Source organism: Nyctereutes procyonoides, unplaced genomic scaffold (assembly GCF_905146905.1).
Source record: "Nyctereutes procyonoides isolate TBG_1078 unplaced genomic scaffold, NYPRO_anot_genome, whole genome shotgun sequence".
Classification (NCBI taxonomy): domain Eukaryota; kingdom Metazoa; phylum Chordata; class Mammalia; order Carnivora; family Canidae; genus Nyctereutes; species Nyctereutes procyonoides.
Window position 1 is genome coordinate 10,530,563 of NW_026575160.1, and position 141,478 is coordinate 10,672,040.

The 141,478-nt window shown below is 38.8% G+C and overlaps 2 protein-coding genes across 6 annotated transcripts; both read left to right on the forward strand.

The window, feature by feature from the left end:
* The first annotated feature begins 36,378 nt into the window (after positions 1-36,378).
* On the forward strand, positions 36,379-102,454 carry KLHL7 (kelch like family member 7). Of its 4 annotated transcripts, XM_055314830.1 has the most exons (13): positions 36,646-36,771; positions 53,796-53,926; positions 55,679-55,961; positions 58,096-58,198; positions 59,096-59,189; positions 59,468-59,592; positions 66,114-66,289; positions 68,961-69,135; positions 75,719-75,861; positions 90,816-91,056; positions 95,166-95,367; positions 100,058-100,155; positions 101,024-102,454. In XM_055314830.1, exons 4-13 carry the CDS (start codon positions 58,120-58,122, stop codon positions 101,305-101,307), a joined length of 1,617 nt encoding a protein of 538 aa, XP_055170805.1. In that variant the 5' UTR covers positions 36,646-36,771; positions 53,796-53,926; positions 55,679-55,961; positions 58,096-58,119; the 3' UTR covers positions 101,308-102,454. The 4 variants fall into 4 exon arrangements, with proteins under 4 accessions (XP_055170807.1, XP_055170804.1, XP_055170805.1 ...); XM_055314831.1 differs by lacking the exon at positions 55,679-55,961; XM_055314832.1 differs by lacking the exons at positions 36,646-36,771; positions 53,796-53,926; positions 55,679-55,961 and adding an exon at positions 36,379-36,469.
* Positions 102,455-106,186: 3,732 nt separating this feature from the next.
* On the forward strand, positions 106,187-137,507 carry NUP42 (nucleoporin 42). 2 transcript variants are annotated; one of them, XM_055314689.1, is made up of 7 exons: positions 106,348-108,996; positions 111,231-111,459; positions 113,654-113,748; positions 118,912-118,988; positions 119,742-119,828; positions 122,367-122,451; positions 129,957-137,507. In XM_055314689.1, the coding sequence occupies exons 1-7, from the start codon at positions 108,885-108,887 to the stop codon at positions 130,532-130,534; spliced, it is 1,263 nt and encodes a 420-aa protein (XP_055170664.1). In that variant the 5' UTR covers positions 106,348-108,884; the 3' UTR covers positions 130,535-137,507. The 2 variants fall into 2 exon arrangements, with proteins under 2 accessions (XP_055170665.1, XP_055170664.1); XM_055314690.1 differs by lacking the exon at positions 113,654-113,748 and having other exon boundaries at positions 106,187-109,598.
* Positions 137,508-141,478: the final 3,971 nt, after the last annotated feature.

A 141,478-nucleotide genomic window follows, 5' to 3' on the forward strand; every position in this document is an offset into this window, starting at 1 on the left:
AAATATGCAGGTGCTCTTGACCTGCTGAAGCACTTTCTACCCTGTCAGACCCAGGTGCAGCCTCTCAACTTCAGATTATTCAACTGTAAGTCCAGCGTCAGTCTGTGTGTCCCTCTGACCCCAACATGCCAAGTGCTACACATGGCTCCACTGAAACTATTTCACTTAGCTCCAGGTGAAGCTTCAGTCTCTCCCCTCTGTATTTTCCTTTCTTGGAGGCAAGAAGAAGAAATGCATAACATCCTGCACCCCTCTCCAAGCCCCCTTTAACTTTAATGCTTCTCATGCTCTGAAATAGTCTGGGAGTGGGTCATGAGCTGATGGCAGCAGAATAAGGCCATCCTGAAGTAGCCTAGCCTTTGCTTTAGGGCATGAGAGCACTTGGTATCATATTCTTTTTGGCCTTTGAAGCTTCTGCTGAAACTCTAAGATAACAGGAAAAGTTCACTTAATATCCAGTTCCCAAAGCATATTATAGTATTATTTAATAGTATTATATATATTAGTACATAATATATACTAGTATTATAGTATTAAATAATAGCTTAGTTAAGCTTGAAAAATTAATATCTTCTCTCAGAGACTCTTAAATACCCCTTCTGGGGGTGGTACTCACTCCCATTTAGTTGAGGAAGATCACTATTTTATACATGAAAAGCAATATTAAATTTCCTTGAGGTTCTCCTTGTGGCTTCAAGCATCTTTGAATCTACCTAAATTCAGTGCCTGGAATTAAAGATCAGGAGAGACCTCTTCCCAGATATAACAAAATTTCTAACATTGGTGAGTTGTACATGGTGGTTGAATTTGACAAGGTTTACAGCAAAAACTGACTCTTAGGCCCTCTACTGTTAGGGTCCCTTAGGTTCACAGGACTGTAAAGAATTTGTAAAGGATTAGTTAAGACCTGAGCTTTGAGACATGGTTCCAATCACGTTTGCTTTCCTTATGACTAGGAACATCTTGGCGTTGGGATGCTCATTTAAGGCCGTGAAATAAGGCCAAGGTAACTGTATCATAGAGATACAGAGAGATCTGAACCTACAACTTTAGCCTCACTGGCCTTCTGTTCATGCCAACTGGGTTCCTATTGCAAAGACTAGTGAGAAATGCAGCGGGGTCCCTGGAATGCTGTTTCTCCCTTTGTCCCAGAATGGTTCTAAAATAGTCGCAGCTCTTCTCTTGACTGGATAATCAATCCAAGAGTCCAGATTCTCCCATAAAGTGTACATCAATAAGATTCTGAGTTTTTAAAGGGTTTTAAAGGCCCAGGGAGATACATGAGAGAGATAAAATCTTCTACTAAGGAGCTTGTAACTCTTACAGTATCGCTCCACAGGGCATGATGCTATCAAAGTGTCTTGTTATCAAGGTGTCTCTGTTAGCCTAGGTGCCAGTTCAGTAATAGAATAGAAGCAGTAGATGCAGTGTTTCCTTCTCATTGGAAAAATCAGTTCATCTCCCAGATCTTAGCAAGTCCTGGTGGAGTTGGGGATTGTATTGAAATCTCCTCTAAGAAATTCTATAGAACTCTACTCTGGATAGGATTTGAGAAGCTAAATGGTATGTATGACATGTTTTCCATTTCCTAAAAGCCCTAAAGAGCAAGAGCAACATTAATTCTGCAATTTATGGCTCCTGTTGGAATAGTGCTCCCAATCTTCCAGGGGCTGTCAACAAAGGGAAAAGGTGTTACCTCCTTCTGAAGTGCTTAATGAGCAGCTGGTCATTGTTCCAAAGTTGCTTATCCCGGGGCCTGGCCACAGAGCGAGGGCACAGGGAATCATGACAACACAAATGAGACTTCTTTAGATCAGAGATTAAGCGTGAGTGACAGACATGACAAGGATACCTATTGTCTAACCTACACGGACAGGTAATTTTAAGATGACTATTTTTCTTTCCTATTAGATAATTCTCATCATTCCTGGCTGCCCCCTTCCTAGTCCCCAAAATACACATGTACAAAAAGTTCATGGCTCTTTACAAGTGAATATCAACTTTCATATCCTGTATACTCTAGATTCCTCTCTACTATGTTTGCCCAAGAAGATCATAGATCTAAAAGTGGAAACAAATCTGACTTTCTGAAATATTATTTTCAACCTGAGTCCTGACAAATACCAAGTGTCAGTGTAACAGCAGGACTTTGAAACATCCACATGCTTTTCTCTTTTGCTCTGACTAGACATGAGTTTCTCTTTAACAAGCTAAAGCATCCCTCTGGGTACCTGTTGTGGAAGGATGGTAATTATGATTGAAAGGAATAACAGTCAGCTTCTGACATGTAAACTAGTATTTTGCAATAAGAAACTGTCAAGATGAAAGAGATTTTCTACATTTCTTTGGCTCCACTTAACGTGTTAAAAACTAGACTGGGCAAACCAAATCATAGAGCTTTTCCTCCGTTGCCTATAAAGCCATACCAAGAAACTGGTAGAAAAAGAATGGTGGTAGAAAAAGAATGTGATTGAGAAGTAGAGTAAACCTTTTTCTGGTGGTCTAGGGGATCATGAGAAAGAAAAGAGGGTCAGAGGAAGGGAAAGGTGGACAGTGGGAAGCTCAGGCTCCAAGGTGGTCACCTTACCAATGTGGGATTCTGGGAGAGCTACATTGAGTGACTTCATCTCAACATGAGGTCCCCCAGCATGTTGAGGAAATTCAGTAGCTGGGGTCCATGGGAGAAATGGAGAGGTCAGAGAGGAGAACCTAATTCATACTCCAAAGCCGACCTTGGTAACATGGACACATTGTTGAGAGCCAGCAGCCTACCTTGCGACCTGTTGTGGCAATGGGAGAGATGATCCCACAGTAGAAGTATTAAGGATTCAGCCTGGCCAGGAACTAGATGGAAGGAGACTTCAAAAGGTCTACAGCCAAAGAGAGCTGAAATGGGCCCAAGCCAACAAGAAGGGTAATTAGGCCTTTCTGCACCGGAAAAGACAGACAACTTTAGCAGCTACTGAAGTTTTTAGCCAGAACTTGGATGAACTGACCAGTGCACAATCAAGAACCAAGACAAGGTCATAGGGATCCCTCTCCCTACCCATACTATAAGAATACAATAAGCTATACTCCTTCCCCATGTACTCTCAGATAAAAGGCCCTAGGAACTCTTAGATAAAAGAGCAGTAAGGAGTAAAACTGTGGGAAATCTGAGAATTACCTAATGAGGTGGCTTAAATTACTGGATCAGAATTCACTTTAAACCAGATTAAATCACATTTGTTTGGTTTTGTTTTATCTTTCCCACCACCTGCCAGGCCACAAGACCAAATCATTATAGACAAAATAAAGAAACTAAATCTCCTTTAAGTTTCTGTGTCATTCGTAATTTTGCAAACCTGTTTCAAAAACACTAAGATCAAATAATGTTAAGTTCACATCATATTGCATTTGACCGCATAATAATAATCATTCACTACTCAGAACTTTGTTATAGATAAAGTCTTCTATTTATGAGAGGCTTTTGTGCAACATCTAATATTTTGATCTAATATGTGTATTAAGTGTGATTACATTATTTGCTCAGAATTTCCCTGCCCTCCCTCTTTTGCCACAGTTTACTGTAGGCGGAGCATTCCTCCCTACCTCTTTGACACTGGCCTTGGCCCTGTGACTTGCTTTAGACAATGGAATGTGGACAGAAAAGAGTGCCTGTCAGTTTTGAGCCAAGGAATTACAGTGATCATCTGTTTCCACTTTCCTCTCTTGCACTTCTGCCATCTGCCTTAAGAAAAGCCCTGAGTAGCCCACTGGTCCCACAATAGAAACACATGGAACATGTCTGAATTCAACTCAACTCTGAAAGAGAGCCACCCAGACTGCCTGAAGGCCATAAATATGAAATAAGTGACCTCGGGGTTACATTTTATACATCAGTATTGCAGGAGAAAACTAATTGATGCGTTAAGAAATTAGCATTTATTTATTTATTTATTTTTAAAGATTTTGTTTATTTGAGAGAGAGAGAGAGAAAACACAAGCAGGGGGGAGGGGCAGAGGGAGAGGGAAAAGCAAACTCCCCACTAAACAGGGAATCTCGACAGAGGGATTTCCTTGGGATCATGACCTCAGCCAAAGACAGACACTTAACCAACTGAATCACCCAGGCGCCCCTTAGCATCCTTTTAAATACTAAGTGATGAACGTTATCCTAAACATTTACACACTATTCATACAACTGATAAACCAAATGACAGATGTAACAAGTTAAAATTTTCCAGATATTCAAACATTGATTATAAGCTTATTTAATTATATTCTCTAAATAATTACTTAAAATCACAAATTTAATGTATCAAATTCTTATAAATGTTTCAAACAACTTAGAAATAAAACAGATGCACAGTATAATATTGACTACCAGTACTGCAGGATTTGCTTCTCAATTGGATTTGGAATCTGATCACACAGTCTAATGATTCTACCCCAAACCACTGGTTATCAAATTAAACCTCTACTATATAAATCTTCTTCAACTTATGATGTGGTTACATCTCAAAAATAGCGTAAGTCAAAAATGCATTTAATACACCTAACTTAGTAAATATCATAGCTTAGCCTTGCCTACTTTAAACATACTCAGGGGCAGCCCCGGTGGCCCAGCGGTTTAGTGCCACCTTCATCCCAGGGTGTGATCCTGAAGACCCGGGATCGAGTCCCACGTCAGGCTGCCTGCAAGGAGTCTGCTTCTCCCTCTGCCTGCCTGTCTCTCTCTCTGTCATGAATAAATAAATAAAATCTTTAAAAAAAAAATAAAATAAACATTCTCAGAATCTGACTCTTGGTTTCAGCTTAGGTCGTGATTTTAAGGTCGTGATCTTGGGGACATGAGATTGAGCCCTGTATCAGGTTCCACACTCAGGGTGGAGTCTGCTTCAGATTCTCTCTCTTCTGCTCCTCCCACTGGTGGTCTCTCCATCTTTCTCTCAAATAAATAAATAAACCTTTAAAAAAAAAAAGCGTACTCATGTTAGGAGTTAGACAGGTAGTCAGGGCCAGGGTCCCTAACAAAATATAGAGTCAGAACAGCTCATATAAAACACCAACATCCTGTTTTGCAGCTTAGACAGGACCACACTAGCATTCTGTTTTGCAGCATTTGCAGAAATGACTTCTGTAAAACATCCTAAAATAAGATAGCTAACCACAAGGCATTTGTCCTTATCCTAGACAAGGGGCAATTAAGACATAAGACACCAGGTGTCAGCCAAAAAGACCATCAGCATGTAGACATTAATCTAATAGGCAGACAGATACGTGATCAAAGCCCTGATTGGCATGACTCAGCACACCCTGGTTGCTTAAGATAGTTCCACAAAGGAGCTCATAAAAACCCCTAAACTGAGAAACTCCACCGGCAACCCTCTCGGTCCCCTCCCTCTCAGGGAGCTTTGTACTATTGCTCAATAAATTTTAACCGTGGGATCCCCGGGTAGCGCAGTGGTTTGACGCCTGCCTTTGGCCCAGGGCGCGATCCTGGAGACCCGGGATGGAATCCCACGTCGGGCTCCCAGTGCATGGAGCCTGCTTCTCCCTCTGCCTTTGTCTCTGCCTCTCTCTCTCTCTCTGTGACTATCATAAATAAATAAAAATAAATAAATAAACTTTAACCTTTGCTTTGCTGCCCACCACTCTTACTGTCTGCTCTATGTCTTCATTCTTCCAAACAGTGTGACCAAGAACCGCAGGCACTAAAGCCAGAGAAATCCTGTAATACTCAGAACAATTACATTAGCCTACAGTTGGGCAGAATCATCCAACACAAAGCCTATTTTATAATAAAGTATTGAATATCTCACGTACCATATTGACTACTGTGCTGAAAGTCAAAAACAGAATAGCTCTATGTGTACGGAATGGTTCTAAGTGTATCAGTTGTTTGCCTTTATGACTGGGTGGCTACTGGGAGTTCCTGCTGCCCAGCATCACCAGAGAGTATCATAGGGCATTGCTGGCTAAGGAAAAGATCAAAATTCAAAATTTGAAATACGGTTTTTACTAAAAGCATATCACTGTTACACCATCATAAAGGCAAAAAAATCATAAGTCTAACCATCATAAGTCAAGGAGATCTACAGTTAAAACTCACTTTTACTTTCAGTTAAATGCTCTATCTATAGATTTTAAGTTTTTTTTTAATTTTTTTTTTATTTATGATGGTCACAGAGAGAGAGAGAGGCAGAGACACAGGCAGAGGGAGAAGCAGGCTCCATGCACCAGGAGCCCGACGTGGGACTCGATCCCGGGTCTCCAGGATCGCGCCCTGGGCCAAAGGCAGGCGCCAAACCGCTGTGCCACCCAGGGATCCCCAGATTTTAAGTTTTTGATTCATAGTTTCTCTCTACAAAATGATACATTCTTTCATGTTTTCTATGCTGGCAGTATCTGTAACCAATAGTCTTATCACTATGGTATAATAGTGTGGCCTAAAGGTGTAATTGGAGACTTCTGTTTCATGAGTATCTCCTTGTAATTAGCAGAATATCTAGATCGGGGTTTTGCAAACATTATGGTATATCACCTAGGAAATGTTGTTAAAATAGAGACTTTGGTATAGTAGGTCTGGAATAGGACCTGAGATTCTGCATTTCTAATTGGCTTGCAAGTGATGCTGATGCTCTTGGTCCTAGAACCATACTTTGCATTGCAAGGATGTAGAGTTATCTTCTCCTGGGTGGTCAAGGATTAAGCCTACATAGTTAATTCTCTTCTTTGGGATAATTTGGCTTCTTTATTTTCTTGGAATATGTTATCTTCCTGCATGTCTATTATATGTGCTGAATAAATGTCAAATCTCTATTCTTCTGGTCACTCTATGTAGCTGCTGGTTTGGGCCAGTTTTTCTCTTTCTAGGAATATCTACCTCCTCTGATGTTCCCTCCATACATTCTTTCTCTGTATGTGAAAATTAATCATGGGAAACCCCACTAAAATAGAAGCAAGAGCAAAAAATAATAAAGTAAAATAAAAATAGAATCAGGAGCTTAAGCAGCAGGGTTTTCATGCTCTACCACCAGTAGTTAATTGCAACTCCAGCAGGAAGAGATGTACCTTACAAGCCAATGCTACTTTATATCCCAGCAGGAGGAAAAAAGGCTTTCCCCTTTAGCCCAAGAGCCCAGCCAATGAGAGAGTCACAACTCAGCCAATGAAAAGCCACTATACTTCAAACTCCCAGTTTACTCTGATGGACTTGTGGTTTATAACAGCCCTTCAACTTCCCTGTGTCTTCTGTAAAAGTATACTGCTTTGTTTGGCAGACTTACCTATAGTTCTTGCCATAGCTTGTTTGTCCCAGACTGCAATTCTCTGCTTTTCCCAAATAAACCTATTTTTCTTGTAACTGGCAGTTTTATTTTTTAGGTTAACAGCAACATTAAAAAAAAGGAAACATATTTTATAAAGAGATTATCAAGAAGTCTGCTTGTGAAAAATTGTGAAAGACTTTGACATAGGCAAAAAATAAAAATTATTGTCTGTCCTGTCTACCACATTTCTCCAAGTTTCATTGTCTTTGAAATTGATGGTGTTCAGGACACACTTCCCCAAAATATGGCATCTTGACATGTGGGATATTTTAAGCTGAAGGAATTTGAGAAATGGCATGTGTAGGAAGGGCTTTCTGACCTTCTGAAGCAAGTCATAAAATCTTCATGTAAGAGGTTGCCCCTTCCCCCATACGCTGAGGAAAAGAACATCCTTGATCTCAGAGACTCCAAGAGGAATCTGAACAAACAGGTCTTCCTGTTTACCACTGCTGACTATACTAAACTCATGCTCTTTTTTTGTCCTCACATTTTTCTACCACTCTCCACTCTTCATCAAACCTAGCATTAAAACCCTAAGGTATAACCATTTCCTCAGGCCTTCATTTCCTTATGAAGGTTCTCTTGTCACATAGAATTTAGAGTAAACAAACTCTTGTGAATGTCTTTTGTTACAGAGGTCCCAGCCAAAAACTTAGAATGATAGAAAAATAATATATTTATTCCTCAACTACAAACTATTTTGCAACTCTGGCAATTGCAGTGAACTAGTAATAGTACAAATAATTTTGTCCATGCAAATACAAGTTAATAGTTGAAGGCAATTTACTAATGCCTCTAGATAGGCCCATTTTGCATCTATCTGTAAATTCATTTCAGCTTTTTTTATTGCTTGTAATATGTAGTTCTTTGTGTTGTCCCTTGACCAAGTGGTAACATAGGGCTGGTTCTCGCGTTAATTAATGAGTTAAATAAACTCTTTCGCATAGGCATATGTATATCTATATGGGAAAATCATATAGATAGAATGCCCTCTTTTAAAAAGTATCTTCTAGTGGGCAGCCCCGGTGGCCCAGTGGTTTAGCTCCACCTTCGGCCCAGGGCATGATCCTGGAGATCTGGGATCAAGTCCCACGTCAGGCTCCCTGCATGGAACCTGCTTCTCCCTCTGCCTGTGTCTCTGCCTCTTTCTCTCTCTGTCTCTCATGAATAAATAAATAAAATCTATAAAAAATGGGATCCCTGGGTGGCGCAGCGGTTTGGCGCCTGCCTTTGGCCCAGGGCGCGGTCCTGGAGACCCGGGATCGAATCCCACATCGGGCTCCCGGTGCATGGAGCCTGCTTCTCACTTTGCCTGTGTCTCTGCCTCTCTCTCTCTCTCTGTGACTATCATAAATAAATAAAAAAAATTTTTAAAAAAATCTATAAAAAATAAAATGTATCTTTTAGTAAGACATAGAAATTGAAAAGAAAAAACTACCTCCTGTCTTTACCAATTAGTTTCAATAAAAAGTAAAAGTTGAACAAGTCTATTCAGCTTCACCATCTTTTATTCACCTTTTTTGACACTTACTTTAAACCTTTTGAGTATTATGATTAACTTGATAAAAATAATCATTTCATTTTTAGTTTTTCAACATTTAGTCAGTGGGCCATCTTTAATTTTGCTCTGCTGCCCTTTCAGCACTGGTGCTAATGTGTTTTTAAAGAATCCTTGTTTTCTGGCAATAGAAGGATATCTTCTGACGCATTTTCTTTTTCCTGTCACTAATCTTGGAAACTGCTGCAGTCCAAGGAATCCAGGCTCCTTCTAGTGAAAGTATCAAAGACCCAAATCTGAGCATTTGTTGACAGAGGAAGAGTTGGTGAGTGACCAAACACTACTGTAGCTGGGGCATTTGACAAAATGCAGAGCTGGAAAATACACAGCTTTTTAAAGTCTTGAGTTCATACTGATTTGCCCAAGTCTATTAAGTTACTACATCCTACTTTTCTTATCTGCTCTGAGTCTTTCTACCATGTTTCTGCTAAGGAAATGATGCTAAGGGCAGCCCGGGTGGCTCAGCAGTTTAGTGCCACCTTCAGCCCAGGGCCTGATCCTGAAGACCCGGGATCGAATCCCACGTCGGGTTCCCTGCATGGGGCCTGCTTCTCCCTCTGCATGTGTCTCTGCCTCTCTCTCTCTCTCTCTCTCTCTCTCTGTGTGTGTGTCTCTCATGAATAAATAAATAAAGTAAAATCTTTAAATAACAACAAAAAAGGAAAGGATGCTAAACCCATAGAAAAATACAGAAACCAAGGTTTCCAGATGCAAAGAGGCAGGCTTTGGGGGATGGCTGCAAAACAAAGGTTTGTATTTTAATTGTCGTTCATTTTCTTGCTCTAATCTTGTATGGAGAGTTACTTACATATACCAGAGAAGGGAAAAGGGTTTGGGAAAATTGCTTTAGAGACAGAATAAGGACAACATAGGAGCCATGAGCAAGAACTCAAATATTCTGTCTCAAACAATCTTCATTCCTCTGGGTTCAAACTGGGTCCACAAACTAAATGAAGTATGACATACATTTTAGCCTCCTCCTTGGCAATGAGAGAGAAGTCCGCTTTCTTCAAGGACATTGTAACTGTGGCTTACAGACTCCTAGAGATTTCTCTAAAGTAGGAAATACAATTTTTTTACACCAATGTGGGTGGGAGAGGAGAAAGAGAGCTTCAGTTTGCCCATGAAAATCAGGTATTATTGATTCTAAAGAGTTTTCCTCTCACCAGCTAATTCCCCACTGAGTTTCCTCCCAGTAAGTGCAGGTTTCATCAGAACAAATTGCATTCTACCCCACCCAGAGGGCAAGGAACCATGACTAATGTGAGTCTGTGGGATCTAAGCAGCAAATACAGCCACATCTGAGTTAGAGGGCTCAGCATCTTCTCAGTTCTCTTGGAAGGCAGCCAGAGGGTGGAGAGAGGCTCCGGCTCCCGTATCACGGATTGGTTTTGCCTTAGCACAGAGCTCACATAACCTGAGCTGACCTTTCTCTAAAAATCTAGATTGTTCCTTGAACAAAAACAGCCAAATCAAACAGTTAAGTGCTCACTCTCTCTCTTACACAGAGATGCTCACACATAAAAACACACGAATGCACATGCAAAATAGGTAAATGTTGTTGCATTACAATAAGATTCTTCCTTAGACTATATCACAGATTACCAGGTAAAGAATAAACTCAAATGAGTTTTACAAACTTTGCAGGAATACGATAGGGTCTAAAACTGATATTATATTTCACTCTTGAAAATGGCTTCTTCCTTGCTTGTCTGAACCATATAGCAGTTAATGCCAAGCGAGTATGAAGCAACAAAGTGCTAGGTTCATACTTGATCACTGACAAGTTAATATTGCCCCCAAGGAAGAGGAGTTATCCTCCAATAATCACAAATGAACCAAATTTGGGAACATATTTAAATTACTGTCTCTTTATAAGGACAAAATTTTGAGGCAGTTAGCCTTACAAATGCAGGAGGATGAATAAATGTATACAAGATTTTTCATAATGAGGGTGAGGTTAACAGGATACTTCACTGCCCTACTTTTTGAAAAGATACTGAAATTTGGACAGGTAAATTCACAAACTCAATTTCTCCAATTTCACCACATTCCAGTATTGGACAAAGTTCATGGGCATAATCTAGTTACATTTGTATGTCTACTATGTAGCAGACCCTATGTTAGGAGTAGAGATACAAAGGCAAGGAGGGGGGGGGTGGTCCCTGAGTGGTTCAGTGGGTTGGGTGGCTTGGATCTCAGGATTGTGGGATCCAGCTCGAAATCAGGCTCCTTCCTCAGCATGGAGCCTGCTTGGGATATCCCTTTCCCTCTGCTCCCCTGCTCATGCTCTCTCTCTCTCTCTCTCTTTCTTTCTCTCTCTCTCTCTCTCTCAAGTAAAATGAAATTTTTAAAAAGAGAAGGAGGGAAAAAAAAATCCCTGCCACCAAGATCTCTCTTGGTCCTGGTTTTACGAACTGTTCTCTGGCTCTTGCATTGAGGAGAAGCAGCATTAGTAGTGAAGGCAGCTAGAAAAGGAACAGTCCTTTTGCCTAAATAGACCTCAGTGAGGAATTAGCTGGTAAGCAAAAGAGGTTTCTGAGCAGCCAAAATTGATTTCATGCATTCCAAATACTGAAAGTCATGGGTTGAATCCCTAGATATGGCTCCTCCTATCTATTCTTCCTTTACACACAAGTCTAGCAATGATAGTGATGAGAGAGCAGAAGGCAAGCTGAGGACAAAGCACAAGATGACACCCCACAACCCCTCTGCCCCCACTCCCAGATGGGATATGTGTGACATTCCTCAGGCATTCCTGGCTGCCCTAAAACTAAGGGAAGGGAAAAACAAATGGTTAACTAATAGAGATCACAGTCCCACAAAACCTAAGTCTCCATCAGTTTACCAACGTCTTGGTGACTTACAAGAAAAAAGCATTCTTATCAATAGCCTAACTTTCAGAGACTCTTACCTCAATTTCCTGGCGCTCTAACATCATCTTCCCTTCACAAGTGATTGTGGGAAACAGAAGCATAAGAAAATGTAAACAAAGTTAGGTTTCTTTGCAACCTACAGCCCATTGACAAGGACTTGTAACAGAAAGAGTAGAACATTCCTTCAGAAAGCTCCTAATTGTCTTAATGTTATTGCCTTACAGAAAAACAACCTTAAATGGGCCAGGCCTCCAGTATCCTGTAAATCTTCTTTAGCACATGAAAGTCCTTTTGAACACCTCCCTTCCCCCCCCCCCCCCTCACCTCGCCCAAACCTCAAGTATATAATCAGCCACTCCTCACAACCCTGGTGCAGCAGCTCTTTCTGCCCACAGGTTCTGTCTCCAGGTTGTAATAAAATCACCTTTTTGCACCAAAGACATCTCAGGAATTCTTTCTTGGCTGTCTGCTCCGGACCTCACCAACATTCCAAACTACATCATTGGTATAGGAAAATACTGACTCCTTTACAGAATAAATTGAGAACTTTCACAGATACTACTAGGCGACTCTGTAGAGGGAAGGTAGAGTGAAACTGAGCAGTCCTGGTTTACCCTCAACTGATTCTAGCGGCCATTATAACTTTGCTTTCAAAGTGTATTTGACGGGGCAGTCCCGGTGGCGCAGCGGTTTGGCGCTGCCTGCAGCCTGGGGTGTGATCCTGGAGACCCAGGATCGAGTCCCATGTCGGGCTCCCTGCATGGAGCCTGCTTCTCCCTCTGCCTGTGTCTCAGTCTCTCTCTCTCTCTCTCTGAATAAAATAAATAAATCTTAAAAATAAACCTCGCCTTTAAAAAAAAAAAGTGTATTTGACCAACAACTCACAACTGATAAAAGGTCAAATAGTGCTACAGCCTTTTAAATTTGAAGGTTACCTGGACGTCTGGGTGGCTCAGCCGTTGGGCGTCTGCCTTCCGCTCAGGGCATGACCCCCAGGTCCCAGGATGGAGTCCTGCATCCAGCTCCCTGCAAGGAGCCTGCTTCTCCCTCCGGTTGTGTCTCACCTCTCTCTGTGTTTCTCATAGCTAAATGAATAAAATCTTAAAAAAAAAAAAAAAGTTGAAGTTTACCCTTCAACTTGAAGGAATTGATGTTATGATTTTATAGCCTTTAGAGAAATTAACCCTAAAAATGTTATGGTTTTATTGCCCTATAGAATGTGAACCAGTTTTGTGTCTCCATTAGTAATGCCTTCTTTTTGCTAATCGTGCCGACATTTGTGTATGTATGTATGTGTGAAAGCATTAATGGAAATCAGCTCTTTTATCTATTTGTCTAATTCTGATTCCTTCACTACAAAATTTAATTAAAATTAGACACATTCTGATAAACAGCTGTTTAAGAACTTTGCTTTTAAAGCTCTGTATTGTACCACACATTATCTGACATATTTACCTACTTTTCCAGGACTGATAGAGGGATGTCTGGGTAGTTCAGGCAGTTAAGCATCTGACTCTTGCTTTTGGCTGAGGTCATGATCTCAGGGTCCTGGGATTGAGCCAGAATTGGGCTTTGCACTCATCTGGGAGTCTGCTTGAGATACTCTCTCTCCATCTCATTTGCCTCTCCCTCCCTGCGCCTGCACTCTCTCTCTCTCTCTCAAATAAATAAATCTTAAAAAAAAAAAAATTGACAGAGGTTCATAGGTACTTAACCTGAAGAAACCTCCCCCCTTGTAAATAGGGCCAGCCCTAATCCAGAGGCAGCCCATCCAGGCGCCTTCCTGAAATTTTAGCAACTAAAAGCATTCTGTTCACAATAAGAAAACCATTTCCCCCCACACCCTGATTGGAATGTCCCTGAATAGGTTCATGTTGACCCTCTGTGAAATCAACCTGGATGCTATGCGACTCCCGCGGTTCTTTTGTCTTTAGGCGGTTTCTTTCCTTTTGCCTTTAAAAGATCCCTGTAGGGATCCCTGGGTGGCGCAGCGGTTTGGCGCCTGCCTTTGGCCCAGGGCGCGATCCTGGAGACCCCGGATCGAATCCCACGTCGGGCTCCCGGTGCATGGAGCCTGCTTCTCCCTCTGCCTGTGTCTCTGCCTCTCTCTCTCTCTCTCTCTCTCTCTCTCTCTCTCTCTCTCTCTCTCGCCCTCTGTGTGACTATCATAAATAAATAAAATTTAAAAAAGAAAAAAAAATAAAATAAAAGATCCCTGTAATTGCTAATCAGGGCTCTTTTCCTCCTCGGAGGTGGAGAGCCCGTTTGCGCAAACGTTCAGTAAACCCTCTTGCTAATTGCATCTGCCTGTCTGGGGTCTAAGTCTCTGGGGCGTCCACCGGGACACGTTGGCACCCGTGAGCCAGGGTCCAACAAACCTATGTCATTTTCTTCTTAGCTCCCACCCTGACTATGAAGAAGGGAACCATCTTAACATTCACTTCAGAGTATTGCTTTCTTGATAGTGTTGATGCCTTTGTGGTTGTGCTATTTCTGTTTCTTATTCATTTTCCTAGAATTAGTGGCAAAACTTAAAATAAGAGGAGCTTATGTTGAGGAGTTATGAGAATATTTTTCCTTTTTTTATTTCTGTTCTAAGATCTCTCATCCCTTTTATTTAAGCATTGTTAGCAATTTGGTTTATAATTTGGTTTCCAGACAGATTTCCTATGTATTTTCAATATATCCGCTATCTTGCCATGTCAAGAGGTTCTTTTTGAACCACTTCTTCACAATAATGAAAGATTTCCTTTTTCATGATTTTAATTATTTATTTCATGAGAGATATACAGAGAGTGGCAGAGACATAGGCAGAGGAAGAAGCAGGCTCCTTGCAGGGAGCCCGATGTGGGACTTGATTCCACAATTCCAGGATCATGCCCTGAGCCAAAGGCAGACACTCAACCACTGAGCCACTCAGGCATCCCAATAATGAAAGATTTTCCCAACAAATTTTGAATGTTGGTACAGCATTGTAATACTTGACGACTGAATTCATCCTTTGCGGGGATTTAGAAAATCATTGTATTTTTTCCAGTTGTTGTGCCTATTGCTGGAAATGCTTGTGGAGTATGGGGAAAGATAGATGGAAGTGGAGGGGAAGAGAATAGAAAATAAGTTTAGAGAAGCTGGAAAGTGCTACCTAGAAGTCTGGTCTGCAAGATCCAGTGAGAAGGGAGTTGGGGGACAGAATTCCCACTGACTTTATAGGGCCACTCTCCTGTGTGTTTGTGGGGTAGAGAGGAGGGCAATGAGGAAGAATGAAGATAAATCTAAGTGCAGGAGAACAACCATTCTTGGGGGGGGGGGGATGTGCACGGGGAGAAAGAGACAGCAGATGCATATTCAGAACAAGCCAAAGATGTTAAATCTCAGTAGTAAGGAATTCAGAAGCATGTGCTTCTTCTACCCACTTGACCTGAGTTCTGAGGCAGAATTAAATGCCTCAGGCAGAAATCCTTTCATAGAAGGATTCATTGTCATGTTGTCTTCTTAACTAAAACAACATTTCAATTACAAGCTATAGTTACAGTGAATTAGAGTGTGACCCACAGGCATAACAGTCAATTAAGCAATTATAAGAAATGTACCAATCTTCTTGGATTTCCTGTGTTCCAAATAATTCCTTGAGTGCATTTGAGATATTTTCTTTGATTCCTAAGTCTTTTTTATTAGAGCACCTATGTGTATATTTCATATTTTTTAAACTGAGGGTGTGACTATAGTTTTTTACCATCATATAGCTTGGAAGACTAAATATGTTTGGCACTTGAATTGAAAAAAAAAAAAAAAAAGAACAACTATGTTCCTGGTCATGGCCACTTGAATAAACTTATTGGCATATGGGCTGAAGACCACCGCCTTGTCTCTTTCCCATCACATTCGAAAGACCGTTGACTCTTTAATAATACTTTCAATATCGAATCTTCTCTTTGAGATTTAGACCCAATATAAATGGTTTTGAAAGACATTTTCTAAACTTCTTGCCTAGATATTGATGTGGGAAACAATGGCAGAAGAAAAATTATTAAGTCTCCTAGCTACTTACAGCCCATTGACAAGTCCTTGAAACAGGCAGAGTGACCTTCCTGTAAGGATTCACCTGCCTTGATGTCAATACTTTGCTAAGGACAAAAGGCAATCTTAGCCCAATCCCCAGGATCCTGTAGTTTACTTTAATATAAAAAAATTCCTTTGGAAGCTTTCTTCATCTCTATCCCCCAAGATACGTGTTGGCAATCATCCTCCAAGCATATGGCTCACTGATAGACATCTGAAGGATCTCATGACTAAGGTTTTTTTTTTTTTTTATAAATTAATTTTTATTGGTGTTCAATTTACCAACATACAGAATAACACCCAGTGCTCATCCCGTCAAGTGTACCCCTCAGTGCCCGTCACCCATTCACCCCCACCCCCCGCCCTCCTCCCCCTCCACCACTCCTAGTTCATTTCCCAGAGTTAGAAATCTTTATGTTCTGTCTCCCTTTCTGATATTTCTCACACATTTCTTCTCCCTTCCCTTATATTCCCTTTCACTATTATTCATATTCCCCAAATGAATGAGAACATACACTGTTTGTCCTTCTCCGGTTACTGTGGCCAAGTTCAAAAAGGGTGTTGCCTGAGTTCTCCTCTGGGATTTTGATGGAATCTTGTCTCACATTTAGATCTTTCATCTATTTTGAGTTTATCTTTGTGTATGGTGCAAGAGAGTGGTCCAGTTTCATTCTTCTGCATGTGGATGTCCAATTTTCCCGGCACCATTTATTGAAGAGACTGTCTTTCTTCCAGTGGATCGTCTTTCCTCCTTTATCGTATATTAGTTGAGCATAAAGTTCAGGGTCCACTTCTGGGTTCTCTGTTCTGTTCCATTGATCTATATGTCTGTTTTTGTGCCAGTACCACACTGTCTTGATGAACACAGCTTTGTAGTACAACCTGAAATCTGGCATTGTGATGCCCCCAGATATGGTTTTCTTTTTTAAAATTCCCCTGGCTGTTTGGGGTCTTTTCTGATTCCACACAAATCTTAAAATAATTTGTTCTAAGTCTCTGAAGAAAGTCCATGGTATTTTGATAGGGATTGCATTATACGTGTAAATTGCCCTGGGTAACATTGACATTTTCACAATATTAATTCTGCCAATCCATGAGCATGGAATATTTTTCCATCTCTTTGTGTCTTCCTCAATTTCTTTCAGAAGTGTTCTATAGTTTTTAGGGTATATTTTGAGAACCATTTGAATGGTAAATGGTTCTCCAACCTTTTATTTTCAGGTTGTAGGTGTCCTTCTGTCTAAAATGAGTCTCTTGTAGACAGCAAATAGATGGGTCCTGCTTTTTTATCCAGTCTGAAACCCTGCGCCTTTTGATGGGGTCATTAAGCCCATTCACGTTCAGAGTTACTATTGACAGATATGAGTTTAGTGTCATCATGATATCTATTTAGACCTTGTTTTTGTGGATTGTTCCACTGAAGTTCTTCTTAAAGGGGAGTTTTAAGAGTCCCCCTTAAAATTTCTTGCAGAGCTGGTTTGGAGGTCACATATTCTTTCAGTTCCTGCCTGTCTTGGAAGCTCTTTATCTCTCCTTCCATTTTGAATGAGAGCCTTGCTGGATAAAGTATTCTTGGTTGCATGTTCTTCTCATTTAGGACCCTGAATATATCCTGCCAGCCCTTTCTGGCCTGCCAGGTCTCTTTGGAGAGGTCTGCCGTTACCCTAATATTCCTCCCCATGAAAGTCAGGGACTTCTTGTCTCTTGCTGCTTTAAGGATCTTCTCTTTATCTTTGGAATGTGCAAGCTTCACTACTAAATGTCGAGGTGTTGAACGGTTTTTATTGATTTTAGGGGGGATCTCTCTATTTCCTGGATCTGAATGCCTGTTTCCCTTCCCAGATTGGGAAAGTTTTCAGCTAGGATTTGTTCAAATACATATTCTGGCCCTCTGTCCCTTTCGGCGCCCTCGGGAACCCCAATTAAGCGTAGGTTTTTCTTCCTTAGGTTGTCATTTATTTCCCTTAATCTGTCTTCATGGTCCCTTAATTGATTGTCTCTTTTTTCCTCAGTTTCCCTCTTTGCCATTAACTTGTCTTCTATGTCACTCACTCGTTCTTCCACCTCGTTAACCCTCGTCGTTAGGACTTCTAGTTTGGATTACATCTCATTCAATTGATTTTTAATTTCTGCCTGATTGGATCTAAATTCTGCAGTCATGAAGTCTCGTGAGGCCTTAATGCTTTTTTCTAGAGCCACCAGTAGCTGTAGAATAGTGCTTCTGAATTGGCTTTCTGACATTGAAGTGTAATCCAGATTTTGTAACTCTGTGGGAGAGAGGGCTGTTTCTGATTCTTTCTTTTGAGGTGAGGTTTTCCTTCTAGTCATTTTGCTCAGTGCAGAGTGGCCAAAAACAAGTTGTATTGGAACACGGGGGAGTATCACTGGTCCGTCCAGCTGGTCTTCTGGGGGAGGGGCCTGCTGTGCTGGTTTTCAGGTGTTAGCACTTGGGAGAGCTGCTCTGCCCCTGCCTGCTGCAGGACTCAGCGGGGGTTGTTTACCCCGTGGGGCCCCAGGAGGAACAGCCGCAGTTGCTATGGCAAATCTGGAAGCCTGGATTCAGCCTCCGCAGGAACTACGGGGCTCGGGGCTCTCGGTTCTCTGTCTGCAGGGCCTGGAGGCTCCGGGGCGGGGCCGCTGATCTGCTCAGCTCGGGGCAGGAGCGTCCTTGCTGTCCTGGGCCCTCCCGGCCTCTGCCTGTCCCGGGGGAGGCCGGATCCTGGGCTGTGTCCCGGCGCCCTGTGCTCCGGGGCCTGCGCTGGTGGATTCGCGCTCCCGCCCCGCAGCCCCCTCCGCGGAGCCGCCGCCCGAGCCCCTCCGAGCTGCTCCGGTCGGTCCCGCCGTGCGCGCTGCAGCCCTTAGGGAGCTCGGAGCACTCTCCCGGGGCGCAGGTGTCTGTTAGTGTCCCCGGGAGCCCGAGGGCATCCCCGCCCTCCTGGGTCCTGCTCCAACTCCCTGCGAGCCCCTTTCCGCCTGCCCGGGAAGGTTGGTGCAGCTCCTGCTTCTCCGGGACGGGGCTCTCCTGTCCTGGGGACACTCGCCCCGGCCTCAGCCCGGCTGCTCGCGGGGCCCCTCCCCCTCGGAGGCCTTTTGTGTCTTTATTTCTTTTTCCCCCGTCTTCCTACCTTGATAGAAGCGCGAACTCTTCTCACTGTAGCGTTCCAGCTGGTCTCTCTTTACATCTCAGGCCGAATTCATAAATTTTCAGGATGGTTTGAAGGTTATCTAGGTAATTTGGTGGGGACAGGTGATTTGGGGACCCTGCTCTTCCGCCATCTTGCTCCTCCCTCCCCTAAGGTTTTATTAGATGTAATAAATGACTTTTTCCCAACAATAGCTAGCCGCTCCCCTTCCCCCCAAACACACACCAAGGTCCTAGAAACCTTGCTTTCAAAATTCCTTAGAGATTTATACTCTCCCTGGCCCCTTCCCAACTTGAAAGTATGTAATTGGCCTCTCCTCATAACCCTGGTGCAGCTCCTTCTGTCTGTGGGTCCTGTTGCCATGCTTTAATGAAATTGCCTTTTTGCACCAAAGGATGTCTCAAGAATTCTTTCTTGGCCATTGGCTTCAATCCCTAGCATCTCTTCTACATCAGATATTAATTAATTTTTTGGTAATATAACATTGAGAGATTTAAGGCAATCTAGCCACCCAGAAAACCTCAAATTTGAGATTGGAAAAAAAGAATACTGTTTGGCAACTGAATTACTCAGTTAAGAGTTCAGAGCAGAGACCCATTCACCTGGCCTGTCCTATCATGTTCAAGACTCTTTTTGATCAGCCCTAGGTATGACGAGAGAATAAAGAGATATGTAAGAAATGTGGGAAATAAGTACCCACTCCACCAAAGCAAAGATCTTTTTGCAGTTGACAAAGTAATAACACACAATGCTTTTGATTACTTACTATGTGCCAAACACCATACTAGGTGCTCTAATTCCCACAACAGTCCTGCAAGACACGGATTGTCATCCCCATTTTCTAGCTGAAGAACCTCAGGTTCAGAGAGGTTAAGGAACATGCCTAGGATTGCACAGCTAGTAAGAAGTGAAAGCCAGGATGGAATCAGAATGGCTTGATGCTATTATGCCACTCTGCTTCCTAAAAGTTAAACAACAAAAATGTTTTGCCTGAGATCAAGGATAGATCCAGGGTCTAATGGTCATATAATTGGCGGGAGAAAACTTCTTTAAGAAAAACAATACAAAAATATCTTTTGCAATTTTTATAAAAATATACAAGCATGTGAATATATTGTGAGGGCCCTTCCTATCATCTGGAAGGGGTCAGAGTAAATAACACTTAAGCTTCATTAACATCATAGATATAGCCCCTCTCTGTTGGGAATTCAACATTTCAGGTTAACTTTGCCTGATTAAGAGTGAGAGAAGGTGCTTTTGTAATGCCACAGGACGTTTTGATAGTACCCTCCAATCCCCAAAGGTATGCATTGCTGTTGAAAACTTAGATGCTGCTGGGAAAGACAGTGTATTGATCAACACCTGACTTTTGGGAGGAATGGAAGTGAGAACTTTCCCTCTCAAGTTCAAAAGAATCAAAATTGTTTGATGAACTTAAACAGCCCAACCCAAATTAGGCAACAAGTTTCCCTAGGAGGTAATTTACCATGAGAACAGGGAAAGACAGATGAAGAGATGAGCTGGGAAAAGTGAATCCCATATCTGGATTCATTACTGAATGTACCCTAACACACCAGCTGGAGGCAGACTTGGGCCTGCATGTACCAAAAGCATTTGAAGGTGGTAAGGCTGGGTTATATTGCATAGATCTCATCTGACAATGAATTGTGCACTTCTCCCCTGTACAATGAGGAACAACCATAGTCTGGGTTAGGATCTACAATATCCTTGGTGGCATAATTAGAGCCATAGCTCTGAGCCATAGCTGTTTGTCTTGGCCACGGTCAGCAGGCAGCAATGCTGAGGTTCAGCTCCAGCAACAGTAATGATGATACAGATGATCACTGAGCACCAGAAACATAACCTAGTCAAGGTATGTCTTCAAACTGCTGTGATTCCAGAAAACAGTATACAAGGTGTCTTAGCCAACCCTGCATCAACAGCTCATTCTGGAGTTACAGCATCAGGGCAGTTGCATGGAATCCTCTAGTGTACCATGGAATCCATGGTACACTGACTTTTGGGCTTGCTTTAAAAAAAATTATAGGGCAGCCCCAGTGGCCCAGTGGTTTGGCACCGCCTGCAGCCCGGGGTGTGATCCTGGAGACCCGGGATCGAGTCCCACATCAGGCTCCTTGCATGGAGCCTGCTTCGCCCTCTGCCTGTATCCCTGCCTCTCTCTGTGTGTGTGTCTCTCATGAATAAATAAATAGAATCTTTTAAAAAAAATTATAGTTAGAATGACAAACATCTGAACATAAATCAGCACCCCTGGGGCTTCTTACATATACTTAAGGAAGAAGACTCAAAAAGACTGGACCTCCCCCAGTCATGCATGGCACACAAAATTGTTAGTAAAAGGAAATGTGACTGGGAAGGATCATATAGGGACATGTTTTTCCAGGTCACTCTAAATCCTTCCCTTTTGCCTCTGCAGGATCCTTTTTCTCTTTGAGCTATGAATCAGTAATCTACTTTTGCTCATTTGTATTCTTTTCTTGGAGACTTCATCATGCATCTTCAATGATTTACATTCTCTTAAACTCAATTTGCCTAAAACTCACCTCAGCAGAAAATGCTTACAAAATTTTTTTTAAAAAGTGAACAAAGGACATAAATAGGCAATCCATGATAGAAAAAACACGAATGGCCAATAAGCATATGAAAAGATATTCAATCTCATTAGGAATTTTTTAAATAGCACTGAAAAATATTCTTTTTGCCTGTCATATTGATAAGGATTTCCCCAAAACCTACGTTTCCACTGTCCTATTTCAAATCTAAAGCTCTTTTTAAAAAGCTGATCCCAATGTCTGCAAGCTTGTTACCAGCTTCCTTTGTCCACTTGGGACTCTTCTCTCCAGGTGAATGATCCCTCCACTCATCAAGTATCTTCACAAAAGGATCAAAGGAGGTCTTCTGACACTTAGAAAAGCTAAGAAAACAGTATGGGTCCAACAAAATTAACTGATGTTCTAAATATTCATTCATTCACTCTCCTGAGAGCAGTGGAAGAGCTGGATAAGAGCTGAAAAGACACTCTTACAAACCACTCACCTGAGTATTTTCACTTGCTACCATGATGTCTTTGATGCTTTCAGGTGTCTTGTAATCCTAATAGAATCTAAGCTTTTTAGGGAAGGTGGAAGGAGCCCAGGACTATGTTACATTTCTTTGACTTCTGCTATAGTATTTCTCACACAGAAGATGCGAGATAAATGTGCATTCATTTCTTGATTACCTTCCACACAGCATAAAAATTTCAAAAATAAATTTAATTCAGAAAGGTGTAGAGATAGCATGGTTGTTAAGCACCTGAACCCCAGCATTGGGCAGATTTAATTTCCTATCTGGACATTGCCATTTATTAGCTGTTTCTCGACTTTCCTAAGCTTTGTGTTCTTATCTGTAAAATGGGGAGATGGTAGTATGGTTCTTGACACAGAGTATGCAGCCAATTAACATTATATTTGAGAAATTATCTTGTAAACAAGCTGTAATATGCAAACCTGTTAAGTCTTTAGATGCTTTTTTTATAGCAGCAATGTCCACAATAGCCAAAATATGGAAAGAACCCAGATGTCCATTGACAGATGAATTGATAAAGAAGATGTGCTATATATATACAATGGAATATTACCCAGCCATCAAAAAAAAAAAAGAAATCTTGCCACTTGCAACAACATGGATTGAACTAGAGCATATTATGCTAAGCAAAATAACTAAGATAAAGACAAATATATGATTCACTCATGTGTGGAATTTAAGAAACAATACAGATAAACATAGGGGAAGGGAGGGAAAAATAAAATAAGATGAAATCAGAGAGAAAGAAAAACCATAAGAGACTCTTAACTATAGGAAACAAATTGAGGGTTGCTGGAGGGGGGTGGGGTGGGGAAATGGATACTAGGGTGATGGGCATTAAGGAGAGTACTTGAAGTAATGAACACTAAGTATTATATGAAACTGATGAATCACTGATCTCTACCTCTGAAACTAGTAATACATTATATGTTAATTGGTTTTAAATTTTTTTAAAATGGGGATCCCTGGGTGGTGCTGCGGTTTGGCACCTGCCTTTGGCCCAGGGCGCGATCCTGGAGACCCGGAATCAAATCCCACGTCGGGCTCCCGGCATGGAGCCTGCTTCTCTCTCTGCCTATGTCTCTGCCTCTCTCTCTCTCTCTCTCTCTCTCTCTCTCTCTGTGTGTGTGACTATCATAAATAAATTTTTAAAAAATTTAAATTTTTAAAAAATGAATATGATTTTAAGTTGAAAAATAAAATACCAGGCAAAGCAGATGCCCACTTAAAGAGAAAAAAAATCTTCAGATACTCTTTGAAAGTACTGAGCAGTTCAAAAAAATTAACAAAAAAATAAAAATAAAAGTACTGAGCAGTTCAAATAACAGTGTTTTGCTCACATGTATACAAAATCTCCATGACCTCATAGTTGTTTTTTTTAAAACAACTGAGGAATAATGGATGTGTAATAAATTGCACATATTTAAAGTATACAATTTGATAATTTATATGTGATAATACTAATACCAAATGTATATATATCACATTATGAACACTTAGGTTGTTTCCATATCTTTGGCTATTGTGATTAATGCTTCAATGAATGTGGGAGTGCAGATGTGTCTTTGAAATCCTGATTCGTTTCCTTTGGATATATATGCAGAAGTGGGATTCCTGAATCATATGGTGGTTCTATTTTTAACTTTCTGAAGAACTTTCATACTGTTTTCTATAGTTGCTGTACATTTTCACCAGCAGTGCAAGAGGATTCCCTTTTCTCACATCCTTGCAACTTGTTATCACTTGTCTTTTTGATGATGGCCATTCTAACAGGTGTAATGTGATCCCTCACTGCAGTTTTGATTTGCATTTTCCTAATGTTTAGTTGAGCACCTTTTAATGTATCTATTAGCCACTTGTATGTCTTCTTTGGAAAAATGTCCATTCAGGTTCTCTACCCATTTAAAAATCTGATTGTTTTTTGCAATTGAGTTGTATGGTTATTACATATATAGTTTGAATATTATATAATTTGAATATTAATATCAACTAGTTTGAAAATATTTTCCCCCACTCTGTAGATTGCCTTTTCATTTTGTTAATTCTTTTGCTGTGCTGAAACGTTTTAGTTTTGTGTAGTTCCACTTACTTATTTTTGCGTTGATTGCTTGTGCTTTTGATGTCATATCCAAAAAAGTTATTGTCAAGACCAAAGTCATGGAATCTTTGACCTACATTTTCTTCTAGGAATTTTATAGTTTCCACGCTTATGTTTAATTCCCTAGTCCACCTTGAGTTAATTCTTATCAGTAGTGTAATTTAAGGGTCCAATTTCATTCTTCTGCATGAGATTATCCTGTTCTTTTTCAAGACACTTATTATAGAGCCTATACTTTCCCCATTGAGTATTCTGAGCTCCCTTTTCAACTATTAGTTGACCTTACAGGTAAGGATTTATTTCTGGGCTCTCAATTCTATCCCATTGCTTTATGAGCATATTTCATGTCAGTACCATACTGTTTTGAGTATTACAGCTTTGTAGGACAGTTCAAAATTGCTAAGTGTGGTCCCTCCAATTTTGTTCTTTCTCATCATTGCTTTGGTTATTCAGGATCTTTTGTGACTCCATAAAAATTTTAGCATTCTTTTTTCCATTTCTGTGAAAAATGCCACTGGAATTTTGACAACAATTGCATGGATCTATAGATGGCTTTGGGCAGTAGGAATACTTAACAATATTAATTTTTCTAATCTATGAGTGTGGGATATCTTTCCATTTCTTTGTGAATTTTCCAATTTTCCTCTTGTTATTGATTTCTGGTTTCATATTATTGTGGTCAGAGAAGATACTTGGTATGATTTCAATCTTCTTAAATTGCTAAGACTTATTTTGTGACCTCCCATATGATCTATCCTGGAGAATGTTTTATGTGTGCTTGAAAAGAATGTATATTCTACTGTTGCTGGATGGAATGCTCTGTGTATACTTTATATACTAGTAGGTCTATTTGTCTATTTGGTCAAATGTATAGTTTAAGTTCAACATTTTCTTTTGAATGGTCTATCTATTGTTGAAAGGAGGGTATTGAAGTCACTTACTATCATTGTGGTTTTTTTGTTTTGTCTATTTTCCCCTTTAGATCTGTTAGTATTTGCTTAATACATTAGGTGCTCTAATGTTGAGTGTATATGTATTTACAATCATTATATACTCTGGATTTATTTTCTCCTTTACCATTATATAATGACTTTGTCTCTTGTCACAGCTTTTGAGTAAAAATCTATTTTGTCTGATATAAGAACAGCTAACCCCGTACTCTTTTGGCTTCATCTGCACAGAATTTTTTTACAACCCTTTTCTTTGAGCTTATGTGTGTCCTTAAAAATGAAGTGAGTTTCTTGTAGGCAGTATATTGTCCAGTCTTGCTTTTTCATCCATTCAGCCACTTTATGCCTTTTGATTAGATAATCTAATCTACTTAAATTTAGATCAAATTAAATTACTTTATTTTTTTAAATTACTTTAAATCTACTTAAATTTAGATTAAATTTCTGCTGAGAAATCTGATGATAGACTTATGGGAGTTCCCTTCTAAGAGACAAGTTTCTTTTTCCCTGCCACTTTTAAGATAGTCTATTTTTGATTTTGACACTTTTATTACACTGCGTCTTGGAGATCTTTTTGTTTTGTTTTGTTTTTTAAAGATTTTATTTATTTATTCATGAGAGGCAGAGAGAGAGAGAGGCAGAGGCACAGGCACAGGCAGAGGGAGAAGCAGGCTCTACACAGGAAGCCCGATGCGGACCCGATCCCAGGACTCCAGGATCATGCCCTGGGCCGAAGGCAGGCGCTAAACCGCTGAGCCACCCAGGGATCTTGGAGATCTTTTTGAATTCTTAGGGGGACCTATAAAGCTTCATGACCTTGCGTGACCAAATCTCTCCCCAGATTTGAGAAGTTCTTAGCCATCAATTCTTTAAATAAGCCTTCTCCCCCACAACCCCTCTTCTCCTCTCTTCTCTATTTGTGACTGCAGTAATTCACAGACCACTTCTTTTGATAGTATCCTATAGTTCATGTACATTTTGTTCCATCTTTTCCATTCTTTTTTCTTTGTTCTCCTCTTACTGGATAATTTCAAAGGTCTTGTCTTCCACTTCATAGATTCTTTCTTCTGTTTGATCCATTCTGTTGTTGATGTTCTCTGTTGTTGTTGCTACAGTTTTTCCAACTTCATTCATTGTATTCTTCACCTCTAGTACTTCTGTTTGGTTCTTTTTTATGATTTCTATCTGTTTGGTAAACTTTTCATTTTGTTCATGTATTGTTTTCTTAATTTCATTGAATTATCTCTGTGTTTTCTGTTGGCTCATTGAACTTCCTTAAAAAATTATTTTGAGGGACACCTGGGTGGCTTAGTGGTTGAGCATCTGCTTTCAGCTCAGAGTGTGATCCCAGGGTCCAGGGATGGAGTCCTGCATGGGGCTCCCTGCAGGGAGCCTGGTTCTTCCTCTGCCTATGTCTCTGCCCTCTCTCTGTGTCTCTCATGAATAAATAAATATATTTTTTAAAAAAGTTATTTTGGGGATGCCTGGGTGGCTCAGTGGTTGAGCATCTGCCTTTGGCTCAGGTCATGATCCCAGAGTCCCGGGATCGAGTCCCACATTGGGCTTCCTGCATGGAGCCTGTTTCTCCCTCTGCCTATGTCTCTGCCTCTCTCTCTCTCTCTCTCTCTCTCTCTCCCCCCTCTGTGTCTCTCATGAATAAATAAAATGTTTAAAAAAATAAATTAAAAAAATAAAAAAGTTATTTTGAACTCTTTATCAGGTAAATCACAGATCTTCATGTTTTGGGGGTGGGTTACTGAAAAATTGTGAGGGGCACTTGAGTGGCTCCATTGGTTAAACGTCCAACTATTGATTTTGGCTCAGGTCTTCATCTCAGGGTCATGTGTCCAAGCCCCGCATTGGTCTCCACACTGAGCATGGAGCCTACTTTTTTTTAAAAAGGTTGGTGGGCACTCCAGGTGGCTCAGCAGTTTAGCACCGCCTTCAGCCCAGGGCCTGATCCTGGAGACCCAGGATCAAGTCCCACGTCGGGCTCCCTGCATGGAGCCTGCTTTTCCTTCTCCCTCTGCTTCTCTCTCTTTGTGTGTGTGTGTGTGTGTGTGTCTCTCATGAATAAATAAAATCTTTAAAAAATAAAAATAAAAATTATAAAAAATAAAAAAGGTGCGTGCCTAAGTGGCTCAGTCAGTTGAGCATCCAGCTCTTGATTTTGGCTCTGTTCTTAGGTTGAAATTGAGCCTTGCATCAAGCTCCATACTTAGCATTGAGTTTGCTTGGGATTCTCTCCCTCTGCCTCTCTCCCTGTGCTCACACACTCTCTCTCAAATAAATAATCTTTTTTTTAATTTTTTATTTATTATTTATGATAGTCACAGAGAGAGAGAGAGAGAGAGAGAGAGAGATTGAGAGAGAGAGGCAGAGACACAGGCAGAGGGAGAAGCAGGCTCCATGCACCAGGAGCCTGACGTGGGATTCGATCCCGGGTCTCCAGGATCGTGCCCCGGGCCAAAGGCAGGCGCCAAACCGCTGCGCCACCCAGGGATCCCTCAAATAAATAATCTTTAAAAAATAAAATTTAAAAAAAAATGTTGTGATCTTTGGTGATGTCATGTTTCCTTGATTTTTCATGTTTCTTGAAGTTTTGTGTTGCTGTCTTTACATCTGAAGTGGCAGTCCCCTTCCCCTGTCTTTACTGACTGACTGGAAGAGTCCTACCTTCCATCAGCCCTGCTAGGGATACTGAGGCTATCTCAGGCCTTCTATGAATATGCTTGCTTCATGTCTATTGCTCCCCCTTGTGGCAGAATTCTTAAATTCATATGCCTTGTCTTGGTCAAGTGTTGACAGCCTCCCTTATGTTTTCCCAAAGGAAGCACTAAATTCTCAAATTTGTGGTCTCTCCCAGGCTTACAGATCTGGGCTTTCTGTATGTGCTCACTAGCTGTCTGCAAAAGCTTTCTCTCACTACTATTGGGAGTGTGCTCAGGGACCTGGCCATGGGGTATAAGTGTATGTAGGTGAGGCACAGAGAGTGCTGGGGGTACCTGTGAGCCAACTGTGGGGGATCTGCAAACAAGACATCCCCAGTGGTTCATGGGCAAGCCTCCCAATGGAGTCCATGTCAGGGTTAAAGGATCTGTGTCCCTTACAGTCATCCCGATTCCTGCTTGCTATTCTCCCAGCTACTCACCACTTCCACCCTCTCACCACCACCACCACCCTCATGCAGCTCCTGACTCAGTACTCTGGATTGGGATTAGGGATAAATGAGTCTTTTTGGCAGCATCCTACACAGATGGAAAAGCTAGGTGTTCACTCACATACTTTTAATTTCTCCTGTGGGGGAAAATCAGGAGCTGAGATGGGTTTTCTTAGTACTGAGGTGCACTGCCTTGTAGGACAGTTGATGCAAATAGAGTCAAACTGTTCCTCTTAACCTCACCAACGCATTCAGTCTTGAATTTTGTTTGGGCTCCAAAGTATGTTAGATCTTATCTGCTTGACCCTTGGACTTCCACAAAGGCTCTCTCATCTGTGAGTGATTTCTTAAATCGATGTTCTCCAGGAGTTCCTGGACTGTGGATAAGGGAGGCAGAAGCCAGTTCAAGGGCTACTTCAGTTTTCACAGCCTGGACTGAGGGCTGTATGGCTATTACCTAACCCACAAGTAGGCAAGTTCCTTCCCAGATCCCTTGGAGTATGGTGCTAGTAACAGAACCAAAGCCAAACAAGGCTGTAGCTAAGTCTTCAGAGGTATGGGACTACCGTATGTAGGTCAGCTGTCTAGGTGCAGTCCTGTCCTCCCAAAACAGCTCTCCTAATTCTTGGACTGCATAGGAGTTTCACAATCTCCTAACTGAATCCTGCAGCTTTCACAAAGGCACTTTTGTTCATGAATGGATATCAAATTGTTGTTGTTGAGGAGGGAATATAAGTAAGGGAAGTCTTATTCAGCCATCTTGCTGACATCGCCATTAGAGCTTCCTCAAATTTTTCTTTATGCCCCTTTGTAATCCTTCCCTTTTGTCCCTCCCCGACCCCAACCCATAGCCCAGGCAACCACTGATCCGCTTTCTATCAATACAGATTAGTTTGCATTGTCTAGAATTATATAAACAGACTCATACAATGCATTTTTTTTGCCTGCCTTCTTCTAATGAGCAAAATTATTTTGATACTCATCCATTTTTTGCATGTATCCAAATTTGTTCCTTTTTATTGGTGCAAAGTATTCCAATGTATGGATATATCACTCTTTTTTTTTTAATATCTTCACCAGTTGAACATGGAATTGTCTCCAGTTTGGGGGTTTATACATAAGTCTTCTATAAATATTTTTAAATAAATCTTTATAGGGCATATGCTTTCACTTCTCTGGCGTAAATACCTATAGGTTGAATGAGTGATTTATCTAGTGGGCATATGCTTACTTTAAAAAAAAAAAACTCCCAGAGATGCTTGGGTGGCTCAGTCAGTTAGGCTTCTTCCTTTGGCTCTGGTTGTGATCCCAGAGTCATCGGATGGAGCCCAGAGTGTGGGCTCCCTGCTCCGCAGGAAACCTGCTTCTCCCTCCCCTTGCATCTCTCTCTCCCTGTTCATGTTCTCTCTCTCATTTTGTATTTTCCTGATGGATAATGCTTGTTAGACATATATATTAAATATATCTAACAAGCATTATTATATATATTTATATATATATTTGGTAAAGTGTCTGTTCAAATATTTTGCTTGGTTGCTTCCCTCCAATATTGTTTCTTTTCTTCCTATTGAGTTTTGAGAGTTCTGTATATAGTCTAGAAATGAGTCATTCATCAGATATGTGATTTGCAAGCATTTTCTTCCAGTCTATAGTTTGTCTCTTCATTCTCTTAACAGTGACTTTTGAAGAGAAGTTCTTGATTTTTGTGAAGTCCAAATTATCAACGCCTAGCTAATAGGGCCATGAAGACGAAGAGAGTGATATGGAAAAATATGTTACAGTAATTATGATACAGTAAATTCTCATTAAATGTTAATTTTTGTTGACTTTAAGGAAAAAATCGCTTAAATAATTAAGACTAATTGTCAGGTTAAATCCCCCAATTCCTTACATTTATGATTATGAGCTGTGTTAACAAAAATTGGGGCTCTGAGTTTATTGAGTGCTTATCCATTGCTGGCAAGAATATAACCTGGTGCAATCACTTTGGAGAGCAATTTGATAAATCCTGGTAAAGTTGACAATATGTATTTCCTCCTTAAGCAGCTCCACATCTGGACCTTACTTAGAATGTCACACATATGCATAAGGAGATATGTATTTATATGTGGGTAGCTATGTTTTGGTAATAGAAAAAAGTCTAAACGACCTAAGTGTCCCCTTATAGGAAAATGGATAAAAGATGGATATTGCTATAATAAAAAATTACATTGCAGTAAAAAAAGTTATATTTAGAGCTCTGTTTTAACATAGAGAAGCTTCATAAACATAAGTTAAACCTCACTGTATCTCTCTCGCTAACACATACACCACACACACACACACACACACACACACACACACACACACACACACACAAAACCACCTGGTCTCTCTTTTGACTTCTCTCTGGGTTTCTGGTTTTGTTTTGTTTTTCTCTATGTAATGTCTGCAGACTGCCTTACTTTGCTTATCTATGCACATGGCCCAAAGATGACTGCTTGAGCCCCTTGTACATATTCCCTGTAGAATTGCTAAGTGCTAGTCCAGTTTCCAGAGAGAGGCTAATTGCTCCTCCCAGCACTTTATTAATTAGCTTCCTTTGGTTCAGGTGTTCAACTTTGACCCAATAAGCTGTACCAACTGTAAGTAAGGTCCCGTAGAATAAGTGCATCTTTAGGCTGCATACTATAAGTAGATGGAGAATTGAATAATTCATGGAAAATAAGAATGGGCTAACCTGATGCCTCAAAAGACAGTATACTGTGGCAAAGTTGGTTAGGTTCAAGCAATAGGTACAGCAAAGTCTTTGCCAAACACTTCATATGCAAATATATTGTAGAGTTTCTCTAAGAACAGCTATCTTATTTCCCAAAGTTGTATTCACAGGGATCCTATTTTAGGGGGAGGTAGGGATGGTTCATAGCATTAGTATTCTGAGGAACACATTTTGGCAATTCTGGATTAAATAATAATAGTGAAATTATTTTTTTTAATTTTTTTTTAATTTTTATTTACTTATGATAGTCACAGAGAGAGAGAGAGGCAGAGACACAGGCAGAGGGAGAAGCAGGCTCCATGCGCCAGGAGCCCGATGTGGGATTCAATTCAGGGTCTCCAGGATCTCGCCCCGGGCCAAAGGCAGGCGCCAAACCGCTGTGCCACCCAGGGATCCCCAATAGTGAAATTATTAACTCAGTGAAGTAATATTATTTGTCTCAGGGTAGCACCAACTTAAGCATTTTTGTAATCTTTATATCAGTTCTGTGTGGCAGGTTATATTCCTACAAATAAAGAGACTGAGGCATAAGAGAAGTTGAGCAATTTGCCCAAAGTTGAATGAGTAAAGAGTGGGGCTGCTTGACTGGCATCAGGCAAAGTTTCATGCTTAACCTCTGTGTACTATACTGAAGTCTATTAAGTGTGCAATAGCATTATGTCTTAAAAAACAACATACATACCTTAATTTAAAATGTTTTTATTGGGGCACCTGGGTGGTTCAGCTGGTTAAGTAGCTGACTCTTGGATTTCCACTCAGGGTCCTGGGATTGAGCTCTTTGACTGTGCTCTGTGGGGAGTCTGCTTGGGATTCTCTCTCACCCTCTCCTGCTGCCCCTTCCCCCAACTTATGCATATGATCTCTCATTCTTTCTCTCAAAAATAAATAAATCTTTCTTAAAAATTAAAAATATAATTTTATTGCCAAAAATTGGTAATCATCATCTGAACTCTCAGCCAGCCAAAATCTTTTTCTGGTGGAGGGTCTTGCCTCAATGTTGATGGTTGATGACTGGTCAGGGTGGTGGCTGCTAAAGGCTGTGTAATTTCTTAAAATAAGACAACAATGAAGTTTGCTGCCTCAATGGACTCTTCCTTTCACAGCTGATTTCTCTGTAGCATGTGATGCTCTTTTAAAAAATTTTTTTAAAGATTTTATTTATTTGACAGAGAGAAAAAACACAAGCAGGAGAGGAGAGGGGCAGAGAGAGAGGGAGAAGCAGATTCCCTGCTGAGCATGCTGCTCCATCCCAGGACCCTGAGATCATGACCTGAGCCAAAGGCAGACACTTAACTGGCTGAGCCATCTAGGCACCTCTAAAATAATGTTTTAAGATATTTCAGTATAGTTCCTAGAAGATTTATTTTTATTTTTATTTATTTATGATAGTCACACACACAGAGAGAGAGAGAGGCAGAGACAGGCAGAGGGAGAAGCAGGCTCCATGCACCGGGAGCCCGACGTGGGATTCGATCCCGGGTCTCCAGGATCGCACCCTGGGCCAAAGGCAGGCGCCAAACCACTGCACCACCCAGGGATCCCTAGTTCCTAGAAGATTTTATTTATTCATGAGAGACACAGAGAGAGGCAGAGACATAGGCAGAGGAAGAAGTAGGCTCCTCACAGGGAGCCCGATGTGGGACCCGATTCCTGGACCAGGATCACGTCCTGAGCCAAAGGCAGACACTCAACCACTGACCCACCCAGGTGTCCCAGCATAGTTCCTGGAAAGGAAAGTGCTCTATAATGAATAAGTTACTTAGTAGCTCATTGTTCAGAAATACTTTCTAAAACATGAGTTACAAATGCTTTTTTTTAAATAAATTTATTTTTTATTGGTGTTCAATTTACCAACATACAGAATAACACCCAGTGCTCATCCTGTCAAGTGCCCCCCTCAGTGCCCATCATCCATTCACCCCCACCCCCCGCCCTCCTCCCCTTCCACCACCCCTAGTTCGTTTCCCAGAGTTAGGAGTCTTTATGTTCTGTCTTTCTGATATTTCCCACACATTTCTTCTCCCTTCCCTTATATTCCCTTTCACTATTATTTATATTCCCCAAATGAATGAAAACATATGTTTGTCTTCTCCGATTGACTTACTTCACTCAGCTACAAATGCTCTTAATGACATCTAAAATGATGAATACTTTCCAGAACATTTTCAATTTACTTTGCTCAAATTCATCAGAGGAATCACTATCTATGGCAGCTATAGCCTTACTAAATGTATTTCTCAAATAATAAGACTTGAAAGTCACAATTACTCTTTGATCCACAGGCTGCAGAATGGATGTGGTATGAGCAGGCATGAAAACATTAACTTTGTTTTACAGCTCCATCAGAGCTCTTGAGTGACCAGGAGTATTGTCAGTGAGAAATCATATTTTGAAGGGAATCTTTTTTTCTGAGCAGATCTCAAAGGTGCACCTAAAATATTAAGTAAACCATGTTGTAAACAGATGTCTCATCTCCCAGGCTTTGTTGTTCCATGTATAGTGCACAAGCTGAGTAAATCTAGCATAATTCTTGAGGGCCCTAGGATTTTCGGAATGGTAAATGAGCATTGGCTTCAACTTAAAGTCACCGGCTTCATTAGCCCCTAACAAGAGAGTAACCCTGTCCTTTGAAACTTTAAAACCAGGCATTGATTTTTCTTCTTTAGCTATAAAAGTCCCAAATAGCATCTTCTTTCAATAGAAGGCTGTTTCACCTACATGAAAAATCTGTTGTTTGGTGTAGCCACCTTCATTAATTATCTTAGCTAGATCTTCTAAATAACTTGCTACAGCTTCTACATCATCACTACTTCATCTTACACTTTTGTGTTATGGACATGGCTTCTTTCCTTAAACCTCACAAACCAATCTGTTAGCATAAAATTCCTGAAGCTCATTCAACCTTCACAGAATGGAAGACAGTTAGGACCTTGCTCTGGATTAGGCTTTGGCTTAAGGTAATGCTGTGGCTTGGTTGATTTTCTATCCATACTACTAGAACTTTCTCCATATAAGCAGTAAGTCTGTTTCACTTTCTTACCATTTGTGTGTTCACTGGAGTAACACTTTTAATTCCCTTTAAGAATTTTCTTTCACATAGGGGTGGTGGAGGGGGAGGAGGGCGGGGGGTGGGGGTGAATGGGTGACGGGCACTGAGGGGGACACTTGACGGGATGAGCACTGGGTGTTATTCTGTATGTTGGTAACTTGAACACCAATAAAAATTAATTTATAAAAAAAAAAGAATTTTCTTTCACATTCTTAAGTTGGCCAATAGTTTGGTACATGAGACCTAGGTTTGGGCCAATCTCAAGCTTTCAACATGCCTTCCTCACTAAGCTTAATCATTTCTAGCTTTTGATTTAAAGTGAAAGACCTGTGACTTCTTCCTTTCACTTGAACACTTAGAAGTCATTATAGGGTTATTAATTGACCTAATTCCCATTCTGATGTGTCTCAGGGAATATGGAGGTCTAAGAAGAGAGAGATAGGGAAACAGCTGATTGGTGGAATAGTCAGAACACACACATTTATTAAGTTCACCATCTTATATAAAGGTGGTTTGTGGTACCCCAAAACAATTAGAATGGTAACGTCAAAGATCACTGATCAAGAGCACCATAAGAAATATAGAATGATGAAAAATATGAAATACTGTTACAATTACCAAAATGTGGCACACGGACACAAAATGAGCAAATGCTTTTGGAAAAATTGTGCTGATGGACTTGCTCAGTACAAGTGTTGCCAAAAACCTTTAAATTGTTTAAAAAAAAAAAAGGCAATAACTGTGAAGTATAACGGAATGAAAAATAAAATGAGGTATATTCTGCAGTATGTGAAAGAAATGTTTCAAGTAGGATGATTGCTGTTCCTTTTTTCTTTTGCCTTGTTACAGAATAGTATTCCATTTCATCGCTCACATTTCTACCTTTGAATCATAGATCCTTAGTGTCTCCCAAAGGCTTATCCACTTCCTTTCAATTTTTAACAGAAATTTGTTTTTAAGATTTTTAAAACTTATTTATTCATGAGAGAGAGAAACAGAGAGAGGCAGAGACACAGGCAGAGGGAGAAACAGACCCCATGCAGGGAGCCCGATGTGGGACTGGATCCCGGGACCCCAGGATCACCACCTGGGCCGAAGGCAGGTGCTCCACCGCTGAGCCACCCGGGCGTCCCTAAAAGAAATGTTTAAACACACTCCTATTCTTCAGCGTTCTGGGTCATTTAATAAAGTAAACAAAATTTTCCTTGTTTCTTGTTTCCCAAGGAACGAATGGTTTCTCTCTCCAGGGTCCACTTCAGAACCTCAAGCCATTGACTAGTTAAAATAGAAAATCTGAGAACCTCTAGATTAAGAGAAGAAAAATAAAGAGTACATAGGCATAAATAAATGCCTTACTCTTTGATAAAAATGGAGGCTTAGACGCCACTTGCTCTTTCATTTGAGTTACTGTACATCATTTGTCCTCAAGAGAAAGCACAGTAATACTTCAATAGTGTAAATTATTTTCCCTAAAGCATGTCTCCGTCTATACCTGCATAGACCTAGGTAGAAAATTAAGAGGATATGTAGAAAATTTTCAGAATGTAAAATAATGTACCATTTCAAATCATCTTGTATACTACCATACACTGGAAAGAGATTACTATATATATATATATATATATATTTTTTTTTTTTTTTTTGAAAGCCTTTTCATGAGCTCTGTGATTGGGCTTCGTGTCCCGGTAGAATCCTTGGGGAAGACTAACTGGACTAATTTAAGATTTTTTTTTTTTTTTTTTTTTTTTTTTTTTTTTTTTTTTTGGAGCTGACACCTGAAACAGCAAGTAAACCAGCCTAAATAAGCAGGCATTCCACATCAAGGAGACGCCGTCGGGACTGGGTGCTTTTGCTTTATGAATCCCAAGTAAATAACTCTCGTGTTGCATATATTATGCCTTTCGTTTGCGGTACGTGATCATCTTTCATCCTGTAATAAATATACATCGAGCGCCTACAATTTGCCAGTGTCTGATGCTGCAGGGAAGAAAACACCAACCCGGTTCCTCCGGTGCTTACTCTAACGGGAGACATCCTCCTGCGTCCTACCGCCTACGTATCCAAAAAAAAAAAAAAAGAAAGAAAAGAAAATTTCGCTACAAAAATCTAAATTCGTCAAACCTGACTTGGGCAAACGGAAGAGCACGCACGCCCTTGGAGCCGCTGCAAGTCGAAATCCCGCCGACTCCCGGCGGCGACAAACACGCCCGCGCCGCGCCTCGCCACGCCTCGTCGCGTCGCGTGGCGTCACGTCACACCGCCCGGGAGCCGCGCGCAGCTGTGACGCACAGGCCCCGCCCCCTGCTCCCTCCGTAGCGCCCCCGCCCCCCGCCCCCCCTCCGCGAGCGAAGTGCGCAGACTCCTCGGCCCGGCTCCGGTTCTGTCGGGACGCCGCCGAGCCCGCGACGTCGCCTCCCGGTGAGTTTCTGAGGGGGCCCGCCAGGCCTTGTCCTTCCGCCGTGGCCGCGCCGGCAGTAGGGCGCTGCAGCCGCAGTCCCGGCCGCGGTGTTTGGTAAACAGAAGCCCCAGCGTGCCCGCAGCGTGCGACCAACCGCTCGCTCGGCCCGGCCAACCCCGGGCGTGAACCGAGCTGACGGAGGATGGCAGCCTCCGGGGTGGAGAAGAGCAGCAAGAAGAAGACCGAGAAGAAACTTGCTGCTCGAGAAGAAGCTAAATTGTTGGCGGGCTTCATGGGCGTCATGAATAACATGCGGAAACAGGTACCGCCTTTGTGGGAGGGACGGGCGCCGGGGGGAGGGGGTCCGGGACTCGCGCCCGGGGGACCGCGGCTCTCCTCCGCGGTCCTCGCCCTTCCTGCGGTTCCCCGCACGCCAGCCACGCCAGCCACGCCAGCCACGCCAGCCAGCCAGCCAGCCAGCCAGCCAGCCAGCCTGCGGTGTGCCAGCGGGGGGTCTCGTTAGGCCGTTCTCGAGCGCTAGCGTGTCCCCGTCTGCTGATGCTGTGGCTCCCCGGCCACGCTCCCGGGGGACTGACTCCTCGGGCTGGCGTTCGGCATCGCGTGTCGGTTGTGTAACAGCTCTGCCCTAGTTATTATCTCTTTGTGAGGCGAGGATCCCTCCCTCGGAGAGCCGCTCCGAGGTGTCGTGAGATCTTGTGCGAAGGAGCCCATTGGCACAGCCCAATCCCAAGCCCCCGAAGAAGGAGGGGAAAAAAAAAAAAAAAAAAAAAAAAAAAAGCATCGCTGGCCTGAAATCAGCTAGTCTTCAATAAGGATTCCCCGCCCCTCCTCTGTGTCAGCCGGTGGAGGTAGTCAAAGACAAATCCTCCCGGACGTGTTCATTTAAAGCCAAACACAGTCACGGGTAAATAAATACCGCGCAGTGTTTTAAGGCCCCTGTGCGCCTCTGCGATTAAGAGGAGCTCTTTGTTCTGCCTTTGATGTATGGCGCATTAATGAAAGTCTCCGCGTCGGCAAAAAGGTGGGTTATGAAAAGGATGGATTTTAACAGGGAGAATGTAGACTAGAGAGGGGTTTGTTTGTTTGTTTGTCTGTCTTTTAATTCCATGACGTCTTTTACCAAAGAGCATATCAAAGTCACTTGGTTACTTTTTTTTTTATCCCGTAAGCTTTATTTCAATAATAATAATAATAATAATACGCATCTAAGGAGACGTGGGAATGTTTCTGTTTTGTGGTCGTGGTCCTGTCTTTAAAGAGGACAAAAGCAGGATGGGAGTATGAATAATGGCAAAACCTGGTTTGCTTATCTAGTGATTCTGATGAGAATACGGACAACGGTACAGGGATTTAAGATTTGTGTGAAGATGCGAGGCTTCTGGTTTCATTAAGCAAACTCTCACTGCTGGGAGCTTGTCTTTGTTCATCAGCTGCTGGCGTGGTGCATGAATGCAGTAGCTATCTGTCCAAATGCCTTTAAACCTTTCCTGGCTTTGGTGCTGAAGTAGCTGTGGACCTCTGAATTCAGTATTATGTCTAACTTACTTTCACGTATCTATTTTCACGTATCCATTCAAGTTCCTTTCATGTAAAGCGTTTTACATTTACAACACCAGCGACTTCAGATTCCTGGTGCATTTATCAAGTGTTGGCTTCTAAAGGTCCAACACCATTCACCAGTGCTCACATTTGTTTCCAGCAGTCCTCCCACTCCCCTCCAGACATGTGGTTTTTGTCTGTGGACTCCAGCGTGGTAAAGCATTGCCTCATTCCTTATGTAGATAGGGTGCAACGGGATTGCAGCATCAGTTGTTTACTTGAAAGAAGAGGTGATTTTCTGAAACTGGATGCTCACCTCTTTGGGTTTGAAAATTTCTGATTCATATCCCTTTCTTATACTTAGCGTTAGACTATATTAACATCTGTTTATTTATTAAGTGAGAAATAAAGTTACTGAAAAATCAGGATTCTGTTACTCTTACTGAGGAGGAAGGGGGAAATAGAAGCTGGGTGAATAACCAGAGATCTCTTTCACAGCAGTTAACTGAACTTATAATCTGTTGGATTCTCTTTTTGTCAATAGCTTTACATGTCATTCGGGTATTCTCCAGTAGAACTTTTACCAACTTGGTGGAATCCTGCATCTTTTGCAAGATTTGTGTGATTTTTCAGTTTTCACTTTGCAGTTGATTTACATTGTACTTGTTTAACATCATAACAGTAGAGACTCACCAAGAATGATTGACAAGGGCAGTTGTTGGGAATTGGCAGAAATAGAAACTGGTCTGAGCCGGAGGAAGAATGTTTGAGTGAGAACCAATTTTATGAGTGTTTTTGTTCTTTAGTGAATATTATATTGTGACTATTTTTGCTTCCCCATATGACCTCATCACTTTGGGGATCAGAGTAATGAGTGTCTGGATGAAAAGGACCCCTCTGTACACACCCAGAAACATCCTTACAAGAAGTTGAGCATATGGTAAAATTAGAATACCTGAATTCCAATCCTCCTCTACCATTAACTAGTTTTGTGATCTTAGATAAATATGATTTAGGTCATTTCATCTCTTGATAGCCTAATAGCCAATTTTATGTGTAGTAGTGAACGGGGGTTCTTCAGAGCCAGCAATCTCTGCTGGTGCCTTTTCCTTCTTATGGAGCCTTTTCCTTCATCATCCTTGCAGTCATTTCTAGTTTTCAAGTAAACTTTCCAAAGAAGTATAGGATTCACTAAAGGATATAAATCATAAACATGCAACTCAGTGAATTATCACAAAATATACATACCACCAACAAGAAGTAGAACATGAAGAACACACCAGAGGTCTCCGTTTACACTCTTCTCAATCACTACCCACCCCCTAAATGTAACCACTGTTCTAATTTCTGTCACCATAGATTTGTTTTTCCTGTTTTAGAACTTATAAATGGAATCATACAGTATATACTCTTGGGTCTTGGTTTCTGAAAGCTAACATTATTTTTGTGAGATTTATTATGTTCTGTGTGGCTCTACTTCATCTTCATTGTATTTATTTATTTAGTATTCCATTGTATAAATACACCACAGTTTATCCATTCTATCATTATGGACATTTGAGTTATTTCTAGTTTGGCACTATGAAGAATAGTACTACTTTGAACATTTTTGTATGTTTTGTACATGTCTTTAGATGTGCACATGTATGCATTTCTGTTGGGAAGTACCTGAGAGTGGAGTTGTGGAGTCACAGGCTATGCTACACTCAACTTTAATAGATAACTGTCATAATGTTTTGAAGGTTGTGCCAGTTTATGCTCATGCCAGCTGTGTATTAGAGAGGCTTTTATTCTACATCCTGTCAGCACTTGATATTGTCAGTCTTTATAACGTTAGCCATTATAGTGGGTATATAGGAGCATCTTATTTAAATAGGTTGAGCACCTTTTTTTCCCTTTTTGTTTATATTAATTTTATTACCTGATATACTACAGAGGAGCTCTACAAAGCAGGCTTGATCATAATCACTACTGCTCATGTCCAATTGCTGTTGCTCTTGTGTTAATTAAGTGTAGGAGAACCTTAACATTTAAGGGATATGTCGTAAGATCTTCCTAAGTACCACTATAGTTTACAGTTTCCCCCTGTTAAGTGAATTAAAGTATAATTAGAATTTAAAACCTTATGTTAAAACCCTGTTGAGAATTAAGAGAACCAAAAAAGCTGATTTAAGGATTAGATGCTGAGCAGTCAATTAGGCTTACTTACTAACTAAAATGATTTAACTTCTGTATACTCACCTCTTCAAGACTGTAAATTACTACTAGCCATTAATCTTTAGGGTGAATAATACAACTTCCTGCATTAAATTTTCAGTAATAGAAACACTTCTGGATCATTTGTTTTCTACCAGCCATTCTGCAATGTGTTTAACGTGCTTTGTCTCATTCAGTTCCGCCAGCAACATCCATTGACTACTCCCATTATCCAGACTTTCTTATTTTTGACTCCAGGCTGTCTTCTTTTGTCTGCCCAGTTTAGGAGATAATCATCTCTCTCTTCACTTCCTTCCAATGCCCCCAGGCTTTCCTGACCTTCCATCCTTTCTTCATATCTGTCGGGCAAAAAGCATTGATGACTATTTACCTTTTTTGTGCAATGTTTCCAAGCACAGCTGGAATATATCCCATTACTAGGCAGTTCGTTGCCAGGTGTCTTAATTTCAACTCAGCTGTCAGTACTGGTAATCAGTCCTGCTTTCTGTTAATTTTACTGTTTTCCTCTAAAATGAGTCCTCTATTTGCTTGCTTTCAATAGATCATCCCCTTTTGATAGTGTAAAAAAATAGAAGACATTATTTTGGAACTAACTTTTAGATTTCTACCCCCAAATCTATACACCTATTTTGACAATTTTTTATTTTGCTACAATGGAGAAGCTGCCTCTTTTTCATCCAAAGCCAGTGTTTTCACCTGGGCTTTGAATCCCTCAATATTAGCCTAGTCAGAAAAGTTACATTGTTTGTTATTACATCTCTTTTGAGCTTCTTTAACTTCTTCTCTACCGGAGTCTAGCATTTAGGCATGTTTTAACTTCTTTAATTTTTTTAACCATCCGCCCAAACCAGTCCACCCATTTTTAGTCTCAACACTCCCCTATAAATAATACCTCTCTCCTCCCTGTTAAAACCAGAGGATGGGTAGACTCACTGCCCCCCTTTCTTTTAGCTCACTATTGACTTATTCATCTAGCTCAGTTTGGCTTTCTAACACATCCATTTGGGTGAATACTTACTGAGCCACTGCATGCTAGGCATTTTGCTAGATTCTGTACTTGCAGTGATGAGCAAAACCAGACAATCCCTGCCCTCGTGGTAGTTTTAGTCTAGTAGGAGAGTGAGACATTTGTCAAGCAGTCACACAAAAAAATGTAAAATTGAAACAGTGGTAGGTATTATTGAAGAGAAGAATATGATACAGTGAGGGCAGATGAGTGGATGATTTGACCATTAGGAAAATTTCCCCCAAGGAACTGGTGAATGAACTGAGAGCTGAAATAAAAGTACATGTTAAGGGATGCCTGGGTGGCTCTGCGGTTGGGTGTCTGCCTTAGGCTTAGGGTGTGATCCTGGAGTCCTAGGATCAAGTCCTGCATAGGGCTCCTTGCATGGAGCCTGCTTCTCCCTCTGCCTGTGTCTTTGCCTCTCTCTGTGTCTCTCATGAATAAATAAATAAACTTTTTTTAAAAAAGAGTACATGTTAATCAGGCACCTTAAGGAAGAGCCTCTTAGGTAGATGGAACAGCAAATGCAGAGGCCCTAAGTCAGAGACCTGCTTACCATACATAGAATGGCAAATTCAAGAGACTGACTTAAGGCCAGTGTGACTGGAACACAGAACATAAGAGGGATGATAGTGTAAGACGAATCTGGAGAAGTAGCTAGAGACCTGCCCAGGCATAATTTCATAAGTCAAGTTGGGGGGAGGGGTTGCCTTTATTCTAAAGCCCCTTCAGATATGTGTTGTGCATGCATGTTTCTGAGAAAGAGGAGGGATCTGCAAGTGTTTGTTTTTCTTTTGAAAAAGATGGTCTGATCCGTGGCAAATGAGAGAGCTCTCAGAGTGGTTGTTGGCAAACCAAACAGGAAGTCACTCAGTAACTCAGTGAGATGGTCCTTTGTATTAAGGTGGTAGCTACAATAGAAATGAAGAAAAGATGACATATTCAAGAAATTTAGGAGGTAAAATCCACCGGCCTGGTGATAATAACTTCCACCGGTGGATGTGATGACTAAATTAGATAACCAAATTAAGATGACTTAAAACAGGACCTGATAGTAAGTTCCCAATAAATGTTGGCTATTTTTGTTGCTATTATGATAGTGGTGGTTGACTGGATGCTGAGGGATTCAATACAAATTTTCAGTTATGACCTCTAGGGTCCTAGAATGCATAGCAAGGGAGATAGTGACACTATTCACTGAGAGAGGATATACTGGAAAAGGATCAAGGCTTTGGGGAAAGGATTATAGTTTGTGTTTTAGGTATGTTCAATTCAATTCACAGTGCCTATGAGACATTAAAGTATATATGATGAATTGACAGGTCTGGAGAGTTGTGAGTTAAAAGTGTAAATTCATGGGGCACCTGGCTAGTTCAGTCATACCATGTGCAACTCTTGATCTCGGGGTCATGAGTTCGAGCCCCACATTGAGGGTAGAGTTTACTTTAAAATATTCTTTTTGGTGGTGGTGAGGGGGGTAACCTGAATGGCTCAGATGGTTAAGCATCTGCCTTTGACTCAGGTCACGCTCTCCATGTCCTGGGATCTAGCCCCACGTTGGATTCAGGAGAGCAGGAACCTGCTTCTTCTGCCTCTGCTCCTCCTACCACTCATGCACGTGCTCTCTCAAACGAATAAATTTTATTTACTTATTTATTTTAGGGGTGTCTGGGTGACTCAGTTAAGTGTCTGACTGGATTTTGACTCAGGTCATGATCTCAGGGTGGTGAGATCAAGCCCCTTGTCAGGCTTGAGCTTAGTAGGGAGTCTGCTTCAGATTATCTCTCCCTTTCCCTCTGCCCCTTCTCTCACTCTTGCATGTGCGCATGCTCTCCCTCTCTCAAATCTTAAAAAAAAAAAAAAAAAAAATTAAGTGTAAATTTGTGATTATCTGCAGACGTTAGATAACTTTTTTTGTTAAAACCGTGGAGAATCTAGGATAAATGGGGAATGAGTCTATAAGGAGCCCCTTCCCCCCCCCAAAAAAAAAAATGTCCAGAAGAGTAAGAGGAAAATGAGTTTCAGTTTTCAGAATCTGAGAAGAAATTGTTTCAGAAGGAGCATGGCAAATTTTGAAGCCAATGAGAAGTCAAGATATAGCAACACAGGGGAGTTATTGACTGTAGTGAGTGCTGTTTTGATGGGAGACAGATGGAAGTCAGATTATCATGAGTACGATATGAAACAATTGAAACAGCTTTATTGGAGAAATTTGGCCCTGAAGGAAGTAAGGGAGTCAAATAAAGGGAGTCAATAAAGTCATTTGGTTTTGTTTAAATTGGAGAGGTACAAATGTGCTTAAAAACTGGAAGAATTCATTTATTACGGAAAGAGCCCAGATGTCCATCAACAGAGGAATGGATAAAGAAGATGCGTGTGTGTACACACACACACACACACACACACACACACACACTGGAATATTACTCAACCATCAAAAAGAATGAAATCTTCCCATTTGCAACAACATAGATGGAACTAAGGGTATTCTGCTCAGCAAAATAAGTCAAAGACAAATACCCTATGATTTCACTCATTTGTGGTAATTAAGAAACAAAACAGATGAACGAACACAGGGGAAGGGAAGGAAAAATAAGACAAAAACAGGGAGGCAAACAATAAGAGATTCTTAACTATAGGAAACAGGGTTGCTGGAAAGGAGATGGGTAGGGGGATGGGGTAAGTGGGTGATGGGCATTAAGGAGGACTGAACACTAGGAATCAGAATAAAGGTGTTTCTGCTCTGAAAAGTAGGAGATGAGATCATTCACTAAAATGAAGGAGGAAGATGAAGCTAGAGGTTGAGGAAAGTAATTTTTGTGAAGAGTAGAATTGGTATGATGGCTGGCAGTATTTTTGAAGGTTTTTTGAATTTAGTTGTCATGGATTTCTAACGAATATTTATCCTTAACCAGGCCTTTACAACCCTGTCTGATGTGATCCCAACCTATTTCTGTCAGATCTCATACCACTTTTCTCAGCCATTTCACTCCAGGCACCTGTCTTCCTTCAGTTCTTGCAATATTGTACCAATGCCTGTAATTCTTTTTCCCTCCTACTCATGCTTCAGTTTTGACTTTAATGCCACTTCCTCCCAGAATGCCCTACGTTATGTCAAGGGCCTCTATTATATAGATTCTATTCCTTTTGTTCATGCACTGATCATCTCTATAAAGGCAAGAAACACTTCTTATTGTAATGTATGTCTTTGCTACTAGGCTCTAAGCTTCATGAGGACAGGGACACTGTCTCATTTGGTGCTGTATTGCCAACATCTACCACATAGGTGCTCAAATATTTGTTAAGTAAATAATTGATGTCATGGTTGATAACACCCAGAAGTTAAGGGCAGAGTAAGGAGAAAAGTGGACAGAAAAAAAAAAAAAAGAAAAAGAAAAGTGGACAGAGGATGAAACTCTGGGGGAACACCAATGTTTTAAAGGATAGAAAGAAAAGTACATTGGAGATTAAGGTATGGAAGCAAGAAAGCAGGGAATAATATCACTAAAACCAAGATACAGGTGACAAAGGAGAGACAGGAGTATCAAATGTAGTAGGGAGGCCAAAAAAGATAAAGTGTCCCCTGGGTTTGAAAAGTGATGGTTAAGTTTTAATGGAGTGGTGGGGGAGGGGGCAGATTTTAGAGGACAAAGGATGGATAGAATGGTGAGTACATGGAGAGGGACCTGCCTCCTGTGTTTGGCCCAGGCTTTTCAGGATGGGATTAATGTTCTTTAAACTCCAGTAGTATATACCCAAAGAATATAAAATACTAATTCAAAGGGATATATGCACCCCAACTTTTATAGCATCATTATCTATATAGTAGCCAAACTATGGAAACTGCCCAAATGCCCCTCGACTGATGAGTGGATGAAGATGTGTGTACACACACAACTCACACTCACACATACCACCCAAATATTACCCAGCCATAAAAAAGATTGAAATCTTGCCATGTGCAACATGGAGAGAGCTAGAGAGTATTAAGTTAAGCAAAATAAGCCAGAGAGAGACAAATACTATATGATTTCAGTCATTTATGGAATTTAAAAAAATTATTTATTTGGGGGGGAGGGCAGAGGGAAAAGCAGACTCCCTGCTGAGCAGGAAGCCTGCTGCTGCCGCCTGGGATCAGGACCTGAGCTGAAGGCAGATATTTGAGCCACCTAGGTGCCGTTCATGGAATTTAAGAAACAAAACAAATGAGCAGAGGGGAGGGTTCACACTCTGGGCTGAAGGCAGGCACATTTTTTTTAAATGAGCAGAGGGGAGGACTCTTAAGTATAAAGGACAAACTGATGGTTTCCAGAAGGGAGGTGGGTGGGGGATGGGTTAAATGGGTGATGGGGATTAAAGGAGTGATCTTTTTTTTTTTTTTTAAGATTTTATTTATTCATTGAGACACACAGAGAGGGAGAGGCAGAGATACAGGCAGAGGGAGACGCAGGCTCCACGCAGAGAGCCTCACGTGGGGACTTGATCCAGGGTCTCCAGGATCTTGCCCTGGGCTGCAGGCTGCGCTAAACCGCTGCACCACCGGGGCTGCCCTAAAGGAGTGATCTTACTGTGATGAGCACCAGGTGATGTATGGAAGTGATGAATCGCTATATTGTATACTTGAAACTAATATTACACAGTATGTTAACTGGAATTTAAATAAAAACTAAAAAATATATATATCTCCAAATTAAAAAAATTAAAAAATAAACTCCAGTAGTATAAAGTGCATACTGACAGCATGACATTTACCACATGTGTATTGAATGAATGAATACAGAAGCATATCGTAAGGGAGACATGATTATATTAAAATTCCCTTCTGCAGAGAAGACAATCAAGATTTGGGAGATGCAAGAACTATTCCAATCCTAAGGGCTTCTACCCTTTCTGTAGGAGCTGCCTTAATTGTACTTCAGCTCTGACTACTGCTAATCTGTTTCTCTTTCAGAGTTTCAAATCCTGGATAGAGAGGCTGTGATAGACCTAATTTGGTTTGAGTGTTAGCCCTTTGAATCAATTTTCTATGGTAAGGAGAACAAGGTCTTGGAGCACAAACATCTTGAAAGGCTTTTTATATACTGATACTCCCTTCACTCCTTTCCTGTGAAGGGAGAATACAAGTCAGGTAGCTACTCCATTTGACATCTGCTACAAAGATACGTGTCCTTGAAATAGTTGGCCTATTAATACATTTTAGTAGGTAATAATATACAGCGTATAATTAGTTACATTCTGTTAAATGCCAAAAATGTGGTTGATTAATATTTAAGAGAGACATTCTTAAGAATATGCAATCTGGGGGCAGCCTGGGTGGCTCAGCAGTTTAGCGCCACCTTCCACCCAGGGCCTGATCCTGGAGACCCGGGATCGAGTCCCACGTCAGGCTCCCCGGATGGAGCCTGCTTCTCCCTCTGCCTATGTGTCTGCCTCTCTTGCTCTCTCTGTGTCTCTCATGAATAAAAAATAAATCTTAAAAAAAAAAATATGCAATGTGTGTTAAATATCATAAATTCTATACTTAATTTCTGGTTAGCCTACTGGAAAAATGGTGTGTCAGGATTAAATGAGTTCTGTTTTAGACCTTCTCTTTGAATTGCACTTAAATTGAATCACAACATTATACTGTAAGCTTTTATCATGAAAAATTATTCTAAAGTGGCTTTGTATCATCTATAAAACTTATTTTACTAGTGTTGTCTTTAGTCACTCATTGCTGTAGGAAACAGTATACTCTAGTGGAGCTAACATGGATTTTGTAATTAAACAGGTCTAGGTTTGAATCTTAGCTCTGTCGTCTTACTAATTGTGTGACACTGGGCAAGTCCATAACTTCTTTAGCCTTTTATGTTTGTATCCACATGACAATGATCATAATACTATACTGACCTATCTTACTAATGTTGGGGATAGTGAGACAGAGAATGTGAAAACTCTTGATAAATTATTCAGCATTGTCAAATATTGTTGGTATTGTTATTATCACAGTGAATCTACTGGAATTCTTGGTTACCAGCAATGGAAATACCTTCTCTCTTAAGTCAAAATTTATTTATAAGAATATCAGGAGCGGGCAGCCGAGGTGGCTCAGCGGTTTAGCGCTGCCTTCAGTCCAGGGTGTGATCCTGGAGACCGGGGATTGAGTCCCATGTCAGGCTCCCTGCACGGAGCCTGCTTCTCCCCCTGCGTGTGTCCCTGCCTCTCTCTCTCTCTCTGTTTCTCATGAATAAATAAATAAGAACCAAAAAGAAACCAAAACAAATTACATATATATATATCAGGAGCTTACTGTATTGACCATAGGCTGGAAGATGAGCAAGCAGGACAAACAAGCAGAAACCAGACATTCTCTGTTAGCTAGGCTTCAGAAACCGTGGAGTCCATTACATTACATTGCAGGAGCAGTCTTGACTACTTGCTGTTGTTGCTGCTGCCACTGCCATAAAGATTCCTCCATCTTCTGTTATTTGCTCAAAATTCAAAATCCTGAAAGTAGATACATAATTGGCTGGCCTTCAGTGGTTTGCCAAAGTTTGGCTCTGCCAAGCGAACAGAAGAAATAACTGACTTTTAGCTTCTATAATGAGAGGGAGACCCTGAGAATTGCCCTCTCACCAACATAGTTCATAATGAGGAATTTTTTCAGAAATGGGAGTTTGGGGTTCTAATAGGCAGGAAATTGGATGCTAGATTGCAGAATCCATAGAAAAAAAAAGTCATCAAGTTTTTTCACTTACCATATCTAACTTCAAGTTCAAGATTACTTGGTGTGATACCATTCCTTCTATAGTCATTTCAAGATTCTTTTTTTTTTAATTTTTTTAAAGATTATATTTATTTATTATGAGACACACAGGGGTGGGGGTGGGGACGGGGACAGAGACATAGGCAGAGGGAGAAGCAGGCTCCATGCAGGGAGCCTGATGTGGGACTCATACCCAGACCAGGTTCACACTCTGGACTGAAGGCAGGCACTTAACCACTGAGCCACCCAGGCATCCCTTATTTCAAGATTCTAAGGCCTAAGTCTTAATAGATTCTTTATATGGAGAAAATTTCTTTGTGGAGGGAAAATTCTTTATATGGAGAAAATTCTTTGTGGAGGGAAAATTCTTTATATGGAGAAAATTCTTTGTGGAGGGAAAAGTTTCATAGTTAAAAATTATTATAAGTTGGGATCCCTGGGTGGCGCAGCGGTTTGGCGCCTGCCTTTGGCCCAGGGCGCGATCCTGGAGACCCGGGATCGAATCCCACGTCGGGCTCCCGGTGCATGGAGCCTGCTTCTCCCTCTGCCTGTGTCTCTGCCTCTCTCTCTCACTGTGTGCCTATCATAAATAAAAAATAAAAATTAAAAAAAAATAATTTAAAAAAATTATATATAAGTTATATAAAACATAAATATAAGAGCAAGGATGAAAATAAAAATAGCCACTTTCACTGTTATTTATTTGTTAATATTTTTATTCATTGTATTCATGATTTCTTCCTTCACTGTTCCTATTCTTTGTCTTTAGACAGCTCCTCAAGGTTCTTTATCTGGTGGGGTGACCTTTATTCCTAGGTATCTTGAACCTTTGGTCTTGTGGTAGAGGGTCACTTTAGTCTTTCATTAACATTTATTACTAGATTTAGCAGTACCAGCAATGGGCTTGGAATTTGATTTTATGTTATTTATAAGCTGATTAGTTAGCCTGTTACTGTTTAATGGATGCTGGCGGGAGACATGAGACTCCTAGGTTAGAGACAGCAGACTTGATTACTCAAAGCATACCATCATGAGCATCCACATGTATGTGTCAGGTCCCCTTATTCCCTGAGTACTATGAGGATGACCCATTGGGGCCCAGATGAATGTCATACACAAAATGGGTTTGTTCTGTAGCTACGGAATGAACACAAGCTTAAGGAATCTGCCATTTTACAGCAAACAATAAGCAAACCTGGCCCTTAACTCTTGTGGGAAAACAGTATCTCATTCCTAGGGGTTGCTTGCTGGCAACATAACCTTCAGAAGTGGTGGCCCAGGTAAAAAGTGTCAGGGCCTTGCCTTCTTGGCATGTCCAGGAAGATATGTAGGAATTCAAGAGACCCATGGAGAACTCTTCTCTCCCAACAACCAAAAGGTACCCAAGGTCATCTTGTGAGCTCCAGCTATCTTCTGTCCCATAGAGAACAGCAACCTTTTTTTCCCTTCCTGACCAGTTTCAGGCACCTAGCCAAATGTAGTAACTTTTGTTTTTACCCAGTGGCAAGAAGAAGCCGAAACGCCCAGGTTGTAGTCTTAACTTCTAATTCTATAGACACATTATTCTGTTGCTTGATTGAAGCATTCTTCTTTTGGGTCGTCATATCTTTAAACGAGCAGAATCCACCTCCAGAAAGACTAATTACTGAGATCAGAAGCAAAATTTTTGTGAGTGAATCTAAGCAAAATAGTGAGGAGGCTTCTTCCATCCCTTGGTTGCCAGGCTGAGCCTAACTATATAGAAACCATTCTGTCTTTGTAAATTATGTGAAATCATATCATTTGAAAATGGATTCTACCACTTAAAAAGTCTGAAAACCACTGTTATAAGGCTTTTCCCTGAAAGGAGAAAAAAAATATATATATGTATATATACACATATGTCTATATGTGGTGTGGGGAACAGCAGGCAAAGGGGCCGGGGCTGGGAAAACATTTTTTACCTTCACCTCACCCAAAGGAAAGAAAATGAGGTATAACGAGCTCATCCCTCTCTCTCCTACAAATTTTGCTCAGTGAGAGAGAAGTTGTAATCTAATTAAGCTCGAAGTTAAGACATTGCTGTTCTATTAATGGTAGGATTACTCTTTTGAAATTCACATACTTCTGCTTAAGGTCTCCGCCTACTAAAGAGGATATGTAAAGTATGTCGTTTGATGGACTCTATAAGCTGGATTTGGGCCCAGCTATCTTTTTTTTCTCCACTATTGAACATATGAATATGCAAATTCCATAATTTAGATTATTGGGATATACGAGTGTGAGTAGATGAGGGTTACCCAGTACCCATTTATTAATAGTATTTTTTTAATGTTTTATAATTTTAAAGATTTTATTTACTTGAGAGAGCAGGCACACATGCACTAGCCAGGGTGGATGTGGGCAGTGAGAAAAGCAGACTTCCCACTGAGTAGGGAGCCAGACATGGAGCTCCATCCCAGGACCCCAGGATCATGACCTGAGCGGAAGGTAGATGCTTAACTACCTGAGCCACCCAGGCACCCCAATAATGTGTTTTATTATGTCTCACTTGGCTATTAATCTTTGTATAAACTCCCTGATGAGAATCTCAAATGGCTGGATGGTAGAATTCAGGCATCAAAGCCCCATCTCAACTCCCAGCAGAAGGTAACTGTACCAATTAGCTGTAAATTCATATTTCCAAGATTTTTTTTTTAAGATTTTTCTTTTTTTTTTTCCCCTGCACAGGGAGCATTTTGTTTTATCTTAAAGGCATCCGTTTTTGTTTTTGTTTTTAAGATTTTTATTTATTCATTCACGAGAGACAGAGAGAAAGGCAGAGACACAGGCAGAGGGAGAAGCAGGCTCCATGCAGAGAGCCCCAACGCGGGACCCGATCCTGGGTGTCTGGGATCACGCCCCAAGCCAAGGCACTCAAGCACTGAGCCACCCAGGCATCCCATGGGGATCCTTTATCAATAACTGTTCTTTTGTGTATCCTCTGTAGACCAGTTTAGAAAGGTTATTTAAGGGGCAACTGGGTGGCTCAGTTGGTTCAGTTCTGGTCATGATTCTAGGTTCCTGTGAGTCCCATATTAGGGTCCCTGTTCAGCAGGGAGTTTGCTTCTCCCTCTCTTTCTGCCCCTCCACTTTTGGTCTCTCGCTCACTTATGCTCACTTGCCATCAAATAAAATCTTTTTTTTTTTTTAAGTTTAAATTTTTTTTTACTCCAGATATCTTTTAAATGGGTAGATGATCTATTAACTCCTGATTGGAAATTTACTTCTATTTCCCATCTCAAATTTTTTTCAGCCAAGATTTCATTCATAGCTCTCCAGATTATCTGCAGTGAACAACCAAATGACAGCTTAGACTCTTAATTCTATACTAGCAACATGAAATCCCCCCAAATTTGACTCTTATGAACCCACTCATTATTAAATTTCCACACCTGTGATTTCCCTCTGAGTTAAAATTAAAGATCTTTCCAAATATGTGCTCTCCTTGGTTTCTTCACTGCTCAATCTCAGCCAGAAGGCGTTCTCTTAAGTGTTGGATAGATTTGGGGAAGCTTTCTTCCATTGGAATATATTAAGTTTAGTGCTTCCAAAGATGAATTTCTCTAATTTTAAAGTAGTTGGTGCCACGTGTTTTCAGAATGTTGTAGGATTCCTAGGACTCTTAAGATTAGCACAGCAGCATCATCATCCCCACAAATCTGAAAAGATACAAGCAAATCTCCCATCTCTATAATAAATAGTGCAGTTGTTGACACCTTACTATAAAGTCCTAACCCACATTATTGTTCTCAGACAAAAACAACAGAAACTCTGGTTTCTAGGGAACAGAAAATCTTCAAAGAAAACATAAAGATATCTTGGCTTTTTGCTTGCACAGATTGCTGCCAGTCTGTTGGCTGTCTGTAATTTGCAGACTCTAAACTCAGATGAGAGAAATCACTTAGCAAGAGGCTAATAGAGACACTTGACCATATAGGGAAGGAATTTCATCTGCTTCACTGGCATAGTCCTTGTTCTTGGAGAAATTTGCCAGGGGGATTTACTCAGCTGCCAGGTCTTCTAGAGTTTCCCTTTTTTCCCTTTTGTCTGTCCTGTGCATTTAAAGCTCAATATTTATTTCTTTTTTGAACCTTAGGTAGCCCAGTGCTGAAGTAGTTGAGTTCTGTCTAGTGACAAAGTATTTTCTTTTGCGAGAATGATCCACGTTTGTAGCAGGCAGTCGTGCAGAGCAGTTTGTGGCCTTGCATTCTCTACAGTTCTGATCCACCTTGTTATTCTGCACCCTTGTGTCCCCATTATGATCCTGTCCTATAGTGAAATTCCTTGTATCTACTAATCCTATCTCTTGGGGAGGGTCTTTTTTCCTTTCCATTTATTTCAGCTGGAGAATGACCTTTGTTCTAAAGTTTATGGTCCCTTTCGGGACTAACATGGCCTTTACAGTATACTCTCAAAACCTTGTCCTTCCTCATTATTTGAGTTTTCCAGGCCTTGGAAACTCAGTGGTAGCAGACATATTCCTTTTTGCTACCTATGTGTGTCAAAATGGGCTGTGTATCTGTCCTCTGTTTGTTCCTTTCAGGGATCCTCAGCTTAGTTGTTAACCTGTTCAAGTTGAATCCTTTCCTTTCTACATAGTATAGAGCTAACATTTTTTTTTTTTTAAGATTTATTTATTTATTCATGAGAGACTGAGAGAGGCGGAGACACAGGGAGAAGCAGGCTCACCGCAGGAGCCGGGTACGGGACTGGATCCCAGATTCCAAGGTCATGCCCTGAGCCGAAGGTAGACACTCAACTGCTGAGCCACCCAGGCATCCCAAGAGCTAACATTGTTTAGACCGGAATACCTTCCTTACTTTTTTTTTTCCTTTTGATTTGAGGCCCAAATGTTTTTCTTCTTCCTCTTAGTGCCTTTCTTACAGACACGGTCATAGTGGAAATCAAGAGGTCCATATGTTCAGGATTGATTGAGCTGCTGCCAGTCTTCACAACCCACAGTAAAGTAATTCCAATTATGGACAAGTTCAGCATCTAATTTAGGCTTGGATTATATCTGCATTACTTGGCTTCCCTTTAGTATGACCTAGTACTCTCCCTTACAGTCTTATTTCCACAGACTTCCCTGATATGTTCCACTATATATGTAGCTTTCCTGTCTTTCTACCCATATCACCTTGCAAATTACATAATGGATGAACTACTTTATAGTCGATCTTCCTTTTCAGAAACTTTACAAAGCTATTTGAATTTAATGTAATCACCTGTTACAACTGTCCCAATTTTTAAGGGCAGTCCTCTGATTATGTGTTTGATATCTTACCTTTGGCTTTAAGAGAGCTCTTAACAAAAATTTCTTCAATCCAGGCTTTTTCTGAGAGAACTGTTTTAGTCTACTGCTGAACTTTACTTTTCTCCCTCCATGTGTCTTTTTGGCTTATATGTCACCCTACTTGAATAAATAACAGTAAAAGTAACTTTTTTTTTCTTAGTCCCGTCTTTTAAAGAGCATTTATACCGAACTGTATCTTCTTTCCTTTTTAAAGCTGTTTGACCTAACTTGTCATGTTTTCCTTAAAGAAAAAAATTCCCCTTTTCCTCTATTAATCTTATGTCTAACTTTGTTTTTCTTTCACTTTCTCACTTGCCTTATTGTGATTATATATGTGTATATCCACTGCTGTTTTTCTGAGCAAATAAGATTGCTAAGGGCTTTTTAATTTTTTTCTTAGCTTTTGAGTTTATTATGGCTTTGTTGAGGCTTTCCTAGTATCTCAATCCAAGAAGATGATTTACCCCCATATAATAAGGGCTGCATTTCCCTTTATTTTTTCAGTGATTTAAATCCACCACCCAACTATAGTTGAATCTACAGTCTACTCAGGGATTTATACCCAGGGCCAGCTTGAAATCACGCTGGGCAGGATTGATTGCAGAACCTTGTTGACAAGCTACTTAAATCCAAAGGTTAGTCATTCCTCAGTCCTCTTCTTGGGATCTGATGAAGAATAGAATTTGGGAATAGAATTAGATGATTGCATGCTTCCTAGTAACGCCAACACATATTATTAAAAGTTAGAACCTCTTACAGTGCTGTAGGGCTTACATGGAGTCTACTGCCTTTTGCAGTTTTACCTGGCAAACATGTAAAGACAGCAGAAGGTCATTCTACCAACACTTGCCTCAAATGCTTGCCTGTTTTGAAGTGAAATCTTTCCTAACCAAAGAACTGTTCCTGAAGAAATCCCTAATATTTGCAGGCACTAAAGTATCACCAAAGTTTCTTTACTGCGTTGAATATGGGTTTCAGCAGCTCTCTTCCACTGTTGGTTCCAAACCTTTGAGATGAGTTATGTCTACTTTGGGGCAGACTTATAAAAGAAAATCTACCAGAAGGCCTGGCAGTGTGTGGTCAGTGACCTTTCCTTTACTCTTGTTCATCATATAGACCGTCTTCCACAAGTGACAGTGGAGAAAAGGACTGAACTTTCCTTTCCAGTACTTAACTTGCCCAGAGGAAGAGCAACTACATTATGAAAGAGAAATCTAATGTTTCCCCTCAGTGGGTAACAGTTATACTAATGCCATTTTTCAATTATCCATTCTCACATCACATTTTTTAAATTAATAGACTTTGCTTTTTAGAGTAGTTTTATGTTTACCAAAAAATTGAGCAAAAAGTACTGAGTCCCCATTTTCCCTCTCCCCCTCCCAGTTTTCCCTATGTTAACTACTTGCTAACATAGCCATGATACATTTGTTAAAATTTTTGAGCCAGTATTGTTACATTATTATGAACTGTGGTCCACATTATGGTTTATTTTTTGTATTGTACATTCTGTGGATGTTGACAAATGTATAGTGACATGTATCCACTGTTACAGTATCCTAGGAAATAGTTTCACTGACCTAAACATTGCATGGGCTCCACCCTCTTGACACATTTTTGAAATAGTATCTTTATCATCTATCAAATTCCTACTTAAGGTAGCTCCCTCACATTTTTTAGGTTTATTTCTCAATATTTAATTATTTTGTTGCTGCTATGCTGGGTTGTTTATCCCCCATTCATGTTTCTTTATGGCTTACTGCTCACATATAAGTTAGCTGATTGCTTTTTCATATTTATCTTATTTATGCCTAGCCATCTTACTGACTTTTTATTTAATTCTACGAATGTTAAATTTATCTTTACTTTCTTACCAATTTTGTTACCTAAAAACCCAGTTTCAGCTGCTCATTGCTCAAAAAGCTGATACTGAAGAGACAAATTTTGATTGGAAAGGATTATGAGCTTTATTCAGGAGGCTGGCCACCTGGGGAGAAGGCAGACTTTTGTCTAAAAACCAACACTGAGGTTTTTGCCTGGCCCAAAGATTTTTAAAGGAATTTTAGGGCAGTTAATCAGTAAAAGGGAAGCACAGTGATCTATAACACTTCTTGGTTGCGTTTAGACTCAGTGGTACCAGCTACAGACATTATGGCAGTGTTTGAGATTGTGTATTGGTGCCCCAGAGTGAGGGGTAGGGGGGATTGTACAAGAGGGTTTGGTTCCCATACAAAGAAAGGTTCAGTTAATCACAAGGGCTAAAGGTGCTTGCTAACTCTTAAAGACTGGTAAATTGGCCAGAGTGGCTGAGGCAGAGGCTTCAGTTTGGCTAAAATTTCCAGAATAATAATTGAATAATAGTAATGATAGCATATGTTTCTCTGTTTCAGACTTAAATGAAAATGCCTCTTCTGTGTCACCATAAATGTGATGTTTGCTCTTGAGTCAAATCACCTTCAGCATACATATACATCGTTTTCTTTGTTAAAGAGTATAAAAGGAAGTGAATTTTTCATTGTGCCATCTATTGAAGTTTTTCTACATAAAGTTTTAACCTGTCAGTATGCTGAATTACATTAAAGGATTATTGTTCTTGAACCTTCCTTGCATTCCTAGAATATTTGACTAATAACCCTGCTGAATTCACTTTGCAAATATTTGACAGATCTATAAGTAAGTTCCTAAAACAAGAAAAAAGTACAAAAGTGCAAAGAAAATGTGACCAAAATAGCACCTGGTAGTTAAAGAAAAAAGAAGACAAGGAACCATAATAAATAGTGTAAAAGAAGATGGCCTATGTATGATGAAACATAAGTCATCAGTAATAAATAGATCCTTCGATTTAAATCCAACTAAAAGGTATTTTAGATGGTGAGAATTTCAGATTAAGTCACAAATCTGTGCGCAATTTTAAGAGACTAAAATTCAAATGCTAAAAATATTAAAGATGTAACAGAATAGGGGGATATAAACAAATTGCAAGGTTTTCTTTTCCTTTATCCAGTAAACATGTACAAAAGGTAGTTTTGTTTGTTTCTTTTCAATTCACATAGGACTTGTTACCTTTCATATTCTCCAATGTAACCCAGATCTCTGTCTCTTCCCATTTTCTGTCTATAGATACACTCTTCCTGAGAAGAGTCTCTTCTCTTTAAATCAATCCCATTTCTTGTTGAAACCTGTTAATCTAGTGTAGCACAGTCAGATGTACTGTTTGGATACAAAAAGTACCTCCCGTTCCTTCCACAACGTTAATATCTAGCTGGAGACTATTCTTAAGAACTAAATTGCTGTGCAGAGATCTCTCTGATTTCTTTCTTTAACTTACTGAAGTGCCTATGTATTCATGCAACTAAAATTCCCTGTTGCTGAATATATATTTTGGCAAGGTTTTTTGCTACATTTCAGAATAGTTATACATCTTTCGGAACTTCTGTCAGCAGCCATAGACTCCTCCCTTACCTAATTTGCTTATTTGCTTGTTCTGTCGGAATTCTTTTTCTCACTCCTTTCCTTCTTTTCCTTCCACCTTTTTCTTTCTTTCTTCCCCCTTAGCAACTAGATCCACTTGTTTTGGTGGTAACCAAATAGTTGACTTGGTTTTGCTACCTGTTATTTTGGGTGTGGTATGTGGCAAAATCACCTGAGAACTATGCCTACCTACTCTACCTCTCCCGCCAAGTCAAAGGAAATAAAAAATTAAAAATTCAAGACACTACTCAGATAATAATGGCTTAAGCTATAAGTAATCTGCATGTAATATCTAAGCAATAGGCCCTAGGCCTTATAGAAAAATCTTGACATAGCTGAAAAAGTAAAATTTTTATTCATCTTTTGGCCCATTATAAAATAAAAAATAAAGCCTGTTTCCTTTGTTGTTCTGAGCATTACCATCTCATTTGGATTTTTATTTGTGGAGTTATAAAGTAGAATGTAATGACTTACCTATCTGAAATTATATTAATAGTTTTAGTAAATACTTAACATTTACAAAATGCCATATCCTCTGAGCTACTAAGCCAATATTTAGATTTGTGATATTTTTTTTTTTTTACTCTGAAAATACTGTCTCACATTCCCAATGTTATAAGGAGTGCCTAACCTGTTGCAAGCTCCAAATTTTCTCTGAGACTGTCCTGTTCGTTATACCTGCCTTCTTTCGGCAACCTAGAGTGACAGATACCATTTTGGCCTTGGACAGAAATAACAATTTAAAAGTGGTTGCTATCCAGCTCCTACCAGACGTGCATTTGAGAGAAGTGTTACTTAAGGAAAGAGTAACACTTGGATTGTGTTTGAATGGTCACTTGGTTTGTCCACTCTGTGCATTCAGAGTTGTTCTTGTTTCAAATTAGATCTGTGTAGGCTACTCTCTTGGGAAATACAGTGTGCACTCTGTATCCTATCAAGAATAGATAATTTTTTAAAAATCCAGATTGCTATGTTTGAAAAACCATCAAGGGCATTGCTCTTATGTCATTTAATGTCCCTGTAAAAATCTCACCATGAGAAATACCTTAGAATTTGTGTCAGGAAAAAAAAAATGGTTTCCTTAAGGGATTAGTAGATTACTTCTCAGATTATTTTCCCCTGTTTATACTGCTCAATGCCATTTTGATACAGCAAATCATGATAGCAACTCTGTAAGTCCTTCTTAAATGGGTCTTATGAACCAAGTCTGTGCTGGACAAAGACTGGATTTGAATAGAAAATAGAAATAAACCATTTGGCAAGTGCTGATTTTGTGTATTTGCTAAGCCACGCCCAGTAAACCCGTTTTAATTTCATTTATATCTCTCTTGACTAGAAAACGTTGTGTGATGTAATCCTTATGGTCCAGGAAAGAAAGATACCTGCTCATCGAGTTGTCCTTGCAGCAGCCAGTCATTTTTTTAACTTAATGTTCACAAGTAAGTATCTTAAAGTAAAACATAGTATTTTTCCCATCAGAATGAAGTAGAGTCTAAATGAAAATATCTTCCTCGTTTTTAAAGCTCTTTAGAAATTAAGGCCATAAAACAATTAAGAGATTGAAAAGTGGTTATGATGAGGATTGAGCAAAAGAAAAATATCCTTTCATTAGCCCTGCAGGCCCAGGCCCTTTATGGATGAAGATACAGTTTCTATTTGAATGCCCAGTTTTCTTCTTAACCTCAGGTGGAAAGGCAAAGAAGAAAATAAATGTTAGAATAATTTATCAGTAAATTGAATAAAAATGAAATATGAGGTATAGCATACCATACTAGAAAGAACTCTAGATTTAGAGTTTGAGAACTGGGTCCAAGTCCTGGTTCCTCTGCTTAGTACTGTTTTATGAGCTTGATCATATTATGTAATATATCTGCCTCAAATTTTCTCTTTGCTCTGGCTACCTATGAGGTTTTTGGTAAAGAACGAGAGCTTTGCTAGCTATAGCTTACTATATTTATATATAAGTGTCGTCCTTGTAGATTTTTGCTGGCTATGTCAGATGTAGTTTTTCTCATAGCAATTTAGAAGAGTGCTACTAAATTATTATAGGACTTGGGGAAATACTAATCTAGTTTTATGCATATGTTTACATGGCCCTTTTTTATTTTTTTTAAAGAAGTACACTAATTCACTAATTTCTAAGCTTATTTTAAGGCACATAAATGTTGAGAATCAATATACATTTATTGTAGGAATGTTGGGCCTTCTGGTATTTTTTTTTTCTCAGATCTCTGCCTATTACTCTTTTCTGTACTTAACATGGCCTGGAATGATCTAGTCCTCAGTTAAACTGGTGATAGTACTCATGCCATTTATATTTCTTCTCTTCATTTTAGCTAACATGCTTGAATCAAAGTCCTTTGAAGTTGAACTCAAAGATGCTGAACCTGACATTATCGAACAGCTTGTGGAATTTGCTTATACTGCTAGGTAAGTTAAGAAGGATCATTTCTGTTGTAGAGAGGTAAGATTGGGATCTACTGTGCAGAGAGCATTGTGGTGACACATTGATATGCTCCAAATTCTTCAACATGAAAAACTACAAGAACAGGGATGTTTGAGGAACTTAACACTATACTGATGCAAGGACTGAAAAGCTTAATTTTCTGTTTAATTTCAGGGGTTAGTAGGATACGTTTTATAATAGCATTATTAAAATAATAAAAAAGAATTGTAGGAAATTAATATTCACTTTAACTTCTTTGCAGAATTTCTGTGAATAGCAACAACGTTCAGTCTTTGTTAGATGCAGCAAACCAGTACCAGATTGAACCTGTGAAGAAAATGTGTGTTGATTTTTTGAAAGAACAAGTTGATGCTTCAAATTGTCTTGGTAAGAAATCAGATTCCTATTTAAAATAAAAACAAAACCAAAAACAAAACCAAATTTTAATGTGTATTTTAATTTTAAAAGGTGTGGTTATTATAAGCATCCTCATTTAATTTCAAAGACACTGTCCACTAGAAAATACACTCAAAATAAATTTTAAGAGATGCTTGGGGGGATACCTATTAACCTGGGCAGCAACAAGCCCATTAAATATTGTGTTAACATTTTCCAAAATATAAAATAGCTTTAATAATGAGTTTTTGTGTATCTAGAATGAAGAGTAAGGATTGCATCTGGTGGTGGTATGATATATGATATCATTAATATGAATGTTCACCTTTGTTGAGGCACTTAAGATTGCTGCAGTCTGACTTGGATAAGAACTGAGGTTGTTTATATTGCCTGAGGTCTAATAGCTAGTATGTGGAGGTGCTGAGGTTGGAATTCAGGTAATCTTGTTCTTAACTACTACATTATGTTGCCTCTCCACATTGTCAGATGTGCTAACTGTTGTATACTAGAAGACTTAAAAATCCTAGAATATAAGATACTAATTCAGGGACTGCTATAGGGGGTGCCTGGGTGGGTCAGTCAAGCATCTGTTGATTTCAGCTCAGGTCATGATCTTGGGGTCTTCAGATGGAGCCCCATGTTAGGCTGTGCACTCAGCACGGAGTCTGCTTGCCCCTCTCCCTCTGCTGCCCCCTCCTCATGCATTCCCCTCCCAAATAAATAAATACATACATACATACATACAATCTTTAGAAAGACCAGTCTCTAATCTCACCTGTGCAACAGGAACATTCTGGAATGAGTCCCTCTATTTCTCTGGACCATAGTCTCAGGCTCCATTTATCAATAAGATTTATGTTTCTGAGATTTTACTTATTTCCCCTTATATAAATAAATATTCTCACAAAATTTGTTGTAAAGAGAGAATTCAAAGAAGTTTTTGGAAGATGATGACTTTAAGTATTTTTCCCTAATTCCCTAGCACTCTAAATTTCTAACCAGGTGATTCAACTAAAAGAAAAACAGCCAGAGTAGGGAGTGGATGTGGTGGTACAAACCATACTGTGGAGCCTAGAGCATGTTTGTGCTAACCATGTCTTAGGCTTTGGGCTTCTGAGGAGACCATTTAGGAATTTTACTTCTGGATGCCTTCTGTCATTGTTTTCAAAGCTGAGAGGAAAGAGCTTAACAGCTTAGAAGGGAGCCTGATTCTCTGACTGAGCCTGGGGCAAAGATAGTGGCCCAGCCCGTTGAGCCAACTGCACTCTCAGTACTCAAGGGAACTGATTAAGCCTGCTTTCTATTTAGCCCTGAGCATGGCTCTCCCTGAACTGATCAGAGAACTCTTTTTACCACTTGTCAATTCTCTGTTGCTTAGAAGATCCCAACAAGCTGGCTTCCTTGAATGCTAAAGGAGCCCATGGTACTTGATGGAATTGGGCAAAGATCATACTAGATTAAAGGAAACCCAGTAGTTTGAGAGACAGAATATCAAGCTAAACAGCTTGAAATGAATGTCTCCTGTAGACAGATTACTGTAAGAAATGGAGAACTTTTTTTTTTAAGATTTTATTTATTTATTCATGAGACACACACACACACAAAGAGAGAGAGAGAGAGAGAGGAGGCAGAGACATAGGCAGAGGGAGAAGCAGGCTCCATGCAGGGAACCTGACGTGGGACCAGGTCTCTAGGATCACGCCCTGGGCCGAAGGCAGGCACTTAACCGCTGAGCCACCCAGGGATTCCCCAGAAATGGAGAACTTAAAATGCATATGAATAGGGTGGAGAGGAGGGTGTGATTTTCCATGAAGTTCAACTGCATTGAAAAGTAGAATGGATACTCCTAAAAATCAAACTTAAAGAAGATTAAACAGAGAAAACTGCTTCATAATAACAAAACAAAAATGCAGAGAAGTGGAGATCATTAGTGAAAGCATGAAAGACACGGATATGAAGTAGGAAGTCCAGAAGGAACAGATGAAGGAAAAGCAATATCAAAATAATAAAACTTATTTGAGCTTAAAAAAAAAAACTTTACCTTTCACAGTAAATTATGCTAATATAGACCTGATGAAGTAAGAGACTCCTCTCCTAGATATATCCTAGTGATATTTTTTTGCCTCCAAAATCGAGAGAACTTCTGTTTGGAGTGATAAAAATACTCTGGCACTAGATAGTGATGGTGGTGGCACAACATGGTGAATGAACTAAATGTCACTAATGGTAAGTTTTATGTTGCAAGTGTTTTACTATAATCTTTTTTTTAATATTTGTTTATTCATGAGAGACACAGAGAAAGAGGCAGAGTTAGAGGGAGAAGCGGGCTCCCGGTGGGAACCCTGATACGGTACTTGATCCCAGGACCTGGGATCACACCCTGAGTCAAAGGCAGACACTCAACCACTGAGCCACCCAAGTGGCCCAGTTTTACCATACTTTATAAAAAATTAATATAAAAAGAATTTATAAGCTTTTAGAGAGAAAGGGTATGGGGGTATGGTAGGTTAGCCAGAAATTGGCCACCAGTTCTTTCCATCCCTATATGTATAATCATTTATGTATGTGACTTTGTAGCTCCTCCATCAAGAGGTGGAGCCTTTTTTTCCCCTTGTAGTCTAGGCTGGCCATGTAGCAAATGTGACATGAGCAAAGGCCTTAAAAATGATTGTGCATTGGGGCTTGCCCTTCTTTGCTGCCAGGGGCTCTTCTGCCATCATGAACAGATTAGAGGCCATTTGAGGCACAGAAGAGCTATACTAACTGATGTCTGTACCAATCACCTTTTCTATTACCAGATAAGTAAATGAGGCCATCCAGTTCCCAACTGAGCAACCAGCTAACTACAGATGAAACAGCCCAGATCAAAAGAACTACCCACTTGACTCATAGAATTGCAAGAAATAATACATTTTTGTTACATTGAGCCACCAAGTTCTGGGGTGGGTTTTCCTATAGCAATAGATAAGTAATATAAAAGTTTATTTAGACAAGAAAGAGAATCAGAATGATGTTACTTTTTTATCTGCAGCATGAAGTTATAAGATAATAGCATAAGATGCAAATGGTGGAGGTAGAAAAAAAGAATTACATTTTAAAACATCATTCATTTGAGACATTGCAAAGACAGTTTATAATCCACCTATAGCCTTCTATGAAAAGTATTAGGGGAAGTACTACAGCAAAGAAAGGTAATAAAGATCTCAAGATAGGGATATGCTGGTCAACTTCCCTAGTTAAAAGCAAAATAAACTGACTGACTTACACAGAAAAGGAATTTAGTGAACGCTTTTGAGTTACTTATAGAATTGCCTAGAGGGACACCCAGCTGGCTTAATCGGTGGAGCATGTGAATCTTGATCTCGGGGTTATGAATTTGAGCCCCATGTGTGGCATGGAGTTCACTTAAAAAATTAAACATACACAAAAGAATCGCCTAGAAATCTCAAAAATAAAGCTTAGAAGAAGTATAAGGATTTGAACAACACAGACTTGTTTAGGTAGATATCATGGAATTTTTTACCCAGTAATCAAAGAATACAAATAGTTCTTGGATACCCTTGGAGTGTTTACAAATACTTCAGCCACAGAAAATCTGGAGCACCTCAAAGAGAAGAGACACAGGCTACATCTGCTTATTACAGTGCAATAAAGCTGAACTAACGTCAAAAGGAAAGCTATTTCCTCCTACTCCATCCAGAATACTCAGATACTTAAGAACTATTTAGAAAGTTTTTTTTTTTATTTTTTATTTTTTAGGAAGGTATTTTTAAAGAAGTATTAAAACTGAACTTACAGGCTATATAGAAATATATGACAAGCACAGAATAAATCAAAACCTTTGGAATGTGACTGAAGTATTTCTTAAAAGGAAAGTTTATAAATGCAATCTGTCAAGAGAAAAAAATAACAATAAAAATTTCCTTATCAGGCATAATCAGAACAATAGTTGGCTAATTTAAAATGTCACTAAGCAGTGCACCTGGTCAGTTGTTTGGGCAGCTGACTGTTGATTTCAGCTCAGATCATGACCTCAGGGTTGTGAGATCGAGCCCCATCTGGGACACCACACTCCGTAAAGACTGTATTTGGGATTCTCTCTCCCTCTCCCTCTATCCTTACCCTGTTCGCCATCTCTAAATGAATGAATGAATGAATGAATGAATGAATACCTACCTACCTACCTACCTACCACATACATATCTTTAAAAAAAATTAAAATGTTGTTAGGGATGCCTGAGTGGCTGTGTCAGTTAAGTGTCCAATGCTTAATCTCAGCTCAGGTCTTGATCTCAGGGTCATGAGTTCAATCCCTATGGAGCCTCCATACATATAATCCATAAAATGCCATTAAAACAGTGAGTGATTATTCTTTGCTATGAAGGTGTTACTTTAACGTAATGTGTATACTTATGTATTAACGTTATTATGTTAATACTTATGTATACATATTACATTCCAGTCTTTGAGGCCATACCTATTATTTCAATACTTATCTATGTTTGTTTTTCATAAATCACACTAGTGATATATATTTAATCACTAATTTTTTTAGTTTTATTTAATTTTTAGTTTCCTTGATATGAATTGAGAATTTAGTGAGAGAGTCTGAGTATAGAATCCCCCTAGAGGGGTGCCTGGGTGTCTGACTTTGGCTTGCGTCATGATCTCACGGTCCCAGGATTGAGTCCCATTTTAGGCTCCCTGCTCAACGGGGAGTCTGCTTATCCCTCTCCCTGCTTGTCCCTCAACTCATTCTCTTTCACTCTCTCTCAAAATCTTAAAAAAAAAAAAAAGGAATCCTCCTAGAATTGCGCAATATTTTCAGATCTTCTTACTTATCTTCATCATTCCTAATTTGAGCTTTTCTCAAGTCTGTCTGAAACCTTAAGATTAGTTTTCATAGGAGTAACTACTTTCTTTTCACATTCATGTTTTATTGATTTGCATGGTATTTATTTGGGTTGTATAATGACAACACATTCAATTGCCATAAATTAGTTAGTAAACAAATACTGATTCTTTGTGAAAATACCATCTTGTTGCTAATAGCATAAGTATACAGATATAGCAGACTGCTCACCATGAGCATCTAGCATGCCATGGCATTGACTAGTATTCGAAAATGCCTAGTGATTTGACAAGTTCGTTGGCAGGCATCAGTTATGAGAACCTCTATGGTATAAATCTGAAAACATCAAAACTTATACCTGAAGACAACATGAGTTGAAACATGGAAAATCAAAGATAATGAACTGAAAAAAATTCGACTTATGACTTTGAAGGGAGGCCTGTGAAAGGATCACACACAATTATCAGTGACTTTATTTAGATAGAAAGATTGGCAAACTTTTTCTGTAAAAGACCAGATAGTAAATATTTTAGACTCTATGCCATGCACATGTCACATGTGGTCCTTGTCACTATTCCTCCTTTTCCCTTTCCCTCTGCCTCACTTTTTTTTTTTTTATGACCCTTTAGTAATATGAAAACTATCTTTAGCTGCTGACCCCTATAGCTGGCTGTGGGCTGGATTTGGTTCATTGACAGCGCTTTTCAGATTCCTTAATATTAACAACTAATTGAGGGGACACTCCCTTCTCAAACAAAAAATGAAATAGCTAGGAAAAGGCTGAATGGAAAATGTGTAAGTGTTTATATAAAGAAAGCTGTGTAGGGAGGTAGGTGGGGGGATGGGGTAATTGGGTGATGGGCATTTTTTTTTTTAAGGAGGGCACTTGCAGTAATGAGCACTGGGTGTTATATTTAACTGGTGAATCACTAAATTCTACCTTGAAACTAGTAATACAGTATATGTCATTTAAATTGAATTCAAATAAAAACTTGTAAAAAAAAAAAAAAAAGAATGCTGTATAGGGGCACCTGGGTGGCTCAGTCACTTAAGTGTCCTCCTCTGAATTTTGGCTCAGGTCATGATCTCAGGTCATGGGATCAAGCCCCACTTTGGGCTCTGTGCTCATTGGAGAGTCTCCTCAAGATTTTCTCCCTCTGCCCATCCCCTGCTCGTGCTCCCTTTCTTTCTTTAAAAATAAATCCTAAAAAAGCTGTGTAATTACATTGAACATCATAAAAAATCTGAATAAATGGAGATCCATGCCATGTTCCTAAGACTAGCTCCTCCATGTTGTGGAACAATCAGCTGTCCCTAAAGTAGTCCAGAAATTGGGTGCAATCCTAATTAAAATCATATCAGGATTTTTTACAGTAGAATGTTATAAGCTTATTTTAAAATTTATTTTCAAGAGAAAATGTTTAACAGTTAAGAAAAATGAAAAAATATTGAAGGGACTTTTCCTACAAAGTAACAAAATCAGCCATACTTAACTCAGTATACTATTGAAATAAGAATAAACGAATCAGTAGAACAGAAAAGGATCCAAATTTATGAAATTCATTCAGCCTCACTTTCCCAGAGTCATACTTTTTCTTCAGTGTATGTTTGGGGGCTTTTTAAAGTGATTTTCTATTCATTTATTTTCTTCTGTATTTAGGTATAAGTGTGTTAGCTGAGTGTCTGGATTGTCCTGAATTGAAAGCAACTGCAGATGACTTTATCCATCAGCATTTTACTGAAGTTTATAAAACTGATGAATTTCTGCAACTTGATGTCAAGCGAGTTACACATCTTCTCAACCAGGACACTCTGACTGTGAGAGCAGAGGATCAGGTGACTAAATTGTCTTCTCATGTTTTTCTTAGTAAAAATATCCTTATTGATTTCTTAGGTTTCATGTTTGGATACCTGACAAGGGAAAGAATCATATTAGGAGGGTATGTGTTCTTTACATTAAACAGAATATTCCAAAATCTCTTACATAGGAAAAGTAACTCTCCGGTGCTTTTAAGGGCTTTCTATTTGAGAGATAGGCCATTTGATAGAAATAAAACTATTGGATACCATGATAGGAAGAACAGTGCTTCCCCTCCAAGGATGTCCACATCCTAATCCCCAGAACCTATGAGTGTGTTACCTTACATGGCTACTGGGAATTTGCAGATGTGGTTAAGGTAAAGATCTTTGAGATGAGATTATCCAGGTGGGCCCAGTGTAATCATGAGGGTCCTTAAATGTGGAAGAGGGAGGTAGAAGAGTCAGTGTCAAGAGTGGGGAAGAGTCAGCGATTGCTGGCTTTGAAGACGGAGGAAGAGGCCACAAGCCAGGGAATGCAGGCAGCTGTTAGAGTCTGGAAAAGACAAGGAAATACTTTCTCCTCTAGAGCCTTCAGGCAGCCCTGCTGACACATTGATTTTAACCCAGTGTGAGCCATTTTGGACTCAATCTCCAGAACTGTCAAATAAACTGCTAGAGGTATAATAAGCTGGCACAGGCATCTGGGAGCTAGTTGGACTAACACAGACACTCTGACATTCAGTTAATTCCTATTTGCAGTCCCACATCCTTCTCTGTATTTTAAACCAATAAATTTGTGATAATTTGTTATATCAGCAATAGAAAACTAATAGAGGTTCTGTAAGATCATATGGTTTGAGTTACTTTTGTTCTAAAGATAAGAGATTTGCACTGAGCCATTTTTGTTTGGTCTTCTTAATGGCGCAGAGTCATAAGTTATATTTGTTGACAGGTTGAATCTGGAGGCAAAAAACAAAAATCGCCTCAGTTCTATGACCTTAAAATTAACTGACTTATATGCATTACAGAAAGTGAACTAAAAAGTCACTTGAGTTTGAAGAAAAGCTGGCAAATCCTACATACAGGTCATCAAACCTGATGAGCACTACTCACAGGTTAATATTTTCAGTGATAAGTCATGTTGATATCATGCACCCTTCATATAACGTAAGGAGAATGGCGTGGCATCTCTATGGTCTTCCTCCCAGAAGACTGTAATCCTATCTAATCATGAGAAAAACATCAGACAAACCCAAATTGAGTGACATTTTACAAAATACCTGACCAGAACTCAAAAGTGTCAAAGTCATCAGAATCAAGGAAAGTCTGAGAAACTGTCATAGTCTAGAAGATTCTAAGATGACATGATGAGTAAATGTGATGTGGTATCTGTTATGGGATTATGAGATGGAGAAAAAAATTGGATAAAAAACTAAAGTTTTGGGAGTATGGACATTAGTTAGTAATGGACCAATACTGATTTATTAGTTGTGATAAGAGTATCATACTAGTGTAACATTTTAACAGTTGGGTCCAGGGTATTTGAGGACTCTGTGCTATCTTTGCAACTTCTCTGTAAATCTAAAATTTTTCCAAAATTAAAAGTTTATTTAAAAAAAATAGGCCAATCCCTATTAAAAATTCATATGGAGATTAAAACTTAGGCCATATTAACACCAATTTAAGCAGCTCAGGCATGTATGTATGTAGCAGATGTGTATATTTATGTTTTCGTTGTGTTTAAATTCATGATTAGTGGGGCGCCTGGCTGGCTTAGTTGGTAGAGCATGCAACTCTTGATCTCAGGGCAATGAGCTCAAGTCCCATGTTGGGTGGCATGGAGCCTACTTTATTTACTTATTTAAAAAAAAAAGATTTATTGAGAGAGAGCGCGCATGAGTGGGAAGGACAGAAGATGTGAGAGTGATAGAGGGAGTCTTAAGCGGACTCTGCACCGACCACAGAGCCAACCCAGGGTTTGATCTCACAACCAAGAGTCAAATGCTTAACTGACTGCACCACCCAGGGACCCCTGGGCATGGAGCCTACTTACAACAAAAACAAAAAGTGAGTGATTTACACATTAAATTGTGTTGATAGACTTGGACTTGTTTGGTAAAGGTAAATGAATGCTATAGTACTATTTTGAAAATAATTCATATATAAATATCCTATGATGTATTTTTTAAAATTTTAAAATTTAAAGTTTCTGGAAAGCAGCTAAGTCTATCAATTCACAGTTCAGGAATATCATATTAAAATAAAATCATAGATGACCTTCATATCTTTTGGGATAGAAGTCCCCTTAGGAAATTAACCTGTTTTCCTGGTACCAAGTAAATATATATTGAAACTGTCATTGACCAATAGATTTTTTTCCAGTAGAAATGTACATCATAGCTCCTTCTGAAAAGCTATATTTTAAAAAATCATAAATTCAGTATCCTTCCTATCATTACATTATATAGTAATAACATTATAAGAATAATGTAATGTAGTAATAAAAAACATTATAAGAATCAGTAGAACAGTATATAAGTACAGGCAAGCGTTTGGGAATGAAAGAAAATATCTGAATAAAATATTGGGAATAAATGGTTGTCTCTTTATGATATCCTCCTCCAACCTTCAGTATAAGAGTAAATGTAGGTCATTGGAAATGTTGCTACCTTCTAAGAACTTTACTATGCTATTTTTCCCCCTTTAGGTTTATGATGCTGCTGTCAGATGGTTGAAATACGATGAGCCTAATCGCCAGCCATTTATGGTTGATATCCTTGCTAAAGTCAGGTTTCCTCTTATATCAAAGAATTTCTTAAGTAAAACAGTACAAGCTGAACCACTTATTCAAGACAATCCTGAATGCCTTAAGATGGTCATAAGTAAGTTGCCTTACTGTCCATTTATAACCTGAGCCTGTAGCCAGTTTCTTTTGAGCTTCAGCCCTTTAGAATGGATCAGACTCGGCACCAGGGGAAACATTCAAGACTTAGCTCTTCTAGATAATTAGTCCATTGGGGTTCTCAGCTGTCTACATGGAGGAGACTTAGCCCTAGCCCTTATTTTTTAGGGACGTGTGTGATAGAAGGTAAAAATTACTTCTACCTTATCTTCTTTTGTGTATGATAACTTTCGTGCACTTTTGTTTCTAGTGTTTCCTTTTTTTAAATTATATTCAGCCAGATAGTATACTGTGATCATTTTTCTTTTTTCTTTTTTGGCCCAGAGTTAATAACTGTGATATTTTTTACTTAGTTTTTCTTGATTTGCAGGCTAAGTCCCAACCCCTCTGTAAAATGCTCCTTAATAAAATTGTACAATTAGACAGTCTGTTGTTTTTCTTTTATTTCTTAGAAACATCCTTGATAGAGACTGCCTTCTACATATTCCAGTATGGACTGTTTGCACTCTAACCTTAAGGCACACTTGTCCTGGACTTCCCTTCTCTATCTTGGGATGTCCTATCACTCCTCTCCTTTACTTAGACCCACTATCTTTGTAGACCCCATTTCTTCCCTTTTCTTAATTCTCTCTGTTGAATGGAATATATCTCCTAAAAGGTTCCTGAAAAAGTATGTATGATAGTAAATATTTGGAGACTTGATGAATCTCTTATCTTTATTTTATCATAAAACACTGAAGGATTCTTAAATGGGGTATAGAATTATATTGAAAATAATTTTCAGTTAGAATTTTGAAGGCATTGTACCATTATTAACTAGCTTCCAGTGTTATTGAGAAATCTGATGCCAGTCTGATCATTTTATTTTTTATTCTTCTACGTAAGCATTTCAAATCTTTTCGGGGGGGTTGGCACCTGGGTGGCTCAGTCAGTTAAGCATCCAACTCTTGGTTTCTGTTCAGGTTATGATCTCTTGAGTTCTGAAATCAAGCCTGGCCTCAGGCTCTGCACTCAGCAGGGGGTCTGCTTGAAGAGTCTCTCCCTCTGTCCCTCACCCCACTACTCATGGATATGCACACTCAGTCTCTCTCTTTCAAATAAATAACAAATCTTTAAAAAATCTTTTTTTCATATCCCTGGTGTTTTAGAAGTTCACAATAAGGTAACTGGGTATGCATTTTTTTTTTTACGTTATCATGTTAGGTATTCTCTATCTTTTCAATAGATTTCTCTATTCTCTATTATTATTGTGATTCTTCAGCAGTTGAGTCTAATCTTTTCTTGTCTCTCTCTCTTTTTTAAGATTTTATTTATTTATTCATAGAGACAGAGAGAGAGGCAGAGACACAGGCAGAGGGAGAAGCAGGCACCATACAGAGAGCCTGATGTGGGACTCGATCCAGGGTCTCCAGGGTCAAACCGCTGTGCCACCGGGGCTGCCCTTTTCTTGTCTCTCTTGTTATCCATCTTTTCTCTTTGTTCTGTCTTCTGGGAGATAGCGTTAATTTTCCTGTCAACACTTTTATTTCAGCTATTTTTAATTTCTGTGAGCTTTAACTTATTCTAGAACTTCTTATTTCATGGCAGTAATACCTTATTCTGAAATAGCATTATGTTGGCTTTCATGCTTCCTTGTCTGCCTTTTCTATATTACCTTTGAATTTTGTTTTTTTCTTCATTGCTATTGAAGGTTTTCTTAAATGTTTGGTATCATCTGTGAGTCATAGTTATAAGAGTAAGTTATTATAAAATCAGTAGATAACGCTGTATATGTGAATGGGCTTCTCACTTCTTAGGCTGAACCGTAGAATAATCAGTGTAAACACAGTTTTTAAATTGAGGAGCCCTCAAGTGTCAGTATCTGTAGATATTTTCTCAGGTAGTTGGGTGCAGGCATTTGAGACCTGGGTAGTGAATATTTTGATACGTAAACTTTGACTTAATCCTCGTCTTCAGGCTCATACCCTTCTCTGTGTGATTCCTCGAGACTGGAATATTTCTGAAGACCAGTCCTCATATCCTACAGTGGAAAAGTCATGGCAGGTTACCTGACTGTGTAGGAGGGGAAGGAGACTGGCGGTTCAAATGTTGTTTATTCAGAATTTTAGAGTTCTCTTATTTTCATCCCCAGTATACTCTCTGGGGTACTTCCTATCTCTAATTATAAATCTTTCCAGAGTTCTGCAGGATAATTTGGCTTGCTTCTTATTGGTGTCTCCTTCCATATCCATTTTGGTTTAGCATTCTATCTGCTACCTCTCTTCATTAACTGAGTTTTAGGGTTACAGATCTTCTGTTATCAAAAAGGTAGAGTTTGTGTTTGTTTCTTGCTTCCTTGTTTGGGATGGCTTTCAAGAAAAGAGAAAAAAGGTCTTAAAATGGCACATTTAGGGGTGCCTGGGTGGCTCAGTCAGTTAAGCATGTGCCTTCAGCTCAGATCATGATCTTGGGGACTGGGATTAGTCCTGCATCGGGCTCCATGATCTGTGGGGAGTCTGCTTCTCCCTCCCCCTCTGTCTGCCACTGCCCCTGCTTGTACACGCTCTCTCTCTCTCACTTCCCCTCTCCTTCACTTCCCTGTCAAATAAATTTTAAAAATAGGGGCACCTGGGTGACTCAGTGGTTGAGCATCTGCCTTTGGCTCAGGTCACGATTCTGGGGTCCTGGGATCAAGTCCCGCATCAGTCTCCCCATGGGGAGCCTGCCTCTCCCTCTGCCTATGTTTCTGCCTCTCTCTTTGTGTCTCTCATGAATAAATAAAATCTTTTTAAAAATTAATTTAAAAATTAAAAAAATGAAATTATGCCCCATTTGGAAGGTTAAAAAAGAGAACTAAAATACAGAACAACTAAACACATAAATATATAAATTGAATTAAATTGTCCTAAGATCCTTGTTTTCTTCTGGAGGCGGGTAGAAATATTAATGTCTAAGGTACATATATTAAAATAGGATAACTATTAAAAAGACTGACACAGTGTATAAAAATTCTCTAGTAGAAGGAAAAATGAAGAGAAAAAGCCTCAACCCAAAAGGAGACAAGAGAGAAGCATAGAAAACTTGAGATGAACCAAAAGTGCAAAATAAGGTATTAGAAAAAATTATAAATAGTACTTTAAATTATATGGAATATAATTTATCTGTTAAAAAATAGGGTTTAAAAAAGAAAATCAAGCTATATATTGTTTTTAAAAGATCTAACTAAAACATAAAGACACAAAATGTTTGAAAAGACATAAAAGGATAAAAATAAGCCAGGAAAACACTAACCAGATAAAAAGATAGGTTAGTTATATAACCATCTAATAAAATATAGGAAGGCAACAATCATTATTAGGGAAAAAGAAGATCACTACATAAAGAGAAAAGGTTCCATTCACTAGGAAGAAAACATTGCTAAACTCATACTGAGTTTAAGCCCACAAAATATATAAAAGAAAAATTATCAGAATTACAGAAGAAACAAATTTAGTACAGTGGGTGAATATAATACAACTTTGTCAGTGACTGATAAGTTAACTAGATAAAAAAATTAGATCATAAAAGTTACAAATGACAATTTTACAAAATTTGACAACTTTCAGTAAATACTAAAGAATTGTTAACATCTTTCACAAAGTTCATACATTTTATAGTCTATTTGTTATAAATTGTTTTGGCTATCTGGAAATGCCTTTTTTTTTTTTCATGCTGTTCTTAAATGAAAGGTTAACTGGGCATGTAATTCTAGATCAAATACTTTGAAGATATTATTTCATCCTGCCATCATCATTCCTGTTGATCCTTGCTGTTAGTTTGGTTGTCATTCTTTGTACATGATCCGAATTTTTTTTCGGTAGCTTTTTATAAGAGCTTTTCTTCATTTTTGGTGTTTAGCACCAAATGCTTCTGGGCATTCATTTCTTTGGTTTATCCTGCTTGATATTTCTTTGTTTCCTGAGTCCAGTGATCTGTGTTTTTCATCGTTTAGAAAATTCTCAGCCATTTTTCCTCAAATAATGCCACTACTTTGGGAATTTTAATTAGAAAAGTTGGCAAGTCTTTCCTTTCATTCTTTGTCTCTGTGTTACATTTGGGATAATTCTTGAAATCTATATTCCAGCTCACTAATTCTTCTTTCATCTATTTCTGTTCTAATCATTTGTTTAATGAGTTTTGAATAGTAATTAAATATTTCTTTTTTTTCAGAGTGTTTTTTGCATGTGTTAAGAATTGTTGACATTATTTTATTGTTGGATCAGTAATACTGCACATCATATATAGTTCAAAAAGACACAAAAGGATATATAGCAAAAAGTAGATATCTCCAGTACTCCTGCTCTCTATTCCCTTATCCTCTCATGCTGAAGGTTACTATTGCTATCTTATATATCCTTCCACAGATAGTTTGCATATACATTTGCTTACATATACTTGTACAAATTATATCTATACCTATGTGTATATATACATAAAATATAAAATTTTAAAACAAATGTTATTTTACTGTGTACTCTGCTACATACTGATTTTTTTCATAGCAGATTAGGTTTTAGAGATCATTCCATGGGTACATATTACCCTTTTTTATTTTCTTAACAGTCACATATAATATTCCATTGTGTGAATATACAGTAATTTTTAACCACTTCCCTGACTGAAGTTTAGGTTGATAAACTCCTAGAAGAATTACTGACAAAAGAGTGTGTGCATTTCAGGGCACCTGGGTGGTTCAGTTGGTTAAGCATCTGCCTTCAGTTCAGTTCATGATCCCAGTGTCCTAGGATGAGCCCTGCTCTGAGGCCCCTGCTTGGCAGGGAGTCTGCTTTTTCCTGCTGCCATTCCGCCTGCTCATGCTTGCTCATGCTCTCCATCAAATAAATAAATAAAACCTTAAAAAAAAAAAAGTGTGTATGCATTTGTAATTTGAGGGGATCATAATATATTACCCTCCAAATAGTTTGTACCTGTCCATGTCCCCACCAGCAATGTGTAGGAAACATTGTGTGTTTCCCCACATGTATATTATACCCTGTGTTCCAGACAGTTTGATCATGGCCAATCTATTAAGTGAAAAAGTATGATTTAATTTGTATTTCTCTAACTAGAGCTTGAATTTCTTTTCATATGGCTAAGAGTTGTTTGTAACTGTGTTCAGTTACTTAATGGAATTTTCTATTAGTTACTGGTCTTAATTTTATTAATTGATAGATTATCTTTCAAATTTGTTATATGATTAATATTTTGCTAGTTATTGTCTTTTGGTTTGTTTTTTTCTGCAGCATGCAGTGATTTAACTTAAGATTTTATGTGGTTTGAATTTTTTTTCATGGCTTCTGTGATTTTTGCCTTAGCTTCCCCTGGGGTCCTTTTTTTTTTTTTTTTTTTTTTTAAGATTTATTTATTGACTTGAGAGAGAGAGAGTGCAAGCTGGAGGGGGCAAAGGGAGAGGGAGAGAGAATCTCCAGCAGACACAGGGCTCAATCTCACAGCTATGAAATCAAAACCTGAACCAGAACCAAGAGTTGGTGGCTTAATTTCTCTACTCTCATGTGTTCTCTCACTTCCTCTCTCAAATAAATAAATAAATAAATATAAAAAAATCATCTAAGGCATTTACTTCTCAAAGCTTTATGTGCATATGAATTACCTTGAAATCTTGTTAAATAAATACATAGATTCTGGGGTGTCTCAGTGGATTAACACCACCTTCAGCCTAGGGCATGATCCTGGAGACCTGGGATCAAATCCCACATCAGGCTCCCTGCACGGAGCCTGCTTCTCCTTCTCCCTCTGCCTGTCTGTCTGTCTGTCTCTCTCTCTCTCTTTCATGAATAAATAAATAAAATCTTTTTAAAAAAATATGTAGGTTCTGATTCACTAAGTAGATTTTGAGATTCAGTAGTTCTAACAAACTCCCAGATGCTGAAGCTGCTGGCCTTTGAACCACATTTTAAGTGACAATACTAGTGCCTGGACCCTACCAACAGAATTTTTTATTTGATGAGTCTGTGGCCGTTTCAAAGATTTCCTAGGTGATTAAGATTGAGAAACTTAATCACAGTTAAGATTGAGAAACTACTAGGTTAGGAGATCTAAATTTGTCATTATTATTTTGGCAGCTATTGCTTGAAGAGCCAGATAATTGACCAGTATGTAGTAAGTGGATGGAGGAGGGAGTTCTTTTTTTTTTTTTTTTTAGTTTATTTATGATAGTCACAGAGAGAGAGGCAGAGACACAGGCAGAGGGAGAAGCAGGCTCCATGCACCGGGAGCCCGATGTGGGATTCGATCCCGGGTCTCCAGGATCGCGCCCTGGGCCAAAGGCAGGCGCCAAACCACTGCGCCACCCAGGGATCCGGAGGAGGGAGTTCTTAGTGACTGCTGAGAATAATAAACTGGTTAGGACTCAGAACCCATTACACGTTTTCCTGCCTCTTTGCCCCTCACTCTTCCCTTAAATGCAATAGAGAGATAATAGAAAAACAGTTACAGAAACGAAAGCACTAGGATATTGGTTATTTCCTTTTCAAAGCATTAAACTACCTGAAGTTCTTGAAAAGTTGCCATGTGTTTTTCTACAGGTGGAATGAGGTATCATCTGCTGTCTCCAGAGGATCGAGAAGAATTGGTAGAAGGCACAAGGCCCAGAAGAAAGAAACATGACTACCGCATAGCCCTATTTGGAGGCTCCCAGCCACAGTCTTGTAGATATTTTAACCCAAAGGTAACTTCTTTTTATTGTTTATGCTTTTGAAAGCTCTGAGCACATAAGCACTCACCCACCACTAGTAATAATAGCTCTTTCCTTTAGAGAAGTTAGTTTATGTGTTCTTTCACGTATCTTTTGAGAGATAGAATTCTCTTCATTTAACAAGGCAATTGAGGCTTAGTCAGATTTTAAATGTTTCCATAATTGCCCTGGAGCACTGCATAATAACCACTATCAGAGAAAGTGGAAAACTAGTTCTTGTATTTTATCTCATTTTGTTAGCAACTCTTTGCTTTCCTCATGTGCTATTTTCAATGTATTTATTATGAAGCTATATGTGTTTATTTTTTTCTTTAGTAATTATGTTTTAATGTAAAATAATGTATACTTATTCTAGAAAAATTGGAAAACCTAGAAAATAACAAAAAGATAAAGTTACCTTTAACTCCACCATCTAGAAATGATCACCAATTTTAATGTGTTTTCCGGTATATGTTATGCCATTTGGGCCAGCAAAGCCTGAGTCATGGGTCTAGAAACACAATTTTTCTTAATGGATTATTAGTTAAAACTTTGAGTCCACTCACATTACTACCTCCTTGATTCTTAGACCTGTGTGTTTTGGCTGTGAAAGAGATAATACCATATTTTGCTGGTACTGCATGTATTGCTTAGGCAAAGCAAATATCACAGTCCTAAAAGATAACACCTGTAACTGGTGTTGAATCTAAGCATATAACGGTCTCTTTCATCATTTTGTTGGCCCATTTTGGTTGATAATAGATACTTGATGAGTCCAGAGCATCCTCTTCACATCACATATTTATCTGATACTTAATACTGTAGTAGCAATGAACAAAGCATTTATAAAAACACATGGTGATGTCAAGAGTGTAAAACCAGAGTAAAGGCCAATCCAAATCCAGAATCAGTATCAACTCCAATGAGGGCAGAGCACTGTCCCTTTAACAATGGGGGGTGGGTGGGTTCCAGTATAGTTAGCCTGGTATTGGGTGACTAACTGGTTCCCTCAAGATGGGGTAACAAATCAAGGGCTCAGGCTTGGTCAGTATTCCTGACAAAGTGGGCAATGTCCAGTAGTGGATAGCCACAGTGGCCTTAGGGAGTGGAAGTACATTAGCTTCCATAGCGACTGGCTTATGCAGCCTCTATCACTACCCTGTAGTCACTCATAAACCCATTGAGCAAGCCTCAGATTGATGAAGGAAGATAGAGATGCAGTCCTATCCACATGATTATTAAGAGACTTTGCTGCAATTGTGGGCACTCTGGTAAGAATTCATAGGAGATGCAAATTTGTGTCCTTTTTAAAGGGTCATCTACATTATCCTTCCTCAAATCTTTTTGTCCACAGTCTTACATTGTTACTTATTTCAGGTCTGCATTCATCTGGGTAAACCATTAGCCACTATCTAGAATTGGTAAAAACTGACCTTAGCCTTTCCCTCCTGAATGGTACAATGAAAGATCAAAGGCACTGCTTAAAATTCTGCCAGGTCAGAAGGTTGCTTCTGAATCATCCTTCAGTACCACTTTGGAACAGACTATAATGCTCTAGCAGTTTACTCTTGGCTAGTACTGTCACGGAGGAACTGGGCTCAGTCTCATGTTTATCAGCTGATTTATAGGGACTGTCTCTATGAATACACAGCCCTGGTTGAGGCAGAAGGCCTCCTAGGAAAGCGTAGGATTAGTTCATTTTGTATTCTGCACCTTCGAGACCTCCAAAAGCCCAGGGTTATGTTTAAATCCCAAATTACTAGTTGAAGGCATGTTATTTGTGATTTGGTAGATCAGGTAAAACTGTTCAAATATGTTAATAATATGGCCATCTGGTTTCCCTTGGTTAAACATTTGCTGTCTGTCAAGACCTAGTGGCTAGCCAGGGTCTATTTACTGAAGAAAATAGTAGCTGCTTAAAGGAAGTAGGCCTGGCTCCAGAGTCCAAGCCATCACGTTCTGTAGTTCTATTGGAACATGACCCAAACTATAAGCAGCATCCTGATGTCCCAAGATCACAAAATAATCTGAGCAGCCAAGCCATTTTACTGTAGCCTGTCCCTCTTAGCTGTCTCCTGCTCTTGCTTTTACCCTTTTGGTTTACCCAGTAAAAGTATATAAGTGGGAGCCTTTTGGTTTACCCAGTAAAAGTATGTAAGTGGGACATCCAGTTACAGGATATGCCATCTGTAATATGTAGGAGATACTTGGGGCAACAAGGTATATTCTTTGTTTCCAAGGAGCTATATACCAGCATGCCATAGCAGAACTTGACAAACTTTTTTCTGTAAAAGACCACTTAATAAATATTTTCAGTTTTGTAGGCTACACAGTTTCTGTCATTACTGCTCAACTCTGATGCTATGGCAGGAAAGCAGCCATACACTGCATGAACAAATGGACATTGCTGTGTTCCAATAAAACTTTATTGACAAAAACAGGCAGTGGGCTAGACCTAGTTGGTCTACAGGTCATAATTTGCCAACCCCATCTCTAGACCTGTGAATATCTAGGAACTTTGTAGTGACGATTGTATTCTAGGATAAACCTCTGTCTTACCATGTCCTGTTCTCCAGAACTGATCAATATTATGGACATGAATATACAAAACCATATATGACTACCTTTGGTAAAGTGAGATAGACCAAGGCTACTGCAGCTTAGATTATAGCATATAGGGAGTCAAGAGATGCTTGAGGTCAGACCATGAAATTATTTTATTTTCCCTGCCAGCTGAAAAGAAATCCCATTTAATTATCTGAGTAGACTAACAGAAATCTACATTAGTCAAAGTGTTAGCTGTATGCCAAGTTTTAGTCATTGTTTCAGTCTGGTGCAGTAAGATCAGGCCTGGTGCTGCCACAGCAATTAGAAGTACCGGTCTTGACAGTTCTTACAAAGCAGCAGTTCCTGCTCTATTTTGGGAGAGAAGGACTTACCAAAGGCGGCTTCTCCTTCTTACTGTAATACTTAACACCATGATTCATAGAGTAAATATGCTGGCAGATAGCAAAAAGACCTCTCCAAGTAAGGAAGATCAGAGTTGGATTGATTAAACACCATCTGTTGGGCTGCTCTCAGCTCATCTGTCTCTGGCACATTCCTCCATCTCTGTAGGCTGATTTTCTTACAAAGACATCTGGCTTCCTTTCTCAGTAAAGATTGGGTATCTGGCAGGTACCCCAAGGCTTCATGGCCTATGCAGCACAGTCCAATAAACACAAATGGCATTGTACTTAAGAGATTGATATACCTACTCATCTATTTCACACCAGATAATGTTAAGACTCTTGACATTTAAGTAGCTATTTACCTTCAGTGTTTTTTTTTTTTTTTAATTTTTCAGGATCCTTTTGAATCAAGAGCAGGGAATCTATAAATATGATGCTTCTTTCCAAGCAAAAATTGAAGTCAAGGGCACCTGGGTGGCTCAGTCTGTTAACCATCTGCCTTTGGTGCAGCTCATGATCCCAGAGTCCTGGGATCAAGTGCCACATCAGGCTCCCTGCCTGCTTCTCCTTTTCCCTCTGCTGCTCTCTCTGCTTGTGTGTGAGCTCGCTCGCTCTCTCTCTCTCTCTAAAATAAATAAAATATTTTTTTAAAAATTGAAATCATAGGAGTTTATAAGTCTATATATACTACAGCTTTCCAAAGCCTAACTATGGTATTTATTTTTACAGTTAAAAGCAAAAAACCTAGCTATACTTGTGGTGAGCATAGCATAACATACAGGTTTGTTGGATTGCTATGTTGTATATCTAAAACTAATGTAATATTGTGTGTCAACTATACTTCAGTTTTTTAAAAAGGTAATTAAACAGGCAACTTGGGTGACTCGGCGGTTTAGTACCACCTTCAGCCCAGGACGTGATCCTGGAGACCTGGGATTGAGTCCCACGTCAGGCTCCTTGCATGGAGCCTGCTTCTCCCTCTGCCTGTGTCTCTGCCTCTCTCTCTGTGTGTCTCTCATGAGTAAATAAATCTTTTTTTAAAAAAAGTAATTAAACTACATTTTGATATAAAATATTTTAAATTAAAATAAAGGTGGCTATTTTGATGTATAGAGTGACAGGAGAATCATGATTTCATTTAGGAGACCATAGCATTGATTCCAGTATATGGCAAACGTGGAATGATTCTTAGCACGTTATTTTTGGTCTGTAGTTCTAACACTTTCCTTGATTTATTTTTTTTATTTCTTTTATTGGACAGTTGAAAAGAGACGCATATTCTCTACAAGCCTGGAAGTGAGACTGTAACTTCAGAATTCCTATTTGCTATTATCAATGGCCCATACATACTTCTCTTTTGTATACTCAACCACAATTTTTTAGACTTTCAATGGAAGAATTCAAATAATTGAGGATATAACTACCAATAAAAATATCCATTGATTGATTATATCAAATATCTCTTATGTCCTAAAGCTAACATAAGTATAATCCCACTTAACTATTTATTAAATGTGTCTGTGAGAAATACCAGGCCCTCCCTTCTTTTAAAACTTTACCTTGAGAAAACTTTCACCCATTACTATTTTTGTGTATCTTAATACAAGTTGATTAGTCTTTATTCTAATAAAATAATTGAGAAGGCTGATTTCATTATAAGTTATTATATGTTATTATTTATCTTGACTCTGCCAAAGAGAACATTATTTCATTATTCAATTCAAATAGATTGCTTAATGAAAAGTATTATACTGGAATTATTTTAAAGTTTTTGAACTTAATCTCCTCAGAAATTAGAATTCAGAATTCATAAATTCAGAATTGACTTTCATTAAGTGGGACCCATTTGTGCCCTATACTAGCCAAAAATTTATCGTTTTTATTGAATTGATCTCCTTCAAAGGGGGCACTTTAAGTAGTGTTACTTAATAGAATTATCCAGTATCCCTATAAGCTATTATCTTTAAATTTTCCTTGGATATGACTGGTGAGAAGAGGCAAATATTTGTATTAATTGTTGACTGAAAAATGATAAAAATCTTAACTTTCTTTTCTGAGTATTAACAGAAAAAGAAGTTATGGGTTGCTGTGTCAAATTGAAATTATATAATTCTTGTTATGGTCCATATAGAGCTTATTGAGCCTCCCTTTCCCCACCTGTACCTGTTTTTAAAGTTTTCAAGTGCTTACTAAAAAAGTTGTTTATGTATAACCAGTGCTCTATTCTCTTAGTATTGATATTCTCAAATTGTAGGATGAGAATGTCTTATGATATTGATGCCTAAATAAAAGTTGACTTAACTGATCAGTTTTTATTTGGACTTTATCAATGAAATGATGAGCTCTAAGGACTTAGAACTTTGTAAGGATTTTGGCTCACCACTCTAATATGGTGGAGAAATAGGATACTATGCCCTAGAGAAAAGGGGATTCTGCATATTCCCTGCCAAAAACAAAAAAAAAGACTAAGACCAGTAGGGTAGGGGTCAAAATCTGCAAATTACAAAGACAGAAAACCATATGGTGCTGTATCACATGGAACTCTCAGGTTTGGAAGGTTTACCCTGAGTACATTTTCTTATTCAGAACTCTTAAGTAGACTCATCACTGAGCTTAATGTCTGGCCCAGTGTAGATACTCAAATTCGAAAGGATGAATAAACCAGTATAACTTTATATAACATTTCACAAGCAATTTTATAGAACTGGATTTAAACATAGGTGGTTCCTAAATCAAAAGAAATGAAGTTACCTTCAACTCAGAACACTTTCCTGTTGGAAATATTGTTTAATAAAGGCATCACAGTCCTTTTTCTCACAGTATCATAGCCACTTTACCTCTTAAAACAGCCCTCTCCTGAAGAAATGGTCCTACTCTGTGATCAGGGTGGAAATGGGCAGTTATACATTGCATGTGATTGTGAAAGATGTGCACAGAGAAATGTAAACCTTAAGTTAAAAAATTAGTAAGTCTTTTTATAAAAGTGTATCAGTAGTCCTTGGTACCTTCAAGAGTACTATAGAAGCAGTACACTGAGGTAAGAAGGTGGGCACTGCTAAAATGATCAGGAGTGTTTAAAGGAACAAAATATCCAATGTGGGCAGCAGTCATCCCAAGTGGATTGGTCCTCTAGCTGTGTGCTCAGGGACTGACATTGTTACAATGCAAGTGTGGGTCATCATGGGTTTCCTGTAAGCTTCCTTACTTGTTATAATTGGCACCCAGTGGTAACACTGTCCTCTGCAGCGGATGCATAGTAAGCATTCCTCAAGCTTGGTTGTTTGCAGGCATTTTGGTTAGACAGTTGGTCCTCATATTTGGTAGAAGAGATTGGAGCACATTCTGAAGTAAATTCTCAGCAGAGTGCTCTGCATTCCTAACATGTCTTCCAAAATATTGGAGGCCTCTATTCTTTTTTCAGGCATCTCCACCACACACTGTTTTGTAGATTTATTTTAAAATCAACCTGACAGGGCAACCCCGGTGGCGCAGCGGTTTGGCGCCGCCTGCAGCCTGGGGTGTGATCCTGGAGACCCGGGATGGAGTCCCACATCGGGCTCCCTGCATGGAGCCTGCGTCTCCCTCTGCATGTGTCTCTGCCTCTCTCTCTGTGTCTATGAATAAATAAATAAAATCTTAAAATAAATAAATTTCCATTTAGAAAAAAATAAAATCAACCTGACAGCCCCTTGCATGCCACGAAGTTCCCCTTCAAGGATCTGTTTCATTTTGTCACTCCATCTGCAAGAAACCCCAGGGAAATATGAGTAACCATGGGAGTGGTAATGTCAGACTCATTCTCTTTAAGCCATAATTATCATAAATTAACAGATCAGTCCCCTAAAAAAGTGGGGAGCGAGCAGAAATAGAACTGTAGGTATTTGAGTGAGGGCCATAAGTGGGAAGGAATGAGGAAACTAAAAATGGTCTCAGTGTGGTGATATTTTAAAAGACTCCAGCCATCCTGGAATTAACTGGAAAGTAGTAGGCATATGAACACAGGGCTACAGGGGTAAGGGTCAGGCTGAGGATAACCAGCAGAGAAGGAAATAAATTATCACTATTTACTATACCATGTCACTTGAAAATTTCTCTTAGCTACCTTGGTAATTGTTCATATGATGACACAGAGGCACAATAAGATCTGTCATCACAGAAGTATTAAAACATGTCCAAATAGGTTTGGTATGATTATTTTCTTTGAATATGGATCATCAGTATGAGATAATTATCCTCAGCTGTTATAAACAACAGAGCCTATTGTATGGAGTATGTATAGAAGCATGACGCAGTTAGAGGCTGAGGTCACTGAGGCAGTGACTGAACATAGCCATTTAAAAGTCCCAGTATGGTGGCTTAGTCAGTTGGGCATCTGCCTTTAGCTCAGGTCATGATCTCAAGATCCTGGGATCAAGCCCCACCATTGGGCTCCCTGTTCTGTGAGGAGCCTGTTTTTCCCTCTCTCTGCCCTTACCCCTGCTTGTGCACTTGTTCTCTCTGTCGAATAAATAAAATCTTTAAATTAATTAATTAATTTGTTTATTAATTAATTTAAAAAAGAAGTACCAGTACGGAGATGCCTGGATGACTCAGCTGGTTAAGCATCTGACTCTTGATCTCAGCTCAGGTGTTGATCTCAGGATTGAGTTCAAAGCCCCACATGTTGAGCTCCACACCCAGAGTGGAGAGCCTACTTTAAAAAAAAAAAAAAGCCCCAATATGACAGGCAGTAACAGCCTTGTTAATTTGAAGAGCTCACTCTGAGTTGAATTTGTCCATGGGAGCTTCATGGAGGTTTTCTTGAAGGAAACTTATTGGTAGAGTTTGGATAGGAAGAAAGAGAAAAGACAAGAATATATTGAATCCTAAGTATGAATGCATCTTTTTGGCTTGATAAGTATGGTTATTAAAATTTTTCATATAAGCTCAAGTATTATTTAACTGCATGGAATCTAATAGTTTTGTGCTTTAAAAAAAAAAAAAAGAAAGAAATTAGAGGGGTGCCCAGGTGGCTCAGTGGTTGAGTGTCTGCCTTTGGCTTGGGTCGTGGTCCTGGGGCCCAGGATAGAGTCCCACATAGGACTTCCCCACAGGGAGCCTTTCAAGTTTAGCTAGATGAGCTTAGGCAAATCAGTTTATCTTTCTAAACGTCAGTTTTCTGGTCTGTTAACAGAGTTGAAATCTCAGGATTTATGTGAATATCAGTTACGTTCACTTGACTCCATCTTTGATCTTCATTCACTCAGTTTCAGGATTCCTCATTTTCCATATTTAAAAGTGAAAGTTCTTCATTTTTTCATCTTCATTTCTTCATGAGTATGTTACTGCATTTTAAGATTCAGGATAGTCATTTAAGGGGTAATATTGCCTTCTTGTGCCAAGAATTAAAATAACAAAGCAGAGTTCATCTAAAGGCAAATCTTGTGTTGAAATACCTGGCAGAGTGCTAACACAGGGATACTTCCCTCCTATTTCATTTATTTTGTATTCAAAGGACAAGTGGTATTATCAAGCATAATCCTTCTTAGATTTCACTTTTGGATCGAGTTTCATTTCATATTTAAATTTCTGAGTAGTTTAGGTTTGAGTTTTTGGTTTTTGGTAGTATGGTTTTCTTCTGAGAGTGGAAGGCAAGAACATTTTGTGATCCGATAAAGCACCAGTTATTCTGAATCAGAAATTCCCTTTAAGCTGGTCTCTGGCCTTATTCAGATTCCTTGTCAATGCTAATAATCACTAACAGCTGAGAAATAACCACTTACGGGTTTGTTGTTCCTAATTTTATCTAGCAGTTTACAATAGCACAGTCATGCCTTCCCACCCCATCCAGCCTCCACTGTGGAAGCCTTTTTTCCTAACTACAATGCTATATTTCTTGAAGAACTTAGGTTACTAAAATGTTTTCTTCTAATGGCTAATTTATGAAACCCTTTTCTGTACTTGGAGAGGTTAATATGTTTCCGGTGATATTTGCATGACCCTCTTGAAAATTAGTGTATTTCAAAATGGGTAAAACCTGTGAAATTATTTGGCATGATCAAGTGTTTACTTCCGAAAACCAGAATGCCCTAGTAAGTGTTCCACTTGGAAGGACGGCAAAAACTGATTCTGCTGTCTTGTAGCGGAAATGCAGCCTCATAGTATAGTAGCTATTAAGTTTTTCAGATCTTAAAACGTTAAATTAGTTTTACTTTCACCTTTTTGTTAAGATATTTAGCACTATTAAAAGCATTTGCTCTAAGAAGTTGTTTTCCTTGTGCCACACTTTTGGTACCATTTGCCTAGTTGTATTAAAAAATTTTTTTTGAAGATTTTATTTGAGAGCGAGCATGCGTAAGTGGGGAAAGGGGCAGAGGGAGAAGCCAACTCCCTGCTGAACAGGGAGCCCAGATTCAGGGCTCCCAGGATCATGACCTGAGCTGAAGGTAGATGCTTAACAGACTGAGCCACTCAGGTATCTTTTAAAATAATGATTAAGATATTTCAGCATAATTCCTGGAAAGGGAAGTGCTTGATAATGAATAAGTTAATTAGTAGCTCTTTGTTCAGAGGTACTTCTAAAACATTTGGAGCCTAAGATCATTGGATTTTAGGGCTGAAAGGGAGAAGCCCTAAATTCATCCAGTTCAGTCTTTTTGTTTTACAGGGAAGGGAACTAACATCCCTGAAAGATAAGTGACTCTGTGCATCCCAAGGCTTCTCCGCAGCCTTGCTCAGTGCCTGTGTTTCCCAACTCCCTAGAGGTCCATTCTTTGTGATTTTGTGAAATGAATGAAGCTAGAACTGTTTTTATGTATTTTTCATGAAACTACTTCCAGGAATATTCTTGCATCTGGCATAAGGCTGCTTTCTCTATAGATTGTTGCCATAGTTCTGTGATTATTTTTAAACAGCTTTTAGAAACTAAAATAAATCAGATAATGGCTTAACAAAAAGTGCTTATGATTTGGTCATCTTAAACTCAGATGGACTCCTTGAAATTTCTGCCAGAAAGCTTAAGGTTTTGCCATTTTTGTTCATTTTGCTTTCCGTTTTTTCTAAGACCAGTCTCCCCTATCTTTGGTATCCTTTCAAAAATGATCCAAAATAAAATTCTCAAGCCTTAAAAATAAGTATTTCTTTTATTTTGGATTTTGGTTGTCTGTGCCATTTCTATTATTTGAAGATTCATGTGTTTTCAGAATGTGGATTAGTATAAAATCAGTCCTTACTCTCAAGGAAAATAGACTGATATTTTTGCCTTGTGGAATTTAGAGAGCTATTACAGCTCCTTACCTCAAGAAGCATTTCACTATCCTGTAGCATTGTACTACTGCTAGAAAAATCACACAGAGCAAGATGTAGGAATGCTTATTCTTGAAGCCCAGACTTTAGTGTGGTGGGGATTTAGAAAAAAGCAGTCAGGGAAGCCTACAACAAGGAAAGGAGCCTTGAGCTTTAAAAAAGAAGAAAAAAAAAAAGTCTAGAGTGTTGGTATATCACAGCAGAGACAAGAAAGTCTGACTAGGACCAGGGAAGACAGGACTTTATACATGAATGTGTATGTATGTGGATGCATAGACAGGTAACATATCAAAAGTTCCTTCTACCTCTGTCTTTTTTTTTTTTTTTTTAAGATTTTATTTATTTATTAGAGACAGAGAGAGAGAGGCAGAGACACAGCCAGAGGTAGAAGCAGGCTCCATGCAGGGAGCCTGACATGAGACTCAATTCCGGGTCTCCAGGATCACGCCCTGGGCTGAAAGCAGTGCTAAACCGCTAAGCCACCAGGGCTGCCCCCTACCTCTGTCTTTTCCAGGCTTTCTAGTTTTACCATTTTCATATCTTTTGCTCAGACAGGCACAGAACTTTGCATGAAATAGATACTCAGTAAAACTTAACTGAATTAAATTGTTTTTAGAGTAACAGTTCCCTGCCCACACACATACACTGTAACTCTACTGCTATGTATCTATCTAGTTGCTAACAGGAAAGCTATGTTTCCCTCTAGCTTGAGGTGTAACCTAGGAGTTCACAGAGCGGTAAACAGGCCCCAGGTTGGGGGTAGTCCCATCACTACTAAGATAAAAGCTGGCATTCAAATCTATGGAGCCTATAAGTCTGACTTCTCATCTATATTTTTGCTTCTCTGCTTGCTTCCTCAACTACTCATATGTTATCTTTTAGGCAGTACAAATTATTAAAGGGTAAACATCAGATCACCTTCTTGGTATTCTGTTTTGGGTGAGGTATAGATAGGGAGAATTAGACTTTCCAGTGAGATCTACCTATACATACAGGAAAAAAGCTCCCCTACATACATGCATACAATCAAAGCCAGGTATTTTCAAACACAGGTGCAGTTAATACCTGACAGGTGTATTTAATGATATCAAGTGTAAAACATTAAATTTTAGCTAAAATGAAATCATATTTGCATTCTAAGTAAAATTCTTGCAAAGTTCGTTTCATCTGCCTAGAAGAAAACTATTAGGCAGAATATTAAATGTGGTCACAATTGATCACGCTTAGTGTCTAACATGAACTTTGACTAATGACAGTATTTGGAGAGTTGAAAAAGATTTAAAAACTTGAGGATATCATGGAGCCCAAATTACTAGTAGAAGCGTGTGCCTTTCTTGTCCCACATGCACTCACGTACACACTGCACACACACTGGCTAATCATTTTTCCTTTGGGCTTATAGTTCCAAGAGAGCAATTTATTCAATTTATTTTAATTCTTAAATCTGAAGCCTAGCAAAGCCCTAAATGACAGGTACATATGAGCACTCACTTATTCCTTTCTAAAACTCTTGAGTAGTATTTGAAAATTAAGGGAATTATTTCTACCAAATTCTGGGGAGTTATTTCCCCTTTTTTGGAACTCCGTATCCTAGTATCTAAATGTTAAGTGCATTTAGTTAAAATGTATTTTGTTTGTATTTTAATTCCAGCCCCTACATCGGCAAATTTTTTTTTAAGATTTTATTTATTCATGAAAGACGGGGGGGGGGGGGGGCAGAGACACAGGCAGAGAGAGAAGCAGGCTCCTCTCAGGGACCCTGACGTGGGACTTGATCCCCGGACTTGGGATCAGGCCCTGAGCCAAAGGCAGATCCTCAACTGCTGCGCCACCCAGGTATCCCAGCAATTATTTTTAATGTGAAGAGTAGCAGGTCTTAGAGATCATTTAAAAGAATATGTCACCCATTTTCTAATCCTGAAATTAAGGAAGAGCAAGGAAAGATAGTGTTCCTATGGATATCTTTAGAAACTATAGAAAAGTTTCCATATTGCTTTCTAATGATCAGTATCAAACAAATTGGATGTAAGAGTGGCAAGAGTTTGAAATTCACTGAGTTAACACTATCTTATTAATTTTATATCTCTGCTAATGATCTTGGTCAGGTAGGAATTATGAGTAGATTTATAGAATATGTAAGAGAAGCATTAGTTCACTTTTGAGGGATCACTCTTTGTAGAGTATGGTCATTATTTTCTCTCATTTTTTTTTTTCATTCTGTGGTATGCAACTCTAAGAAAACAAATTTTAACAATAATTGTTCCCAGGGGGCGCCTGGGTGGTTCAGTTGGTTAAGCATCTGCCTTTAGCTCAGGTCATGATCTCAGAGTCACACTCCCCTCTCACCAGGGAATCTGCTTCTCCCTCTGCCCTCCCTCCGTGTGTTCACTTGTGCATGCTTTCTCTCTCTCTCTCTCTCTCTCTCTCTCTCTCTCTCTCTCAAATAAGATCTTAAAATAATAATTTTCCCCGGTTATTTGGTATCCATTGAGTAAAACCAACTTTAGAAAAATGTTATATTTACCCTATAGTTTTATGTGAATGCCAGTAGGTATACTACTGAGTAACCCAGGGGGCCACATAGATCCTAATTTGAGAATAAAACAAGGATTAAGACTTTTATTTTTTTGGTCACTTAAAAATGTTTATCATCACTAGGAGTCAAAGTATTCCATATGACAGGCTCTTTTTTTTTCCTGAGACCAATCTTTATATTCTGTGATGCTTTGATCTAATCTGATGAATGGCTGAAACATTGGATACTAGTGTGGTAGATATCCATCAGATTTTCCCAAAGGGAACTCAGTGTTAATAATCATACCACTGCTTTGCTCAATGAGATCAGGAATTGTTTGGATTTCTGTCTGACCCTAATTGTGTTCAGATATTTTCAGAAAGTAGCAGGAACAATGTAGCCTTCTTGTTCAAAAAAAAGGGGAGGATCCAAGATACTGTGGCTTTGGGAGAAATCCCCATACATTTACATAGAAAAAGGTATCTTTGGATGTACCAAACATAGTAAGGAAACTAAATGATAATGTGGACAAACAGCCCTTATTGTGAAGTACTGATACATGCTCATCTTTAATCCAGAAGAAAAAAGTGAGTTTCCAGACCAAATATTTCATAGTAAATATCATGGCTTTAAGACTTTCAGCTGAATATACTGGCTCAAATGAATATTTTTTAAAAATTTATATCACAGCATGCCTGGGTGGTTCAGTCAGTTAAGCCTCTGCCTTCAGCTCAGGTCATGATACTGTAGTCCTGGGATCAAACCTTGCATCGGGCTCCCGGCACTCATTGGGGAGTCTGCTTCTCATTCTTCCTCTACCTCTCCCCCCACTTATGTTCTCTTTCTTGCTTGCTCTCTCTAATAAATAAAATCTTCATTAAAAAAGTTAATATCACAGAAGTCCACAAAATACCTTCTAGCTTTAGACATCAGTAGGATAACAGCAGTTTAAGCTTCATATTATCTGATGATTCTTTTAAGATTTTATTTATTTAGGGCTGCCTGGGTAGCTCAGCAGTTGAGCATCTGCCTTTGGCTCAGGGTGTGATCTGAGAGTCTCAGGATTGAGTCCCACATCTGGCTTCCTGCATGGAGCCTACTTCTCTCTCTGCCTATCTCTCTGCCTCTCTATGTCTCTCATGAATAAATAAATAAAATCTTTTTTTAAAAAAAAGATTTTATTTATTTATTTAGAGAGAGTGCATGTGTGTGAGAGCTGGGGGAAGGGCAGAGGGAAAGGGAGAGAAAATTTCTTTTTATATATATATAAATTTATTTTTTATTGGTGTTCAATTTGCCAACATATAGAATAACACCCAGTGCTCATCCCATCAAGTGCCCCCCCCTCAGTGCCCGTCACCCAGTCACCCCCACCCCCCACCCACCTCCCCTTCTACCACCCCTAGTTCATTTCCCAGAGTTAGGAGTGGGGGAGAGAATTTCAAGCAGACTCCACAGTGACCATGGATCTGGACTCCTGGCCCGATCCCATGACTCAAGATCATGACCTGAGCTCAAATCAAGAGTCCACACCTAACCAACTGAGACATCCAGGTGCCCTGCCAATGGTTATTATCACTATATATCTGGCAGGAAGGGGTTGGGTAAGTTTACATTTGGGGTTTTGTTGTTGTTTTTAAGGATTTATTTATTTGAGAAAGAGTGTGCGAGCAGGGGGAGGGGCAGAAAGAAAGAATCCCAAGCAGACTCCCTGCTTAGCACAGAGCCCCACATGGGACTCCATCCCACAATCCCAAGATCATGACCTGAGCCAGAATCAAGAGTCAGATGCTCAACCAACTAAGCTACCCAGGCACCCCAATTTACATTTGAAAGAAGCTTTTTTCTACATAACAAACTTGTTTTAGAATTTTCTTGTATTAATAACGTCCTTAATAACAGAAGGAATTGAAGACTTAGTGATAATAATGATACATCCAAATGTATTAGAGTTTAATCTGGAACCAGAAAACACCCAAAGCAGTCATCATCTTCCTCTTGCCCTCTGCCCTAGCTAACCAACATTCTGAAAAAATCGCACAAGATTAAATTAGATTTTGTCTTAAGCCAAACATTGTTATATGTACTCTAGCAAATTAACATACTCTTACATTTTGTACTTTCTCAACTATATCTTTGTCTCATCTGTATCAATTATATTTTTTCATTACTGACTGCTCCCTCCATTCCTGTTACAGGATTATAGCTGGACAGACATCCGCTGCCCCTTTGAAAAACGAAGAGATGCAGCATGCGTGTTTTGGGACAATGTAGTATATATTTTGGGTGGCTCTCAGCTTTTCCCTATAAAACGAATGGATTGCTATAATGTTGTGAAGGATAGCTGGTATTCTAAACTGGGCCCTCCCACACCTCGAGACAGCCTGGCTGCCTGTGCTGCAGAAGGCAAAATTTACACATCTGGAGGTTCCGAAGTCGGTAAGGATTTACTCAGTATTTTTGTTTGGGAGAAGGTGTTTTACCAAGTATGTTTCTTGGCTTTCATATTTACATAAACAATTGTTGTCTTTTTGACATAATTTAAATACATATCTGTCATATTTTAGAGCCTATTTCCCTAAAAGTTTACCTTTTTTTTTTTTTTATAAATCATTTTACAAGAACTTCAGCTTCCTAGATATGTTAATTGTCCCATTTTTTTTCTCATACCATCTGGATTTTAGTTCTATCTAGATTTGTTTTTGTTTTAAAGATTTTATTTATTTATTCATGAGAGACACAAGGCAGAGGGAGAAGCAGGCTCCATGCAAGGAGCCCGACGTGGGACTCGATCCCAGGTCTCCAGGATCACACCCTGGGCTGAAGGCAGCGCCAAACCGCTGAGCCACCCGGGCTGCCCTCGTTTTATTTTTTATTTTTTAAAGATTGTATTTTTATTTGTGAGAGGGAAAGGGAGAATGAGGAGAGGGACAGAGAGAGAGAGGGAGAAGCAGACTCCCCGCAGAGCAGGGAGCCCCACATGGGACTCGATCCAGGACCCTGAGATCATGACCTGAGCCAAAGACAGATACTTAACCAACTGAGCCACCCAGGCACCCCTAGATTAGTTTTAGATACATATTATTATTTACTTTAAAGATTTCAGAGTTTGGCTCACTAATAGACCCTTTAAAATCTCTTTATTACACTCATGCTTTTAAGATTTTTTTATACCTTACTGCCTCTTCTTTCTTTATATCAGAAAAAAAGTAAGAATGATCTTTCTCATTTGCTTTTATTCTTTAACTATTTAATGTAATGACTGGTAGTGGTATTTTATGCTTACTGATCAGAACAAGGTATGGGTTTGGCTGTAAAAAAATCTTTCTCATTGATGGGTACTTTGTTACTGTCCAGTGGTGATCTTTTTCTAAATGGATAATTTTTCTAAATGGATATTCTAGGTGTAGACTAGATACATAATAGCTTTAACATGCTTTCACCTTTTCATATAATTTCTTTAGTTAAATAATGGGCTTATAATGAAAACTAGGAAGACCAAATAAACCTATGGTATGGAATTCAAATGTTAATTCTTTATTTTTTTAAGATTTTATTTATTTATTCATGAGAGACACAGAGAGAAAGGCAGAGACACAAGCAGAGGGAGAAGCAGGCTCCATGCAGGGAACCTGATGTAGGACTAGATCCCCAAGACCTCAGGATCATGACCTGAGCCAAAGGCAAACCACTGAACCACCTAGGCACCCCGTCTTTTTTTTGATGATTTTTATATTAGGCCAAAGAATGTATTACTTTTGTTCAGCAAACTTGTCTGTTTTAAGTTTTTACTCCCCTCATAAGATATCAAATTAATATGAGAATTAAAGATTTTTAAAAATGTGACTTAAGAAATGACTCTTTTCCCCTTTAAAAGCCTTTTTTATACAATGTCTAATGAAGCATATTTCAAATACAATAAATCCTAAAGAAAATAGAAAGTAACTGTTCTATAGAAACACTTTTTATTAAAAAGTAGGGTAGGTAACTATTTCTTCAGCAATTACTAAGTCAGTGTTTTCCTTAGTTTCTTATGTCTGCCATATACTTCCTATTTCCTCTGAGTATCAACTGAATCTACCAAATTAAAACTGTTTTAAGATTTTTATTTATTTATTCATGAGAGAGACAGAGAGAAAGAAAGGCAGAGACACAGGCAGAGGGAGAAGCAGGCTCCATGCAAGGGAGCCCAATGTGGGACTCGATCCTGGGAATCTGGGATCACGCCCTGAGCCAAAGGCACACACTCAACCGCCAGGCCACCTAGGTGTCCCTTTTGGTATCATTTCTAAAACTCTTTATTGAGCCCTTATAATGTATAGAAGTTACAAGACAAGATGTATATGTTTTGCCGTTAATGTATATAATCAAAATACACCAGAGACATGGAGTGATACAATCTTGAGAGTATATTTCAGAACGGGCCAGCAGGACTTCAGGGCTTACTCACAGAGCCAGAGAGTAGTCAGGAAGAATAGTTTTGTTACTGGTGCAGTGACTATTATAGAATGTTAAATGATAAGCCGTAGAATATTATCAGATAGGAGTTTTCAGACTTTAAGGTATGGAGTTACCATCTGTAAATCACTACACTTTTCTCCTCTATAAACATTTGAAGCTTAAATAATTATCTTCATATGTACTGGGCTTGAAGACATTCATAATGTTACTTATTTAATTTCTCTTCTGAAGTCAAACCAGTTTCTTAAAATTAATTACCAATGAATAAATCTCTCCAGCAGATCCTTTTGAAAAACTTTTTCTAAGATCTATACAAACAGGGTTAGTTTTTTCTCTTTTTTTAATAATAAATTTATTTTTTATTGGTGTTCAATTTGCCAACATACAGAATAACACCCAGTGCTCATCCCGTCAAGTGCCCGTCACCCATTCACCCCCAGCCCCCGCCCTCCTCCTCTTCCACCACCCCTAGTTCGTTTCCCAGAGTTAGGAGTCTTCATGTTCTGTTCTGTCTCCCTTTCTGATATTTCCTACCCATTTCTTCTCCCCTCCCTTCTATTCCCTTTCACTATTATTTATATTCCCCAAATGAATGAGACCATATAATGTTTGTCCTTCTCCGATTGACTTACTTCACTCAGCATAATACCCTCCTGTTCCATCCACATTGAAGCAAATGGTGGGTATTTGTCATTTCTAATGGCTGAGGAATATTCCATTGTATACAATAGACCACATCTTCTTTATCCATTCATCTTTCAATGGACACCGAGGCTCCTTCCACAGTTTGGCTATTGTGGACATTGCTGCTAGAAACATCGGGGTGCAGGTGTCCCAGCGTTTCATTGTATCTGCATCTTTGGGGTAAATCCCCAGCAGTGCAATTGCTAGGTCATAGGGCAGGTCTATTTTTAACTCTTTGAGGAACTTCCACACAGTTTTCCAGAGTGACTGAACCAGTTCACATTCCCACCAACAGTGCAAGAGGGTTCCCCTTTCTCCACATCCTCTCCAACATTTGTGGTTTCCTGCCTTGTTAATTTTCCCCATTCTCACTGGTGTGAGGTGGTATCTCATTGTGGTTTTGATTTGTATTTCCCTGATGGCAAGTGATGCAGAGCATTTTCTCATGTGCTTGTTGGCCATGTCTATGTCTTCCTCTGTGAGATTTCTGTTCATGTCTTTTGCCCATTTCATGATTGGATTGTTTCTTTAGTGTTTTGTTTTTTTTTTTTTTTTTAATTTTTATTTATTTATGATAGTCACACACACAGAGAGAGAGGCAGAGACACAGGCAGAGGGAGAAGCAGGCTCCATGCACCGGGAGCCCGACATGGGATTCGATCCCGGGTCTCCAGGATCACGCCCTGGGCCAAAGGCAGGCGCCAAACGCCTGCGCCACCCAGGGATCCCTGTTTCTTTAGTGTTGAGTTTAATAAGTTCTTTATAGATCTTAGAAACTAGCCCTTTATCTGATACGTCATTTGCAAATATCTTCTCCCATTCTGTAGGTTGTCTTTTAGTTTTGTTGACTGTATCCTTTGCTGTGCAAAAGCTTCTTATCTTGATGAAGTCCCAATAGTTCATTTTTGCTTTGTTTCTTTTGCCTTCATGGATGTATCTTGCAAGAAGTTACTGTGGCCGAGTTCAAAAAGGGTGTTGCCTGTGTTCTCCTCTAGGATTTTGATGGAATCTTGTCTCACATTTAGATCTTTCATCCATTTTGAGTTTATCTTTGTGTATGGTGAAAGAGAGTGGTCTAGTTTCATTCTTCTGCATGTGGATGTCCAATTTTCCCAGCACCATTTATTGAAGAGACTGTCTTCCAGTGGATAGTCTTTCCTCCTTTATCGAATTATTAGTTGACCATAAAGTTGAGGGCCCATTTCTGAAAGAAATTGAGGGTTAGTTTTTTCTTAAGCTATTCCTCCATTTTGCTGTTAGTGTAAATTAAGTTTAGAGAAGACTATAACTTTAAATTCTTTCCTCCAGGAACTAATGACCCAGCTCTACCATCAGCTTGCTCCAAACCCACACATACACTAAATTAAGCATGATGGAGTCTTTTTTTTTTTTTTTTTAAACAGGCAACTCAGCTCTATATTTATTTGAGTGCTATGACACCAGAACTGAAAGTTGGCACACAAAGCCCAGCATGTTGACTCAGCGCTGCAGCCATGGGATGGTGGAAGCCAATGGCCTGATCTATGTTTGTGGTGGAAGTTTAGGGAACAATGTTTCTGGGAGAGTGCTGAATTCCTGTGAGGTTTATGATCCTGCCACAGAAACGTATGTATCCATTTAAAAGTCTTAATTTTAAAATCATATGGGAATGGACCTATTCTTAAATCAGTGAAGTTACAATGTTTATAATTCACCTTTCAAATAACTTCTTTCTTTCTTTAGATTTAAGTGTTTATAAACTTATTTGTGGAAGTGTGTGGGACTAACCTTATGCATAACTCATTAAAACTAAACTGTGTATAAACAAAAAAAGTCTTATTTCACAGTTAAATGTATTCTGTAAGTTCAGAGGAAGAAGATGGCAAAAAGCAGAAGGACTCAACAGAAGAATTTAGTTCTTGTAGTAAGAATGCACACACACTTTTGAATGTGTTGGGTTAGGGACATGTTTATGGCCTGGACCCTTCCTCTGTGTTTTGTCTTATATACTCTGTGGGAGCCCCTCTCTTTTTGTTCCTGCATATAATTGCAATATTGCAGTAATTGCCTATGAATGAGACAATTCTTACTGATTCATCAAATTCATAAAATATTTTTGTTTGAGGTCAGGAAATGTAGGGAAGGAGGGGCAAGAATTTATGATTGGTAGTAAATTTGCCTTTAATTGGAAATACTATATATTGATTAGTGTCATTAATAAATCATACCCCTAGGTATAATGTCTTAATTCTGAGTTCATGCTTACTAAAGTATGTTTGGATACGTATTTAGTCATTATGATTATTCTTAAATCTGGCATGTAAATAGTTGCTTTTTAAAAGGCAAAATGCTAAAGAAATAAGTGGTTAGCCAGATTTTCTGACCTTGTAGTTAATGATGGAACTTGTTCAATGTAGCCAAAGGTGATGTGCCAATTACAGAAAGGGGTGGGGTGAGGGACGGAGTAAGTATATTTCTAAGGAAATGACTACAGGTAATACCCCAGTCAGATCTTTTGTTGATACTCAGAAACATCCAAAGAGATTTGATAAGAAAAGTTATTTATTGATTTGAAAGGATTGTTCTTCCTTTACCAGAACAAGCTATTGGGTACATATGTTCAACTTAAATGCTATGCCAAAGTTTTTATGCTCAAGTTTTATATTTAGGAAGTATTGCCAGATTACAAAACATAGAAGTCTTCTAATCCAGGTATTGGTTTTGTTTTTTTAATGAAAAGTAAGAATTTAATTATAAACTATGATTAACCATTGTGCAATTATTTATGCTTCCCACCTACTTTTAAAGGATTTAAAATCAATAACTTCTCTCCCAAACAAAACTGTAGTTACAATTGTTTTTTTCTCATTTTTTTGTTCAACTGGTTACTTACCAGTGTTAGAAGGGAAAGGAAAGCAGCTTATCTTGAAACTGATCTGTTGAGACTAGGGACACCTGGGTGCCTCACTCAGGTAGCCTCCAATTCTTTGATTTTGGCTCAGGTCATGATCCTCAAGATCATGAGATCAAGCTTCAAATCGGGCTTCACGCTTACCAGGTGGTCTGCTAGAGATCCTCTCCCTCTCTTTCTCTCTCTAAAATAAATAAATCTTTTAAAAAAGTATTGAGACTAGAAAATGTCTTTGAAATCATCACATTTACTACTACTCAGTGTTTTTCAGAATGAATCTTTAGTACTTGCCAGGGCATGCTGAGAATACCCCTTATCTCATTCTGTCATCCATCAGTTGAGCTATCTGGCCCATCTTGTCCCAAACTATAGGAGGGGTTATATGCCAACTCGTTACCCTCCTATGGCAGTCTCTCAGACACCTTATGCTCAAAAAGTATTACAACATACTAGTTGGAAAACTCTAGTCTCTTTGTCCTGCTTCCTATTTTTTCATTTATAAAAAATCTCTTAAAGTTGAACACATATCAGATAAACTCTAGGATTCTAAATTTTAAGATCTTTAATCAGGCACTATGAGTGTAAATCAATATATTCTTATTTGTAGTAGCAGGGAAAAAGTATAAAGGAATTCTGTAACTTCAATATTTTTTAAAACTAGGTGAATACATTCAATTTGGGGAATATCTTAAAACTCACACAAGTTTGCATTTCTTTTGTATATATTGAGCTTATGTGTGAAACTTAAATTCTCTTCAATGCTTTTAAATTTTCCTAAGTAAAAAGCTAGTGTGACTATAATTATCCAGATGTCAAAATGAAAAGTAATATGCTACCATGATTTCCTTTTTTTAATATGTGATCTGCCCACCTAAGTTATTTTTTATAGGAATTCTTTCCAATTTTTTGCGTTTTTTTTTTTTAAGATTTTTTATTTATTAGAGACCCAGAGAGGGAAAGAGAGAGAGAAAGAGGCAGAGGGAGAAGTAGGCTCCATGCAGGGAGCCTGACGTGGGACTCGACCCATGGTCTCCAGGATCACACCCTGGGCAGAAGGCAGTGCTAAACTGCTAAGCCACTGGGGCTGCCCCTTTTTTGCGTTTTAAGTGTTTTGTAACTACAGTGGTTTAATTGGAAGCTACTAAGAATCGAAACCTTTGGAAATAACATGACAGTTTCCGTAGTCAGAATTTTAAGAAAAGCTTCTAAACACTAAAGTTCAGGTCGGGGGGATGCCTGGGAGGTTCAGCAGTTGAGAATCTGCCTTGGGCTCAGGAAGTGGTCCCAGCATCCCAGGATCGAGTCCCACATCGGGCTCCCTGCATGAAGCCTGCTTCTCCCTCTGTCTGTGTCTCTGCCTCTCTGTGTGTCTCTCATGAATAAATAAATAAAATCTTTTAAAATTTTTAAAAATTTAAAAAATGAAATTCAGGTCAGGGAGAGCAAGGACCTAAACTCTAAACCTTCAGGAGTTTCCTCCACTTACAATGAGGTTTCATCCTGATAAACCCATTTTAAGTTGTAAATATTGTTACCTTGAAAATAAATTTTAAAAAATAATAAATTTAAAACAACTAACCTACTGACCATCATAGCTTAGCCTAGCCTACCTTAAACATGCTCAGAACACTTACATTAGCCTATAGTTGGGCACAATCATCTAACACAAAAACTTTTACAAAAAAGTGTTGAATATCTCATGTAATGTATTGACTACTGAAAGTGAATGGCTCTATGGGTACAGAATGGCTATAAAGTGGATAAGTTCTTCACCCTCATGATCCTGTGGCTGACTGGGAGCTTGCAGCTCACTGCAGCTGCCCAACATCATGAATAACATATAGCTAGGCCAGAAAAAGATCAAAATTCAAAATGTGAAGTACAGTTTCTACTGTATATGTTTCACTTTTGCATTATCATAAAGTCAAAAAATCCTAATTTGAACCATCATAAGTCAAAGATGACCCTACATTAAAAATACGCTTTTATTTTATATCATGGACATATGTATAGAAGAAAGGGGTATATATTTTGAATTTTTCCAAGTTAAAGACTGTATTTAATACACTTTGACAGCTCACCATTTGAAGCTCACTGCATAGAGAAACAGTGGAGGCCCAGTACTGGCTCCCACCTCTGAGCTATATGCTGGTTTTTTCACTTAGAGGAGCACATGTGTTGACCCTAGGAAAAAAAAAGGAACAGTGTTGCCCACCTCACCTTACAGAGTGCTCTGAAAATGAATGTGGCAACTGTCAAACCACTTTTAAAACAAAATTTTATTAATATAAAGCAAACAGTTGTTAATATTTCAGAGTTAATCATTATGTCTTAATTATATTTTGAAAAGTTAAATTTAGTAAATTATTTAAAAGAAGAGAGATAAAATGACCATATTAGAGAGTTACGCTTATGTCATATTACCCTTTTGTTGGCTAGTTTTGGTTTATGTTAGCTCTTGAGAAACAAGCCTGTGTCCCAGTACTACCTTCACAACCACAAATGTCACTTGTGTGTTTGGGATTGAATATAAAAGAAGGGATTGAGTCTCACAGAAAAAAATAATAATACAGTTGTCTTTGTATATGAGGCTGCTACCTATGAATTAGTGTTTGTTTTTTTTAAAGATTTTATTTATTTACTCATGAGAGACACAGAGAGAGAGGCAGAGACACAGGCAGAGGGAGAAGCTGGCTCCATGCAGGGAACCTGATGTGGGACTTGATCCTGGGACCCTGGGATCATGATCTGAGTCAAAGGCAGACCCAACCACTGAGCCACCCAGGCATCCCTAAATTAGTGTTCTTCACACTAAATGTCCATATTTATGTTCTCAATCTCATTATTTATAATAGTGGCCATGAACAAAAACAACATGCTAGTAAGTTATTAAATTTGACAGAATAAATACTTTTGTTACTAGTGGTGCCTAAAGTTGTTAAGTGGACATATGAATAGTAACAGATACTACTAATTTGCTGATTGCTAGAGCCCATGTTAAATTTGTGTTTTACTCATACATAAATATTAATTAAAACCATATGTAATGATATTAGTATTTTATATTAAGTATCTTCCTTTTCTTTTTTGTTACTATCTTAACAAATTACTATGAATTAGGAAGTGGGTTTCTTCTAAAGATGTGCTAGTCGTCTCTAGATAGTCTTTATTTCTCATATTCTGCAGGAGTTGAAAGGAATAAAATCCCCATTTACCTACCTATAAATAAATTACTCAAAACCACATCGACCTTTTTGTTTTCTAATGTTTCAGAGGTACATGGGTGTGAACACATGTGAGTAGTAAATGAGTACTTAATTGGGATAACAAACCTTTCTAATGAATTAGTATGAGTACTTCACTTCCTGGGAACGAGTACTCTAAAAGCTTTCACTTATTTTCCAGATGGACTGAGCTGTGTCCAATGATTGAGGCCAGGAAGAATCATGGACTGGTATTTGTAAAAGACAAGATATTTGCTGTAGGTGGTCAGAACGGCTTGGGTATGTGACATTTATTCACTGTTCAACTTACCTAGTGGTTTGCATGATCTCTCCTCATAAATCTTTGAATCATTTCTTAAAATCTAAATATAAGCATTTGTCACATATGGGATTATATTTATATTTTCTGGGAACTAATATATTTTATGAAACATTGCAGTATGTTTAACATCCCTATCCATGAAATGTAGGTAATGGCCAGTCATTGTGACAGTCTCAGCTTCACACATTTCCAAATACCTCCTAGCTGATAGTATCACACTAGCTAAAGAACAGTTAAGTCACAGAAACATTTGAATTTTTTAAACATTGCATGAAAATATCAATATCACTATTATTTAAATGAGTAAATTTGATTTTTTATTTTCTTAAATAGTTTGTAGAAAAAATCTTAAATAATTTCTTTAAAAATCTGAACTGAATCTATAGTCCGTAAACTTCATTTTAGTCAATACCTTTAAGCATTACTTATGTATAACAAATACCTTCCTTCCCTTCTATCTCTTGCCATTGCTGTTTTCCATCAACCGCTGAAAGATAAATGGCAGAAGGATAAAGACTTGAATAATTATAATCAAAGTTAATCAGAGGGAAAATCCACTATTTGTTTACTTTCCCAGAACAGATAGAACATTTTTCATTTTGTAAAATAAATATACATATTTAGGATTCAAGTAAAAATTAAGTTTTTACTCTGTTAAAGTAAAAATAAAAATAGATGGTAGATATGGGCATTCATTGTAAGATTAACTGTTCTGCATGTTTGAAAATGTTCATAATAAAATGTTGGGAAGATGCAAAGAATTATTACTTTAAGAGATCTTAGAATTGTTAATACTATTGTTCATGTTATCTCATTCTTTTGAAGGTGGTCTGGACAATGTGGAATATTATGATATTAAATTAAACGAGTGGAAGATGGTCTCTCCAATGCCATGGAAGGGTGTAACAGTGAAGTGTGCAGCAGTTGGCTCTATAGTTTATGTCTTGGCTGGTTTTCAAGGTGTGGGTCGATTAGGACACATCCTTGAATATAATACTGAGACAGACAAATGGGTTGCCAACTCCAAAGTCCGAGCTTTCCCAGTAACAAGTTGTTTAATTTGTGTTGTTGATACTTGTGGAGCAAATGAAGAAACACTTGAAACATGAAAGGTGAATGGACTTCAAGATTTATTGGAGACTCAAAAATATGGCCAACAGTGCTTTGTTCCAAGAGTTTGGTTACGAAGTTTTAGTTTGGTGTTTTCTGTTTTTTTTAAGGAAATTTCAAGTAAAGTAAGATCGCTATAAGATAGATGTTTCTTTTATATGAATTTCCTTGCTTAATTCAAAGACCATATTTTAGCTGGCCACTACCAAGACATATCTAGCAAGAAAACTTGAAAAATCATAAGCATTTGGTGAAAATATGCATTCTTGAATGAATTTCACATTTGTAACTATGATTATGGCAGAGTGGGGGATTGGCTCATCAGTGAAGCGATCTCATCTTAGCTCTAGATTCTATTTTCATACATCATAGAAGTGCTATGTAGTTAGGTCTATTTGTTTCTGTTCAGTCAAGAACTAAGAAATAGTATGAATTGTAAGTCAAGACAGGCAACTCTGATGAAGCATCTTCGTCTCACCTAATTTTGCTTGTCTTCATTTGTTCCATTTAGTGCCAAATTTATTCCATTTTAAAAGCAAGCCAGTGAATCAAGTATACATATTCTCTCACTGAGCTTCATGAACACATTTTGGGCTTAAACTGTACCCAAGTCTTCATGAAATATATTCAATCCAATTAAATATATTCCATCTTTTAAACACAAAATGCCAAGCCTAGCACCCTCATTAATTTATAGTACTGTTTTATCCAGTGGTTAAAAAATGATTATGCCTCTTCAGTCCTCACTGTTAAATAAAATCATAGTAAGAATGATTAGCAAAAGACAAAGCTATTTATAGCAAATTTCTAGGTTACTAGAATAGCACTGATAGTTATACAATATCAATGTTGACTTTGAACTTCTTATGGATTAAAAATATACATGATTTCTTTTCCTTAGCAGGGCACATCAGAGAGATTTGACCGTTATCCCATAAAAGTTTTGTAATGATTTGAGTTAAATGTTTGTCATCTCGTATTAATTGCTTTTATGTGGTCAATAAATCTTTTACAAACCCAACTACTCATTTCTTTCCTAGTAATGTTTTGCCCTTTTACCTTACAGAATGTATGGAATGAGCCATGTAAAGCTGTCACCATCAGTGTTTTTATCCAACAATATTAAATATTTTTTAACTTAAAATAGACTGCTAAGTTTTATTCATCATACATTTTAAGTGTGTTAGGCAATGGTTGCTTTTAAAATTTGTGAAGCTGTGTTTCTATTTTAATTTTCTTTCTTTTTTTTATATAGGGGTCATAATCTTAAATTCTAAAAATGTTTAAATGAAAAAGAGATCATAAAAAACATAATGATAGGGGTGCCTGCATTGTGCAGTCGGTTAGGCATCCAGCTCTTGGTTTTGGCTCAGGTTATGATCTCAGGATTGGGAGTGATGCTTCCAAATGGGGCTCCTCCACTGCTTAAGACTCTTTCCCGGTCTCTCTGCCCCTCCCTCTGTGCACGCATGCATGCACGTTCCCTGTTGCTCTCACTCTCTAAAAAATAAATGTCTTTTAAAAAAGCATAATATATTTTTTATTTGAGGTTTTTATGCATGAAACTACTTTATTGAAATATAATTCACATATTATACAATTCACCCATTTAAAGTGTATCATTCAGTGGTACTTAATATATTCAGAGTTGTGCAATCATCATCCCAATTTTGGAACATTCTCATCACCACAGAAAGAAACCCCATACTCATTAGCAATCATTCCCCACTTTCCTCTATATTAGTTTCCTGTGGCTCCTGAAATAAATTACCACAAACTTGGTGACTTAAAACGACAGAAACTTTATCTTTCACAACTTAGGAAGCCAGAAGTCCTAATTCAGGATGTTGGCAGGATTGCTTCATGGAGTTCTGAGGCAAAAATTGCCCAGCTTTCCCCTAGCTTCTGGTAGTTGCTGGCAATCCTTGACATTCACTGACTTATAACCAGGGCACTTCAATCACTGCCTCTGTCTTCACATGTCCACCTTTCCTGTGTGTGTCCCTTGTGTCTTCATATGGTGTGATAAGGACAGCAGTCATTGGATTTACCCAACCCTCCTCCCAATCTAGTATGACCTTACCTTACTAAGGACATCTGCTAAGAATCTGTTTCCAGATAAGGTCACATTCTGAAGTTCCAAGTTGACGTGAATTTTGGGGGGATATTATCCAACCCAGTTATACCCCCAGACACCCTAGCCCTAGACAACCATTAAATCTTTGTCCCTAGATTTGCCTATTTTGAACATTTTTATATTGGGTTTTCAATTTTGTACTCCACTGAAAAAAATGTCCAATTTAATTTTTTTGAGGGAAGAAGATTTGTCATATTATAATTTAATTCTATTAATACAATACTTCCCGTGTGGAATGTGCAGCACTGTTGGAAATATTTTAAATGGACTAGCCTTTTCTTCAGGCTGTATAAACTGACTAGAACACACTATGATAAGTATGTAGACAGGTATGATGTAGGTTATAATAAAGTGGGTTTGGGGGGGTTGTGGGTGTTTTTAGGGGGGTGTTAGTAATCTCAGTAGTTAGTAAATAACTATTTTCTGCCTTGGAAATATTCTATGATGGTCATTCCCATCCATGATAATGGCACAATATATTAGCAAGTTGTTGTTTTTCGAATTGATTTATTTACTGGAGGGCAGGGTGGATGCAGAAGGAGAGACTCCTCAAGCAGACCCTCTGTCCAAGCAAGGAGCTGGAGGCAGGGCTCTATCCCCCAGTCCAAATCCTGACCCAAACCAAAACCAAAGTCCGACACCCTAGCAAGTATTTTTTCTATTCCTTTCTTCCCCTCACAAAATTCCTGTCCTTTATATAAAGAGCTCTACTTTCTTTTTAGTAAGCATGTGATATGTTAATGTTCATCCTTCGCAGTGACACTATTTGAAGACACAGCAGTTTTTAGTTTATACTTTTAAACATCACAAATTGAACATGAAACTTTAATGTCTTTTTTTAAAAAGATTTTATTTATTTGAAAGAGAGCACAAGAGAGGTGTCAGAGGGAGGAGGAGACTCGCTGCTGAGCAGGAAGCCTGATGTGGGACTCGATCCTGGAATTCCAGGATCACATGACCTGAATCAAAGGCAGATGCTTAACCGACTGGGGCACCCAAGCGCCCTGAAAATTCAGTGTCTTTAAAAAACTCTTGCTATAAAAAACAGTACTTAGGGCACCTGGGTGGCTCAGTTGTTGAGCGTCTGCCTTAGACTCAGGTCATGATCCTGGGGTCCTGGGACTGAGTCTCACATCAGGCTCCCAATAGGGAGCCTGCTTCTCCCTCTGCCTATGTCTCTGCCTCTCCCATGAATAAATAAATAAAATCTTTAAAATAAATATAGAAAATTTTTAAAAAGTACTGAATTACAATTCTGACCTAGCTTTCAGAAACCTGACATTATAGTCTTTAAGGAAATTTTGAATCACAAAAATGAGCCATTTAATAAACAATTATTAACCAAGCAGTCTATATTCCTTTTACCTTATATACTACTAACAGCAAAAATTTGAAATTTCCTGCATAGGCCAGGTTAAAGGAGTATTTAAAGGAAATGGGTTTTTTTGTTTTTTAAGAGAGGGAGAGAAATGGGGGAAGGGCAGAGGGAGGAGGAGAGAGAGAATCTTAAGCAGGTTCCATGCCTAGCTCAGAGTGTGATATGGGGCTCAATGCCACAACCCTGAGATGATCTGAGCCAAAATCAAGAGTTGGGTACTTAACTAAGCCACCCAGGTGCCCCAGAAATTTTGCTTTTTAAGGGTGACCATTAACTAATACACCAACAATGTCATAAAATTCAATCCATTTGAACATGGCACCAAACTCAATCCCAATAATTTGATAGTATGAAAAGACATTTTCAGGTTGCATCATTCAACATGAGATTCTAACTGCACCACATAGAGATTTTCAGTCTACCTTTCTATGGTAGGTACCTGGTGGCTCTTAATTTCTGAGGCTTTTCAGCCTTCTCTATGGATATCAGTGTGTACCTTTTAGGAATTTGACCTTACTTCTCTCTTTTAAGTCATTACTGTTCCTCCATGTGCAATTCAGTCCTCAGAAAATGTGGTTTGAGATTGTGGTTATCTCCTGGTATAATCAAAGATCTTGTTTCCTCTCTTATTTTGAGATGATTCTCAAGAGGAAAGAGAGGCAGAAATATATTTACTTTGCCATCTTAAAATTAGAAGTTTACTTCCTGTGACCCCACTCCTGATTTTCACCTACCCCTCCCCCAACTGACCACTACTGAACTCTGCATTTCTCAGCCCTAGATTCCCATTGTCTCCCATTGCTTCATGCAGCACTCCACCTAGATTATTTCAGTTGAGATCTGGTGTTGCCTACCCCTCCACTTTCACACAGCACCATGCTCACTCATTTAAACTTCAGCCACCACTGGAATTATTTTAGGTCTTTGATCCCAGCAGGGTCCTTCGATATGTTGGTGTTTGCATAAGAGAAGAAGTCAGTGGCCACAATTAAAAATTGGCTAATACAAGGGAACTGCTCAAAATAAGTATAAGCAGTAGGAGCCAAAGGACACCTGGGTGGCTCAGTGGTTGAGTGTCTGCCTTCGGCTCAGGTCATATTACTGGGGTCCTGGGGTCAAGTCCCACATTGGGCTCCCCACAGGGAGCTTCTCCATCTGCCTATGTCTCTGCCTCTCTCTCATGAATAATTTTTTTTTTAAATTTGTTTATTTATGATAGTCACAGAGAGAGAGAGGCAGAGACATAGGCAGAGGGAGAAGCAGGCTCCATGCACCGGGAGCCCGACGTGGGATTCGATCCCGGGTCTCCAGGATCGCGCCCTGGGCCAAAGGCAGGCGCCAAACCACTGCGCCACCCAGGGATCCCTCATGAATAAATTTTTAAAAAAATCTTTAGAAAAAAACAGTAGGAGCCAAGTTTCTCACTATGCAAGGAGGAAGTTACAAATACAGGAGGAAAATAAAATCCTGCAATCTTGGGCTCGAACTGGAGGTTATCAGTGTAAACTCATAGTTTCTAATACATATAGATACAGAAATCTGTACAGATGTATATGTCTGTCTATAGTACATATTTCCTAGCAATGCCCATGAAAGGGTTTGGGAGCAAAGACCTCACAATGAGAAAACAAAGCTCAGATCTTGGCCTCTACGTATCATTGAAAGACCCAGCGCTCCTTGGATAAATGGCTGATTCCAGGACTGGATCAGGGAAAAGTGTAAGGTGAGCCTGGAGCATCTTCTGGGCCAAGGAGTAGAGAGTGCTCAAAGAATCATGGGATGAGTCTGAACACAAAGAAGCTTACAGGTCTCTCACTGGCAAAATTGAAGAGGATTTGAACTTCAAGATAATGACAGTAATAGATTATAACCCACGGAAATCAAGCCATACTGATAGGAATAAATTAGTGAACCAAAAAGCTTGAAGAGGAATGGCATTTTTATACTTTCAAAGTATCTCTTCACAAAGTCCTTATTAATAACAAAGACGAAGAGTCATTGCAGTAGCCCAGCAGACACCACCTTAACCAGGTTATCGAAGTGAACACCTCAGGTGATGGGACAACTTGAAACTGTGCACAACCTGAGAGGTGCAATGTGAAGACCATGGCATCATTTCTGAGATAATCCTGCCAAAAATGTTTAATCTGAATCCAGTCACAAGAAAATATCAAATAAATCTGCATTGAAGAACTTCTACAAAATAGCTGTGATCTTTTTTTTTTTTTTTAAGATTTTATTTGTTTATTCATAGACACACACAGAGGCAGAGACACAGGGAGAGGGAGAAGCAGGCTCCATGCAGGGAGCCCAATGTGGGACTTGATCCCGGGTCTCCAGGATCACACCCCAGGCTGCAGGCGGTGCCAAACCACTGCGCCACCAGGGCTGCCCAGCTGTGATCTTTAATAGTGTTAATGTCTTGAGTGTCATGGAAAGACTGAGGAAATGTTCCAGAATGAAGGAGACTAAAGAAAGAAATATGAGTAAGGCTAAATAAAAGTATGAGTAAGGCAACAATAAGTCTAAACTGGATTCTTTTCTTTAAAGACACTGGGACATTTGGCAAAGCAAGACAATCCAAGGATAGTAGTAATGTATCAATACAAACGTCCTGATTTTGGTGATTGTACTGTGGTTACGTAGGAAATAAAAGTATTTGGGTGATGGAGCATCAAGTCTGCATTATAGTCTCTTATACTGCATTTGTAAATGTTCAGTTAAGTTTCAAAGTAAGCGAATTTTTTTTTTAATTTCTTAAGTTCTACACCCAGCGTGGGTCCTGAACTCACCACCCTGAGATCAAGAGTTGCATGCTCTACTGCCTGAGCCAGCCAGGTGCCCCACGTGGCTGTGTTCGTTTTTTAATAAACTAGGTCAGGGCGCCTTGGTTGGCTCAGTCAGAAGGGCATGCAACTGGATCTCAGGATGGGGAGTTCCAGCCCCACCTGGGGCTTAGAGATTACTTAAATAAGAACTTTACAATTTAGCAGTTATTCCCAGTGCTCCTGTGGGTTCCACTGTATCCAAAATCCGAAGATGTGAGCAAGAACAATGACCAATCATCCTAAACCAGCAGGAACAAACCTGTGATCCACCAAAGTCCTATTTGTTGCCTCCGGGAAACCACAGAGACCGCGAACCAGAAGAACCCGTAGGGTGTCTCACCGTACAAAGAGGAAAAAAAAAAAAAAAAAAGACAATGAAGACTTGTGGGCATGGTGGAGGTTAGGTAAAATGATAAGCTCAAAGCAAAGCTGAGCTGTGGGTGAAGGCATCAACATCGGATCTGGACTGAGAAGTGGAGGTAGGACCGTGTTTCCTCGGAAACTACCAATTAAAGAAAAATAAGGAATGCTCCCTTCAGGAACGCCTGATCGGAAGCTCTGCACCTGGGCACAAGTCGAAGCTGCTTCCCGGTGTCCAAGTGACTTCGTTCCTCCGGCCGAGAGTGAGAATGTTTCATTCTCTCTGATACAATTTCAAACAGCAGCGCGCACCTGACCCTTAGAGAACCGGCTTTCTAAGAGCGCAAGAATTGCAGTGTTCATCCGAAGGTGGGGCTGTGAGGATACTTTTCAGTTGCAGTCCGTCCTTAGAGGAAACAGTTTTCCGTTTGCCCTCTAGCCGGTGTTTCCTGGTTCCCGCCTGATGAATGGCTGCGCAGGTCTCTGCTTTCTCAACGGTGCGAACGAAATACACAACTCGGTCTCTCAAGCCACAGCTATCCCCCCCCCCCCTCCAGGTCCCCGCTGAAGACCGCAGTTCCCTTAACCCCCTTCCCTGTCATTTCGCACCCTCAAGCCGCCGGCACGATCCGCAACCACGTTAACTCTCGGAGCGTTCGGCTTTCCCAAGCTCGACCCGAGGGCAAGGGCCGCCCCGCTCTTCTCAAATCCTATTGGGCAAAATCCACGCCTCTCATCCCGGGGCCGGACAAGAGAGACGAAAGGGCGCGAGAAGATGACGTCACGGCAGCGGGGAGGGACCTTCGGTTGCTTCGGGCTCTCCGTCCGCTCGGGGTGCTGACAGAAGACCGTTCCGTGGGCGACGCCGTCGCAATGACCATTTGTCAGTTCTTCCTTCAAGGCCGGTGCCGCTTTGGAGACCGGTGCTGGAACGAACATCCCGGCGCCGGGGGTGCGGGCGGAGGACGGCAGCAACAGCCCTCAGGTGACGTTCTCCTCCATCCGCCGCCGCTAGCGGAGCAGGGGAAGGCCTGGCGCCAGGGCCGTCGGGCGGAGAACGGGCGTCCGGCGTGGGGCCCGCCGCTCGGCGCAGCGCGGCGGCGGCGCAGCAGTCGAGTGACGCTGACGTGCCCGCGTCGTCCGGCCTTCGGCCCCGCCCCCGGGGCCCGGCGCAGGCTCTCCCCGGCGCCGCTACCCGCTGTGTGGGCGTCCCGCTGATTTCTGCCGTGGGGATGAAGACAGAGTCTTGGCCTTTGGTACTAATGCGAAACCATGAGTTTCTAAGTTGGAAGTACGCGTCGTAACTGCCTTGTCTGTGGGTGGTAAAGGTCCGGAGAACTGGTCTAGGCCGACCCAGACGCCGCCTTGCTTTACCTAGACCCCACCTTCTGGGTGCTTGTCGTTTTTTTCTTCACCCTTGACACTCTAAGTATGATTTTTACGAGACTTTTCCCGAGAGAGAGAGGCTCGCAGCCGGGGGCCAAAGTCTGGATTCTTGGCTTTGGGGAAGTCGCAGACTCCTTTGAACGTGTGATGTCAGCTACAAAGCTCTTGCTCTGGCGAATGTACGGGCTCGTAACATTGAAGGTAAAATCGGAAGAGTGTGTTGCCCCAGTTAAGAACTCTGGGCTGTGAGGGAAGGGGGTGTTGGAGGACCATGTGGACCCACTTCCTGGGTCTGAGTCATCGTCAGAGGTTTTGGAGTATTGAAGCCAGTTGTGCATGATGTGGAAGGATTGTGTTCAAGGAGAGGAGGAACCAGAAATGAGACCAACACAAGGTTTTGTTTGTTTCTTTGTTTTTAACACAAAGTTTTAAAGGTCAGATGAACAGTCAGGTTTTTCTTTGTTTAGGATCGAAGCTTAAGTCCTTAAAGTTGTCACAAGATGCTGACCCCACTCTGTTCCCTTCCCTCTTTCAGGATTGTCCATCTGACCCATAATCTATGTTGCAGTGTGATTTCACCTCCGATGCCTCTTCTTGAAAGACAGTCGTTTTTGCATCACCCACAATTCATCTCGTGAAATATTCCAAACCAAATTTTTTTTTTTTTTTTTTTTTTTTTTTTTTAGGACTTGGGGGTCTGATCATTGTGCGTGTATTTCCTGGAAAAAAAGGCTGCTTAATACTTGGCACTCTGTAGAGACTCACTCTAGACGTAGTAATTAGAAAATAAATATTGAATGGGATTGATGGATGAAGAAAGCATAGATAAAACTCATCAAGTAAACAGTATTTATCTCCCAGAAACGAATGTTCTATAATTAATCAGTGAAGGCCAAAAGCTATCTACCAAAGAATGAATTTCTTCAAAGGATTTGTAACTTAAGAAAAATAAAATACCATTGATCCTCACACGAGGGATCTGTTTTTTTGTTAGGTAGTTGTAGAGTTGGGAGATGAACTTTCATGAAGGGGTATATCTCCCATCATTCTAGTTCTTAATATAATCTCATGGAGTGTCTCCTAATTTAGTCAGAAACAAGGCAAATTATCTTGGCCCCAACTAGGGAGTGATGAGTAAATGAGGTAGTTTAAGTGATAAGATTTTTTAAAATAGAGAGGAGAGAGTCCTGTTGGCTCATTGTGATAATTATGAAATATTAGAATCTGCTCATAATAGAAGAACTGAGTGCATTTTATTCATGTGTAAATTACAATCTATGAAAGATAGGTGGGTAGGTGTTTTCCCTGAGAAGATTGAATCAAATAGATTTAAGCATCTATTCAAGGACAGAGGGTGGAATCTAATTTTTTATGTCCAACAGCTCTTTAGTACATTGTCCATTTTTCAGCCTTTACTGCTATATACGGCCTAGTGGAAAAGCAAAGAATGGTAAAGACAGCTTTTTATCCTGAAGGAGCTTATGACTTAGGTTACATCCTAAACCCACTATCAAGCAGTTGTTTACTTAATAAACTTATATCACAAAAAAAAAACTTATATCACTGAACTTAGTAATATATCATTATTTTTCAATGGGTTTACAGTCCTCTCAATCTTGTTAAACAAAAAATGCCATTAGACCATTACTTGATTTGCTGGTTACAAGTAACTGTATAAATCAAAAATGAAGAGTTTTGTGCTTTAAAATGAGTGGAAGTATGGTGCTTGTTGAATCTTTGCATCATGTCTGCACATAATAAGACAGTATAATGAAAAATTTTGAGACTTAAAAGAGGAGTTGCCAATAAAATTATTTTATTGTTTATTTTCAGGTAGTAACAGACGTGGATGGAATGCCACCAGCCAAAGATATTCCAGCGTTATTCAGCCATCCAGCTTCTCCAAATCAACACCATGGGGGGGCAGCAGAGATCAAGAAAAGCCATCTTTTGGTTCCTTCGATTCTGGAGCTTCAACTAGCAGGAACAGGGGGTTTGGATTGTCCCAGAACCCATTTGCTTCACCCAGTTCTGATGGGCAGAAAGATGAAAAGAAACTTCTGTAAGTGAAAGTCTTCAGAAAAAATTACTACCCATTTGCTTTTTTTTTCAAAAATACCTACAATATTTTCTTTAAGAAAAGTATTATTAAAAAATCAGAATAAGCAAAGACAAGAAAAAGTACCCATGATCCTATCACTCAGAGAGAACCATTGTTTTGCATATGTCATAGTACACTTCATTTCACTTAAAAATATGTCACCCTTCCAAACCAGCACATTGACTTCTCAGGGCTAATTATGCTTTTTCCATTTTTCTATTGATAACACTATCAATATTGATAACACTATCAACACTCAGCATATCTTTTAAGGTAGTTCTGCTTAAGTTTGTTGTAAATAATTAGTTCTTTACAAAATATAGGTAATTTAAAGCAATTTGTACTCTTGGTGATCACTTATAGTATCTGGTATTTTTCATCCTAAAAATTCCAACTACTTTCTTGAAAAAGGTTTCATTTGATTTCCTTCATTACTGTGGCACAGATTCCTTATCTTTTTTTTTTTTTTTTTTTTTTTTTAGATTTTATTTTATTATTTATTCATGAGAGAGACAGAGACACAGGTAGAGGGAGAAGCAGGCTCAATGCAGGGAGCCCGAGGCGGGACTCGATCCTGGGGCCCCAGGATCACGCCCTGGGCCAAAGGCAGGCACCAAACCTCTGAGCCACCCAGGGATCTCCCTTCTTATCATTTTTTTAATAATGGTAGAAGGTATGACTGGTGCCAAAATAGTCCCTGGCTCTCTCTCTGTAACTGTTGCCTTGGCTCCTGGGAAAGAACTTAAATGTAGTTGTTAGTCTTTTATTTCCCTTAATAAATTATAATGAATGGTAAACATTTTGAGCCATGTACCATATACAGTTGATTTTTTGTAAAGGTCAAAGAGCAAACAAAGCCCTCCTTCCTATATTCGATGTCATAAAAATCCTGATTTTAATCCAGTACCTCTGTGGTAACTATCGTTTTATTAATTGTAGCATTCTGAATGGGGGAGGGGAACATTTAATTTAGAGTCAGATCTAACCACAGCTTTGCCAATAAATTAGCTCTATGGACATGGGTCTGTTTTCCCCTTTTGCAAAAGTGAGAATTGGACAAAATGATCTCTAAAGTCCTACCCACTTTAAAAATTTTATGGTTCTAGGGAACCCTGGGTGGCGCAGCAGTTTAGTGCCTGCCTTTGGCCCAGGGCGCGATCCTGGAGACCCCGGATCGAATCCCACATCGATCCTGGAGACCCCGGATCGAATCCCACATCGGGCTCCCGGTGCATGGAGCCTGCTTCTCCCTCTGCTTATGTCTCTGCCTCTCTGTCTCTCTCTCTGTGTGACTATCATAAATGAATAAAAATTTAAAAAAAAAAATTATGGTTCTATATTTTATGGTGCTTTCTGTCTTTTTCCAGTTAAATTATAATTGATGTTTATGGTAATGAACAAAGAAAGATTGGAGTTAGTATTGTATATTTTATTATATTATAGTTCTTTAAAATATGTATAGTTTAATAGTTCTCACTGACTAAATGTATTGGTTAATGGTTTAGTTTACTGGAAAACTGAAACTATGAACTCTTTTGACATTATAATATTTAAAATCATGAAATAGAGTTCTTATTCCATAAATTCTGCTTTAAAGAATACTCTTCAGAAAATACAGTGGAAAAATCTAGAGGCATCTTGCTGGCTCAGTCGGTTAAGCATCCAACCCTTGATTTTATCTCAGGTCATGAGCTCAGGGTCAAAGATTGAGCCCTGTGTCAGGGAGGAGTCTGCTGCACCCTATGCCCTCCCCCCACCTTGCATGTGCACTCTCTTTCTCTCTCTCTCTCTCTCTTTCTTTCTCTCTCTCCCTCTCCCTCCCTCCCTCCCTCTCTCTCTCTCTATAAAAATAAATAAAATCTTTTAATAAAAAGGGGTGGGGGAGGCACCTGGGTGGCTTCGCCCAGGGTCCTGGGATCAAGCCCCACAGGCTACCTCCCTGCTCAGTGGGGAGTCAGCTCCTCCCTCTCTCACTGCCCTTCCTTGTTTGTGCTTTCTCTCTCACTCTCTCTCAAATAAACTCTTTAAAAAATAATTTTTAAAAAAACTAAAATTATATACTTACTACAATTTAAAATTTTAGTCATTGATGATTATAAACAATAAATTTTAACAAGCAGATAAAAAAGATCCTTTGCTCTTTTTTTTCCCCCAGGGAAGGAATTATAAAAGATATGGAAATTTGGGAATCTTCAGGGCAGTGGATGTTTTCTGTTTATTCACCAATGAAAAAGAAACCTAATATTTCAGGTAATTGAGAAATTTTGTGTTTTTAAAATATTCTTAACAGCTCTTATTAATTTCTAAAACCAAGATCATGCCAAAAAAACTAACCACAAACTTAGCCACTGTTAGGAGAGTTTGGGCATTGTTTAAAGTATCCCAATATTCTGGCAGAACTTCATAATTCAGATAAAAGATAAAATTCTTTTAAGATACCTGGTTCTCATGAGAAAATACTGAAATCAGTACCTACCACAATTCCCATTCAGTAAGCGCCCAAAGAATCTCTGTTTTCTGGGTTCCCTGTAGGTACAACTTCAGAACCTCTTAGCTACCTGGAGTGAATAGAAGATTCACATCCTACTTGCCATTAAGGCCTTGGCTACCTGATTCTGTTTTCCCTTTCTTTATATTTTCTTCCAAAGATAGTTATTTTTCATAAAGCATGTTGAGACCTATCCTAGAGATAATGTGTGAAGATAAAGAGATTTAGCTGGGCTACAGAGATAGCATTTCTTTAGAATTCTCTTTTCCCTTCCCATTTTCTTTGGTCCTTAGTCCCTAAGCCCCTTCTGAACTGAAACCTAAAGTGCCACGCTTTTCTAATCCCACTTTAGGTGGTCCTGGGCCTCTGCCCTATTGAGTAAACAGCAGGTACCTAACAAATGAGAGCCCTTGCAGTCCCTCAGAACTTTGGGATCCCTGCTCTCTCTCAGCTGTACCTGTTCATTCCCTGTGAGCAGTGATGTCACACCAGTCATTATTTATTCACCCAGTTCAAGAAAATACAGAATTTTTGTGTCAAGCCCTTTTCTAAGATCTAAGGATATAGTGATGAGCAAGACAGACAAGGTCCCTCCCTTACAAAACTTTATGTTCTTGAGAGAGGGAGAAAATAAGTAATACAAATAAATAATTTTCAGTAACATTTTCCTTTTTTTTTTTTTTAAGATTTATTGATTTATTTGAGAGAGAGTCTGCATAAGCTGGAGGAGGGGCAGAGGAAGAGGATGAGGGGAACAGACTCCCCGCTGAGTGGGGAACCCAACGTAGGGCTTGATCCCACAACCTGTGAGATCATGACCTAAGCTGAAACCAAGATTTGGATGCTTAACCAACTGAACTTCCCAGGCTCCTCTAAAAAATGTTTGTAGTATTTGAATGTTCCATATAATATTTGGGACATACTTCTACTAAAAAGTTATTTGTTGTATATCTGAAATTCAAATTTCACTGGGCATCCTATATTATTATTTGCTCAACCTGGCAACCCTATTCTTGAGACCCTTTTAAAAACTATATAAATTCATATTTTCATAATAGTACTAAGACATTATAAATGTCACTCTGATGACATTTGCACTGTTGGTGCAAAGGCATTCATGAGTAAAACTTGTGTTTTAGCATGAATCAAGGCAGAGGCAACACACTGTACTAGCAGACTATAATAGTCAATACAAATTTTTTTTTTAAGTTTTATTTAAGTAATCTCTATAACCAATATGGGGTTCAAACTCATAACCCCAAATCAAGAGTCACATGCTCTTCTGGATCACACTAGCCAGGCACTCCAATAAAAAAAATTTTAATGTCGTTTTCACTTAAAATTTTTGATGAAGAGGTAAAAAGACTTGTTTTATTAATCTTGACTCTTGAGTGCATACCTTTAATCTTTGTGACAAAATGGGAAGGACACAGGATTGCCTGGGTGGCTCAGTGGTTGAGTGTCTGCCTTCAGCTCAGGACATGATCCTGGAGTCCCAGGATCAAGTCCCACATGGGGCTCCCTGCAGGGAGCCTGCTTCTGCCTTTGCCTATGTCTCTGCCTCTCTGTCTCTCATGAATAAATAAATAAAATCTTAAAAAAAAAAAAGAAGTGCACATAAAGTGCTTCTGCCACAAACTCACATATGATGGTTATTTTTAGGGAAGGCACTGAAGTTGTATGGATTATAAACTGAACTAGCCACTTTTTTCATATTTTTTTACTTGAAAGGTACTTGGCAACATTTTTTTTTAAACTAATGAAGTGAGTCTATCACTTCAAAGAAAACAACTGACTATTGCCAGTGACAAAATTTGAACTTTCTAGTGAAAATTAGAATTATAGAAAATTGTTTTCTGCCACTGTAAGCTTAATGACTTCTTAATATTTAAAGTCTCTTCTGATGAGATGGATAGTGATATTAACAAATATGAGTTTTTTATGTTGTAAGATGGCACATGTCAGCTTTTAGAAGTTCTAGGTGACTCAATGAACCAGTATTTTCCAAATGACCAGTGTATGATACTGTAAAATTATGCATGATTGAAAATCCATTTTAAGTGCAAGATAAACCACTGGATTTGATATAATAGTAGAAAAAGTTAATTAGTATGGTTCGAGTTTGCATTCTAGCTAATTTTTAAGGAATTACAACCTGTCAAGTTTTGGGGTAGTGTCAAAGAAGAATATCCACAATTCTCTGAAAAAGCTATTAAAGTCTTCTATTTCTAGCTACTTCTCTATGTTAGAACAGATTGTCTTCATATACTTCAACCAGGCAATATACTGCAACAGATTGAATGTAGAAGCAGATTTAATCCAGCAATCTTCTCTTAAAGTCAAGTGTTAAAAAATTTACAGTCCCTCAGCAAAAAGCCGATGACCCACTGAAAGTTCAGAAGAGGGTCAAGATTTTTAGCAATAAAATATTTTTAAATAAAGGTATGTTTAAAAATATTACGAACATAAGACATTGCTATTCATCTCACTAAATGTTTATTTTTTGCTTTAAAAATAGGCTATTTATGTTGATATGTAATTGGTTTCTTTTTTTAAGATATATTTATTTATTGGAGAGAGTACATGAAGGGGGAAGGGCAGAGGGAGAGGGAGAGAGAGAATCTCAAGTAGACTACAAGCTGAGCATGGAGCCCAACATGGAGCTTGATCCCACAACCCTGAGCTCACAAGCTGACCTGAAACCAAGAGTTGGATGTTCAACTTACTATACCACCAAGGCACCCCTGGTTTCTTATTTTTATGTGAATTAATACATATGGTCTGTATTTCTTCTTTTTCATTTTAAATATGGCAAATATTGATGTATATAACCTATGTAAACAAAAGCTCTTTGGGACTGTTTAATGATTTTTAAGAATATAGATGGGTCTTGGGCCAAAAAAAGTTGGAGAACTACTGTCCTTAGATACCAGTTACAATGAATTAACTTTTCCTATGCATCTAAAATGATACTGCTTTTGTACCACCCTTGAGAGAATTGAGAACATAGTCACATAATTTTCCATGTCCTGTGATTTCAGATGAGGAACAACTGGAAGAAGGAGAAAGTAACTAGAGGGATATTATTCCTTTAGTTAGAGTGGTTTTCCATTCTTAGGAGGCAATATTAAAGTTGAGTCCTAAGTGAAAAGAAGGTGTCATTTTTGGGAATATTTGGGTAAAACATTCCTGGCAATAGGAATAGCTAATGCATAGGCCCTTGTAGGAATAAGGTTGGCAGGTTTGAGGATTAGTGAGGCCTGAAACCCTGGAGGAGAGTGAACAAGGGAAAGAGTCCTAGGACATAAAGCCATGGAGTCAGCCAGGAGCCAGGTCATGTTGGACCTAATTGTACTGAGCAGCCATGTGGAGCTGTAAGCAGGAGAAGGATATGATCTGATTAGAAAAAACTCACTCAGGCTGTTGTATGAAAAGAAATGGTCTGTAGGAAGTGGTAGGGCCTAAGAAGCAAAATAGAGACAAGGAGATGAGTTAGGAGACAAATGCTGGTGACTGACTGGGTTATAGTTACTAGCAGTGGAGACAGAATTGGTCAAATCCGTGTTCTGTTTTAGAGTTAGAATCGGCAGGATGCTGACTGATTAGATGTGAGGAAAGAGAAATGTTGGAGGATTCCTAGTTTTTTGGCCTGAACGGTTAATCAAGATGGTATAAAGACAAAGTGTTGAGGAATCCAAAGTTCTAATTTGAAAGTTTAGTCTTTTTCCTTTTTTTTTTTTTTTTTTTTTTTAGTCTTTTTCTTTACACCCCCCTGGGGTGTAGATGTCCATAGAGTTAATGATATCTGGGTTACAAGTAATTCTCTGTAGAAAATATCCTGAACATTGTTTTTCCTTTCTTAAAAAGTTTTTCTAATTATAAATTTACAGCTGTTACCATAGAAAACTTGAAAAACACAGAAATATGTAAATAAAACAAAGATCACCTGATCACAGAGAAAACAATGATAACATTTTAGAGTATTTCTTTCAAAAACAAGTATAATCATATTTCCTATATATATATATGTAATCATATATATAAAATACATATAATTAGGATCATAATCTAGTTTTGTATTATACTTTGTTGTTTTCAGTTTGTCTCTACTACTAAAAATGCTAGAATGAACATTTTCATACATTAAACTCTTTGTTTATACGTCTATTTTCTGGAGGTTAAACCTAGAAATTTTATTAAGGACAAAGTATGAACATATTTTAGGCATCTGACACTTAATGACAATTTTCCTCCAGAAAAGTACCTTTTTGATTCCTTAAAGGCAGTTTAGGAGAGTATCCATTTTACCACACCCTTTGTAACAATAAATGCCATCCATTTTTAATTTTTGCCATTAAGTAAAGCATTTTATCTCCATTTTTAGTTGATTTTTAAATTCACCTTTTTTATTTGATTTATTTGCTGGCTCTTTGAATGTTTTTGAGTTGGATGTTTATTATCTTTGCCCATATTAACTTATTTTTCTTATTGATTGTAAGTGCTATTTATACATTGACATTAGCTCTTCTCCTGTCATATATGTTGCAGTTACAGTTTTCTCAGTTTACCATTTGTCTTTTAATTTTGGTTATTACAGTTTCTGGCATACAGAATATTTATTAAACAAGAAGCTTGAATGTATATGTAGTCAACTCTTTTTCTTTGTCATTCCTTCCACTCCATTTATCTTTATTTTTTTTTCCCATTTATCTTTAGAAAATTTCCCCCTTTGAAGATCAAATATCCAACCATATTTTATTCTAATTTTATACTTTATTAAACATTAGAGTATAGGCTTTGAAATTTTTCCTTATGATAATGAAAATTTTCTTATGATCAGCATCATATTTTGTCTAGCACTTCTAGCTTTACTATTAAAAGTATTGACATTTATTTTAAAGATTCCAATTGATTCCTCACTTCAGGTTTTACAGACATTTCACCAGAGGAGTTGAGGCTTGAATACCATAACTTCTTAACCAGCAATAACTTACAGAGTTATGTAAGTTTGTTTCCTATTCATCTACCTTGATACCAGATTAGCTGTTAATTACTGTCTTCTCTGTTTGTAGTGGCTTGCTTGTATGTTGGCAGAGTGGATGAGGTCTATAATTTTTCTCAAGACAAGGCTATTTTTATTTTCTAAATTAATTTCTTTGAAATTGGTTGGTTATCTAAAATGGTAATAATATATTTTGACTATACAAGTAGGAATGTCATATTTTTATTACAAATTATCCAGCAATCAGTCCTAGAAGTCACTCTTTCATTTCATCATTTGATATTTATGGAACATCTCTTAGGTGCAGACAGACACCATGATGAATTCTAGAAAAACAAAGTGAAATAAGACACAGTCTGTTTATGCAGATTAACATTTTCACATATCAGATGTCAAAAAATAAAAAAGTTGGGCTTGAATAAGTTTGGTGCTTAAAGGAAATAACATCAACTGTATTTTTGTGTTTTCTACAGTCATGATCAAGCATTTCAACTAGTATACATGTTCGCCTCCCATCCAGATAAAACTCTCTGTGCTTTCACATACTTGAGGTTCTGAACCAGGTGACACAAGGAGTTGGAGAACAGGGAGGGAACTACAGCTGGAACATCTTGGGCAAATTATGTATAAGTTATGGGCCATAAAAATGTTTCATCATTTTTTGTGATTTGAGCAAATAAAGACATAAAGTTGGAGAAACAAACTTCTAAACACTCAATATTGACTCGTTATTTTTCTGTCTTCTCTCTTCAGCTGAATTCCCTCCAACAGTTAGTAAATCAATGGAGAAACAGAATAAATGAACTGAAAAGTTTGAATACATCAGCTAATATAGCTTTGGTGAGTATTGGAGAATTTTCTGTGGGGGAAGTATCTTATCTGTTGCTTTTTTTTGCAGAGAATTTCACTTTGGATTTGGAAAGCAAGGCTAAAATTCTCTGTCAAGAATTATGATACACACATTCTCAAGACTATCATCATTTAAAGTCACAGCCCTAGAATTGCTTTCTCTCTGTTCCTTAGTCAGAAAAGCTCAGATAACTTTGCTTTCCTAAAATGATTTTTAGGGTAAAGTTTTTTACTTTGGTGGTCTAGTTTTGAAAATATCACATAAATTCAAGAATACCAGATTATCAACATTTACAAAGAAATTGCTATGAAAAATGATCTGAATATAAGTTTAGACTAATGTATACTTTTATGAATGGAAAACACTCACCATATGTTCCCTGACTTATACAGAAATACTTTTAGTAGATATATACCTATCTGTTTCCAAAGATATTATCTCTGACTGTATTATCTCTGTCAATAAAATTATGTTTCTATTCCCATAAAAATTTCTTAAGAGCCTTATTTTGAAATAAGATAAATTTACAGTTTCCCAGGCGATTTATGTTTCTACTTTCTGAAAAGGCTATGAGAGTTGTAGCTGCCTAACTTAGTAAATGACTGGGTGACTGTTCCAGCATTCCATGCCTTAAGTATGTACTTTCTAGACAGACTCTTGGGGAATCTAATTTCTTCACCATTTAGTTGTTATAATGCCATTTAAATTTAGTAGGACTTCTTGGAAGTATTCTCTCCCCATGTGAGAGGTGGCCCACCATCCCTACTGCTAATGTAGAAGGGGTAACTGAGTCCAAAGAACTGCAGAACTTCCCTTGGGGTTAGAAGTTCTTTGCTCTTTGCCAGCTTTCTAGGGGACCCTCCATAGGTGAGGATCTTATCTTAGTCCACCTACAGTGGGTTTAGCATATATCAATAGTTAATTCTTTGTTCTTTTAATTCAGTGTTTGTGTATAATATGTTTATCTATATACCCATCAATGAATATTACACTGAGGGAGAGAAAACTAAAGAAAAACCTCATCAGGGTGCCTGGGTAGCTCAGTCAGTTAAGCATCCAACTCTTGATTTCGGCCTAAGTCCTGATCTCAGGAGCCCTGAGATTGAAAAGCAACTCTACCCTCAATGCAGAGTCGGCTTCAAATTCTCTCTTTCTCCCTCCCGCTTAGTCTCTTTCTCTCTCTCCAATAAATAAATTTTTAAAATCTTTAGGAAAAAAAAGAAAATAATCCTCATCTATAGTGACAGAAAAGGATGAGTGGTTCCCTATGCCCAGGGATTGGGAGAGTTTTGACTGAAAAAGAACACAAGGGAGTTTTTAGGGGGTGATAGAAGTATTTTAAATCTTGATTGTGGCGGTGGCTATAAGTTTGTCAAAATTCATCAAAATTGGGATCCCTGGGTGGCGCAGCGGTTTGGCGCCTGCCTTTGGCCCAGGGCGCGATCCTGGAGACCCGGGATCAAGTCCCACGTCGGGCTCCCGGTGCATGGAGCCTGCTTTTCCCTCTACCTGTGTCTCTGCCTCTCTCTCTCTCTCTGACTATCATAAATAAAAAAAAAAAATTTAAAAAAAAACATCAAAATTTATATATATATATATTTTTTTTATATATTTTTAAATATATATATAAATTTTACATATATATGATGGATGCATTTTATTGTGTATAAACTATGCCTCAATGAAATTGATTTTTGAAAAATGCTTTTAAGGCTTCCATATGAGAGAAATCATATTTGTTTTGAGTTGATTAGGAAAAGATTCTTGGAGATAAGGAGTAAAGGAAAAGTTCCTTGAAAGGGAGATTAAGATTTCAGTATGCAGAGATGAAAAACATTTCTAGAGTAGAAAATAGCAAAAACAAAGTATTCTCAGGAAATAGGAAATGTTTAATTTTAATAGTAAGCTTTTAATGTAATTGTGAATCAGCTTCAGTTCAAGTATTAGACTAAGCAGAGTGGGTAGCCTCTAAAGGCCCTTTACCTGAATTCTAGATTTCTTGGTAATCAACCTATAGACGTTGAAATGTATTACAGTGGGCAGCCTGAGTGGCTTAGCGGTTTAGCGCCACCTTCAGCCCAGAGCATGATCCTGGAGACCCAGGATCAAGTCCCGGGTCAGGTTCCCTGCATGGAGTCTGCTTCTCCCTCTGTCTGTGTCTCTGCCTCTCTCTATCTCTCTGTGTGTATCTCATGAATAAATAAATAAAATCTTTTAAAAAAAAAAAAAAGAAAAAAGTGTTACAAAATTTTTTTTCTGATTTTAATGTATACTCATTGAAGAAATTTAGAAAATATTTTAGAAGCATAAATAAAATCACCCATAATTCATCAGCCAGTTGCTCTTACTTCATTGAGATTTGTCCATTTTTTTCTATGCATATTCATATTGTGAGCACTTTTCTATGATAAACATATTTTTAAGTGTACATTTTTAAAATTGAATTTGGCTGTAAAGTATATAGAAAAGGTAACTGAGAACTACTCATCAATTACTTTATTATTTGCCCACTTTTTTTTTTTTGATAGCTCTCAGATCTAAAGGATGGAATAAATCAAGCAGCACCTGCATTTGGATTCAGCAGTACACAAGCAGTAACATTTGGATCACCAGGTAAATGATAAAGGAATGCAAGATTTCATTAATTTTAGAAACATAGGATTTTCAAGTTTTAGATCATAAACATAAAGTATGAAGGTTGAGTGGCATTTTATTTTATAATTTTATTTTTAAAATTTAAATTCATTTAATTAACATACAGTGTTTTATTAGTTTCAGAAGTAGAGTTCAGTGATTCATCAGTCTTTGTATAACATCCAGTACTCATAACATCACATGCCCTCCTTAGTTACCCCATCCTCGCTTCCCCTCTAGCAGCGTTCAGTTTGTTTCCTATGATTAAGAGTCTTATGATTTGTCTCCCTCTCTGATTTTGTCTTGTTTTATTTTTCCCTCTCTTCTCCTATGATCCTCTGTTTGGTTTCTTAAATCCCACAAATGAGCGAGATCATGTAATTGTCTTTCTCTGATTGACTAATTTCACTTAGCATAATACCTTCTAGTTCCATCCATGTTGTTGCAAATGGCAAGATCAGTATTACATTGTATATGTATATATACCACATCTATCTATTCATCTATTCGTGGATGTCTGGGCTCTCTCCATAGTTTGGCTATTGTGGACATTGCTGCTATAAACATTGGGGTGCAGGTGCCCCTTCAGATCACTACATTTATATCTTTGGGGTAAATACCTAGTAGCACAATTGCTGGGTTGTAGAGTAGCTCTGTTTTCAATTTTTTGAGGAACCTCCATACTGTTTTCCAGAGTGGCTGTACCAGCTTGCATTCCCCACCAACATAGTAAGAGGGTTCCTCTTCTCTGCATCCTGGCCAAAATCTATCATTTCCTGACTTGTTCATTTTAGCCATTCTTACTGGTGTGAGGTGGTATCTCATTGTGGTTTTGATTTGTATTTCTCTGATGCTGAGTGATGTTTAGCATTTTTTCATGTGTCTTTTGGCCATTTGTATGCCTTCTTTGGAGAAATGTCTTTTCATGTCTTCTGCCCATTTCTTGATTGGATTATTTGTTCTTTGGGTACTAAATTTGGAAGGTTCTTTATAGATCTTGGATACTAACCCTTTATCTGATAAGACGTATGCAAATATCTTCTCTCATTCTTTCAGTTGTGTTTTGGTTTTGTCAGCTATTTCCTTTGCTGTGCAAACTTTTTTAACGTTTTTTTTTTTTAATTTTACTTATTCATGAAAGATACAGAGAGAGGGGCAGAGACATAGGCAAAGGGAGAAGCAGGCTACCCGGACCCACACGGAGCCTGTTATGTTCATTTTTGCCTTTCTCTTGCCTTTGGAGACTTGTCTAGCAAGAAGTTGTTGTGGCCAAGGTCAAAGAGGTTGGATTTTGATGGATTCCTAGGACTTTGATGAATTTCTATATCACATTTAATCTTTAATCCATTTTTATTTTATTTTTGTGTATGACTTACGAAAGTGGTCCAGTTTTTTTCTTCTCCATGTGGCTGTCCCAAGTTTCCCAACACCATTTGTTGAAGAGACTGTCTTTTTTTCCATTGGATATTCCTTTCTGCTTTGTCAAAGATTAGTTGACTATAGATTTGAGTGTCCATTTCTTAGTTTTCTCTCTTCTATTCCATTGATCTATGTATCTGTTTCTGTGTGCCAGTACCATACTGCCTTGATGATTACAGTGTTGTAATAGAGCTTGAAGTCCAGGATATGATGTCACCAGCTTTGGTTTTCTTTTCCAACATTCCTTCAGGGTCTTTTCTAGTTCCATACACATTTTAGGATTATTTGTTCTAGCTCTGTGAAGAAAAGTTGATGGTATTTTAATAGGGATTGCATTGAAGGTATAGATTGCTCTAGGAAGCATAAACATTATAACAATATTTGTTCTTCCAATCCATGAGTATGGAACATTTTTCCATTTCTTTGTGTCTTCCTCAATTTCTTTCATGATTGTCCTACAGTTTTCTGAGTACAGATCTTTTGCCTCCTTGGTTAGTTCTTTTCCTAGGTATCTCATGGGTTTTGGTGCAATTATAAATGGAATCAGCTCCTTGATTTCTCTTTCTTCTGTCTCATTGTTAGTGTATAGAGATGCAACTTATTTCTGTGCATTGATTTTATATCCTGCCACTTTGCTGAATTCCTGTATGAGTTCTAGCAATTTTAGGGTGGATCTTTTGGGCTTTCCACATAGACTTTCAAGTCATCTGTGAAGAGTGAGAATTTGACTACTTCTTTGCCTATTCAGATGCCTTTTATTTCTTTTTGTTGTCTGATTGCTGAGGCTAGGATTTCTGTTACAGTGTTGAACAACAGGGTCATAATGGACATCCCTGCCATGTTCCTAACCTTAGGGGAAAAGTTCTCAGTTTTTCCCCATCAAGAATGATGTTCACTGTGTGCTTTTCATATATGGGTTTTATGATATTGAAGTATGTTCCCTCTATCCCTACAGTGTATGATAAATCCCAGTTGGTCGTGGTGAATAATCCCTTTAATGTACTGTTGGATCCTATTGGCTTGTATCTTGGTGAGAATTTTTGTATCCATGTTCATCACGGATATTGGTCTGTAATTCACCTTTTTGGTGGAGTGTTTGTCTGGTTTTGGTATCAAGGTAATGCTGGCCTTATAGAAAGAGTTTGGAAGTTTTTCTTCCATTTCTATTTTTTGAAACAGCTTCAGAAGAGTAAGTATTAATTCTTCTTTAAATGTTTGTTTAAATTCCCCTGGGAAGCCATCTGGAATGTTTGTTTAAATTCCCCTGGGAAGCCATCTCTCTTGTTGGGAGATTTTTTATTACTGCTTCAATTTCCTTGCTGGTTATGGCTCTGTTCAGGTTTTCTATTTCTTCTTGTTTCAGTTTTGGTAGTTTATGTGTTTCTAGGAATATATTCATTACTTCCAGATTGCCAGATTTTTGGCATATAGTTGCTCATATAATATGTTCTTATAATTGTATTTCTTTGATGTTGGTTGTGATCTCTCCTCTTTCGCTCATGATTTTATTCATTTGGCTCTTCTCTCTCACTTTTTCTTTCTCTCTCTCTCTCTCTCTCTCTTTTTTTTTTTTTTTTTTGATAAGTCTGGCCAGAGGCTTATCGATCTCATTCTTTCAAAGAACTAGATTCCAGTTTCATTGATCTGTTCTACTGTTCTTTTGGTTTCTGTTTCATTGATTTCTGCTTCAGGATTTATTAATTCTCTTCTTTAGGCTTTATTTGCTGTTCTTTTTCCAGCTCACTTAGGTGTAAGATTAGGTTGTATATTTGAGACCTTTCTTGTTTCTTGAGAAGGCTTGTATTGCCATGTACTTCCCTTTTAGGACCACCTTTTCTGCACCCAAAGGCTTTGAGCAGTTGTGTTTTCATTTTCATTTGTTTCCATGAATTTTGTTAATTCTTCTTTAATTTCCTGGTTGACTCATTCATTCTTTAGTAGAATGCTCTTTAACCTCCATGTATTTGAGTTCTTTCCAAATTTCCTCTTTTGATTGATTTCCAGTTTTAAAGTATTGTGGTCTGAAAATATGTAAGGGAATGATCTCAGTCTTTTGGTATCAGTTGAGACCTGATTTGTGACCCATGATGTGATCTGTTCTGGAGAATGTTCCATGTGCACCTGAGAAGAATGTGTATTCTCTTGCTTTAGGATAAAATGCTCTGAATATATCTGCGAAGTCCATCTGGTCCAGTGTGTCATTCAAAGCCCTTGTTTCTGTGTTGATCTTCTGCTTAGGTGATCTGTCCATTTCTGTGAGTAGGGCGTTAAAGTCCTCTACTATTATTACATGATTGTCAATGTGTTTCTTTAATTTTGTTATTAATTGGTTTATATGTAAATGGGTACTCTCCTGTTACAGTCATAAATATTTACAATTTTTAAATCTTCTTGTTGGATAGACCCTTTATGAGATAGTGTCCTTCCTCATCTCTTATTACAGTCTTCAGTTTATATTCTAATTTGTCTGAAATAAGGATTGCTTCCCCAGTTTTCTTTTGATGTCCATTAGAATAATAAATGGTTTTCCACCCCCTCACTCTCAATCTCAGGGTGTTATTAGGTCTAAAATGAGCCTCTTATAGAAAGCATATGGATGGGTCTTGCTTTTATAACCCGTCTGATACCCTGTGTCTTCTAATTGGGGCATTTAGCCCATTTACATTCAGAGTAACTATTGAAAAATATGAATTTAATGTCATTATGTTATCTATAAAGTCACTGCTTCCATATATTGTCTCTTTACCTTTCTGGTCTTTGTTATTTTGGGGCTCTCTCTTTGCTTAAAAGATCCCCTTTAATATTTTTTGCAGGACTAGTTTAGGAATCACAAATTCTTTTATTTCTGTTTGTTCTGGAAGCTCTTTATCTCTCCTCCTATTCTGAATGACAGCCTTGCTGGATAAAATATTCTCAGCTGCATATTTTTCCCATTTAGCACCCTGAATATATCATGCCAGTCCTTTCTGGCCTGCCAGGTAGATAGGTCTGTGGATAGGTCTGCTGCCAGTCTAATGTTTCTACCCTTATAGGTTAAGGACTTTTTGTCCTCAGTTGTTTTCAGGATTTGCTCTTTGTCTCTGAAATTTGCAGGTTTCACTATTAAATTTCAAGGTAATTGACCCATTTTTATTAATTTTTAAGGGAGGGTTCTCTGTGCCTCCTGAATTTGAATGCCTGTTTCCTTCCTGCAGATTAGGGAAGTTCTCAGCTATAATTTGCTCCAGTTTACCTTCTGACCTTCCCTCTCTTCTTTCTTCTTCTGGGATCCCAATTATTTTAATACTGTTTTGCTTTATAATATCACTTATCCCTCATATTCTCCCCTCATGATACAGTAGTTGTCTCTTTTTCTCAGCTTCTTTATTCTCCATCACTTTGTCTTCAATATCAATAATTCTCTCCTCTGCCTCATTTATCATAGCAATTAGAGTCTCCATTTTTTAAACACATCTCATTAATAGCCTTTTGATTTCAACTGGGTAAAATTTTAGTTCTTTTATTTCTCCAGAAAGGGATTCTCTAGTGTCATCTGTGCCTTTTTCAAGCCCAGCTAGTATCTTTATAATCATTATTCTGAACTCTAGTTCTGATGTCGTACTTATTATATCCATACCGATTAAGTTCCTGGCAGTCAGTACTGCCTCTTGTCTCTTTTTTGAGGTTTTTCTGTCTTGTCATTCTGTCCATAGAATAGATGAACAAGAGAACAAAATGCTAAAATAGCAACAACGACCCCAGAGAAATATACACAAATCAGAAGAGACCTGAAACCGAAAAGAAAATTTAAAAAAGAGAAAATATATAATCAAACAACTGAACAGAATAGAGTAATACATCGAGTGTATTTTAGTCACTTTGTTAGAAAACTAGATCCCAAAATTGTAAAGAAAGAAAAACATATATGTAAAAAAATTAAATTAAATACAATGAAAGAAGAGGTTGTAACTGTAAAAATGAAAATTAAAAAAGACTTAAGAGTTGATGGAATAAGAAATTGGAAAAGGAAAAAGAAAAAAATTAGACTGAAAAATCATGAGAAAATACCATGAATTCTATATACTGTTTTCCCCTAGAGCTGGAGTTTCTCAGTTCTGTGTGATCCGTAAACTTGGTTTTAGCCAGACATTCTTGATGAAATTCTGGATTAGGGGCCTGTTGCATTGATTCTCAGATGTCTTTGCCCTGGGCAGAACTGCACAGCCCTTGCCTGGGGGCCAGCCTACGTAATCTGCTCCAGATTGTTCTATGGGGCTTTTGTTCCGTGAAGTCTTTCCACACTGCTTTAGAAGATGAGAATGAAAATGACAGCCTCCCAATCTCTAACCTTGACCCGAAAGCTCAGGGCCCTACTCCTCAGTATACCCTCAGGGAAAAGCAATCAGTCACTCCCATCTCCCTGGTCTCTGTCACACTCTGTGCTCACCCAGCCTGTGACTGAGCATTTTTTGCTCAGGCACACAACTGTTTTGAGTCTCCAAACCCTGTTGACTCCTGCAGTGCACATACCCACTGCTCCTCCCTGTGAGGAGGAAGGAAAGTCTCACTACAGGTCTGCCCCTTGCTAGGCTCTTGATGCAAGAGCAGTCACTTGAACATGCCATGGTTGGTTCATAGTTTATGGCAACACTGAGCAGAAAGCCCACTCCTGAGCTCGCTGTTTGCAGCCAGCTTCCCTACTCCAGTGCTTGGGAACTCTACCCCACTCAGGCACCCCTGTGCCTGTATCTTCCTGTGACCCTGGGGATCCTGACCACACTACCCCAACTTAGGATTCTGTCCCACTTCGCCACCTGAGTGCCTTTCAGACGGGGACATCCTTCACCATGGCGAACTTCTAAAAGCTTCGATTTTGCGATCTCCAGCTATATTGCAAAATTGATAAAGCTGGCTTTCTGGTGGCTGGTTTACAGAAGCTCCCTCCTCCTGCAGTTTATCTTCCAATATAGTGCCTTGGATTTACTTCTCCACACCTCCTACCTTGCAGAAAGTGGTCGCTTTTTTATTTGTAGAATTGCAACAGTTCTTTTCTCCAGTTGAGTTTACAGGTGTTCAGAATGATTTGATAGCTATCTCGCTGAATTCCTGAGACCAGACAAAACTAGGTCTCCTACTCCTCTGCCATCTTCCTCCCTCTCCTTAAGTGGCATTTTAAATTCATCCTTGCAGATTCTACTACCTTCCATAATGTAGCTTCAAAGAATTTGGCTCATCAGTCATCTGTGAAATAGAGGTCAGACGGCATGATTTTTGAAAGACCCCATGGCTCAGGCTTTCAAAGTATATTTTGAAAATGGTTTTTCAAAAGTTTATAAGACTACATAGTAGCTACATAGCTACTATGTAGCAGCACCACTGAGGACCTCCTTTTCACTGTGTATAACAGCATAGTTTTGTCTCAAGTGACAATACTATGTCACTTTTTTTTCCTTTTAGTTTAAAAGAAAAATTGTTTAAGTTAGGATACAGGGGTAAATAGTGGTTGTCAGAGACCAATAAAAAGGCAAATTAGGACTGAGGAGTTTGTACTGTCATAAAAAGTATGAAAATAAAAGTGGCAACTCAGGAAGTATTTTAGCCAAAAACTAAAGATGTCAGTTATTAGAGTAGGATTTCATCAGATTCATCTTAGTTGAAAGCTAGAAGGGCCTCGAGAATCACTCTATTTGTGCATACAGGAGGAAACTGAGATGAAGTGACTACTCTACATTTGCTTAAAAGAATATAACTAAGGAAAGAGTCAACTTCTTTGATAATTGACGTAGCTGATTTATTTGGGATTGAGGCAGAAAGTGAAAGTCCACCTCCTAATCCCAGAGGTTTCTGAAAGCTATCTCCATCCAGTGAGGATAATCAAATGATATCAGTAGGCAGAAAGAACAACAAGTTTAGTAGGTTTGTCCTAGCTTCTTATTTTCACTTTTCCTTCCATTCAGTAAGCTTCTCACATTTAAACATGGCAGAAATAAAAAACCGAGGGGTGGTTAATATGGCTACATTTTCTGACTATTGTAGCTTATTTTTTTCCTTTTCCTTTTTTTTTTTTTTTTTTTTTTTTTTTGTAGGTTTTCCAGGAAATAACAGCAGCAGTACTAGTGCCCAGAATTTTAGTTTTAAGCCAAGCTCTGGGTTTTCCTCTGCCTCTTCTGGAAGTCCTTCTTTATTTGGGAATACTCCAGCATTTGGAGCTGCATCCTCTGCCAGTTCTGCCATCACTACTTCTGTTCCAACATTTGGATTTGGGAAATCTTCAGTCACATCTGCTGCTTCGTTTTCTTTTAAAAGTCCTGCAGCATCTGGTTTTGGGTCACCTGGATTTTCAGGATTTCCAACTTCCATGGCAGCAGGCTCTGTTGGAGCTCCAGGGGCCCCAGCCTTTGGAAGTGGCAGTTCTGTGACTAATTTTGGTAATCTAGGCTCACATTCTCACACTGCTTTTTCCAAGTCATCCAACGACACCTTTGGAAATAGTAGCATATCCACCTCTCTCCCAACCTCAAATGGCAGCACCATAACAGATAATGTATTATTCACACCGAAGGATCAACTAACAACAGAAGAACTAGATCAATTTCAATCCAAGAAATTTACTCTGGGAAAAATTCCTTTAAAGCCACCGCCTATGGAACTTCTAAATATTTGAAAGGACGACTCTAAATACAGAAAAGAACAGCTCTTAAAATTGTCTTGAGTGGTTTGTATAAAATTGCTTTGAGTGGTTCAAATATATACGTATATATGTATACGTACATATACTTACAAGGGATATAAACTTTGAATAATAACTTTAGGGGATTTGAAATTCAATATTTTTTTTCTAAGTCAAGTATATGAAATACTCAGCAAGTTTTTTTTTTTACTTTAATTATGAATGGAACTGAAAAAAACTGTCATTGTGCACTGAATAAAGTGCTATTTTCATTCTATCTCACTTTACTGTCTTACCTTTTAAAGGTTTTGCCTCTAAATTTTTTTTTTTTTTTTTTAAGGAGATCATTTTGGGTTGTTTGGGTGGCTCAGTCAGTTGATCATCTGCCTTAGGCTCAGATCATGATCCCAGGACCTACATTGAGCTTCTTACTCAGCAGAGAGCCTGCTTTTCCCTCTCCATCTGCCTGCTGCTCCCCCTGTTTGTGTTCTCTCTTTCAGGAAATAAATAAATAAAAATCTTTAACAAAAAAAAAAATCATTTCTAAAGCCATTAAGGGGAGAAATGCTTAAGTATTTAGCTTAACAAATCAGTAGCATGACTGTCCTTCACGTTAAAGAAAACTCTCTTAGAGAGATAACAGTTTTTAAAGGGTAAAAACTTCTTATTTTTCAGACCTACAAGGCATTTTCCCCTCACAATTTTGTTTCCCTTCAATTTTGACTCTGATGGGCCACCATTTGAGTTTTGTTCAACAATTTTTTTAAGATTTATTTATTTGAGAGAGAGCACAAGTAGGGGTCAGAGATAGAAAGGGAGAAACAGACTCCCCACTGAGCAAGGAGCCCGACTTAGGGCTCAATCCCAGGACCCTGGGATCATGACCTAAGCCGAAGGCAGACACTTAAACTGACTGAGCCACCCAGGGGGCCCTCTTCCAATTTTAGATGGATTTTTATCTGGGCCTAATTTTTGTATAATTCTATTTATACTTCATTCTATCCCATCAAGTTAGTAGATTGTAAGAGGAATGGAATTGTGGTCTCTTGTGAATAAATAGTGTATGTGGTGGGGTCAGGATTCACCAGCTCTGGTGAGTTTCTTTTAGAATCTCAGATATGGGGCAGCCCCGGTGGCGCAGCGGTTTAGCGCCGCCTGCAGCCCGGAGCGTGATCTGGAGACCCTGGATCGAGTCCCACGTCGGGCTCTCTGCATGGAGCCTGCTTCTCCCTCTGCCTGTGTCTCTGCCTCTCTCTGTCTGCAAATCTATGAATAAAAAAAAAAAATCTCAGATATGTTTTGATCTCCCTATGCTCTCAGATTGAAAGAGTAATATCTTGTATATCTTAAATATAATTGATCCAAGAAGCCAAAGACTTGTCATGAGTTGAGGCATATGTGTCAGAGTTCTGTTCTCTCTCAAGCCTCCATAATGACATAGCTCACACTACAGAATAGTTACATGATACAGATCTGGTATAGAGCTGAATTTTTTATGTGAAAATAGAACCTTACCTAATAAAATATATGTACCCCAAATGATTTTCGTATTTATACAAAGAATTCGGTCCTCAGAGGATCCAGATTCTATATTCTTTCAAAGAACTGTATGACTCCCTGTCATACAGTTTCAAAGAACTGTAGGACACTTCTGGAAACCCAAAATTTGGGTTAGAATCTGTACCCAAGGGATGTGTGTTTGAAACCATCCTTGGTGTAGAAAAGAGTAAAAAGATATTAAGTTCCTGCTTTGGTCTCAAGCTCTAAAGGCTTTCCAATGTTTATTCCAACTTAGAGTTGACTCCCAGGATTTTCCTACCCGATGGAGTGAACCCTTTGCTACCAGGCTTACCAGTCCCCTATGAGTCCCAATTGAACTTCCCAGTAGTCCTGGAGGCTCCAAAGATGTAGATTAAGGACATAGTTGTAGGAATCAGGACTAAATTTGCCTGATTATAAGCATCGCATGAGGTATTTGTTGAATTCCCTATTTAGAATCCACTAGGCTAGGCCTGGGGATGTGTTTTTTACCAAGTGTTTCATGAGATTCTATAAAGCAAGTTTGGGAAATAGGAGCCTATCTAGCTGCATTTAGGCTAGTAATACGCAGTTTGGGAGTTTTGTTGTAATTGCCAAGTCTATTTTTATGTGCTTGTGTGCTAACACCCACACAATGTGGTGAACTTAGATCAAGGTGGTCAAATAGTGTAGTTGTCAAAAAGCACAAATAAGTGTGGGCTATTTAAAAGTGTGAGAAACTAAAGCAAGTTCACAAAGTATGAGACACATGGGTGGCTCAGTGGTTGAGTGTCTGCCTTTCAGCTCAGGGCATGATACCAAGTTCCAGAATAGAGTCCCACATTGGGCTCCCTACAGGGAGTTTGCTTCTCCTTCTGTCTATGTCTCTGCCTCTCTGTGTCTCTCATGAATGAAATAAATTTTAAAAATCTAAAAAAAAAAGTTTACAAATAGAAACCAGCAATATGTGTGCATACCAGAGTGTTATATGTTACCAAATGCTTTTTCTGCATCAACCGAGATAATCATATGGATTTTTGTCCTACATTTGTTAATGTGGTGTGTTATATTGATTTGTTTATTGTTGAACTATTCTTCCATTCCAAACTTAAATCCCATTTGATCATGGTGTATAATCCTTGTAGTGTGCGGTTTACTTGAGTTTACTAGTATCTTGTTGAGGATTTTTACGTTGTTACTCTTCAGGAATACTTTTCTATAGTTTTCTTTTCTTTTTTTTTTAATTTTTTTTAATTTTTTTTTTTTTTTAATTTATGATAGTCACACAGAGAGAGAGAGAGGCAGAGACACAGGCAGAGGGAGAAGCAGGCTCCATGTACCGGGAGCCCAACGTGGGACTCGATCCCGGGTCTCCAGGATCGCGCCCTGGGCCAAAGGCAGGCCCCAAACCACTGCGCCACCCAGGGTTCCCTATAGTTTTATTTTCTTGATCTTTATCTAGTTTTGGTGTCAAATAATACTGGATTCATAGAATAAGTTTGGAAGTGTTCCCTCTTCAATTCTTTGGAAGATTGTAAGGAGGATTGGTGTTAATTTCTTTAATTGCTTAGTAGAATCCTTAAGTAAGTCATCTGGTCTTGGTTGGGAGGTGTTTGACTACTGCTTCAATCTCCTTACCAGTTATAAATTTCTTCAGATTTTTTATTTTTTTATGATTCAGTCTTGATAGGTTGCATATTTCTGAGAATTTATCCAATTCTTCTAGGTTATCCAATTTGTTATTATAGAATTATCCTCTTAATTTTTGTAATATGCATTGTTTCAATTCTAGTTTTAATTATGTGAGTCTTCTACCTCTTTTTCTTAGTCTAACTAGGGCATTGTCAATTTTGTCAATGTTTTCAAAAGACAAACTAAATCCAAATTTAGAAGGAAAGAAATAATAAGGATTAGAGTAGACAATAGAAAAACAATAGAAAAAATTCCAACAAAATCAAGAGTTGGTGTTATGAACTGAATGTTAATGTCTCCCCTCAAGTTCCAAAACTCATATATTGAAGCCCTAATTCATAATGTGATGGTATTTGGAGGTGGGGCCTTTGAGGAATAATTAAGTTTAGATTAAGTCTTGAGGGTGAGAACCTCACGTTGAGATTAATGTTCATATAACAAAAAGAGAGAGAGAGAAGTCTCTATCTTCATGAATATGCACCAAGAAAAGGCCACTGAGACTTTTCAGCAAGAAGGCAACTATCTCAAGCCAGGAAGAGGGTTCTTACCAGCACCTGACCATGGTGGCACCCTGATCTTGGACTTTCAGTCTCCACCAGAACTGTGAGAAATAAATATCTGTTTAAGCCACCCAGTCTAAGATATTTTACGGTAGCTTTCAAGATTCTCTGTGATTTTTGACAGTTTGATTATGATGTGCCCTGGTGTAGTTCTCTTTAGGTTTGTCTTGGAGTTTTTTAATTTCATGAATTTGTATGTCCACTTCTAGTCTCAAATTTAGGGGATTTGTGGCCATTAAGTATTCTTCAATTAGGCTTTGTACTCCTTTCTTTGTTCTTCTGAGGTTTCCATAACTTATGTGTTGTTCTGCTTTATGGTGATCCATAAGACACTTAGGTTCTCTTCTTTCTTCTTCAGTCTTTTTTTTTTTTAAAGATTTTATTTATTTATTCATAGAGACAGAGAGAGAGAGAGAGACAGAGGCAGAGACACAGGCAGAGGGAGAAGCAGGCATCATACAGAGAGCCTGACATGGGACTCGATCCAGGGTCTCCAGGATCACGCCCTGGGCTGCAGGCGGCGCTAAACCGCTGCGCCACCGGGGCTGCCCTTCTTCAGTCTTTTTCCACTTTGCTCCTCTGCCTAAGTGATTTTGGAAGTCCTATCTTTGAGTTCACTGATCCTTTCTTCTGCCTTGTCAAGTGTGATGTTGAATAGTGAATTTTTCAGTGCAGTTATTATTGTTTTCTGTTGGGTTCAGAAATTTCTGAATTTCTGTTGGGTTCTTCTTCATAATTCTGTTGTATCATTGATATTCTCAATTTGTTTATGCATTATTTTCCTGATTTTATTTAGTTGTCTGTCTGTGCTCCCTTTGAATTCATTGAGCATTTATGATGGCTATTTCAAATTCTTTGGCAACTCATAAGTCTCCATTTATTTAGGGTAAGTTTCAGGAAATTTAATTTTTCCTTTAAATGAGCCACATTTCCTTGTTTCTTTGTATGTTTTGTTATCTATTGTTGGGATTTTGGCATTTGAAAAATCAGCCATTCCTCCCCAACATTACAGTCTGGTTTTGTACAGTAATGACAGTCTCAGTTCAGCGCTGCTAGAGATTTTGGAGATTCCTCAAGCCTTTTCTGGGGGTGTGTCCTTTTTGGGCTAACCTAATTGAAGAGGTTTGCTTATTTCTACTCAGTACTCCCCACCAATATTTGCCTGCGCTACTGTGGCCTCACTGGTGCTCTAGTACGCCATGGTACTGGAGCTCCACCTAGTATCTACTTCTGGTACTGCAGACTCTGGTGCCATGAACTTTCCTACCAGGCTTTAATGTGGTTGGCTTTGCACTCACCTGGAGTATAGGATCTCTTCACTGGGTTCTAGATTTTTTAGACAGTTGGTCCATTCGTTGCTGTTAAATCTATCTCCATAGGTGAAGGAGGGTGGAGGACTTCCTATTTCATCATCAATAGCTCTAGTTTTTATGACACTTTATAATGTCTCAGACAATATCTTAAGTACTTTACATCTGTTAGCTAATTTAACCTTCATAACCCTATGATCTGGGTACAATTATCATGATCCTCATTTTCTAAGTAAGAAAATGACCTATCCAAGGTCACTCAACTAGCAAATGATTAAATTGGAATTCAAACACAGGACTTACAAGTGGATGTTTTTAAACTACCATGCTATATTAGATTAGATTATGGGATTTTTTTTTCCTTTTGCTTTTTTCTACAATATACCTGTATTACCTTGGCAATACATGTTATCTCTTATTTTTCTTATAGACTTGTAATTTGTAGGATGGAGCTTAGCATTTTTATATGGCAAAGGCTTAATTTTAGCAGGATTAGTTGCTGCAGTTAAATTCATTCCCCTAAAATTCAAGATAAATGAAGTACTCAGAAAGTACAAACTTCTTACCCCTTACTCCCTCCATAAGCTTCCAATTCTGTTTCTCTTACCCTCAACCAAGGAATAGTGTAAGAAAAAGATCTTCCAGTTGGAGTGATGGTAGGCATTTCTCCTTACTCCTTTCCAGCCCCCTTCTTTCATCTTTCAGTTTTTCCTTTCCACTTTTCCTTCCAGTACTTTAAAAAAAAGAAAAATTGAAGGTTTTAAAAATGTGAGGGGATCTTTTAAGAAGGATGCTTTAAAGTATGAATCAAGGATGCGTGGGTAGCTCAACAGTTAAGCATCTGCCTTCGGCTCAGGGCATGATCCTGGGGTATAGGATCGAGGCCCACATGGGGCTCCCTCCGAAGAGCCTGCTTCTCCCCCTGCCTATGTTTCTGCCTCTCTCTGTGTCTCTCATGAATAAATAATCTTTTTAAAAATGTCAATAAAGTATGAAACAGATGGAGGAAGATACTTTCTTTGATCCACATATTAGTTTATGTTGAGAATTATTACATAAAAAGAAACGTAAGTGGTCCAACTTCAAAAATACTCATGAAAGACAAATTAATACAAGATACCACTTCATGCCCATCAAATTGGCAGAAATTAATGCCTGATGATAAGAGGTGTTGAAGAAGATATAATACTGTATAGACTCTATGAGCTGTTGTTGATACAGGTGTGTGTTGGTACAAGCATGTGAGAGAGCAACTTGGCAATATCTAGTAATGTTGATGCACACATCTTACAACCTAGTACTTCCACTCCTCTATAAGACCATTGCTCCTCAAAGTGTGGTCCTGGGACCTGCAGCACCTGTGAACTTAATACAAATGCAGAATCTCAGGCCCCATCCCAAATCTATTGAACCAGAGTCTGCCAGTTAACAAGATCTGCCAGATGATTGATTGTATGGTCCTGAATATATGAGAAGCAACTGTATGTGGGAAAACGTGTGCAAATCTATACACAGTATTGTTTGTAGTAGGAAACCATTGAAAACCACCAGTTCCTTCACAGGGTAACAGATACTTGATAAAATAGGATATATCTGTACAATTTGAATTACATGTATAAACAACCAAAAAAGCACAGGTACAAAATATGTATTGTATACCATTTAAAGTACAAAATGCAAAATAGTATTACATATTATTTGTGAATATATAAACATAGTAAAGGAATAACAGCATGAGAATTATAAGAACCAAATTCAGAATAGAGTTTGATTAGGGTGGAAATAAAAGGCATGAGATTTTGGAGACACATAAGGGTGCTTTATCTTTGTGACATTTAACCTAAACTTAATATAACTGGTAATATTTAATAAAGTGGATAATGAGTACATAGTTATTCATTGTTATTTTCTATACTTCTCCACATACTTGAAATAAGTTATACATGTATAAAGATTTAATTTTTTAAAAAAGATTTTATTTAGAAAAAAAAAAAAGGAATGCCTTCTTTTCCACCCTAAATTGTAAGTTATCAAGTAGCTTTTAGATTTGTGAAGTAATCACTATGAATCAACTGGTTTGTCAAATTGTATCCAAGTCTTTTTGATTAAATATGCCACCTTGGTGAAACTTGTCTTCAAATATTGAAGCACAGAAAGGAAAACTGTGGATGTAGACAATGTAATTTTTGCTGCCATCCTGATAAAATGTTTAGGGTACACAGTCAAATATTTGTGGAGCAAAATGAAAATTATATTTGATACACTAGTTTGTCTTTCTACTTATACCAGACAAGGAAGATAATCTAGATTCTACATGTTAACCAGTTACTCTGAAGCTCTTGTTTTCAACATGTCATCAACCAGCTGAAAGTCTCGTCGTTTCCTTGTCATTTATAATGTAAACAGTATTCAATCCCTTCCATGGTGAAGCAGAGGAATAGAGAGATTCTCTGCCATTAATGTTTCTTTTGACATAGTGATTGTCAAGCTTTTTCTATTTGGAAAGCTTTTAGTGACTGCATGACTCACATCTCCTTTCCACCAGGAAAAAAAAAAAAAGGTCGAGTGAAGACATTACTGAAATTATTTAATCCAGAAGCTATTCAACTCAGGGATATTTACATAATTCAGTAGAGAAAACACAGTCTTGTATAAGAAGAAGATTGCCTGATTTATTGGAATTGTTGTTCTCTGATATTAAGGACCTACCAAATGCAAATGCAACACAGAGGATTCAATCCTAAGGCCTACTGAGCAGGTTTGGAAATGATCCTGGAGAATTATGGATAGTTCCAAACAAAGTGTCAAGTCTCTCAAGGAGTTCATCATCAAGATGAAGACCATAATCAAGTCATTTATGTAAATTCAGGTGGTAGCATGTATACAAAGGCATGCAATGAGGACATCAGAATGCTAGAGTAAAGAGAATGAATCATAAGGAGCCATCATCAGCCTGTGGTAATTTCCCAGAGGAAATGAATTTTAATAGTTTTGAGATGGAAGTGAAATCATAATGGGAAGGAGAAATAGCCAAAACAGTCAGAAGTGAGCTTTTAAATAGAGGTAAGCTGAGTCCAGGAAGATTACATTTACTTTATTATATAGAGTTTGAAAAGCTGCTTTATCTCTTTAGATAAGGAATCTTTACTAACTGGATGAACTTTGGCAGGTTAACTTTTTCAATCCTCTTATCTGTAGAACAGGTAATGTCTACCACCTAATGGATCAGTAATGAATGTAACATCCTTAGCAGAGAAATTATGCTTGATAATTCCATTAGTGAGCAAAAATAATGTTTGTTGACAATAGGGAACTCAAACCACATAGACATTCATAAGAGGAAAATTATTCTCCACCCACCCTATAGCATTGTTTTTAACACTATTGTGTATGTTTCTCTCATTTTCATACTTTATGCACATTCTAATAGTTATTATCAGTGCTATCATACTATTTTTTCATCCTGTCGCCTAACCAAGTATTTGACCAAGTATTTAGACCAAGAACCTTCCAAATCAGCATGCATAGGCTTACTTTGTTATTTTTAAAGATAGTATTCCATTGTGTGTCCATTCCTTAATTAATTTAACTATGCCTCTATTCATTGCCAACAATGCTTCAATAGGACATTCTAGAACATATAGCTTTGCTCCATTATGCAAGTGTTTTGTAAGAAGTGAAAATGCTGGGTTGAAAGTATAAATACTTTTATTTTAATAGACTGTGTTAAATTGATCTTTGAAATGTCTTACTGATTTATCTATCCCCTCCCCTCCCCCATCCTCCCCACCATGTGGGTCCTGAAAACAGAAGACATAACCTACTTCTATTTCAAAGGTAGTGAATTTCTTGTCATTGACTATATACAGCAATAAGAGCCGTGAGGACTCGGGGCTAGATCAGCAATCTTTCCTCAATCCCTTCCAGTGAGCTCCCTGGATCCCCTATTTTATGGACAGTGCTTCAGGTTTAGTGGTTTTTTTCCATCAAAATTAGACCTAGAGAGATTGGATTTCCAAGTGCTCTGAAGACGCCATCTATCCTGTAGATAGGTTTTCATAATGTTTGATGGCTGAATGTACAAGCCTTTCATTGACCAGAGAGATGAATCTCATCAAAACACAAACTAAAAAAGAAACATTAGTGGAAATTACCCCCCAGGGTAGCTCAGCTGTGGGGACAGAAGTAGGGAGACGTAGTTCTAAGAAACGGCTCCAGCTTTCTCACTGGCCAAGCAGCTTCTCACAAGCCAAACCTGAGACCAAAATGGGCAAAAGGGAAAGGAAAATGAAACTCTATGGGGGGGAGGGGGATCTATCCACAAGTCACTGAGGCACTTCTGGCCTCACCTGTTTCTTCTTCTAGCTTAGACTCCACAGCACATCAATCCAATCACTCTTGAAGATACATAACTGCAATTCCTCTGTATGCCTTCCTCTAGAGGCTTGCCTGCCAACCGGAAGGCTGGCTTCTGTGACCAGCACACTCACCGAGCAGTGTAGCTGATATAGAAAGCAACACTGTAAAGTCATGACCTTAAACATCTCAGTAACACTGCCCAGAAAGCCACAGAGTTCCTCCAGGGGGCTCGGCACCTGCTCCCACCTAAGCCTTTCTCCCTTTCTCCATTTCTTCCTTCCTTCCTTCCTTCCTTCCTTCCTTCCTTCCTTCCTTCCTTCCTTCCTTCCTTCCTTCCTTCCTTCTTTCCCCTACTCCCTTCCTTCTTTCTTTCATCTCTACACCCAACATGGGACTCCAGCTCTCCACCCTGTGGTCAAGAGTCTCCTGGTCCCCTGAACCAGGCGCCCCCACCTAAGCTTTTCCTTACCTTTTTTAAACTGTCTATACTCCCTTCTCTCAAGAAATGACCCTCTTCATCCTCTAGTGAGAAATCAGAAGCCTCAGACGGACACTGGTCATTGTCTTCTGTACTCTGAAGACAACCCTCCACGCATGCTATGGGACACCTCCAGTTGTCCACTCCCCTCCTGCCCTTCACTGAGTCCCGTGTAAACATCACACATACTGTAGCACATCTCTGCTGGGAGAAAACAAATGAAAAATGCTCTTGACCTTGTCTTCCAAAACAAATACCCCAGCTCTCTTTCCTGAAAAGCCACACTTCTCTGAACATTGTTTCATTTGGCCACTCTCCTCCCCCACCCATTCTCACCTCACTCTTCAATCCATTTCAATTTGTCTCACTGCTTATTCCACTGAAACTAGCCTTGCTAAGTTCTCAATACCAGTTAGGCTTCTTTCCAGGCTCCCTTTGCCCACTGAGAATATTCCTACAACAGCTCCAGACCCTACAGCTCTTAACAAGTTAGTGAAGAAAAAGGGTCTCCTTCCCAGGATTCCCAGCAAAATCCTCACAGCCTCTCACTGGCTCTGATCAAGACTGTGTGCCCATCCTAAGTCAGTTGCAGAATACACAGAGACTCTTCTGATGCCCTGACCAAACTCTGATACAAAGGTCTAAGAACTGCATAATGTTCCATTGCATGAATGTATCGTAATTTATTTAACCTCTCCTTTGGTGAAGGACCTTTGAATTTTTCTAGCAATTTTCTAACACAAATAATGTTGTACAGGATGCACATTCTAGGACCTTGACCACCTACTTACACACTCACATAATACAATTCTTTATCAACTTCATCAAGCACATGACTGCTGATTTGTGCTTTTTGTGATTTTAAGGAACTTCCAATCACACCACCAACATGTCACAATGTATGTTCCTGTGACCACTTTGAGGAAGAAGAAGGGCCAGGGGACCCTGGAGGCTGCAATTTCTAGACATTTTCTTCATTGTCATTGTCTTCAGTTCACCAAATGTAGTCCAGCTATTAATA

Excerpts from the sequence above, each read along its gene's own strand:
- NUP42 (XM_055314689.1), top strand. The coding sequence starts at position 108,885 with ATGACCATTTGTCAGTTCTTCCTTCAAGGCCGGTGCCGCTTTGGAGAC. Across the intron at positions 108,997-111,230 it reads ACGGCAGCAACAGCCCTCAG|GTAGTAACAGACGTGGATGG; the intron begins GTGACGTTCTCC and ends GTTTATTTTCAG. Across the intron at positions 111,460-113,653 it reads AAAGATGAAAAGAAACTTCT|GGAAGGAATTATAAAAGATA; the intron begins GTAAGTGAAAGT and ends TTTTTCCCCCAG.
- KLHL7 (XM_055314829.1), top strand. The coding sequence starts at position 36,652 with ATGGCAGCCTCCGGGGTGGAGAAGAGCAGCAAGAAGAAGACCGAGAAG. Across the intron at positions 58,199-59,095 it reads TTTTAACTTAATGTTCACAA|CTAACATGCTTGAATCAAAG; the intron begins GTAAGTATCTTA and ends TCTTCATTTTAG. Across the intron at positions 75,862-90,815 it reads GTAGATATTTTAACCCAAAG|GATTATAGCTGGACAGACAT; the intron begins GTAACTTCTTTT and ends TTCCTGTTACAG.